The 144179-nt window shown below is 41.2% G+C and overlaps 1 protein-coding gene across 1 annotated transcript; it reads right to left on the bottom strand.

The window, feature by feature from the left end:
• Positions 1–47181: 47181 nt before the first annotated feature.
• On the bottom strand, positions 47182–126072 carry Ge-1 (Enhancer of mRNA-decapping protein 4 homolog Ge-1). Its single transcript, XM_080272351.1, has 25 exons — positions 126000–126072; positions 120353–120430; positions 117882–118087; positions 117045–117243; positions 114197–114350; positions 113138–113323; positions 110927–111042; positions 109159–109357; positions 101701–102013; positions 96574–96750; positions 94908–95110; positions 92615–92716; positions 83032–83250; positions 79725–79848; positions 75367–76090; positions 73023–73142; positions 72132–72245; positions 68408–68560; positions 68000–68148; positions 61597–61712; positions 57574–57739; positions 57045–57204; positions 54114–54318; positions 52052–52215; positions 47182–47356 (listed from the first exon to the last, which is right to left on the bottom strand). The coding sequence occupies exons 2-25, from the start codon at positions 120427–120429 to the stop codon at positions 47182–47184; spliced, it is 4521 nt and encodes a 1506-aa protein (XP_080128477.1). The 5' UTR covers position 120430; positions 126000–126072.
• Between the last annotated feature and the right edge of the window lie 18107 nt (positions 126073–144179).

The raw sequence follows: 144179 nt of genomic DNA, 5'->3' as shown, positions 1-144179 counted from the left end.
CACTCAGATTCCTTCCAAATTCCTTATCCAGCCTCATCTTACTCTCTCACTAATCCTTTCACCTCTCTCTTCTTCTGTACATATAACTCTCTCTTCCGTTTCTGAACTTCTTCCACACCCTGTTTCTCATCCACTCACTATATGTTTTCTTCTTTTATGCCACAGCCTATCTCACCTCTTCATTCCACCATGCTGTTCCATGCACCCCATTTCGTCTTTTCTTCATCCCACACACCACCTCACATGCTGCACAGATTTCTTTTATAAATATCTTGCACACACCTTCCACGTCATCCATCTGCTCCAATCCATATTTACCCAATCGCTCCTCCACTTCTCTTATATTCTGCCTTTTTCTCATCCTCTTGTAACCTTTCCACTCTCCTTGTGCCTACTTCTTCCTCCTGTCCTTCCCTTCTTCTATTTCTCCATTTTACTTGGACTTTGTGGTGGTCAGAAAGTCCACTCCCCCAACCTCTATATGCTCTTGCATCCATTACACACCTTCGCATCCTTTCATCCACACACACATAATCAATCATTGCCATCCTTTCATTCAGTTCACCACCCACCCTTATCATCACTCGCTATGTATACCTGTGGATCATTTTGTGCCTGAAGAGGGTATTGGCTATCACCAACCCCCTCCCGGCACAAATATCCACTAAAGCACTGCCATTCTCTTCTGTCTCAACAGGCACACCCTATGCAGAAGATTGTAATGTGTTGTTAGTGATATGCAAAAGATCGTAATGTGTTATTGCTGATGTGCAAAATGATTGGAATGGGTTCATGTGTTACTTAAAAGATTGGAATATGTTAATGTGTTACTCAATGATCGGAATGTGTTAATAGTGTTACTCAAAAGATTGTAATGTGTTAATAATGTTACTGAAACGATACGAATGAATGATGCCTCCCCTGCATACAAAGTTATTGTTTGTTTATTATGTTCAGTAGATGAATTGATTGTTAGAAGATAGGTAGAGTGATTGCTAGGTAGATACATGAATAGATAGATAAGGTAGATCAGATGGATAGATAGGTAGATAGATAGTTAGATAAAACCTACCATGAGAAAGAGAGAGTTCCATAACTTGATATCGTTTGCTAAAATCAGATTATTTTTTCAGTTGTTGGTTACCCCAGTTGTCTAAAGGAGCAGACCCATCAACCACAGGCAAGGAACACTCCTGCCAGGCCATCCTGTGTAGTGACGATGATGAAATTGTCAGCACTACTGCTACTACGACTGCTGCTGCTGGTGGTACTACTGGTACTGCTGCTACTACTAGTACTGCTGCTGCTGTTACTACTACTACTGCTGCTGTTACTACTACTACTGCTGCTGCTGCTGTTACTACTACTACTACCACCACCACCACCACCACCACCACCACCACCACTACAATGCATCAAAGTCGTGAGTTATTCAATATTTCTTTCAGTTTAACTTGGCCAATATAATGTAATTTTGTGGCAATACATCCCCACATAGCACTTCTTTGTGACTAGCATCATATTCCAGTGCTAATACTATGCTGTACATCCCCACATAGCACTTTTTTGTGACTAGCATCATATTCTAGTGCTAATACTATGCTCTACATCCTTCCATAGCACTTCTTTGTGACTAGCATCATATTCTAGTGTTAATACTACCGTATGTTATCCCTACATAGCATTGCTTTGTGACTAGCATCATATTCTAGTGTTAATACTATGCTAAATATTCCTCCATAGCACTTCTTTGTGACTAGCATCATATTCTAGTGTTATTACCATGCAATACATCCCTCCATAGCACTTCTTTGTGACTAGCATTTTCTTTGACCAAGTTAAAGTATATTGACAGTTACACCACCACTTATGATAGATAGATAGATAGATAGATGGATATTAGTTTCTCCACCATATGAGCTCCTGTGAAATAGATGTCACGTTGCTGCACCTTTTAGATAGACTGATAGGCAGATAGATAAGTGTAATAGATAGACTGATAGATAAGTGTAATAGATAGACTGATAGCTTGGTGGATAGGATAGATAAATGTTATAGACAGACTGATAGATTGGTGGATAGGATAAATGTAATAGATAGACTGATAAATTGGTGGATAGGATAGATAGTTATAGATACATAGTGATAGATTGGTGGATAAATAATGTTAAAAGTTTCTTCACCTTTTAGGTAAACTGATAGGCAGATAGATAAATGTTATAGATAGATAGACTGACAGATTGTTGGATAGATATGTTGAGAGTTGCTTCACTAAATTGAGTTCCTCTGATAGATAGATTGATAGATGGTGATAATGATGGATAGACTTTTTTTTTATGCGAGGAAGAAGGAACCAAGGGCCATGAGCCCGCAATAACAGTTCCCTCCAAGAGAAAAACAAAATACAAGAGAGAGCCAAATTCAAGATCCGATCATTTCGAGATGCCTGGACACACTGCGTTTAAAAGACTGGAGATCATAGGCAGTTGTGATGATAATGATTAGATAGATGGTGATAATGGTGGATAGACAGTTGTGATGATGGAAAGATGATAGATAATGGTGGATAGACAGTTGTGATGATGGAAAGATGATAGATAATGGTGGATAGACAGTTGTGATGATGATGATGATAGATAATGGTGGATAGACAGTTGTGATGATGATGATGATAAATAGATGGTGATAGATAATGATGGCTAGACAGTTGTGATGATGGTGATGATAGATAGATGGTGATAATGATGGCTAGACAGTTGTGATAGGTAGTGGTGATGATAGATAGATGGTGGTTGATAATTTATAGATAGTGATATATAAACTAATAGATAAATGAACAATGACAGATAGACAGATGATAGATAATGACATTGATGATGATAATTATAATTTCATAAGTGGAGGAGCAGCTTGTCATTATTATTATAATTATTATTATTATTATGTGGCTAATTATTTTATAACCTGTCTTCTTTTTTTTTTTATTCAAACCAAATTAATTTCTGGATTGTTAAAAAAATATTATAGTCTAAGTTCATTAAGAGCCTCCTTGGTTACTAGTCGAATCAAACTTATTTCCAGTAATCGTTCTGTACAATCTCCTTGGTTACTAGTGAAATGAAACCTCTTTCCTGCAATCAAGCTTTAGAGTCTCCTTGCTTACTAGTCAAATCAAACCTCCCCAGCGATCATACTCTACAATCTCCTTGGTTGCCAGTCAAATCAAACCTCCCCAGCGATCATACTCTAGAATCTCCTTGGTTACTAGTCAAACTTCCCCAGCCATCATACTCTAGAATCTCCTTGGTTACTAGTCAGACCTCCCCAGCGATCATACTCCTTGGTTACTAGTCGAATCAAACTTCCCCAGTGATCATACTCTGGAACCTCCTTGGTTACTAGTCAAATCAAACCTCATTCGTGTGATTGTACACTAGTCTCCTTGGTTACTAGTCAAATGAATCTTCTATTTCATGCAGTCAGGCTTCAGAATCTGCTTGGTTACTAATCAAATTAATCAACTGCAGTTGTACTCTAGAATCTCCTTGGTTACTAGTGAAATAGTCACTGAGCTGAAAGGGGTCATGTTTTTACGTTGAAACAGTAAACTTACAATCAGACAGAAAAAAAAGGAGAGAGAGAAAAGAGAGAGAGAGAGAAAGAAAAGAAAAAGAGGGAAACAGCCTCAGGTTATAAAATGCTTATTGAATTAGCTTGCAGTAAATGTAGGGCAGTTATTCGTTTTCTCTCCCTGTTATTATGCATTTGCTGTACATTATTATTATTATTGTTGTTGTTTTGTGATGTGCGATTTTTCTGATTACTCATGTAGATTTTTTCCTGTTGTAATTTCCATTGATATATTTGCATTATTATTGCTGTTGTCTTGTATATGTATATGGAGTACAGAGAGTGGATAGGATACGAAATAATGTGATTCATGAAAGTCGCAGAGTGAGGAAGTTTGTGGACACCAGAATCGAAGAGAGTATACTCAGATGGTACGGTCATGTGGAGAGAATGGATAACAATAGAGTAGTGAAAAAGGTTAACCTGAGTGAATTTAAAGGAGGGAGGAGGAGAGGTAGGCCAAGGAGAAGGTGGAGGGATATGGTGGATAAATGTGTGAGGAAGAGAGGTATGGAAGTTGGTGAGGCTAGGAAACTGAAAAGAGATCGAGCTGGCTGGATGAATTTGAAGGAGGGAGGAGGCGAGGTAGGCCAAGCAGAAGGTCAGTATTGTGAGAAGTGCATGATCAGGGAATTGGCAACCCTTTTTTTAATGTGACAGTGTCCAGATTGACTGTTGGATATGTTTAGGCTATGTGAAGCTACAGAGCGTGTTGAATGTTTTTGGCATATCTGATACAGCCAGGATTCCGTGGGCTTGAATGATGAGTGAATGGAAGCGTGGCCCATTGGATTGGACAAATTTGGGCTGTCTGGACATTTCTACTCCTCACCCTGCCCTGGGTGGGCAAGGAGGTCCCAATGATGATGATTATAAAATAACAGAACAGAGGGAGGAAAAATATAAAAAAAATAATCCGTACACCAGATGACAGGTGCTTGTTAACCTTGCAGGGAATCATGGGTAGATGGCAGTTTTTGGCCAAGTTAAATTAGTAGGAGTATATGACCTTTTAACCCAGCCATTGAGTTGCGTTTGATCCCAGGAGGATGCCGGCTCAACTCAATGCCGGTCCCAAGCCCGGATGAATTGGGGAGGGTTGGTGTCAGGAGTGGGTGTCCGGCCGTAAAAATTTGCCAAGCCCAGACACGGTATGGTTTACCGTACCGTTTAGCTGACCGAATATCAGGTGTTTTCCCTGGCTGAGTCATGTCCCCCCCTCCCTCCCCCTTACCTCTCTCTCACTGTCTCTCTTCGTGTGAGGCCTGGGTGGCTGGGTACTTAGAATAGTCCACACATACATATCCTCCCAGTTTCTGTCAAATTGATGTCGTCTCGCCATGCTTGCTTGTTGTGTGGGGATGGTCTTCTTACGAGGGGGTCGCTAAGAAGGGGTCTTAAATGTGATGCCCTGGCCCTAGGATGTACTGCGCGAACCCACAACTGGCACGTAAGGTGAACGGCGAGATGTCACAAAGGGAGGACGTTCCGGCCATCACATGCACTCGGCCCTTGCGTGTGACAATCACGTGGTTGTTTGTTTTATATTTTTTTCCATTGAATAATATATTTTCAATTTTGATTTTAGTAATTTTTATCACTAATGTTTATTATGTGCCGTGTGGGTGTTGGATGTACCTGAGAGGACGCTTTTGAGGCCATAACCCCTGGGTACAACAAACAATCGGACTATATGCCATTTTCACCCTGCCTGGCACCATATCTGTGGGGTCATCAACACCTGAGGCACTGATGTCATTCCTGATGGTGTCGGACTTGTTGAATTGAGTATAGTCTGGGCCGATGTGTTGCTCATTAATCAGGGCACCAGCACTTATCTGAATGTCATACGTGGGACGCTGATACACATTTCACATCCTCCCAGTCTTCACACACCATTGCTCTGATGGCTATGGTGCACACACCATTGCTCTGATGACTATGGTTCACTCCATTGCTTTGATGGCAATGGTGCATACACTATTGCTCTGATGGGCATGGCACCCCAAACACCCCTTGAGTTAGATCGCTATTGATCACAGCCACATGGACCACCTGAATATTCTGTAGTAACTGGCAAGCCTTTAGAAAGGCATTTGTGTGTGTGTGTCTTCCAGGGTGCCTCCAGTCCATTAGCTTCCTAAATGGGTGAGATTTTTAATCGTTAAAAATGTCACCAAGCTGCTAGGTTTCCAGATTAGACGTACTTTTATATATTATAAAAGTACGATGTCACCGAAACGTCACCAAGGTATTCTAAAGTACGATGTCACCAAAATGTCACCAAGCTACTCTGTATAAAAAATATATCCGGATAAAGCCTGTGGTATGGGCCAGCTTGATTCGCTAGAAAGAACTCTTTCGATGTACAATCGTTTGGAAGGTGCTACGCTTGCACCAGCGGGGATTGCGTTGCGGCCAGCATTCGATTCCGTTCTCAGCGTGAGCTTACAATTCCATACACACACCAGTTCCTGTTCTTGGTGTGGTTTCTTTGCATCACACATCAGTTCCTGTTCCTGGTGTGGTTTCTTTGCGTCTCACACACCAGTTCCTGTTCCTGGTGTGGTTTCTTTGCATCACACACCAGTTCCTGTTCCTGGTGTCGTTTCTTTGCATCACACACACCAGTTCCTGTTCCTGGTGTGGTTTGTTTGCATCACACACCAGTTCCTGTTCCTGGTGTGGTTTCTTTGCGTCTCGCACACACCAGTTCCTGTTCCTGGTGTGGTTTCTTTGCGTCTCACACACACCAGTTCCTGTTCCTGGTGTGGTTTCTTTGCATCTCACACACACCAGTTCCTGTTCTGGTGTGATTTCTACGTCACACACACCAGTTCCTGCTCTTGGTGTGGTTTCTTTGTCACACACACCACTTCCTGTTCTCGGAGTGTTCCAAAGACAAAGATCAAGAAGAAATTGAAGACTAAACTTAATGCTTCCAGTTTGAAACGTTTCTCCAAATGTCAAACGTCTATTGCCATCGTTCAACACAGATTTCAGCATATCAAACTGCAAGGCCTATGCAATGACGATGATGGCAGCATGTCCAATGGAAGGGTGGTTGGGACGGGCATGGTGTGGGTCCGAGCAGCTTACCTCCTCGTGGTGGACCTGGGTGGAGTGATCTTCATGTATATATTGTTGCTGTGGCTCCAGGTTCATTAGAAATATAAACCCTGTGGATTGCAGCCTGAAATTGCCTTCCTGCAGCCCACAACCATTGTTTGGAAGATGAGGCGAGGGATGTTGAAATTGTTCTACAGGGTATGACTCTTGTTTGGGAGATAGTTGAGGGATGTTTGTGTGAGTGGGCAGTAGAAGCACCCAGTTACATCAGCGCCACCACATGAAGGCGTCCCTCACTATGACCATATTTTAGAGGAGCTAGAAGCATATGAATGAAGATCACACTAGCTGAAAGCTGCAATTTTTGACAAAGTTTGTCTAGTAACACAATTACTTAGTGGCATTGAAAAATGGTTGTTGGCATTAAAATCTATTCTTGGTGACATAATACTTGGTGACGTTACTTAAAGGTTTAGTCATAAGAGGTACTTGGATTATCTTGTCGTTTGGTGACATAATAAGGGTGACATCGTAAAGTGATTCAGTTTCATAAAAAAAAAAAAAATGTACAGCAAAGCATGGTGTGATAATTTTGTATTTTGTGTGTGTGTATATTTATATATATATATATATATATATATATATATATATATATATATATATATATATATATGTATGTTTGAAATGGGCTTTTATAGGTCAGTATGAAGTCACAGTATTTGTCTCTTTGTGCCTCATATTTCTTCTTTTTGGTACCTTTTGTTATATCCCAAAGCCACTATTATGCTTTTTGTTATTCCACATACACGCTTCTGGTATAATTCCTATTATACCACAAGTCTGGTATTATGCTTGTGTTATTTTTCTTATATATGTTGCCTTGTTATACCGCAAGTCTGGTATTATGCTTGTTATATTTTTCTGATATATTTTGTCTCATACTTCATATCACTTTTTTTGGTATATTTTAGTTATACCACAAGTCTGGTATTATGCTTGTTATATTTTTTATATATTTTCTCATCTCAACTAGCTTCTTTTGGTATATTTCCTGTTATACCACGAATATATGAATTGTTAAGAAACAGTTACTGTTCATACTTGGGATTTTCCTGTTATACCACGAATATATGAATTGTTAAGAAACAGTTGTTGTTCATACTTGGGAATCTAATAGTGTTCCAGATGTACTATTTAATGTTGCATTTTTAATAGTGGATACAAAATGGTGTGCTGTTAGCTTCACAGTAAACTAAGGTGGTTTGCACTGAATGTATGCTTATTGTAAAATTAGTTACTGTCCACTCTGAAGGACATCTGAGTTCATTTGAGTTCAGTTATTGTGACGGAACCAGCACAGAATACTGATGTTTCAGTTTACACCAAGATAGATCAATGCATTATGGTTTTAGTTATGTTTTTTGACTTACCACTTGATGATTCATGGTTAGTTAACTCATAAGAAAGCATTAGAGAACTATAGTTACCAGCATAAAAGAGCGTAAATTTTAATTGCTAGTGTCGTAAAATAATAATGAAATTTGCCTGAAAAGAGCATAAGATTTCTAAAAAGTGTATGGGAGGCATGAGATACAGCCACCTAAACATATCAATATCTGAAGACTATAGTGATGTGTATCATTAATAGTGTGGTGGTAGTTATGACATCTGGTTTTATATTACTTATCTAGTTAATTATGTCTTGAGTTTATATAATATATATATATATATATATATATACAGTATATAAATTATTTATAGCAATAGATTGTCTATATTGTGGTGGTTAATATGATTATAATTATCACATTACTTAATTATATCTTCAGTCCACAGATACTTTAGCTTAGTAAATTAAATCTCGCTCAGGTATACTGTATAACATATACACGTGGTAAGTCATACACTCGGATACATACAAAAATACATACGCACACAAATGTCTCAGTCATGGGTGGTGTGTGGGTCTGCTATACACATATATACGTAACCAAAGGTAATGGATTGTGCACATGACACATACAGACAGACAGAGACAACCAAGGGTAATGGATCATGTGCACATGACATACATTCATACAGACAGACAGACAACCAAGAGTAATGGATCATGTGCACATGACATACATACATACATAGACAGAATATGTAAGCATAGGTAATGGATCATGTGCACATGACAGACAGACAGACAGAATATGTAAGCATAGGTAATGGATCATGTGCATATGACATACATACATAGACAGACAGAATATGTAAGCATAGGTAATGGATCATGTGCACATGACATACATATAGACAAACAGACAGAATATGTAAGCATAGGTAATGGATCATGTGCACATGACATACATACATACAGACAGACAGAATATGTAAGCATAGGTAATGGATCATGTGCACATTACATACATACATAGACAGACAGAATATGTAAGCATAGGTAATGGATCATGTGCACATGACATACATGTAGACAAACAGACAGAATATGTAAGCATAGGTAATGGATCATGTGCACATGACATACATACATACAGACAGACAATATGTAAGCATAGGTAATGGATCGTGTGCACATGACATACATACATAGACAGACAGACAGAATATGTAAGCATAGGTAATGGATCATGTGCACATGACATACATACAGACAGACAGACAACCAAGGGTAATGGATCATGTGCACATGACATACATACATACAGACAACCAAGGGTAATGGATCATGTGCACATGACATACATACATACATACATACAGACAACCAAGGGTAATGGATCATGTGCACATGACATACATACATACAGACAGACAACCAAGGGTAATGGATCATTATGTTCACATGACATACATTTATACATAACCAGAGTTAATGGGTCATTATGTACACATAATACTGTATACATATACATACATCTAGACATAATGAGTTAATGGATCATTGTGCACATGACATACATACATATGTAACAAGTTAATGGATCATTATTTGGACATGATCATTATGTGCACAATTATCAGTGTACATGAATATGTGCACAACACACACACACACACACCGATAGTACGCAAGTATTCTATGGAAGGGGGAGTGAAACACCCATATACTTTGTTGTATCAAGGATTTTGCCTATTCATACCTATTGAACCGCGTTGTTTGTAGCATATTTATTGCTTGGATTCCATAGGTAATGCATTGATCTATTGGCTGTTTCATTTTGAGATGAATATATTATATATTTACGTCACAAATTCATGTTTTTGTTCCGATATTTTATTCATTTGTACCTACTGATCCCAATTGGTGTTAGCATATTTATTAACTGGGCTTGATAGGTATTTCACAGATCTACTAGCTGTTTCATTTTGAGACGAATGTGTAAGATATTTATATAAAAAAATAATTTTTAACCAAAATTACATATTACCTATTTCCCCATGAGTGATAGGTTGGTGAAACCTTGCTCAGTCGATTGGGAAGGAGAGAACAGGCTTAGGTCATACAAAGGGGCCACCTGCTTGCTCCGTTTTGCTCTAAAATGCACCGTTTTCGAGATATTGCTGACTGTTTATAGCCTCAAAACAGCTGATTTTCACTGATTTAGTGCAAGCTAACCGGGTGCGTTAGGACTGTCAAACCTCTTCCTTCGTCATCCTCCTCTCTTATCTTCCCCTTCCCTTGCCTTCTCCTCCTCCTCATCCGAATCATTCCTTCTCCCCATCCTACGCCTCCTGCTCCTGTTTTCCTTTCCCCTGCTCCTTCCCTTCCCCTCACCCCTCCATCTCCCCTCTCCCCTCCCTTCTCCCCTCTCCCCTCACCCCTCCTCCTCCCCTCTCCTCTCCCTTCTCCCCTCTCCCCTCCCTTCTCCCCTCTCCCCTCCTTCTCCCTTCTCCCCTCCTTCCTCCTCTGTTCCTCTTCATTCCCCTCCCCTTCTTTCCCTTCTCCCCTCCTTCCTCCTCTGTTCCTTTTCATTCCCCTCCCCTTCTCTCCCCTCTTCTCCTCCATTCTCCCTTCTCTCCCCCCTTCCCCTCCATTCTCCCTTCTCTCCCTTCTTCCCCTCCATTCTCCCTTCTCCATTTCCTCTTTCCCTTTCCCCCTCCCTCCTTTCCCCTCCCCCCCACTCCCTCTCCCTCTCCCTCTTCCCTCCCCCTCCCCTCTCCCTCCCTCCCCCTCTCCCCCTCTCCACTTCCTCCCCCTCTGCGCCCTCCGGAGGGAGAGTATAAAAGAACAAGTGGTGTAAGAACAAGTGGTGTCATCTATTGAGAACTTGTTGAAACTTTTAGAAAAGTTTTACTTGTGGATTAATAGATGGCGCCACTAGTCATTGCTTTTTCTTAAGAAATGCAAGTGGTGCCATCTGTCGGAAAATGTGAACTAAAAACCCCTTCTCAGCATCACACCCCTTTCCTGTGAATCCTTATTTCATGATTGTCACAGTAGACCCTTGAGGCCAGTGATGTAAATTTATTCCCCCAAATCTCATCAGGCCAGAGTATGATGATTTATAAGTTAGAGTTGGTTTTATATTTATACATACAATATGTCTCTGTCCATCTTATATTTGTATTTGTCTACTTTTTAGGTTAAGAATATGCTTATTCCAGCAGTATGTATAATTAGTAACTTTATTTAAAGTAGTATGTTGGCTGTACACCCAGTACTTATAAGGAGGACAGAAAAACCATAGTGTATGTATTACTTTATTTTGTACTTTTAAGTAATTACAAGATATATGAAGTTCAGGGTAACAATATAGACTTTTCATGTTAACCTGGCCGAAAAGGGACGTCAGTGTGTCTAGTAATCCTGAGTAAATAGCACGAGAATATGGTGCTAATCATGCAGAACTGATATGGAGAAAAAGCAGATACGTAAGTGGAAAACCTGGGCCAAGTTAAAATGAAAGAAGTATAGCCACACAGTCATCATTGTTAAGTAGAAAACATTATTTTAGTCTAAGCCCAAACAAAGATTTTCACATTTACAAGTACTATGTATCTTTAGTTTTCCCAGCAATTTCTAGCAACTGTTGGAAATTAATTGCTTTTGGCAGTTTAGCTTCCAGTAAATAGAAAACATTGTTAATACATAGATATAGGATTTGTAAACTGCTTCAGCCCAATGTCTGTTTTGTCTTTCAACCTACCTGTCCTTCCTCCTTCCCTTTGCTTCGTAACTCTCAACCCAGCGTGTCTCCGTCTTTCCCCTTACTTCCCTCCCTCCCATTACATCTCCCCCCTCTCTCTACCCTTTTACCTCCCCCTCCCCCTGTTTCTTTCCATCTCCACCTCGTGTTCCTCTCTCTCTCTCTCTCTCTCTCTCTCTCTCTCTCACCCCCCTTCTGTCCTGTCTCCCTCAACCAACCCTCCTCTCTCCCCCTCTACCCCCCTCTCTCTACATCTTTCATGGCGCTCCCTATACTTACCCCTCCCCCCTTTACCGCTCTCTTCCCCTCTACTTTTCTCTCTCTCTCTCTCCCCCCCTTTACCTCCCCCCACCTCTTTCCCTCTCCTTTGTTTCTCTCTCTCGTCTCCCTCAGCCTCCTCTCTTCCCCCCCCCTCTCTTTTTACCTTCCCTTTCTCTTTCCTCCCTCCCTCCCTGTACCTTCCCTCCTCTCTTCCCCTTCCCCCTCCTCCTGCCTCTTCCCCTTCCCCCTCCTCCTGCCTCTTCCCCTTCCCCCTCCTCCTGCCTCTTCCCCTTCCTCCTCCTCCTGCCTCTTCCCCTTCCTCCTCTTCCTGCCTCTTCCCTCTCCTCCTGCCTCTTCCCCCTCCTCCTGCCTCTTCCCCCTCTTCCTGCCTCTTCCCCCTTCTCCTCCTCCTGCCTCTTCCCCCTTCTCCTCCTCCTCCTGCCTCTTCCCCCTTCTCCTCCTCCTCCTGCCTCTTCCCCCTTCTCCTCCTCCTCCTGCCTCTTCCCCCTTCTCCTCCTCCTCCTGTCTCTTCCCCCTTCTCCTCCTCCTCCTGTCTCTTCCCCCTTCTCCTCCTCCTCCTGTCTCTTCCCCCTTCTCCTCCTCCTCCTGTCTCTTCCCTCTTGTCCTCCTCCTCCTGCCTCTTCCCCTTCTTCCTGCCTCTTCCCCTTCTTCCTGCCTCTTCCCCTTCCTCCTGCCTCTTCCCCTTCCTCCTCCTCCTGCCTCTTCCCCTTCCTCCTCCTCCTGCCTCTTCCCCTTCCTCCTCCTCCTGCCTCTTCCTCTTCCTCCTCCTCCTGCCTCTTCCCCCTCCTCCTCCTCCTACCTCTTCCCCCTCCTCCTCCTCCTGCCTCTTCCCCCTCCTCCTCCTCCTACCTCTTCCCCCTCCTCCTCCTCCTGCCTCTTCCCACTGCTCCTCCTCCTACCTCTTCCCACTGCTCCTCCTCCTACCTCTTCCCCTTCCTCCTCCTCCTACCTCTTCCCACTGCTCCTCCTCCTACCTCTTCCCACTCCTCCTCCTCCTACCTCTTCCCACTCCTCCTGCCTCTTCCCACTCCTCCTCCTCCTCCTACCTCTTCCCACTCCTCCTGCCTCTTCCCACTCCTCCTCCTACCTCTTCCCACTCCTCCTACCTCTTCCCACTCCTCCTCCTCCTCCTACCTCTTCCTCCTCCTCCTGCCTCTTCCCCTTCCTCATCCTCCTTTCTCTTCCCCTTCCTCCTCCTCCTTCTCCTTTCCTTCCTCCTCCTCCCTTTTCCTTCCTCCTCCTCCCTTTTCCTCTTCCTCCTAATTATGCTTCTTCCCCTTCCTCCTCCTCCTCCCTCTTCTCATTCCTCCTCTTTCCCTTCCTTCTGCTTCTTCTCCCTCCTCCTCCTGCCTCTTTCCCCCTCCTCCTCCTGCCTCTTTCCACTCCTCCTGTCTCTTCCCTCTCTTCCTCATCCTGCCTCTTCCCCCTCCTCCCTCCTCCACCTGCCTCTTGCCCTTCCTCCTCCTCCTGACTCTTCTCCTCCTCCTCCTCCTTGTTCCCCTTCCCCCTCCTCCTCCCTATTCCTCCTCCTCTCTCTTCCCTTTCCTCCTTGTTCCCCTTCCTCCTCCTCCCTCTTGCCCTTCCTCCTGCCTCTTCCCTTTCTCCCTCTTCCCTTTCTCCCTCTTCCCTGTCCTCCTCCTCCCTCTTCCCCTTCCTCCTCCTCCTCCCTCTTCCCCTTCTTCCTCCTCCTCCTCCCTCTTCCCCTTCCACCTCCTCCTCCTCCCTCTTCCACCTCCTTCTCCTCCTCCCTTTTCCCCTTCCTCCTAATTATTGTTCTTCCCCTTCTCCTCCTCCTCCTCCTGCCTCTTCCCCTTCCTCCTCCTGCCTCTTCCCCCTCCTCATCCTGCCTCTTCCCCCTCCTTCTCCTCCTGCCTCTTCCTCCTTATTCTCCTCCTCCCTCTTCTTCCTCCTCCACCTGCCTCTTTCCTTTCCTCCTCCTCCTCCCTCTTCCCTTTCCACTCCTCCTTGTTCCCCCTCCCCCCCTCCTCCTCCTTGTTCCCCCTCCCCCCCTCCTCCTCCTTGGTTCCCCTCCCCCTCCTCCTCCCTATTCCCCTTCCTCCTCCTCCCTATTCCCCTTCCTCCTCCTCCTCCCTCTTCCTCTTCTCCTCCTCCTCCCTCTTCCTCTTCTCCTCCTCCCTCTTCCCTCTTCTTCCTCCTCCTCCTCCCTTTTCCCCTTCCTCCTAATTATGGTTCTTCTCCTTCTCCTCCTCCTGTCCTTCCCCTTCCTCCTCCCTCTTCCCTTTCCTTCTGCCTCTTCCCCCTCCTTCTCCTGCCTCTTCCTCCTTATTCTCCTCCTCCCTCTTCTTCCTCCTCCACCTGCCTCTTTCCCTTTCTCCTCCTCCTCCCTCTTCCCTTTCCACTTCTCCTCCTCCTTGTTCCCCCTCCCCCTCCTCCTCCCTATTCCCCTTTCTCCTCCTCCTCCTCCCTCTTGCCCTTCTTCTTCCTCCTCCCTCTTCCCCCACCTCCTCCTCCTGCCCCTTCCCCTTCTTCCTCCTCCTCCTGCTTCTTCCCCTTCCTCCAACTCTTCCCACTCCTCCTCCTCCTGCCCCTTCCCCCTCCTCCTCGTCCTGCCTCTTCCCACCCCTCCTCCTCCTGCCTCTTCCCCCTCCTCCCTTTTCCTCTTCCTCCTGATTATGCTTCTTCCCCTTCTCCTCCCCCCCTTCCCCTTCCTCCTCCTCCCTCTTCTCATTCCTCCTCTTCCCCCTTCCTCCTCCTCCCTCTTCTCATTCCTCCTCTTCCCCCTTCCTCCTCCTCCTCCCTCTTCTCATTCCTCCTCTTGCCCCTTCCTCCTCCCTCTTGCCTTTCTTCCTTGTTCCACTTCCTCCTTCTCCTCCCTCTTGCCCTTCCTCCTGCCTTTTCCCTGTCCTCCTCCTTCCTCTTCCTGCTCTTGGCTCTTCCCCCTTCCTCCTCCATCTCATCTCTGGGAGAGGGTTTAATAAAGAACAGAGAAAATTAATTACACTATTTAATAACTTGTTACATTATGTGATGGTCATGTCACTGTGGGCCCTTGACAGAGCATAATCACCTTTGAGGTGGGCCCCGGACGGAGCATAATCACCTTTGGGGTGGGCCCCGGATGGAGCATAATCACCTCGGGTGGGGGTGGGCCCTGGACGGAGCATAATCACCTTTGGGGTGGGCCCCAGACAGAGCTCCCAATCAAGGAGATTATGCTCCGTCCGGGGCCCACCCTAAAGGTGATTATGCTCCGTCTGGGGCCCACCCCCACCCGAGGTGATTATGCTCTGTCCGGGGCCCACCCCACCCGAGGTGATTATGCTCCGTCCGGGGCCCACCCCACCCGAGGTGATTATGCTCTGTCCGGGGCCCACCCCAAAAGGTGATTATACTCCATCCAGGGCCCATCCCAAAGGTGATTATGCTCCCTCCAGGGCCCATCTCAAGTGCTCTGGACAGAGCATAATCTCTGGTGGGCCCCAATGAGGTGGGGGGAGAACCCTAAGAGAAAAAGAGAAAGGGGACAGTAAGAGAGTGAAAAGGAAGACAGTAAGAGAGAGAAGGGGGATAGTAAAAGAGACAACAAGGACAAGAGAGAAGTGACAGAACAAGAGAGAAGGGGTACAGCAAGAAAGAAATGGGACAGTAAGAGATGGACAAAGGGGACAGAAAGGAGAGAGGAAAAGGGGACAGTAAGAGAGAATGGGGGGGGAGGCAGTATGAGAAAGAAAGCAGAAGCAGTAAAAGTGAAAGGGAGGTTCAGAGAGAGGGAGGGGAGGCAGTAAGAGATGGGGGGTAGTGAATGAGGCAGTTAAGAGAGAGGGGACAGGAAGAGAGAGAAGGGGGGGGGGACTGATAAACAGAACAAGCAGTAAAAGAGGGGGGGAGGGCAATAAGGGAGGGGAGTAGTGAGTGAGGCAGTTAAAAGAGAGAAGGGGTACAGGAAGAGACAGAAGGGGGACAGTAAAAGAGAGGAGGAAAACGATAAGAGAGAAGGGAACAGTAAGAGAAAGAGAAGCAGAAAGAGAAAAGGAGGTTCAGTGAGAAAGGGAGGGGAGGCAGTAAGAGAGGGGGGGGGGGGTAGTGAGTGAGTGGCAGTTACAGAAAGAGAGGGGAGGGGTCAGTGAGAGACAGAGAGAGGGTGGACTGAGAAACGGGGGCAGTGAGAGACAGAGAGGGTGGACTGAGAAACGGGGGCAGTGAGAGAGAAAGGGGACAATGAGTGAGAGGCAGTGAGAGAGGTGGGACTGAGATAGGGGGGGGGGGCAGTATGAAAGGGGACAGTGAGAGAGAGAAAGAGGCAAGGGGGGGGGCAGTAAGAGAAAAAAAAAAGGGGGTTCAGTAAGTAGAGGAGGGGGCAGCAAGTGAGAGGCAGTACGAGAAAGGGGATAGTAAGAGAGAGAGGGAGTTTAGTGAGAGGCAGTATAAGAAAGAGGGGATAGTAAGAGAGAGAAGGGAGTTCAGTGACAGTACAAGAAAGAAGGGATAGTAAGAGAGAAGGGAGTTTAGTGAGAGGAAGTACAAGAAAGAGGGGACAGTAAGAGAGAGAAGGAAGTTTTATGAAAGGCAGTAAGAGAAAGGGGGGGGGTAGTAAATGATAAAGGAAGTAAGAGATAAAGAGGGGGGCAGCAAGAGGGAAAGGGGGGGAGGACTGCAAACGAGAATGGGGCAGTTGTTAGAAGAGGAAGGGGCAGAGAGAGAGGCACCAAGAGGCGTGAAGAGTAGTAAGAGAAAGATAAAGGGGGAAGTAAAAGAGAAGGGGAACAGTAGTAGAGAAGGGGTGGGGATTAGGCGATTGAGAGAGAGGCAGTAAGAAAGAGGGGGGGGGGCAGTAAGAGAGGAGGGAGCAGTTAAAAAGAGGAAGGGACGGTAAGAAAGGGGGGGGGGGAGTAAGAATCAGGAGGGGGCAATAAGAGAGAGAGGAGGGACAGTAGTACTAAATAGAAGAGAGAGGGGTTTCAGTATGAGAAGAGAGGGGGGCAGAGTGAGAGATTCAGAGAGAAGGGGGGGAAGGGTGAGATTCAGTAAGTAGTAGTAACAGAGAGGGGAGGCAGTAAGAGAGAGTGAAAGAGAGAGGCTGTAAGAGAAACAAGAGGGGGACAGTTAAAGAGAGAAGGGGGGACTATGAAAAAAAGGGGGAGGTTCAGCAAGAGCAGGAGGGGGTAGTGAGAGCAGAGCGGGCAGCAAAAAAGAGAAGGGGGTTCAGTGAGAGAGAAGAGGGGGGGGGGGAAGAGTGAGGCAAGTTAGAGAAAGGATGGTTAGTAAGGAGAGACGCAGTAAAAGAAAGTGAGGGGGGGCAGTGAGAGAAAGGAGGGGGCAAAGAGAGAAAGGGAGGGTGCAATAAGAGGACAGAGGGGTGGGGGACTGAAAATGAGAGAATAGGGGGCAATAAGAATGAAAGAGTGGGGCAATGAAAATGAGAAGGGGGGGGGGGCAGTAAAATAGAGAGAGAGGGAGGGGTCAGTAAGAAACAAGAGAGGAGGGGGGTCAGTACGAGACATGAGAGAGGGGGCGGGTCAGTACGTGACGAGAGGAGGGGGGTCAGTACGAGACATGAGAGAGGGGGCGGGTCAGTACGTGACAAGAGAGGAGGGGGGGGGGAGTCAGTAAGAGAGAAGGAGGTCAGTGAAGAGAGAAAGGGTTAGTTTGAGAGAAGAGAGAGAGAGAGAGAGGCAGTAAGATACGGAGAGAGAGAGAAATACATAACAAGACTAATGTTGTGTACAAAATAATACATACACTTGTTAACCAAAAATAATACAGGTGTCTGTCCTTCAGTCTGGTTACATCTTTTATGCTTACTAACTATAAGTAATTTATTCTTAACCAATGATAATACATGTTTGCCCTTCAGTTTGGTTACATCTTTTAAGCTTACTACCTACAGGTGGTTTATTTTTTACGAATGATAATACAGATGTTTATCCTTCAGTGTGGTAACATCTTTTATGCTATGCTACCATTTTAATTCAAAAAGGTGTTTTGTATCAGAGGGTTACAGAAGGTAATTTCTGGCCCTTCCATTTCAAGTGTCCTGAGACAAATAAAACTGTGCAGATACTAAGCACATAATATACAACAACCTCTCTTAATGATTTATAATTGGGACAAGTAGTGCATTGGTACAATATAAAGTTTGAAGTCTGACGTTTGAATATCTTAATACATAAACATATGTTCATTATATATATCTATGTGTGTACATTAGGTACACCTGCAGCTGAAAGTCCCAGAATATGGGGTGAAGTAAAACTATGACTGCTTCATTGGAGGGGAGGGAATCCATCACTGTGCATCAGTGTTAGACCAAATGGTGGATCAACCCAGCCAAGGGTTGTTTCATTGGGGGGAGGGAAAGGAATCCATCACTGTGCATCAGTGTTGAGCCAAGTGGTGGATCAACCCAGCCAAGGGTTGTTTTATTGGGGGTGGAGGGAGGGAATCCATCACTGTACATCAGTGTTGGGCCAAATGGTGGATCAACCCAGCCAAGGGTTGTTTCACTGGGGGGTGGGGAAGGAATCCATCACTGTACATCAGTGTTGGGCCAAATGGTGGATCAACTCAGCCAAGGGTATACAGTACAAATCTTGTCACGATGGCTGTGGATTTGGATCTTCCTTACTCAAGACCTTTAAGCTACAAATGTACATTTCCATTACAACTTACTATTGCAAACATATGCAAGTGTACATTTCCCAAATTAATATTGCAAACATATACAGGTGGGTCCTGATGTTACAAGTAATAATTATGCTTATGGAAATCTGCTTGTTGAGTGTAAACTTGTAAAAAAGGTACATAACTTATGGGAAAAAGGTTAGGTTAACTGACCACCACCAGCTGACATCCATAATATTATGTAAAGGAATTATAAACAAGTTACCTTTAAAACACATACAAATTCTATACTAATGCTCATCTGTTGTAATAGAAACATAAATACTCCAAGAAATGTCACTGATATTGCATCTAGTCCACACACTTGTAAATCTGATAAGTGATTGCAAACAACTTGTAGGGAAACATGAATGTAGCATCCATCATCCAATCCTACATTGCCCCATGAGCAGCGTAGGAGCCCAGGGCTAGGCAAGTTGGTCCTGACATTAAGATGAAAGAGTAGCAACCCTAAATATTAAACATGTCAACAAGCAGTATAATTTGTATCAAAACACTGTACCCATCCATCATCCAATCCTACATTTCCCCATGAGCAGCGTAGGAGCCCGGGGCTAGGCAAGTTGCTCCTGACATTTAAGATGAGAGTGTAGCAACCCTAAATAATAAACATGTCAACAAGCAGTATAGTTTGTATCAAAACACTGTACGAGGCAAATTTTCCTCTCACCTCCAAGCTTTCACTGATAACAGCAGATTGGCAAAGCTTGGAACCTTGGATGTCCGAGAATGGATCTAAAATGCCCAGGCTTGTGTAACAGGACCTACCTGTATATATTCTGAACGATTTTGTTATTAATAATTTACATCAAAGAAGGATGACAGCAGGGTAAGTGTATATACTCAGGACAATGCAGCTGTATAGTAGCAGGGTAAGTGTATATACTCAGGACAATGCAGCTGTATAGTAGCAGGGTAAGTGTATATACTCAGGACAATGCAGCTGTATAGTAGCAGGGTAAGTGTATATACTCAGGACAATGCAGCTGTATAGCAGCAGGGTAAGTGTATATACTCAGGACAATGCAGCTGTATGCTGGTCAGTCTGCCACGTCTGACATACAGTAAATCGTCAATTTAGTGGATCACTGATGGCAAAACCCTGTACGTTGTTTATAAAATATGGCCCCATACCTATGACACCAATTACAAAACTTCATACTGTACAGATATATTTCCCTAACATATAAATATACTGTATATGCATTCATAATAATCATGAAAGCTAAAGAAAAACAAAGAAATTAAGCATTACAATAATTAATAGTGCATAAAAGAATGCATAAATCTCCCCCACACTTCCGGCTTTATCAAACAAAAAATTACATCCGATATTCTGGTCTTATATTATCCAATTTTTTTTTTTTTTAAATAATGAACAAAGACAATAAAAGATAATATAAAAAAGGAATGAGTGAATTTAGAAGAAAGAAACTTAGAAGGTCATGGAAGGGGACTTACAAACCCAATTTTGGCAGTGTGGAGAGGTGAACAATGTAGTCCTACTGTTGGTTGGATATCATCATCATTATCCAAACCTCCTTTCCCACCCAAGGGCAGGGTGAAGAGTAGCAATGTCCAGACAGCCCAAATTTGCCCAATCCAATAGGCCACGCTTCCATTCACTCATCATTCAGGCCCCCGGAATCCTGGCTCTATCTGATACGCCAAAAGCATCCACCACGTTCTGTAGCTTTACACAAATGTTCCCAACAGGGTCAATATGGACACAGTCACATTAAAAAGGGGTGCCAAATCCCTGATCATGTGCTTCTCCTCACAACATTCATTCAGCCAGCTCGATCTCTTGTCAGTTCCCTTGCCTCCCCGACTTCCAAGCCTCTCTTCCTCACACACTCATCCACCATATCCCTTCACCTTCTCCTTAGCCTACCTCGCCTCCCCCCTCCTTCAAATTCACTCAGATATACCATTTTCACCACTCTATTGTTATTCATTCTTTCCACATGACCAAACCATCTCAGTACACTCTTCGATTCTGGTGTCCACAGACTTCCTCACGCCAAATCTTTCATGAATCACATTATTTTGTATCCAATCCACTCTCTGTACTCCACATACATTCCTCATCAGTCCCACCTCCACTGCTCTTACTCTTGACTTTTCATTTCCATGCCACACCATAGTCTCACATCCATATGTTAAAGTTGGCACTAACACTCCTTCATGTAATCCTCGTGCAGCTGCAACACTCAAGCCTCGTTTCTTATCAAGGCCCTCATTACACCAGCTACTTTTCTTCCTTGTCACTTGACTTTTAACTTCTTTTGCACATTTCCCTCCCTTTTTTATCACTGTACCCAGGTATTTGAACTCTCTCACCAACTCCAGTCTCTCTCCATTCACTGTTATATTGCACTGGGAGTCACTTTCTCAATAACCATCACCTTACTCTTTTCTACATTTACTCTCAAGGCATGACGCTCACAGACATCAGCAAAACTGCAATAGCGTACCAAGTTCTTGTCTGGTATTTGCAAGCAGTACTGCATCATCAGCATACAACAAATTTGAGATATGCCATCCATCACCATTCATTACCAACGCCATCCCTCTCTCCATTACTCGTGTTTTTACTTCTCTCATCACCCCATCCATATATATATAGAACAACCATGAAGACATCACACAACCTTGTCGAACCCCACACCAATCGTGAACCATTCACTTAGATGCCCATTAACCCTTACACATGCTTCACTACCATCATAAAAATTCTTGACAGCACCTAGCAGCTTACCATCTACACCATATATGCACAAAACCTTCCACAATCCTTCTTTTGTCTACTTTGTCCTATGCTTTTTCCAGATCCATGAATGCCATAAACCACCTTAGTTTACTGTGAAGCTAACAGCACACCATTTTGTATCCACTATTAAAGATGCAACATCAAATAGTACATATGGAACACTATTAGATTCCCAAGTATGAACAACAACTGTTTCTTAACAATTCATATATTCGTGGTATAACAGGAAAATCCCAAGTATGAACAGTAACTGTTTCTTAACAATTCATATATTCGTGGTATAACAGGAAATATACCAAAAGAAGCTAGTTGAGATGAGAAAATATATAAAAAATATAACAAGCATAATACCAGACTTGTGGTATAACTAAAATATACTAAAAAAAAAGTGATATGAAGTATGAGACAAAATATATCAGAAAAATATAACAAGCATAATACCAGACTTGCGGTATAACAAGGCAACATATATAAGAAAAATAACACAAGCATAATACCAGACTTGTGGTATAATAGGAATTATACCAGAAGCGTGTATGTGGAATAACAAAAAGCATAATAGTGGCTTTGGGATATAACAAAAGGTACCAAAAAGAAGCAATATGAGGCACAAAGAGACAAATACTGTGACTTCATACTGACCTATAAAAGCCCATTTCAAACATACATACATATATATATATATATATATATATATATATATATATATATATACACACAAAATACAAAATTATCACACCATGCTTTGCTGTACATTTTTTTTAATGAAAATGAAACACTTTACGATGTCACCTTTATTATGTCACCCTTATTATGTCACCAAACGACAAGATAATCCAAGTACCTCTTATGACTAAACCTCTAAGTAACGTCACCAAGCATATACTGTCATGTCACCAAGCATAGATTTTAATGCCAACCACCATTTTTCAATGCCACTAAGTAATTGTGTTACTAGACAAACTTTGTCACAAATTGCAGCTTTCAGCTAGTGTGATCTTCATTCATATGCTTCTAGCTCCTCTAAAATATGGTCATAGTGAGGGACGCCTTCATGTGGTGGCGCTGATGTAACTGGGTGCTTCTACTGCCCACCCACACAAACATCCCTCAACTATCTCCCAAACAAGAGTCGTACCCTGTAGAACAATTTCAACATCCCTCGCCTCATCTTCCAAACAATGGTTGTGGGCTGCAGGAAGGCAATTTCAGGCTGCAATCCACAGGGTTTATATTTCTAATGAACCTGGAGCCACAGCAACAATATATACATGAAGATCACTCTACCCAGGTCCACCACGAGGAGGTAAGCTGCTCGGACCCACACCATGCCCGTCCCAACCACCCTTCCATTGGACATGCTGCCATCATCGTCATTGCATAGGCCTTGCAGTTTGATATGCTGAAATCTGTGTTGAACGATGGCAATAGACGTTTGACATTTGGAGAAACGTTTCAAACTGGAAGCATTAAGTTTAGTCTTCAATTTCTTCTTGATCTTTGTCTTTGGAACACTCCGAGAACAGGAAGTGGTGTGTGTGACAAAGAAACCACACCAAGAGCAGGAACTGGCGTGTGTGACGTAGAAATCACACCAGAACAGGAACTGGTGTGTGTGAGACGCAAAGAAACCACACCAGGAACAGGAACTGGTGTGTGACGCAAAGAAACCACACCAGGAACAGGAACTGGTGCGAGACGCAAAGAAACCACACCAGGAACAGGAACTGGTGTGTGTGATGCAAAGAAACCACACCAGGAACAGGAACTGGTGTGTGCGATGCAAAGAAACCACACCAAGAACAGGAACTGGTGTGTGTGATGCAAAGAAACCACACCAGGAACAGGAACTGGTGTGTGTGATGCAAAGAAACCACACCAGGAACAGGAACTGGTGGGTGTGACGCAAAGAAACCACACCAGGAACAGGAACTGGTGGGTGTGACGCAAAGAAACCACACCAGGAACAGGAACTGGTGGGTGTGACGCAAAGAAACCACACCAGGAACAGGAACTGGTGTGTGTATGGAATTGTAAGCTCACGCTGAGAACGGAATCGAATGCTGGCCGCAACGCAATCCCCGCTGGTGCAAGCGTAGCACCTTCCAAACGATTGTACATCGAAAGAGTTCTTTCTAGCGAATCAAGCTGGCCCATACCACAGGCTTTATCCGGATATACTTTTTATACAGAGTAGCTTGGTGACATTTTGGTGACATCGTACTTTAGAATACCTTGGTGACGTTTCGGTGACATTGTACTTTTATAATATATAAAAGTACGTCTAATCTGGAAACCTAGCAGCTTGGTGACATTTTTAACGATTAAAAATCTCACCCATTTAGGAAGCTAATGGACTGGAGGCACCCTGGAAGACACACACACACACACACACACAAATGCCTTTCTAAAGGCTTGCCAGTTACTACAGAATATTCAGGTGGTCCATGTGGCTGTGATCAATAGCGATCTAACTCAAGGGGTGTTTGGGGTGCCATGCCCATCAGAGCAATAGTGTATGCACCATTGCCATCAAAGCAATGGAGTGAACCATAGTCATCAGAGCAATGGTGTGTGCACCATAGCCATCAGAGCAATGGTGTGTGAAGACTGGGAGGATGTGAAATATGTATCAGCGTCCCACGTATGACATTCAGATAAGTGCTGGTGCCCTGATTAATGAGCAACACATCGGCCCAGACTATACTCAATTCAACAAGTCCGACACCATCAGGAATGACATCAATGCCTCAGGTGTTGATGACCCCACAGATATGGTGCCAGGCAGGGTGAAAATGGCATATAGTCCGATTGTTTGTTGTACCCAGGGGTTATGGCCTCAAAAGCGTCCTCTCAGGTACATCCAACACCCACACGGCACATAATAAACATTAGTGATAAAAATTACTAAAATCAAAATTGAAAATATATTATTCAATGGAAAAAAATATAAAACAAACAACCACGTGATTGTCACACGCAAGGGCCGAGTGCATGTGATGGCCGGAACGTCCTCCCTTTGTGACATCTCGCCGTTCACCTTACGTGCCAGTTGTGGGTTCGCGCAGTACATCCTAGGGCCAGGGCATCACATTTAAGACCCCTTCTTAGCGACCCCCTCGTAAGAAGACCATCCCCACACAACAAGCAAGCATGGCGAGACGACATCAATTTGACAGAAACTGGGAGGATATGTATGTGTGGACTATTCTAAGTACCCAGCCACCCAAGCCTCACACGAAGAGAGACAGTGAGAGAGAGGTAAGGGGGAGGGAGGGGGGGACATGACTCAGCCAGGGAAAACACCTGATATTCGGTCAGCTAAACGGTACGGTAAACCATGCCGTGTCTGGGCTTGGCAAATTTTTACGGCCGGACACCCACTCCTGACACCAACCCTCCCCAATTCATCCGGGCTTGGGACCGGCATTGAGTTGAGCCGGCATCCTCCTGGGATCAAACGCAACTCAATGGCTGGGTTAAAAGGTCATATACTCCTACTAATTTAACTTGGCCAAAAACTGCCATCTACCCATGATTCCCTGCAAGGTTAACAAGCACCTGTCATCTGGTGTACGGATTATTTTTTTAAAATTTTCCTCCCTCTGTTCTGTTATTGTATAATCATCATCATCATCATCATTGGGACCTCCTTGCCCACCCAGGGCAGGGTGAAGAGTAGCAATGTCCAGACAGCCCAAATTTGTCCAATCCAATGGGCCACGATTCCATTCACTCATCATTCAGGCCCCCGGAATCCTGGCTCTATCTGATACGCCAAAAACATCCACCACGTTCTGTAGCTTTATACAAATGTTCCCAACAGGGTCAATACGGACACAGTCACATTAAAAAAGGGTGCCAAATCCCTGATCATGTGCTTCTCCTCACAACATTCATTCAGCCAGCTCGATCTCTTGTCATTTCCTTAGCCTCCCCGACTTCCAAGCCTCTCTTCCTCACACACTCATCCACCATATCCCTTCACCTTCTCCTTAGCCTACCTCGCCTTCCCCCTCCTCCAAATTCACTCAGATATACCATTTTCACCACTCTATTGTTATTCATTCTTTCCACATGACCAAACCATCTCAGTACACTCTTCGATTCTGGTGTCCACAGACTTCCTCACGCCAAATCTTTCATGAATCACATTATTTTGTATCCAATCCACTCTCTGTACTCCACATACATTCCTCATCAGTCCCACCTCCACTGCTCTTACTCTTGACTTTTCATTTCCATGCCACGCCATAGTCTCACATCCATATGTTAAAGTTGGCACTAACACTCCTTCATGTAATCCTCGTGCAGCTGCAACACTCAAGCCTCGTTTCTTATCAAGGCCCTCATTACACCAGCTACTTTTCTTCCTTGTCACTTGACTTTTAACTTCTTTTGCACATTTCCCTCCCTTTTTTATCACTGTACCCAGGTATTTGAACTCTCTCACCAACTCCAGTCTCTCTCCATTCACTGTTACATTGCACTGGGAGTCACCTTCTCTCTCAATAACCATCACTTTACTCTTTTCTACATTTACTCTCAAGGCATGACGCTCACAGACATCAGCAAAACTGCAATAGCGTACCAAGTTCTTGTCTGGTATTTGCAAGCAGTACTGCATCATCAGCATACAACAAATTTGAGATATGCCATCCATCACCATTCATTACCAACGCCATCCCTCTCTCCATTACTCGTGTTTTTACTTCTCTCATCACCCCATCCATATATATATAGAACAACCATGGAGACATCACACAACCTTGTCGAACCCCACACCAATCGTGAACCATTCACTTAGATGCCCATTAACCCTTACACATGCTTCACTACCATCATAAAAACTCTTGACAGCACCTAGCAGCTTACCATCTACACCATACATGCACAAAACCTTCCACAATCCTTCTCTTGTCTACTTTGTCCTATGCTTTTTCCAGATCCATGAATGCCATAAACTCCTTACAGTCATTCTCACAAGCCTTCTCCACTATCTGTCAGACTGCAAATATTTGATCCTCACATCCTCTGCCACTCCTAAAGCCACCCTGTTCATCAGTCACTAGGACTTCTGATCTCTCTCTTACTTTCTCTAGAATAATTCTTCCAAATACCTTCCCTACCACACTCAATAAACTTATGCCACGATAATTCTTGCACTCACTTTGCTCGCCTTTATTATTTGTACAGGGGTACAATCACAGTATAGTTATATAACGACATAAATCAGAAGACTTACTGTATGTACATACAAAGTTGTTTCAATACAACTCTATATCAACATTAATCAGCAGAGACTCACTACATGCATAATTCTTTAAACAGTACATGACAACTCACGGCCTCCACTTCCAACACTCCCTCCTAACCAGTTGGCAGGATTTAAAATGTGATATAAGAACAGCAATTTAAACATGAATGACATCAGCAAATTTTTAATACATTAAATGGCATGTCAAAAATGCTTAATTTCAGTTGTATTTATTTGTTCACTTATCAAAAATACCCAGGCAGTCTTCAACTTACGACAAAGGCCCCATACAGCCTTCACATGCACTTTCGAGTTGCAACCGACAGCAGTTGTAGTCATCAGTGGTGGCGTTCCCGAGGATCGCACACACAATAAACTGATTGTGATGCCAGCGGTATGAATAATGGCACTGAATGTCAAATTAATAATACTGTACAGCTGTAATAAACAGCTGTGTCATCAATATTTGAATGTACTGTTCATTGTTACATGTTGTTGTTTACAGTTTCTTTAACTGCCAAGATATATATATCACACTGTATACAGTTTGCTACCAAGGATGCACTTGTTTCATCTCAAAGCCAAGCCTACAGCCTGTTTTCTATGTGATGCTAAAGGAATGTTCCATAATGTCAAGGTGAGACTGCTGTGCCAACGTGACGGCAGCTGAGACGTTCATGGAGGAATTGTTTTTATTTGTTTATTACTGCTGTTCTGTAGTCATTTAAATACTCCTCTATATTCTGAGTTAGTTATTTGCAGTATTTATGCATATTATTAACTATAAAAGTGTCTGCACACATGTGTGACTAATGCGTACAGTGCTCTATGTCAAACTTCTGACAGTACTGTACTGTATAGGCATTTCTGCCATGTGATTGATCCATCAGAACACAACCCCGTCATAAGTTGAGGACTATCTGTATTTAAACTGGCAGCAACAGATAAATAAACATTAAAGTAAATACACAAGTAAACTTATGTTGGTCAACAAGCTGGCTGGTAACTATATAAGTAGGTACATATGGAGGTAGGTTAACTGATGAGAGTACAGTACAAGTAAATATGTAGGTGTGTAAACCAACAAAGGTTACCTGGTAAATATGTATGTGGGTAAACTGATAAGTATACAGGTAAATATGTATGTGGGTAAACTGATAAGTATACAGGTAAATATGCAGGTGGGTAAACTGATAAGTATACAGGTAAATAAGCAGGTGGGTAAACCAGTAAAGTTAACCAGATAAATATGTAGGTGGGTAAATTGATAAAAAGGTAATCAGATAAAGACAGTTGCATGATTTGGTGAATGGGCAGGTGAGTGAATAGTGGGTACCAATATCACCACTACCAATGCCAGTTACCAGTGTCACAATTACCAACACCATCACAATTACAACCATCATGAACTACCTTTACAACTACCAGCACCATCACAAACAGCCTTTACAACTGCCAACACCGTCACATTTAACAGGATCACAACTCTCATCACCACCACCACCAATACCTCTACTAAAATTATCAACATCACAACTACCACTGCCAGCACAACTAATTACTATCATCACCAATTATGAGAGAGACCAATTCCTGGCATAAGGTTATCAATAACTGTCGGTCCATTAATAACAAATGAACCCATCATAATACACCAATACAGAAATTATCAAAATCAGGCCAACAATCACCACCCACACATTTCCTGTGACAGCGTGGACAGCCACCACTGGCTGACCAACGCTGACACGTGCAAGTATGTTGACGCCTTGATAACAATGAACGAACAAACGTGTATACTGTACTGAACAACGGTAATATCCCCACCCCTTGTCAAGATATAATCTACGATATTTGTGTGTGTGACACTGACCTATATCCCTGATACACACAAACCTACAGTATATCCCTGATACACACACACCTATATCCCTGGCACACAGCATTTACCCTACCCTGACAAAGATCTGTAACCCTTTTCATCTTAGTTGATGGCAAAGTGTCTTCAAACAGGAGGGAAGATTTGACTAACAACCAAGGAGACTACTTCCTAACTAAATAACTAAGACTCATCATATTTCATGCAACCACAACCTGGTAAACAAGTTGTGGGAGTGGCCCAGTTCTGTCAGATAACAACAAACCACTAGAGTATAACAGGACTGATGATCAGGTGCCAGGCACACAAACCCTAACCATCATTCAAATTAATTTCTTCTGCCATCACACCACCACCATCTTAACACATATAACACCACCACCACTATCAAAACATCATTGAATGGGCCTGGTACAAACCATTAACAATGTCTAGAATAAACCATTAGTAATATCTGGTATGTCATAAGCAATGCCTGATATAAACCATTAACACTGCTTGATATAAAGCATTAATAATGTGTGGTATTTTGTTTACAAATAGTACACAAACAAGGAACTTGCCGTACTGTAGCAGCAGCACATCAAACACCAGTCCATCAGATTATTATTTGTTACCGATGTGCAATGTGAAGAGCCACAGCAACACTGCAATGGCATAAAAGCTGCACACATCTTGTTGCCATCATGAAGCCAGGATGATGAGTTGAGGTGACTCCACTGCTGATGATGGACAACACTGCACTGCAAAATATTACTAGTTAATGATGCAACACTTCTATTATTACCACCAGTCATAAAGTCCACCTTCATTATAAATCTCCCAAAGTTCATAACAAAAATATCTACATAAAAGTTCCACTGTCACCCAATAAAGCTGATTTGACAGTTTCCTCCAGTTTACAGTATTGCTGTTTTGTACTCAGTGTGTGGTACTGGGGGTGCTTTTTTGTGAAGGCACTGTTATTCCCTCATCCTCCTCCCTGTCCCTTGAGAGCTGGATAGTGGGCTGCAGGAAAAAGACAAGTTCAGCTTGCAGTCCACCAGGTTCACATCCAGATACGGCCAGAATCACATCATCATCAAATCCTGTGTTGCCCCATGAGGAGCATAGAAGCCCGGGGCTATTCAAGTTGGTCCTGACATTATGTGGGCAATAAACCCCAACCACCCCTTGGATATAACCCCACACAGAATCAATCCCATTGGAGTGCCGTAAATACCCACTAAACCACCAGGTGCCATAATCTGGTTATATGGTCATCACCCAGCATGGTAAATGGTTTCCAGGTGTACAGGAAATCATTTGGGTTGTCACTCAGTGTAGAGTCACACACATACAGATGAGGAAAAAATGAAGGAAAGACTTAGAAAAAATGAAGGAAGAAAAGAAGAAAGGAAGGGGCAGGCATCAGAAAACACTACATCGAGTGAGTGGATAGGGAGCACCCCCACCTACCACAATAATTATATATACTGGGAAAAAAAAAAAAAAGTAAATAAAAACAAAGTATGCTTATTATTTTTCTCAACATAAATGATTATGAACTGCACATTAATTGTATGTGCACATTACTGAAGGTAAACAGGTTATCCTTGTGGCCAGTGAAATGGACAATACTTCCATAGCTTATTTAGTCTTCACAGAGATCAAATATATTAACCCCATGTACTCAGAACCCTGACTGAGCTTTAAAAAACTAACTGGGAAAATGTCTAGACTGCCTGGTTAATGCTGAGTGAATACCAGATGTGGCACGTAATTAGCTGGTTTTGGTGCTTGGTTGACCTTTCCAGCCACAGAAAACATCAGCAGTACCAAGGGCCAACCACAGTATGGGATTCCTTGTGAGGAAGCATGGAAGTGATATATCTGAAATGATATGACTTGACTGCTGTATGAAACACTGGTACAAATTACTGGTATAGTATAAATAGAGTAACTCACCTCTGAAGTTGCAGTAAATATCTCCTTTAGTAAAACAACATCCTTCATATTTCATCCTTGGTACAGCCATATGATTCTGTTGTGGCATACAGGACCCCTCACAGAGTACAGATGTTATGGCACAGTGTGGCCAGCACCAGTCAGCCAGGGTCAGTAACTGGTGCCATTGTGACTCCAAGGATGACAATGGTCAAGTCAGTCGGCCGCAACATTACTTGTCAACATTACCACCTGCTGCCATCAGCAGGACAAGAGGGTTGAAGGGGCAGGTAATCATCCACTGTTGATATTGGCACACCACTGAAGGAGATGAGTTCAGTTAGTGGTGCAACAGCTGCATAGTATATACTGCTACTACAGCAACACGTTACTACATCAAACTAAAGGAACACCCAGTCAGATTAATACACATATAAACAGATATTCACAAACTTTCACAGTACAATATTAAATGTTGTAGATATACTGAACCACAATCTGGTACAAATGATGAATTCAGTGTATGCATGTGGGTTTGAGAACTCTTAATATACATACAGCATAGCATAAAACACTACACAATGCTGGAAACAAGCACAAGAGTGCAAAGAGCAAGCTATATATACTTAAGCGGTCAAAAACAATAGTGAAGCATCCATTACTCCACAATTTACTGCAGTGGACGAAATATGACACAGTGCAACAGGGTAAATGGACAATCTAATACAGTAAAAGGTCAATACAATAAGAGTTTACTGTGCTGTGCTCTCTTCAGTAATTACCACAAGTTTAAAATATAACCACAACAAGGGCAGCACTGTACAAAATTACAGCACTGTACTGATATAAAATTGGCAAATATGCAAAAGCAATGCATGGAAAAGTAAAACATATAACTTTTTAGTTAAAAAAAAAAAAAAAAAAAAAAAATATATATATATATATATATATATAAAATAAAAAATTAATAACAATATATCTATATCTATCTATTGCCAGACGCCTCAATCGCGTTTGGGGTGGCCACAATCAAATCGCCTCCACGTCGCCCTGTTCCCCGCCATTTCACTGCCCTGCTCCCAACTCACACCCCCTCTCTCATATACCTCTCCACCCCATCCCTCCATCTCATCCTCGGCCTCCCCCTCCCTCTTCCTCCCTCACATACACTCTCTTTGTCAGTCTTTCACCCTCCATCCTCTCCACATGGCCAAACCACTTCAGTGTGTTCCTCATAGCGCTTCCTATGACATCCACATCCACACCACAACGCTCCGTTTTATCCTCATTCGTCAGCCTGCCTCTCCATGTGACTCCACAGGCTCCTCTTAAATAACTCATTTCCACTGCTCTCACTCTTGACTTGTGTCCTTCCAACAACGTCCAAGCTTCACTTCCGTACGTTAGAGCTGGTATCACAATACTGTCATGTAGTAACTTTTTCACTTCCATGCTCACTTCCCTGTTTCTAATCACTGCTTTCAAGGAACCAGCAACCTTTCTTCCCTGCTGTATCCTTTCAAGCACTTCACCCTCCAAACCTCCATCCTTACTCATCACACTACCCAAATACTTAAACGTACTCACATTTTCCAATTCCTCACCATCTAACCTCGCTGTACATTCACTAACTTCACCTCTCTCAAAGACCATCACTTTACTCTTCCCTACATTCACCTTTAGGTTCCGTTTCTTACACACACTCTCAAACTCATCCACCAAGCCTTGCAGCTCCCCTTCGTCTTCACTCAACAACACAGTATCATCTGCAAACAACAGTACAGGGAGTTTCCAAACACTATCCTCTCTCACCAGGGCCACTCCAACATCCACTACCCTACCTTGTACCTCTTTTATTACCCCATCCATGTACAGATTGAACAACCATGGAGACATGACACATCCCTGTTTCAAACCAACTTTCAAAGAGAAAAATTCACTTAGTTCACCATCCACACGCACTGCAGCCTTCGCACCATCGTACATACTCTTCACAGCATTCAACAACTTCCCATCTACTCCATATATTCTTAACACTTTCCACAATCCTTGTCTATCCACCCTGTCATATGCTTTCTCCAAATCCATGAAAGCCGCATACAACTTCTTTCCCTTCTCTAGAAACTTTTCCACTAAAGATCTAAGAATGAATATCTGATCTACACAACCTCTTCCCTTCCTAAAGCCTCCCTGTTCTTCTCCAACTAATTTCTCTGTTCTTTCTCTAACTCTGTCTATAAGTATCCTACCATACACTTTTCCTATTATACTAAGAAGACAAATGCCCCTATGCTTACCACACACTTCTTTTTCCCCTTTTCCAACTTGATCCCAAATATTTCTTACCTGTCATAAAATAAGAGAAACAGCTCACACTTGACGACTGACGGCATAGATGTGGAAACGTGACGGTCAGGCCGCCGCTGCACCAGCCTCCTAACCGCCATGATCGTAGTGACGCGTCCCACACCATTTGATCCCACCTATCAACAATATTTTTGTTAATTTCAGTCCAAACTAAGGCCAAAACGTCTTATTTAATGGATGACTACGCATAAAATAATATTAGTTTAATTACTACCTATAATGGTGGACTGAAATTAGGTTTCTTTGAAATAAGTGATGAAAAATACAGTACCGGCAGGGATGAATGCAAACTTTGAATCGTCACACTGGAACATCTAAATATTCATATCAAATGATCAAATCTCGGGCGTACTTGCGTCACCCACAAATACTTCAAGCTGATTGGCTGGTTTTACTTACGACTGTTGTGACTGGCTGGTTTCAAAAGTCCCTCTTCCTTTGCGACGCATGATTGGCTGTTTTTAAAGCTCACATATACGAAATTACCAGCCGAGTATACTCGAGTCCAGCCGACTTAGACCGAGTGAACGTGCCCGCACCAGCAAAATATGGCGCGATATTCATCTCAAATAATTAAGAAAAATAACATATATCTCGGAAAGTATTTATTTGCGACGAATGTTTACTGAGAAGAAAATGATGTACTCAATACACCCGACATATAGAGATAAGTCACATTTTCCAGCGACCGGGTGGGATTAAAGTAAAATAATATCCTAGGTCTAAACGGCATTTTTTTTTTTTTTTTTTATATAACTCTGAAGGATACTAGTGTTTAGGCTAGTTTGATCATGTTCAAACAAAACAAAACCATCATTCAGCACCCTAAACCAACTGCCTATTTTAATAAAGTAAAACAAAGTATTTTGTAAGGTTACAATGGTCAGTTCTACAGACTTACAGTATCATTTCAGTGGGTGCAGTTATAAATTTACTGATTAGGTTAAATGGTATCTTGGAAGGTTTTCTGGCAGGAAGTATGACTTTCATCATACCTGTACAGACAGTGAATTATGAGGAAATACAAGAGCACATTGCCATACCTGTAAAAAGTTAATTACTGCTGTCTTTTACGAAAACACGTGAGGATCTGGCCATTATCGTATCTAACTTTGTTGGAATGGTTCTCTTTCTGGTCCTAATAAAAAATTCTAACAATGCTTTTCTCTGCTGGGCAAATACATGTACCGTAGTAGGAGCCAAACACTGCCTGTAGTTACGTGCACAAACAGTTATCCAATTCAAGATCATCACTGTACAACCATGGCAGGTAATATTAAAGTTGTGGACATCCATACCACTCAGTTTGGTCTGTATGTTAAATAAAGCAAATTTAGTTGGGCAAGGTTGGCTGGGTTATATAAAAGAAATACTTAACTGTCCACAACTGCAAATGTATCCTGCAGCACTGATTTTCAACAGCAACTTTTTATTTTTTGGTCATGAAGGTTAATCAGAAACTACTAGCCAGTCTACAGCCATTTTAAAATGATAGCATGCACATCAAATGTCGAAACCAAAACAACAGCTGGCCAGTTTATGGCCATTTTTAAAGGAACACATGCCCATTAAATGTCCATCAAAACAAAACAAAAATAAATGTTTTCCTCGGAACACTGGGGTGATTGTCAATTATTCATATACCTATACTTATTTAATACTGTATGGGAATATGTAATTAGCATTTTCGTTCAAGGTAACAATTATCCATAAGTCGCCCATTCACTAAAATTAATTAATGTACGAAAAAGATGAGGATATGGGATAAAATGGTACGAAAATACTGAAACTGTCTCACCATTTACCAGTCTCTCAGTAGGTGTGGACAGCTGTGATGTGCCCAGCTTCCCTTAGACATTCTATCTCATCATCATCTCCTCTCCAGTTTTCACCTGGGGGAAGTAATGGGAAAATCTGCTGACAAATTATCACTAAAACCTACTAAGTGCCTCATACACCGAGTAAAAGAAGGTGATACAGGCCCAAACTTACCACAACGGGTAGTTATTATGGCCGAAGATCATGGGCGGTTAGGTAAAACTCACATCACAAAACCACAATTATGCACGTACACCATGAAGAATGTGGGCAAACTATCAATAATAAGGCAAAAATCTTCCACAAAAAATGGTTCTAGTGGGAGAAAATTATTATCTTGCCGGATTCAACCTACGAGGAAGGAAAGCATCGTCCTCCGGTGACGGGGAAGACGTTATCTGCTACCTTGTACCCAAACATATTACCCTAAAGGTACTAGCAATGCATTTAAATATAACTTCACAATTATATACATCGGAAAATTAACCTTGCTTACCTAATACAGCACGTAAAAGCACCCAGCCTCACGGAGCCTCAACGCAGCATCCCCTCTCCCGGCGGAGCCTCACTCAGAATGCGGCGTTCAGGCGGAATTCGGGATTCACTGGGTTCGAATCCACTCAAATAACTCCAGTTACTGCCTTGAATCCCATGAAATACTTTGTATATATTATTCAGACAATGTCATATGATTTTTATGAAGCTTATGAGAGAATTTCTACTCTGGAGGAGTTAAATAAAACCTTCATTAACCATTTGATTACACGGAGATTCGTTGTGAAGTCTGGTGGGGTTCGAATACACTCAAAAACCTCCGAGTTATTTTTGTGAAACCTATAAAATTATTTTCGTACATTATTCCAGCCACTATTAGATGATTTTATGAAACTTAGAAGAGAATTTATACTTGGAAGGGTTCGATATTGCCTTACTGATCACTTGACTTCCAAAGATTCTTCTGAAGTCTGAAGGGGTTCGACTTCTAAACTTTCTTCTGAAACCTGGTGGGGTTCGAGTAGTCCCCTTCACATTGGACTCGAAGATATCCTCCTGAGTCCTACCGGACATTTTCCATATATTATTCAGTCTATCTATTGCCAGACGCCTTAATCCCGTAAGGGTTGGCCACAAACAAATCGCCTCCACGTCACCCCGTCCCCCGACATTTCACTGCCCTGCTCCCAGCTTCCACCCCCCTCTCTCATATACGTCTGCACTCCACCTCATACTTGGCCTCCCCCTCCCTCTCCCCCCTCCACCTCATTCACATACACTCCTCGTCAGTCTCTCACACTCCATCCTTTCCACATGGCCAAATATTATTCAGACTATCGTTAAATGCTTTTCTAAAGCTTAGCAGAGAATTTTCAAACGGAGGGGTGGATTATAGCCTTCATCAACAATTTGACTACTAGAGATTCCTTCTGAAATCTGATGGAGTTCGAAGACTCCAAGTTACCCTCTTGAATCCCATTAAGTATTTCTCTTACATTATTCCAGCTACTGACATGATTTTTATGGGACTTAGAAGAGAATTTCCACTCTACTGGGATTAGAAATGACCTCCATTATCCATTTTGTTTAAAAATTCCTTTTGAAGTTTGGTTGGATTCGAATATACATCACAGACTCTGAGATACTTTCTTGAATGACATGAAGTATTTTGTTTAACATTCTAGCAACCAATCTTATGAAGCTTAGGAGACACATTCCGAGCTGAAGGGGTTAGATTGTAGCCTTCACTACTAGCCTACTTGGCTATTTATTTTATTATTTTTTTTTTTTAAAGTTTGTTGGAGTTCGAACACAAAGGATTCTCGACCTTTGACTCCGATATCGTGTATTTAATCCTTGTCTATACACCGTCATATGCTTTCTCCAAATTCATGAAGGCCGCATACGACTTCTTTCCCTTCTTTAGAAACTTTTCCACTAAAGATCTAAGCATGAATATCTGATCTACACAACCCCTTCTCTTCCTAAAACCTCCCTGTTCTTCTCCAACTTATTCCTCTGTTTTTAACCTGTCAATAAGTATCCTAGCATATACTTTTTCTATTACGGTACATTAAGACAAATACCCCTGTGGTTACCACACACTTCTTTTTTTCCCCATTTCCTTTGTACAAGGGACTAATTATACCAGACTTCAAATCCTCAGGGACTCTACCTGCCTCCTAGGCCAATCTGTACATCTTCCACATCTCTTCTGCCACTATCTCTCCCTCACGCATCAGCATTTCACCACACCTTCAATTCCTAGGGCTTTCCTCACTTTGATTTTCTTCATTGCTTCGACCACTTCCATCATATTGATCTCTTTCTCCTTTCTCACCTCTCTTCTTCTCCCAGCCACTTATACTCGCTCGCATTACTTTCATTCTCAATGTTTAATAGTTCCTTAAAGTGTTCTCTCCATCTGCTCACTTTTTCACTGCAGGCAATCAACCATTCCTTCAGGGGTCTCCCATGCAGTGAACTGTCATTTGACAGTGCCTCACCACAGCAATGTGCAGGGAAGGGCATGGAGGTTTGGTTCATAGATGAACACCACATTTGTCTCTCTCCACCCACTTAACAGGGGCACTATAGTAGACTCCACATCATCCTGCTATCTAATTACATGGTTAGCACCAGCATTGTAAATGGTTTCCTGGGTTACAGGGAACCATTAGGTTTTTCACTCAGTGCAGTCACCTGATGTGAAAAAAAAACAATAAGAAGTGACAGGAAAGATTGGAGAAATTGGAAAAGAGGAGGGCAGACACACTAAAATGGATATGGGTGAAGCAAGAAATAAGCAGCCCTACACTGAGTGAGAGGATGGTGGTCACCACCACCTACCAACTACAAACAGCATAATTCATTTTCATTCTTTAATGGTTGAGTGTACATTATTAATGCACTCGAGTGAGTCTGTCCTCATCTGACAAAAGACCCCTAACCCATTCTGCTCAACTGATGGTCAGGTGTAGTCAGACCGGAAGGTTAATTTGACATGTACCAAGGGACACACTCCTGCCTCATAATTATGGCTCATCAAGTATCATGCAACTACCATTTGGAGTGGCTTATTGTGTCAGACAAAAATAATCCTATTATGCTGCAACTTTTCAAAGAATTTTTCATGTATTATAAAATACTACTGATATCTCAAGCAAAACCAGGGTGAACGTACCAAGAAGTGAATAGCCAAGGATACAAAACCATGTTAAATATAATAAATTTACTAATAAAAAGAAAACCAGAGATGCCTCCATACAAAAGAATGAAAAAAAGAAAACTCATTAGAAATACTTCCCAAAAACAAACCCTAAAGCCAATGAGCTAAAGAAATAACAAATCATAATATGGTAATTATAAGATACTTCCACTATCATGATGACCACAGTTAACTCCATTCGCTTAAACTCATCCTTATTAGCATGCAGTACACAAGAGAGAATAATCATACATATTCAACACTTTCAATCATAAACACACTCAAGCACAAACATTCCTCTAAATGCACACAAGACACAGAATAATATCTTTACCCCTTTCAGAACCATAATCTTCAATATCCTATTCAAGATAATTATATTCTGCTTTAGGCTCTGCCTGTTGCAGGTTTCTTCCAGCTTAATAAAAATCATCTGCACCAACAGCAGAGAAAGAGTTACTAAGGGTAGTTTTTGATACCACTGACTCCCAGGATTTCCCTCAATTTAACAAGATGTTCTGATGTTAGCTTGAATAGAACAGCCAAGAGCATGTACTACGGCTAATGGGTTAAGCCATTTGATGCTGAAGGAGTTACTGAGAAATACTGACCCATTCAGTAAGGTGATATCAATCTTTATATTAGTATTATAACCACCTGCATTTATCCTGCTTAACCACTACAATATGATTACATTTATTTTTTCAAGTGTTATTCCTTCTGTATCCAGATGATCTTATTCAGATCAGGAGAGACAAATTGAACACATACTAAGTATCTTAGATTCTGACAATAACCCCTTTACAACAACGATCTTTTCCACAAGTGAATGAAACAGATTGGGGAGGAAAAAAAAAATCACCCTACTCAATGGGTCGAGAGATCTCACATACTTGAGAAATTTTTTCCTGCATCCATCACATTAACAATCACATACTTGAGAAATTTTTTCCTGCATCCATCACGTTAACAATCATACATACAGAGAGACAAGTACACTCAAGGAAATTTTTCATTACTGTATACACTTGCCCACCACTTCAAGCCATCGACTGTATGACAAGTACCAATGAAGCAGTAGTCAGACACTTGCTTACCTAGTATTGTGTGATGGATGGGGATGACAGGAAGGAACTGAAGGCATCAGCTATCCTAACCCCTTGCCTACCATAACCTTATCTCTCTAACACACAGTTGCCAGATAAGCAAGTGTCTGATTACCGATTCTTTAGTGTTTGTCTTACAGGCAATGGTTCAAATTAATGGGTCAGCATATTAAGGCAAAACCTTCCTCGAGTGTACATAAAATGACAGTCACTTTGCATCACTTTCTCAACTAATAAGGATATGCATGTCATCATGCACTCCTACATACACACACAATAAGTATCTTAAATTCTGACAATAACTGCACAAACAACACAATGCTTGTGTTTAGGCTAAGTGTTGTCAGTAATGTTAAGACAACTAGGTAACACAATGCTTATGAAGAGACTTACACTATCAAAGCCAGTCTCCTTGAAGTAAAGCAACTTCATCACACACTGCTGTTGATAGGAATACTGAAATTTATACTAAATTCAAACTATGGACATCAAAATCTTTTCTAGAGTAATGCACTGAATATCTAACTCAACTAAGAAAAGCAAAGAAACTAAATCTGAACAAAAATTCTTCAAACTGTCATCCTGATACATAGTCACAAATCACATAAGCATACAGTATGTGAAAATATTGCAGACAAGTACTGTTTTATGAAAGGCACAACAACTTTCAAAGCTTCATCTGTTATTATGAATGACAACAACAACAAAAGAATTAATGACATTCCCTGCAACTCTGAAGATATTCAATAATGACAGGCATTTCACTTGAACAGGAAAAACTAGTAACCAACTTCTCTCAATGCAGCACTACATTCAGCCTTTATCACTCACCAAGTAGTGGTCAGTCAGACAGGAAGATATCTCACCTTAAATTAATGGGGAATAGCATACTACAGATATATACAGAAGTTTGTTAATCAATGCAGGTACAATTAAAGCCCTATAGAAAAATGGAATTTTTTTTGGATAGGTTCCTCTAATAATTAACGAACAAAATTTAATAAATACTTTATGTTGGTGTGGGGCTATTCAGTCACTTGCACAGACCCCACTTGTAGGATTCAAACCCTAACCATCTCTCATTCTCCTCAAACAATCATTCTTGTGGTTTACCAATTACTTAATTGCTTAACAGAGGTAACATTCACTCTCTCATCTACAAGCTCAAAAATGAATCCAAATTGCAAATAAAATGATCTGGTGAAAAAAATAAAGTAAAATATTAATAATATTAATACATATGGCATATAAGTGTTATGTATAGTACAGGTAAGTACAGTTACTGTTACCTGGCAAGTTTGGTAATTGTAATCTGGTTTAGCAATTTCCATCTCATTAAGTATCACTTTCCTGAAGTATGTGTACTACTGCAACATACAGATACATAATGCAAGTTCATGAAATCCCAACTTGCCTCATGAAGATTGAGACTGCCTATCTATTTTCTCTGTGATGTCTACAGACAATTAAAAGGCACAGGCACCCTAGGTTGACACCATACTGCTGCATGAGATTATTTCTCATAAACAAATCTACCAACACATCACAGCTCACTAACCAACAAAATTTAACCTATCTGACATACAAAAATAACAAACGTCTATAGCAAGGAATTCACAGAAGAAAATGTCTTTTTTAATCATAAAAACTGAAAACTGATATACTGCAAATAATATGCTGTACTCTAGACCACTGTATAACAGACATGATACAATGAATGGCAACTTCCACAACAGAATAAGCAACATGTAACAAAACCCCACTCACATTGCTTGCACTTAATCTCAAACGGTTAATATTATCTGCTGAAAATAACCATAAAAATATTATTAATTCTATGCATACATATCTCAAATGGGTTGTATATCATAAACAATACAAATATATAAAAACCTAAAGTCATATCTTCAACATCTATCTGATGTAAGCGATTTTTCAAGACTGGCAGGTAGCTCAGAAAATCAAGCACTCATAAAATAATTTATAAAGCACATAAACTCACATATCAAATGCTAAAACAATTTAACTGTCCATATGTAGCACTTTAATGGAAAAAAAAAAAAAAAAAAAATCAATGTTCTTTGAATGTCAAACAAGTTAGTTTGCATCTAGACAAAAATACACTGCAAAGGTATACTTGGGTGCAAATTTACGTCTGCAAGTACTATGCCTCGGCCTGGAAAATGCAAACAGAAACCATTAACCCCACAAGAAGAGCTGGGGCATTTTAAGTGTAAACTCTTTCATCAGAGAGGGGATACAACCTGCCCTTAAAGGGTTAAATCCTATATTCATTCACTCTTACAGAATGGCTGGAACATTTTACCATTTAATTAGTTAACATCTGATGGTTTTATTAAGCTGAGGGAAGCACCAACATTATTCCCTTCTTGCACTATGATGTGATTCATGTCACAAAAATGACAAACTAAAGTACCACAGTAATGTAAATTGGGTCATAAAAATGCCTCTTAAACTGGCACCTGGACATGATTTTGAGTTATAAACATTGCCTCCTGATGCAGCATTATGACACAAATCCGATCACAGGGCCTGGGAAAATTAAAACTGAATTTCAAAAGCCGCTTAACTACCAGTCAGGCCTCATCCGGCCAGAAGAGCATTGTGTACATAACAGCCTGTGCCAAACCTTATGGCCATGCACAAAAGTATTAAAGGTTCAATATTCAGAAGCTACAACCTCATGGCAGACATCACAATATACCAATGCATCCTTTTTCGTTCAGCTACGTGACAGTTAAATATGGATCAAAATTCACGGCTAAGGAAACGAGATGAATACAGCAGAGAAAACTTATCGATTACAAAATTATGGGTGTGCTGACAATAAATGGAAAAGAAAAAAAAATCTAAGTGTTCATAAAACAGTAATAACATAACTAATAATCATAAATTAATTACTCATCAACTGCAGCCAGCAACTGGTTCTAAGATTATGTTAAATTGTTAATCATGGATTATTCCACGTGTTGATTTAGGACGGATTACCTACTTCATTTTGACTACATATATATATATATATATATATATATATATATAGACACACAGGTATACCTTCATATACAATACCCCTAGATGTGATACCCCAGCTTAGCAATGGGGATAGAAATACCACCATATCCCACCTATCGATGGCCAAACTCCGGTTTAAAGATGGGTTTATTTATTTATTTTTTTTTCCGATTTTGATGATATTTTAAACTTAAATTTTGTGCTTAGGCCGATTTATAAAATGATTTTAGACTTAGATTAATGTGTTTCACTCATAGGTGAGGTAAACATTGTCGTTTTGAGGTACAATTTACTAAGTTTGATTTTTTCCTGACTCATATTTGACGATTTACAGATTTTATTTTGGGGTTTAGGTGAGTTATAAACTACTTTTAGGCTTAGTTTAGCTTGTTTTAAAGGTATTTCAAGGTTTATATGGGTGAAAAACTTGTTTTGGGGACTCATTTGGGTGGGTTTAGGACATGGTTTTGATGAAAACCAAGGCTTAAAAACACATCCCTATGCTTTACATGTTACATGTACTCTGATATATGATACCTCTCCTAGCGATGGGTTTTTACTTAACCAATTGCATCGTCAAACCGGGTATACTTGTATAGTGAATCTATAAGGAGCCAGCAAAACTAAAAATACAACAGGTGAGCACTGTCTTTTATGGCATATATTTCTTTTCTGAAAAGTTCCCTCAAACTCACCCTACACTATACATACTGATGGTAAATGGTTAGAAAATAATGTACATTACAGACCCTTAATGAAACTAAAATTGCAATAAATATCACATACAGTAAACCCTGCCTATAATGAACTAACTGGGGGAACAGCGAGTCATTAAATGCAAATTCCTCAAATCCGATATTTGATAGTCACCTCAGTTTACAAATTCAGGCTTGTTATACAGTACTACCCTAGTTCATTAGATATATTATGGTACCCTAAGTGATCACACATTGTGCTTCAGTTTTCTGCAGGTTCATTAGGGTATTGTACAACTCAGTACTGTACCCATATGTAAAGAGATCCCTTGATTACCCAACTCTTAATTAACCAGACTTTGAGTTAACTGATTAACATTTAGTTTACCATGACCTGTCAGCTGATGACCTCCAAACAGACAGAGATACGGTGGAGGTTACACAAACCATGCATGGCTCAGTGTGTTCTCACTTTTGGGTAAGAATATCTCTTTCCAGCTTTTTTTCCCCTTAATTCTTAAACTGTAAAATTACTATGACTTTTTGTATTTTACAATAAAAATGATTCCTGATGTAGTCTTCAGCAGAAATAAAAGTCTTTAAGAAACCTGACACTGGTCATTATGTTGCTAATGCAGTGTCTCAGTGACTTGTTTGTTTGACAAAAAGTAATTAAATATACAGTACTTGGTACTGTGTGTGTTCTGCCTACAGAGGTTTGACCCAATTTTAATGTTGGTATCTGCAACAACTTCTTATACTATTTCCATCACAAACTGATAATAACCAGGATCATATCTGTGGGTAAGGAACTATGCATGGACAATCAGCTGACCATCCTCAGCTGGAGATGAGGCTAAGACAGACTGATTAGTTTGGTCAGGTTAGGTTTTCTCTGATTTTTATTCACTGTTATCCATTTCTGTATAAATAACTCCTTTTGTAGGTGGTAGGGGTCATTAAAAATTACAATAACTTGTGATACCAATGAGTATAAAAAAAGAAAAAAAATACATGTCCATTACAAGAACCTCAGTTGTCTGTCCAAACCATACTGTCAAAAAGATAGAGAGAGAGAGAGAGAGAGAGACAGACAGAGAGAAAGAGAACGAATAAATGAAGTCAGATATTGTGGATGCGTACAAGCTACAGGATAAGCTACCAGAAACAAAAAGATAGTGGAGAGGAAGTGACTGTGAACACTTAAGTACACACTGTGAGACAGACAAGAGTGAGTGTACACACATGCATATTTTTGTATGCCTCAACTATAAATCTTTTCAGTTTATGTCAAATAATCAAAGGATCATATCATCACACTGCTGGTTAATAAGTCAGCAGCATCCACTATATATACCAAACCTTTTGGTACAAGATACTGTACGTCTAGCTCTGAGTTTCTTAAACCCGAAATTCAGTACATAAAGGTGCATTATGTCTGCATGCACTGTAGCAGCTGGCTTGAACATACCTGACATAGGCGAGCAGTTGTACTTATACAGAGTCAAGCCATGATTCACAGGTTCTGAAGGGCAATTGATATAACGGGCTGAGAAACAATACTTTCCTGTAGCTGCAGAAGCCCCCACCAAGTGCTTCATGCATGGGTAGAAGTGTGGAAGGCCTTTGAAGTGCAGGGTTATGAAGTGCTTGCAGAAATTTCTGTCTATGAGTGAGAGTTCATACATGCCAGTAAGGGAAACACAACAAGGTGTGAACATGTGAGAACACATGACAGGACACACTATTGCCCCACGCTGGGAACACACCCAGGTCAGTAGGGCTGGTAGATACATATGCAACCAACCTGACTACAAAGCACTATGAGATTCATTATGATGAGGGTTTACTGTACACTCCCTTTGCAACCATAACTTGTTTAACAATTCCTTGTAACATATTATCACATAATTATAAGATTAACTACGGTAAAAAAAAAAATAAAAAGACAGAGATTACCGACTTTATGCAGTGCCAGCAATATGCTTTACTACTGACAATGACCTTGTGGAACTTGTCAGTGTGAGGTGGGGACAGAGATAGAAATACAAACGGGCTTCTTGAGCAGCCTTTGATGTCATGTACAATTTAGATTTTTTTCCATAAATAAAACTGTTTTCATTAGTATGAAACAGGTTAAAACATTATCAATATCAACAACTTTTGTAATTTACTGCAACTCCACACTGAGTAAATTATTGCAATATACTGCCTGGGGTGAGAAAGGAGGTCCGGATGATGATGATGATGATATACTGTATGTATATATATATATATATATATATATATATATATATATATATATATATATATATCAGATAACTCTCCTGGTGATTAACATAGGTAGTACTAAGCAGGAAAATGGTCTAGCCAGTGATATATTGATACAGTATCATTTATGAACATGCCATGCAGTTGTTATGTATTGAGATAACTGTAAATTTTACATACATTTAATACCTGGTGAACATTATTTGATATGCAAACTTCACAATTAACTGCATATGATCATACACTACTATTAACAATTGCAATAATAATTGTTAATACGCTGAATTAACAATAAAATTTAGGGCAGAAAATCATATAATCATTATTGTCTACACATACAGATGACTCAGTTGTCCTTGCATCTCAAAGTAACAGTGGCACATCATATCCCAAGAAAGCAAGTCATACCTTCCCACCAATACCTCCTGCTCACCTCCTCCATGGACCGTTTCAGTATGTAAAAAAATGGGTTGCCCAAAATTAGTGAAAGCAATGCAGCCCAGCTGTCACCATCAATGGAAGGAATGGCATCTCAAAAAACACTCAAGGATTTTTTTTTTTTTTTAATGATGAGACCGGATAAAATCCGTAGTGAATTCACTGTGCATTCCATTCCATATCAGCATGTTTGCATGTTTAATCTTTGTGCTACCTAAAAGAACTGAAATTATTTAATTTCTGAAAAGTGAGCACTGAATGAGGTACTTTTCCTGCCAAAGATAACATCTTTAGTGAGATCAGCATTTGCAAATGGAAAAAGCAGTCAGCAGTCATTCTTAATATTGTAATGAAGCATTTCTGTAACAAAACAAGTGAAAATATACCATGACAATGACACCTGTACAGTGCCAAATGAAGATATAAGGAAAAAAATAACTGTTTTGGAGCAAGATATTTTGCTAAAATGCTGTCATGTCAGAGGTAAACATTTATCCAAAATTTTTACTCCACAATAAAGTGCCATTCTTATGCCATAAAATACAAACATTTACCCATAAAACAAATAAAAACTCATATTCAGTGGCCTAGATCACAATCACTTCATTCAGTCTTTCATAACATGTGGTGTGACAAGCACCACTAGAAAGAAATATTAATCTATGTTTCTTTCACTGTCCCAAAATTTCTGTGGACATCAACTCTTCCCATTGGAACTTCTTTCACTCTAGCTTAGTCCAATTATTTTACAAAATAAATATAAATAATCATGTTAAGGCTTGAAAAACATCTTCTAATGAGCTAAAAACAGAGAACCATATCACAACTTACATGTGAGAGAGCAATATGCCATCTGATCTCCCTATGCAATATGAGCGAGGGAGCATGCAATAGTTAAAAAGGATATTGCATTTGACTATCATATAAAATGGATTATAAAGTAGGCAGCCAAAGTTCAGCAATTAACCGGGAAGTTATACTGTATAAGCAGTTCACGAGTAAGTATTATTTACAAGAGAAAGACAGAGTTCTCCTTAGCTTTAGCAAGGGCCTGTGCATGTATTGTCTGTATGAATAGTTACAATCCATTACCTACAATGCCTTTGTGTTATTCTGGAAAACATGCACATGAGCACCATTTCCAAAGCAGGGTACATATAAATCTGCTACAATAAATTCACAAACAAGGCTTCAAAATTACCACTCTTAAAATACAGTGCTGAGGACACATCACTGTACATCAGCCTTTGCCACAACAAACAGATCACCATACCATGACACAACACACATACGGCATCATTCACATATTATCAGGGTTACTCAGGGCAGTTCACTCCTTAATACACGTTTATCCCATTCAATCATCAGCACACATATCAGTGTTAAGTCCAGTTCTTATCAAGCAAACTTGTACACACACATACACACACAAATCATAAAGCTAGCATACCTAAGACAACCAATACACACACATACATATGGCTACTCATAAAGCTATCAAATATCAAACAATATACAAACACATACACATGGCTATTGATAAGGCTAGCATATATCAAACAATCAATAAACACACATACACTTGAGTACTCATAAAGCTAGCACATATCAGAATACATTTACACCTGAGTTACTGCTCATAAGGCGACAAGGTGATTGACAGCCATAAGCAGCATCTTTACTTTCTTATGTGAAGGGTTAGAGGCAAGGTAAAGGTTGAGGTTTCGCTGGAACCCTTGAAGCACTGGCCGCATGTGCTCCCGTGTCACTGGATGTGTGGAGTCCAAGTTCATTACTGCTTCTTCTAGGTATCTGTGGTATTCAGAAAATGCATACATATTACTGATTACAAAATATATGGAAAATAATGTCATAATGTTACACACATTCAAGGCAGTTCTTTGTCTCACAGAATACTGACATTATTAAAGAGAGAAAAAATATAATATCCATCCATCCATCCATCATCCAATCCTATGTCACCCCATGAGGAGCGTAGGAACCCAGGGCTAGGCAAGCTGGTCCTGACATTTAAGACAAGAGTGACCAACCTCACTCATCCCTGAGTGGCATTATGTGAGCAATAAACCCCAACCATCCCTTGGACATAAACCTACACAGGTTCAATCTGATTGGAGCACCTTAATTTCCCACTAACCACCAGGCGCCATAATTTGGTTATATTGTTACCACCCAAAGTAGTAAATGGTTTCCTGGTGTACAGGAAACCATTTAGCTTGTCACTCAGTGTAGAGTTACCCATAGGCTGATGGAAGAGGACAGAATGAGGAAAAGAAAGACAGAAGAGGGAGTGTAAAGTTATCCGTAGGCAGAAGAATGAGGAAAAAGTAAAGGAAAGACAGACAGAAGTGGAAGGACAGAAGAAAGGAAAGGGCAATCACCCAAAGCAGCAGTACATCGAGTGAGTGGATGCTGTGCGCCTCCACCTACCACAAAGAAAATATAAAAAATGTAAATAATACTGTAACACCAATCAAGATACAGGAATAAAAGGGATGATAAAATCAAAGGCTAGCTGTGCTCTTGTATTAACCCTTTCACTTCAGGTGTATTTCTTTTGCTGAATGTCCCACACATGAAGGTTTTGAGATATATAAAGATAATTGTTTTGATAAAATATTCCACACCAAAAAACAGACCATAATTTCCTTAGTAGAATGATGTCTAACATTATGTAAAAAAAAATAATAATAATACTAATTACCTGTGTAGTAAACCTGTGGTGCTGGAGCTCCTCCACTGCCAAATGTATGCCATTTGGCATAATGATAAACTTAAAGCTTCTTCTTCTTCTTCTTCATTTTTTTTTTTTTTTTTTTTTTTTTTTTTTTTTTTTTTTTAAGTAGCACTTTCATTTTCACTCTCACTTTCATCTGAGAACATAATCTGAGTCATCAGACACCGCTTCCATCAGATCTTAGTAAGCTGCCATGGCAGTAAAACATCTCATACCGCTTGCCTCAACATATTTCTCGTACGTGACAAAAATAATGGATAATAAATTAGTCCTCCTGTGATGGCAACTCTTCAGTCTTGCCACCTCCTAATACTGAACCACTACTGGGCCCCCAGTTCTGACGTGGAAATATAAAAAAATTGTCCAGAAAACGTAAATGTGCCATCCAATGGCTACAGACATTATCTTGGTGGCACACTGATGTGCCACCTGATGTGAAAGGGTTAATGAGTGTAATACAGTGAACTCTTGGTTAATGCACAGTAGGTTATAGCATTTTCATTACCGCTGCTAGATGAAAATCTGAACTCCTGCCATTATTGCACATTTTGGGGCTAAAAAAACTTCATTATCATGCACCAGAGCTGGTTTCTGCCAACAATAATCATGCAAAATCTGTGGTTTCTGATGGATTTGAGGAATTCAAAGATGAAGTCCTACTCGAGGAGTTAATCCCAGATGGTGGAGACCACTATCTCTCCATCCCCTAGACTTGGAACCCCTTTCCTCTAGTTTATGTGTTTTTTCCTTTCTGTGTCCTTTCCATCATTTTCTGTTAACTTAATCAATCCTATGTGTGTTTCTGATACTTACCATAACAGTAAGTATGTATTTAGTGGGTCTAAATTGTTGTAAAAGGGGAAGATTTTGGTTTACAAGTGGGGTGCCCAGTACCAATTAGGATAAATCCCATAGGTTTTGTGCTTTTGTTATCAAGCAATTTCGTTATCACGTACAGTACTGTACTAGGTGTGGTATCGGTTATGCGTGATAAAAAGGGTTCTCTATATAAAGATACATGAAGTGATTACAACCACACACTGCTAAGCACCAGGGTATGCAGTTCATGTTCGAATATCCCTGAATCATTACACACATAATTCTTTTTCCAATATACAGTGGTATTAAAGGAGTGGTTTGGGTTTACTGCTCAAATAATGCCACTCAGGGATGAGTGAGGCTGGTCACTCTCATCTTAATGTCAGAACCAACTTGCCTAGTCCCAGGCTCCTATGCTGCTCATGGGGCAACATAGGATTGGATGATGGATGGATGAAATGAACAGTTTTGTATCATATTGTACTCATGACTACAGTATGACAATGTTCTTAATACTTTATGTGTGCTCCATAATCAAGAACAACAGAAACCATTCTGGTAGCTGTGGTGCTTTGCAGGTTGTGGCTGGAAGCACCTCACATACAGACTTCACAGAAGAAACTGACTGCTCTGCTTTAAAATACAATGACCAGCAGAGTTCCACTTCATCTGCAATGCCTGCCATACTATCAGCTCGATTTCTATCTGGAAACATCTGGCATCCCTCTCGGCTTCAAGCAAACACTGTATTTAAGCCTAACTCAGTCACTACCTGAGCTATGGGGTAGTATTGCTGATTTCACTCATAGCCAGAACCCTCGGATATTGCTTCCCACTGTATCTGATGTTACTGTGTGCATTCTGGTGATCAGCAATGGGTGCTACTGATCTAACTAAAGACGAAAAGCTCATATTCTTGCCTGAAGGCAGGGAAATATCCTTACTATAGAACTGGCACAGTGAACCAGACGGTCAGTACGGCCAGTGAGGAGAATGCCCGTGGCCTCCCACCAAATGTTGTCCCACCAAGAAAACCTTATCCGAGATGACAATGCAAGACAATGAAGGCTACAATCTCCTCAGGTGTGAGGTGCTTAAAACTCCTAATATTATGGTTGCACAACTCTAAGCTAATCATTCTAAGCTCCTACAAGGTGTCTCTATTTGCAGAATTCAACACCAGCTGCAGAAGGACCTGAGCCTGCCATCATGATACCTGCCATAAAATCACTTCTGACTGAACAAATGTACCAGAAACAGCTTGCCTTTGCAACAGAATACAAAAACTGAACCAGAGAATGCTGGAGGTAGGTGATGTTCTCTGATGACAGCACCTTTATATGTTTTTGTCCTTGTATTGGGTGGGTAAGGAGACCTCACAATGTCATTCATTATGACCCCCACTACACATATAAGACTATCAATCACAGTGATAACATAATGATGTGTTTTTTTTTTTTAGCTGAGAAGTGGTCAAACAAAACTTCTACTTCCTTCCTAAAAATAAGATGATGAATGCTGACTGGTACATACAGGTGCTGGATGACCATCTGGAAATTTATGACATTCATGGTTACACATATTTTATGCAAGACTCTATCCCATGTCACTACACATATTTTGTGCAAGACTCTATCCCATGTCACTACACATATTTTATGCAAGACTCTATCCCATGTCACTACACATATTTTATGCAAGACTCTATCCCATGTCACTACACATATTTTATGCAAGACTCTATCCCATGTCACAAGGCAAAAGGAGTTAATAAATTCCTCTCTGAAGTGCTGGATTGGCCAGGTAACTCTCCAGACTTGAATCCCATAAAAAAAAAATTAATTAATTAAAAAAAAATAAATAAATAAATGAAATACAAGCTTGCAACATGCAACACCTTGTCAGTGAGAGATGGATGAAGCATATTTCCATAATTTAAAAGACAGCATGCCTAAATGCCTCCAGCTTGTAACTAAGGCCATGGGAAACGACCAAATACTGGGATGCAGTTATATTGCATACATTTGCCTTTATCATTAATATATTACCTGAAATGTAATTTCTGTTTACATTATGCCCCGTGCAGTCAGTTTTCTTTTGCAGAGTTTGTACATTATAGACACATCCTGTATAATGGTGTGAAGAATCAACATACTAGACCAAAATAGAAAGACAGAAATAAGCAAAAAATCATGATCACCATCTTCTTTCTCATTCAGGACTCTTTCCCAGCCAAGAGTGGGGTGAGGTAGAGTCCAGAGAGCCAGAAAAAAACATGAAAGAATGAGAAACTAACCAAAGTCTGCCTAAATAAAATGGCCTCGTTCTTTTTCACTAACCATTCAAGCCCTAAGCATTCTGACTCTACCATGGAGGTATGAACATCCATACTTAAGTACCTCATACCATCTATCAGCTACAGTCAATCCAAATACTTATATCACTAGAATAAAACAGGGGTGCCAAACCTTTTCCATGTACTCCTCTGAACAAATTTCTTCCAACCAGCTCATTCCACTGCAAGTTCCCTGGCCTTGCCACTAGCCATACCTTAATTTATACACAATCATTATCATATACCTTAATTTTATACACAATCATTATCACATCTATCCATCTTCTTGGCCTACCATGCCTCCTCTCATCTCCCAATTCCCTCAGATGGATTTCTCATTATCCACTCTGAAATATATCTCACACCTACTGTCTTTTTTCCATTCCAAAATGTGCAAATTTCTCTACTACCTGAGCTGGTCCCACCTACTTGTGGAAGGTAACTATTTTTAAAAAGATAATATCTACTACCTATAACCAAGTAAGTTTTCTGACACACACTGCCCTGGTTTCCCTCCCACAACTGTCCTATATGGAAAAACTAATTGTTGACAGAGACTGAGGACTAACAAGTTTGACTAACTGAATTAACTTACTTGATCTTGAGATCTGTGAAGGTGCAGAGGTCATGGGAGAGTTGGTTGACAAGAGACAGCAACACATCTTGGCTGAGAGGGAATGGGTTCAAGTTGAACACCTGTTGAGGGTTCACCCTCTCACACACAAACACCACTAGGCTAAGGTCAGATGCTGAGAGAGCCTGGAACATACAACATTATCAACTATTAGCTTTAAAACATCATTATCATAAGTCAACATAAAGTCACATGCATGTGTCATTGCGAATCATGTCTGGGGTCATTCAGCAGGTTATGTATCTAAACTGCAGTGTCTTACATGATTATCACATATGAAGAATTTCAAATAACCAAGCTCATAAGAATGAGGGGAAGCACAGGGGACTGACACATGGCACAATGATGAAACTGAGGGAATACTCAGTTTCGGTAATGTGTTCATTATAACTAAATGTAATAACCAAACCAACCAGATCTCTCTTTTTTTCTTCCCATAACCACTACCATCCAGACATTCCCCCCCCCCCCAACTTGGTATGGGATGAACAAGGACCCAAAATAAAAAAATGAAATATAGGAAAGACTGGTACTGTAACTACCAATAGCCTATCCGCTGATATGGGCCACACAATCATTCAAGTCCCTGGAATCCTGGCTCCAGCCACAAGTCTGACCATTTATAAACAACTCATTAGGACAGTGGTGAACTATGCATGCCCAAGCTGGGCCCCAGCCTTAACCAACACAAACACGGACATGTGTCAAAAGACAAAAACTAAGAATAATAAAAGGATACACAGAGACCACAAAAAAATATCACTTATATCTAGGGAAAACAAAAAAAATACAACCAAGGATATGAATATGAGGGGCATACAGTTAATTATTTCAGCTTAAGACCACCCCACCCTTGAAATTTTACGTTCCACCTCCTCCACAAAGAAATAAAAAACAAACAACTGCCCAATACTAAGAGGTGTCTCAGCAACATTAATCCTCCTCCACCCACCACTACACTTGACATGCACCTACATAAATACAGCCATCCAAAACCTCCAACTGAACAGCATTCTTCATGAACCACCACTAGATATGCACTAATTAGAAACTACCATCCCCAGTAGGGTGTTTCATATTTGGAAATATACTACAATTTGTTCATATCACTTGTGGATGTAGGGGGAAATACCCTTACATACCTTTTCCTTTATTCATTTACTTTTTATTATTTTACCTGTACCTTTCAGAGGGATTTCTGTTAAAAAAAAAAAAAAAAAAAAAAAAAAAAAAAAATGTGGGGGGGGGGGAGTCATTTGTTCCTGTATGATCTTTAACCATGGCAATTTGCACAAAAGTATGTCGGTGTACTGTAAATGAGTGGAGACCATCAAGCGGTCCCATTACAATGTTGGCAATCTATATCATGGCTACTATTCTTTCTCCCTTATCCCAACTTCCACGAAACCATCCAGACAATATCTACAATTTATCCGAACAGCCATCAAACCTGGTAATGTATGGTCAGTGAAGATAATTCTGACTGTGACATGTATATCTCATATCCTAACTTAAAAACCACCTGCACAGGCTTGTTCTAACATGTGCACCTTTTTTTTTTTTTTTTTTCGACTCTGGGCATAGGCTTCCCAGCCTGCTATCAAGGCCCAGCAGTCCTCCTACATACCATACACCTCTACATGTCACCACTTTGGCGCTAACACCCACCGTCCATAAAGGACTGGTGTACTGGTATTAACAGGGGTATTTTTATGACACGTCGGCAGGTCTTCTGATAGATCAGAAAAGTCTGCTTTTATGAAATTCAAATCCTTAAACTGTTCCCCGCCTCAGCTGGCATTTGATCCTGGGTCCATTAGGACTGCAGGCTGCCTCTCTACTGATTCAGCCACTGTATCCCTCATTCTAATTATCCATCAGTAGAAGCAGCAGCACATATGAAAATATGAAAAGAGAGATACAGTACAGTATACTTATCACTAGAAAATATGAATCAAAGAAAACCTCCCAGGCATCACAGGGGGGGGGAAAAAAAAAAAAAAAAAAAAAAAAAAATACAAACCTGCTTAAAGGCAGTGTTGAACTGTCCTTGTGTTATGAGAGCCTGAATCTGCTGCTGTGCCACCTTTGGATTCTGGGTATGTGTAGAGGGTGCTGGGGTGTGGGCACGACTACGGGCATCTAAAGTGCTCTGATGTTCCTGCAGGGCACGGGACACCTCCTCTCGCACCAGCCCTCGCACACGCTCGCTCAACGTATCGCATAAACTGAGGTAAGCAGGAAAAGGAAAGTGAATATAAATGTTCCATACATCAATAGTACAGCAGTCTACCAAATGACTGAAATAAAACAGCACGATACTTGCCTGCTGTGATTCTAATTAACTTTGCATGCCAGTTGTTATAACCCAAAATGTCATATCAGTTATGAAAAGCGATGTTATTACTATAAGTACGTACCCTCTGCAAATACATATCGGGCTGCAGTGTTATGTATAAACAACAGACTGTGCAGTGGGATGTACTGGACTAACATTCCCAAGTGAGTTAACACTTTATCATATTTTATGCATTCTGGATGTTACATTATCATCATCTAATTCTGTGTTTCCCCATGAGAAGTGTAGGAGCCCGGGGCTAGGCAAATTGGTCCTGACATTTAAGATGAGAGTGACCTGCCTCACACATCCCTCAGTGGCAGTATATGAGCAATAAACCCCAACCACCCCTTGGATATAAGCCTATACAGGCTCAATCCAACTGGAGCACCTTAATTACCCACTAAACCACCAAGTGCCATAGTGTGGATATATGGTAGCCACCCAGCATAGTAAATGGTTTCTTGGTGCACAGGAAACAGTTTGGTTTGTCACTCAGTGTACAGTACAGTCACCTGCAGACAGAAGAGAAAAGAAAGAGGGAAAAAAAAGACAGAAAAGGAAGGAAGGAAAGAAGGAAGGGAGAGAGGAAAGGACAGTCAACCGAGAGCTGCACTACATCCATCCATCATCCAATCCTATGTTGCCCCATGAGAAGCGGAGGAGCCCGGGGTTAGGGAAGTTGGTCTTGACATTTAAAATGAAAGTGACCAGCCTCACTCATCCCTAAGTGGCATTACGTGAGCAGTAAAGCTCAACCACCCCTTGGATATAAACCTACACAGGCTCAATCTGACTGGAGCACCTTAATTACCCACTAAACCATCAGGTGCCATAATTTGGTTCTATGGTTACCATCCAGCACAGTAAATAGTTTCCTGGTGTACATGAAACCATTTGGCTTGTCACTCAGTGTAGAGTCACCCATTGGCAGAGGAAAGGGGAAAGAATGAAAGAAAGACAGACAGATAAGGGAGTACATCCACTGATTGATATTATCCATCATCCCCTTATTAACAGAAAGGTAATGATAAGAGTATACAAGAGTTTGTCTGAAGATATGAGGAGCCATGAAAGGTAATGATGATGAATGATAACATATGGGAAATAAGCATGTAAGAAATTATTGTGTCAAACAAGTTACAGATGTGAAATGGATTGATGAAATTAGAATGGAGATGCAAATGGCATGGGTTATACTTTTTTTTTTTTTTTTTTTTTTTCCCTTGGTGGCTGACAGAATTAATATACCAAAGGTATTTATGAAGTGCATTTCAACATTTACAAAATGTAGATGGTTTTTGTCACTGAGCTGGAGGCTTAACTGATGAGTGAGTGGTTGTGTGGCCCATGACAAGTCTCCCAATTTTTGTGATTCTTCTTTTCATATTTTGGATCCTTCCAACAGATTTTTTTTTTTTTTAGAACAATGATGAAAATGAAAACTACATCAAGCAATGTTATTAATAAAAGTATTTCATACAGGCACCGTTCAACTTACAAATGGGTTGTGTTTGGGAAACAAATAATCCCTAATCAGAATCTAGTATATCGAGTGTTATAACAGATTCAATGGGGCTGTGTCACACAAATGGTAAGAGTTATTCTAATGTGATCTGATCTAATATTACATAAGTCTGAACCCAACCCATCTCATTTATGACCCCTTCAAACATCACAATACACTTATAATGACAAAGTAAACTACTGCAGAAAGACTGCTGACCACCAAACATGGTCTGACCTTTGTGATGGTGTACATGTAAGTGACAAAGAGAAGGTTTACTCTGGCAGCTTCCTCAATCAGTATCTCTTTGGCTTTAATGGGGCCATGCCATGATGTGGTGGCATGCAGTTCTATAGAGACACAGCAGACATCAACAGATTCCCCTCCAAAGTCAAAGAAACCGCCTCAGAAAGATAAAGTTCCTTTCACAGAAAATACTGGAGGCTCTCCACCACAGTCAGAAGATCCCCCAAGTGAGAGAGATGACTCGCTGACAAAGGAGTACTCTGCCTCCTTGGAGGAAAATCTTACGGCAGCTGGCGGATGCCAGACTCCAGATAAGCAATTAGGTGCCTCAAGTTGGAGAATCACAGTTGTTGAATTCTTCCACTGACGGCAAGCAAGAAACTGGCCTTAGATGGAAACAACTACCTCCAGATACACCAGTGACTTCAGGAAACAGGGACAGCTAAATGGTTCCAGGAATGCACACACATACAAACACAAAGACTGAGAGTCTGCAAAACTTAATTTTTCTATAAAAAGTTGAGCAAAATGGAAGTCAAAATCAAGATCTGTTTGAGATGACTGGAGACACTGCATTTCAAGAACTGTCATGGGCAGTGGGAAAGACAGATGAGGAAGACCAATTCAGATTAGAGCAGAAGCACAAATGGAAAATTGATTATCAGTCAACTTTTGGATAGAAATGGAGTGATGCTACATGCAAGTGGGTGCTGTAAGCTCATCATAATGATGGAGGGAAGTTGGCAGACTACAATGTGTGTAATACTGGAGTGCAATGACAAATGCTTTTTCCTGTGGCACTGATGCAATCACTGGAGTAAAAACCCAGATAATTATACTCCTCCCCTACACACAAAACATACGTATTCTGCTGGGTAGCCATTTTGGTGATGCTGTCTTGAAGTGTCTTTGTGTGAGAACTGAGCGAGGAGCATGTTGATCCCAAAGCTTGAGATGCCTTGCCCAAACTTTCCTGAATTGCTGATCGCCCTCCTTGCACCTCATTCTCCACATTCTGAAGGTCTGTAATACCATATCATCAGCAAGTTAGTGACAAACTAGGTTGTATACACAATATAATCAAAGCAGAAGCATATGGCATGTTTGTAGTATGTGGAAAAAAGTTTAAGACAAGTTAAAAGACAAATTTTTATTACAGTGGCAAGGTGATACGTTAAGTACAGTATGTTACCCTGTGATAGCACAGAAATAAACTATTAAGGGCTATGAGACATGGGAAAAAATTACAGTAAACCAATTAGTGGTAAAAAAAAAAAAAAAAAAAAAAAAAAAAAAAAAAAAATCTAGTCATAAAGTCTCTTGGTGACAGTGCATGACATAAAAGAACTAAAGAAATAAAACTGCAGTGCCCATAGGTACAAGATGACTCACACTCTCTGGTGCCACGACTGAAACTTTCATTAACTTGTGAGAAGATCTGTTGTGTAAGAGCATTGAGGCCTGGTAGCAGCAGCTTACTGTAAGCCTCTCTGCAGGCACCTTGGACTGTCGTGTTAACAGCCGATGACACTGAACCACCCACGCTGTCCACAAAAGACTAAAAGGAAAAAATTTCATGTATGGTATTAGATCAGGTTCATATGCATGGGGGATGCAAAGAGTGTGCAGTTACCCTTCCTTGACCATAATTTCAATACACTGCTTTGCATATATCATACAGTATATATAAATTGACCCCGAGGTCACATTCAATAACCTCGTCCCATGTCTTCTGTCTACCTCTCGTTTCCCTACCTCCAACATTAACACTTCTCATTCTCTGCACCCAGTTATCATCTCCCATCCTCTCCACATGCCCAAACCATCTCAATCTACCTCTTCTCATCACAACACCGATGCACTCCAGTCCCATCCTACCTCTCAACTCTTTCATCACAAACCTAGCCCCCCACGGCCTTGCACTCAAGGACGCACTGCACATCCACCTAATCATTGTCATTTCTGTATGTCTGAGTCTGCAAATATCCTCTTCCTTTACTGCTCAGGACTCACTACCATACAGCATTACACTTCTAACACACGCAGCATACAAAGATCCTTTAGCACGGAGGGAGAGCCCTCTCAATGTCAGGAGAAGCAACAGCTCCTTGAACTACTTCCAACCACTCCTCACTCTAGCCACAGAGCTACCTCCTGCCCCACCTCTTCCACATAACATGTCTCCCAAATAACAAAACTCTTCCACACACTCAAGAGACCCACCACCAAGTTCATTCCTTTCACGCCTAGCAATATCCACATGCTCTCCCTGACACACCGCACTCATGAAATCAGAATTATCTCATCAAATGAATGCAAATGGCACTATATCGCTGTGATTCCACAAATGGAGCTGTTAAAAGTCAAAAGGGCTAATATACAGGGATACACATATTTTTTACTATGCCTCAAGCTACTTAACCCCATTAAGAAAGGGACATCATTTTCTCTTCTTCTGGCTAATGCCAGACAATTTCATTTGGCTCAGGCAAGACCTCCTCATGTTGCAGAGGTTAAAAACAATGTCAATAACCTCTGCTGACTAGGATATCCTTTAAAATTTCAAGCTGGGATGGAACTCATAAAAACATGTATACAATACAGTCATAATCAATGGCTTCTGTTAACTCATAAACCCTATCTCTGGCTCAAGTGAAATTATACAGTGCAGAAGAGGAAAAGTGGAAGAAGGGGCTAGAGTGGATACAGGAAAGGGGTTCAACTGAAATAAAAATTTAATATAATGACAGCAAAAAGCATGCAAAGAGACTAGTGAAGAGCAAAAAGAAGGTAATTGATGATCTTGGAAGAAAAATGAATGCAAATTACTCTGAAAATATGAAGTTATTCTGGGATGAGGTGTGGAGTCATAGAAATTATAGTGGAAAGAAATGGGAACAGTGTGAAGGACGTAAGTGGTACAATTATTAACCCATGGGGATGAAGTAAGGACCAGATGGAAAGAATATTTTGAATGGATAATGAATAGGAATGGAAAGAGCAAACTGACTGTTAACATGATTGGTTTTGGGGGTGTACAGAGAAGGAATGCAGTGCCAGGAAACGTGACACTTGCCGAGGTGAAGAACCCTGTGAAGCAGCTGAAAAATGGGAAAGCATCTGGGGTGAGGCATATGCAGAGATGATTAAGTGTTGTGGAGAAAGCGGAATGAAGTGCTTGTTGGAGATATGTAAGAAGGCTTGGATGAGTGAAACTGTGCCAGCAGAGTGGAAAAAGGTAGTGATTGTAGCCCTGTACAAAAATAAAGGTATGTGAAGTGAATGCAAAAATTATTGTGGCATAAGTCTATTGAGTGTTGAAGGGAAGGTACATGGAAGAACTATTATAGAGAAAGTATGAGAGATCAGACGTCCTAGTGCATGATGAACAGGGTGGCTTTAGGAGTGGCACAGGATGTGCGGATCAAATATTTGTAGCGAGACAGATAGTGGAGATGGCTTGTGTGAAGGACTATAAGGTGCCTATGGCATTTATGGATCTGGAAAAAGCATACAACAAAGTACACAGAGAAGGACTGTGGAAGGTTTTGTACAGGTACAGTGCAGATGGTAAGCTGCTAAATACCGTCAAGAGTTTTTACGATGGTAGTGAGGCATGTGTAAAGGTAAATGGGCATCTAAGTGAGTGGTTCACAATCAACGTGGGCACGCAACAGGTTGTGTGATGTCCCCATGGTTGTTAAATATATATATATATGGATGGAGTGATGAGAGAAATAAGAACATGAGTAATGGAGAGGGGGATGGCATTGGTAATGAATGGTGATGGATGGAAAATCTCAGATTTGTTGTATGCTGATGATGCAGTGCTACTTGCAAATATCGGACAAGGGTTTGGTAGACTAGTGCATAGTTTTGTAGATATCTGTGAGCAACATACCTTGACAGTTAATGTAGAAAAGAGTAAAGTGATGGTTACTGACAGAGAAGGTGACTCCCAGTGTGATGTTGTAGTGAATGGAGGGAGACTGGAATTGGTGAGAGTTCAAAAACCCTGGGTACAGTGACAGAGAAGAGAGGAAAATGTGTAAAAGAAGTGGAAAGTAGAATGACACAAGGAACGAAAGTAGCTGGTGCTAAGAAGGCCTCGATAAGAAACTGAGGCTTGAGTGCTGCAGCTGCATGAGGCTTACATAAGGAGTGTTAGTGCCAACTTTAACATACAGAAGTGAGACTATGATGTGGCATGAAAATGAAAAGTCAAGAGTCAGGGCAGTGGAGATGGGAGTGCTGAATAAAGTATGTGGAGTACAGTGAGTGGATACGATACGGAATAATGTGATTCATGAATGGTGAGGAGTGAGGAATTCTGTGGACACCAGAATCATAGAAAGTGACCAGAGATGGTATGGTCATGTGGAGAAAATGGATGACAACAGAGTGGTGAGAAAGGTATATCTGAGCGAATTTGAAGGAAGGAGGAGGTGAGGTAGGCCAAGAAGAAGGTGAAGGGATATGGTGGATAAGTGTGTGAAGTATGGAAGTTGGTGTCGCTAAGGGACTGACTAGAGATCGAGCTGGCTGGATGAAATTTGTATGGAGAAGTGCATGACCATGGATTTGGCACCCCTTTTTAATGTGACAGTGTTTGGATTGGCTCTATCTGATAGGCATATGTGAAGCTACAGAATGTGGTGAAATTTTTTTGGCCTATCTGGTGGAGCCAGGATTTCAAGGGCTTGAATGATGAGTGAATGGAAGCATGGCCATTTGAACTGGACAAACTTTGGCTCTCTGGATGTTGCTTTCCTCATCCTGCACTAAGATGGGAATGGAAGTCCAGATGATGATGATGATGATGATGATGATGTTTCACACTGAATGAATAATGTTGTCCATGGTCAGAAGTTTTATTGGACAGTACGAGTAACAGTATTACTGACAAATGTTACCTCGCCAGTCTAGTAAAAGCTTCAAATTAACACCCTAATACTAGATACCAGGTCTGTTCAGTGTGAAATCCTCGCTAACACTCTCTCCATCATGGATAATACTGAGGGTGGGCAAAATTATTGGTCACAACTGTACTTACCGGTAGTTGTTTTTTTGTTGTTGTTGTTTAACCCTGGGCAGTCTGGCCATGCAGCCCTATCAACGACATGTAAGCAACTGCTTCTGTGGGGACATCCAAGATGTACACACCATGCAGGGAACCAGCACTCCCCTGTGGTAGACAGTGCCTCACCAGGGTTTTTCCCATAGCCAAGTGCTGGGAAATATAAGGTCTGACGCCTGGGTAGACATCATAAATGATTCACTTCACCCAGAGTGCACATTGACACCACATTTACAGTACCTTATAAAAGAAAGGAACTGCAGCATGAGCTTTGAAGCAGTGGAAGGAAATCACCAATATACTGTATGATGATGAGGTGAGTGTCTAGCTGCACTTACCCTGGAGTGTATGACTTTGGTAAGAGCATCGATGATCTGACTTTCTGCATTCTTGACTAACAAGTGCAGCTCCTGTGAGGCACGGTCCTGTACTGGCTCCAGGCTCTTCAGGACACCTGCACAAAGACACAAATAATACATACATGTAAACACACACGCAGCCAGATAGGGATCTGCATGCAGATACACACACACACACAAACACACACACACGACAATTAGGCAGTCACTATACTAAGTAAATACTCTCACGGCTATTACGGGAAGATACATAATCAAAGAGAAACATAGAAATTTCTATATATTTCAGCTGTCTTTCTTATACTGTCAATATAATTCTCATCTTTAAAGAAAAAAATCATTATGAAGTCATGAAAGCACTTTTAGGAAGGAGGCAAGCCTCTAGATTTTACTGTCAAATACAAGTGCTGTGAAGATGACAATTTGTCTCAACGTTGCTATTAAGCTGGAGAGAGAGGAGTGCTGCAACATCACTGCAGTAGTAAATTTATATTAAACTCTCCTCATGTTTCAGTTTCCTACAGTGGCAGCAAGGATCGTAAAGAGAAAATGTTGAACCTGTCTTCTTGTCTGTTTCTTTTTTTTCCTGGCTCAAGACCAGCCTGCTCACACACCATATTACAACTGAGAAGTGGGAAGGAAGAGTAAGTATGTAGCAACTTGGATGGAACGTGTTTTAATATACCTCCACAGGTTTATAAAAGATGATGAAGAAAAAAGTTTTGGCTTTGCAAAAAGCTGTTTTATCACTCCTGACAGACTGTCGTCAATGCCTTTGGAAAGGATGCCAATGAAGGAATAAAGGATAGGATGAACTTTTCATGTGCTTCCTTGTTTTTACCCTGTTACCTGTTGCCTTGACAGTAACAGTATCTGAAGTTCTGTGGGTCCCATCAAGGGTTTGTTTTATTGCTGTGGCGGATGACTGGCTTCCCTCACCATTTCTGGCTGAGACAGAAGTTCAAATGTGGAAGTCAGCACATCTAAACCAATGACACCACCAACAGTGCAGTCCTTTTGGGGGCCCAAAGGGTGGGAGAGACAGCATCCACTCAGGGATCACCTGTCATGGTTCAGACTAGAGCACGTAAGAACTTCCCATTCAAAGCTACTCTGGAAAAATTTTTTATTGTGCTAAAAATGTGGGGACCTGTACCCACCCAGTGTGCCTAAGGACCAGGACAGAGACCTCCTCCTGATTAAGTGTGGATCACATGCATTCACACAAGTGATTACCTGGCTATTGGCTGAAGAATAAACACGTATATTGTGAGATAATTTAACATTTAATTTGCAGGACGAAAATTAATACATCATCAATACACTACGGGAGTAAAGGGTTACCCAGAGTGTTGTGAAATCAGAGCATGGAGTTCCTGATGGAGGGAAAAAGTTATATAATGTGCTATTACACAAGCAAAGGGATACGGTATCAGCAAGACAATAAACACGCTGTATGCAATGAAATAACTACCTAGATATTGTTGCTATCGTTGCAACCCCAGACTCGTCTGACAATGAACCTGGCAAACTGCAGACTTAATGCTGGGTTTCTAACAGTTCACTATCCTCTTTACAGAAGACTGTAACACCACCTGAACAGGGCAGTACTCCCAAGGAGCACAGAAAGCCGGTGACATGGAAAGCTGGAGCTCCCATTTCACCAGCCCTTAGGACTAGCTTCTGACCACCCTCCCATACTGAATTTTTTCACTGTTTCAGTAATAGAGGGAGTATTTCTGTTTAGACACGATGGGTAACTATTATAATATCTGACAGTCGATTGGGCCTGTGGGACTGAGACTGGCATTTTCAGGTGTGTAAATTCAAGCTCTTCAAATTGGTAAGAGAAAATTTTGCCTTAGTGAAAGTCGAAAAATCAATGCCTTTTTGCAACTGGGGCGACAGTTGGGCCAAGAGATTTGCAGACTCTAGGGTTTAATGGCGATGATAAAGAGGGTAATACTGAGGACACAGCCCTGGGGGATGCCTTCATGCCGAGGGAAGGCACAGGAGAGATGGGCACCGAGGCAGACAAGGAAGGTGCGGAGGAAAAGGAAATTTTGAAGAAAAACACCAATGTTACCATAATGACCAGAGGAACAAAGACAACAAAAAATATGACGTTGCCATGTAGCATCGTAAGCCTTTTCCAAATAAAAAACTACTGCAATGACAGACTGGCAAAGAGAAAAGGTAAAACAGATAAAATATTCCAGATGAAGGAGAGGATCTAAAGTGCAATGAGTTTTTCGATATCAAAACTGTAAGGGGGAAAAGAAGACAACAGGATTCAAGGTGCCGCATGAATCAACAACTGATCATGCATTCAAGTAGTTTACATAAACAAATGTCACAGCAATGGGACAGTAGCCTTGAGGAAGGTGACCGGTTCTACCAGGCTTAAGAAATGGTTGGATGACCACCGCACGTCAAGCAGGAGGAAAGAAACTCTCAGACCAAATCCTGTTGTAAAGCTGAGCTGAGGACAGCAAACGAAAATTCACTTCCATAAATGCAAATCCGCAAACTCAAACCATTACCTTCCGCAACAGCAAATCTGCAAACTTCTTGAAATCTGCAGTCCTGAAAATGCAAATACAAATCAATTGTATATAAAATTATATTTATAGTAAAACTGAAGTATATACTGTACAGTAACCTCACCCAATAAAAAAATTAGAGAGGGTTACATTCCAAACCCCCTTACTAATTCTTGATCCATCCATCCATCATCCAATCCTACGTTGCCCCATGAGGAGCATACGAGCCCGGGGCTAGGCAGTTGGTCCCAACATTTAAGATGAGAGTGACCAGCCTCACTCATCCCTGAGTGGCATTACATGAGCAATCAACCCCAACCACCCCTTGGATATAAACCTTCACTGGCTCAATCTGATTGGAGCGCAATAATTACCCACTAAACCACCAGGCGCCAAAATTTGGTTATATGGTTACCACCCAGCGTAGTAAATGGTTTCCTGGTGCACAGGAAACCATTTGGCTTGTCACTCAGTGTAGAGTCACCCACAGACTGAAGGAAGTGGAAAGAATGAAGGAAAGAAAGACAGAAGAGGCTAATTCTTGAAATTCGCTAATTCATGACACCTTCCTGAAAATTACGCTTACTGGCAACAGCATAGCCCATGAACCACTGATACTCCAATGCATCACCCATCACCATCATCCTCTTGCTGACATCTTCAACCTCTGTCTCTTTACCACTCTGTTGCATCATCATCTCTATCTATTACTACTTTGATGATCACTACTCTTCTGAACTCTCCAGCTTGCATACCTCCACCATTATGGCAGGCGTGTAGCACCTGTCTGGCTGAAGACTCTCACCCTTTTTCTGTCTAACTCCCTAATGCAAGAGTCAATTATACTCCTGGTTCTTCATGCATGCAACAGGTCAGCTCTGGTACTGTCTCCCTCTATCAGTTTTCCCTTCTGCCTATGACTCCAGTCTTTTAAATACAATGTGTCCAGGCATCTCAAGAAGAATGGATCTTATTTTTTTTTTATTTTATTTTTTTGAGGGAACAATGTTGTGGGCTTCCAGCCTTTGGTTCCCTCTGTACTGCGTAAAAAAAAAAAAAAAGGAGGGATGGAATCAAAGAGCTGAAGGATATTTGTATAACCTATGCTATATCAGTGCCACCACAGGAGGGCATCCCTCACCAGCACCATATAATATAGTGCCCCAGCCTACACCTGGTCATCAAACATGACCCTAAAGCATGTCACTGGCATATCTATATCCTAGTCAGGAATAAATGGTAAAAGCTATGTCAAAAACCTAAATACAGTAATACATGTGCACCAAGCATGAAGACTTACTGTAAGTGAAGCTGTGGGAACTAGCAAAGGAAGTAAAATAAACACCACATACATGCACACTTTGAATGGAGGGAATGGAAGAGGGCCAATGTGGCACCAATTTATAAGGGAGGAAACAAGGAAGAACCCCAAAATTACAGACCAATGTCCCTGACCAGCATGGTTGCAAAACTGTGCAAGAGAATCCTGACAAATGGATAAAATATCTGGAGGAGATGAACATTTTGGCAGAAAGTCACCTTGGATTCAGAAGTGCAAGGTCATGTGCTTCCAATTTGTTGAGCTTTTACTCAAGAGTGATTGACATGCTACAGGATAGAGACAGTTGGATGGATTGTGTGTATTTAGATTTGGAGAAATCCTTTGACATGGTATTCCACAAGTGACTAATGTGGAAACTGAAGCACACAGAAGGACTGAAGGGAAACCTCCTGGAGTGGATGACAGACTTCTTAAGAGACAGACAAATGAGGATAGTAATAAAGGACAGGATGTCTGGATGGAGGGATGTAACAAGTGGAGTCCCACAGGGCTCAGTGTTAGCACCAGTGATGTTCCTGATTTACGTAAACGATGATAGATGGAATGAACAGTTATGCAAGTCTGTTTGCTGATGATGCAAAGATGTTGAGGAAAGTTGAAACAGAGGAAGACTGTAAAATGCTGCAGGAGGACCTGGATAGGATTCATGATTGGAGCCAGATGTGGGAAAAGAACTTCAATGCAAAAAAATGTAAAATATTGGAAATGGGTAAAAGTACCAAGAGGCCATCACTGAATTATTTGATTGGTAATGAACCAATTACAAAAGCAAGAGAAGAGAAAAATTTGGGAGTGCTGGTCTAGGACAGTTTGTCACCAGAAAATCACATTAACAAGACATTTAGAGAGACGTATAAGCTCTTGACTAACAACAGAGTAGCATTTCATTACATGGATGAGGACATGATGAAATAATTGATAGTGGCCACGATCTGCCCCATGTTGGAATATGCAGCACTATTGTGGTCCCCACACAAAAAGAAAGATATACACAAGCACCGCCGGATTAAGGGGGGGGGGGCCCAAGGGGCCAAGAACATCAGAGTAGCATTTCATTACATGGATGAGGACATGATGAAATAATTGATAGTGGCCACGATCTGCCCCATGTTGGAATATGCAGCACTATTGTGGTCCCCACACAAAAAGAAAGATATACACAAGCACCGCCGGATTAAGGGGGGGGGGGCCCAAGGGGCCCGGGCCCTGGGCCACCCACCAAGAGGGGGCCTCCCACCAGAGCAACTTGTGTTCATTTCATTTTGTGTTTATGCATTACATATTACAGCATTGGATGAATAGTCCCCGTTCAGTATTTCCTAACTAAAAGTGTCCTATTTATATATTAGGATTTAGGTTACCAGTCTGTGGTGTATGCCACTGGGGGAGTTGGAAAGGGGGCCTCCCTTCCAAGCGGGCCCTGGGCCTCCCACATGCTTAATCCAGCCGTGTACACAAGACTGACATAATACAAAGAATAGCAAACAAGATGGTCCCTAGCATGGCAGATCTGTCATACAGAGAGAGGCTGGAAAAGCTAGATCTGCCTTCCTTAGAAGAAAGGAGAGAGAGAGGGAAGACATGATTGCAGTGTTCAGGGCCATGATGGGAGTAGATAAAATTGACAGAAAAGATCTGTTTGTATGCGATGGGAGAGTAACATGAGGACATGGAATGAAACTGAAAAAGCCAAGTTGCCACAAGGATATCAAGAAATATAGTTTTCCATATAGATGCACAGACCTGTGGAATAGCCTGGGCAAAGAGATTGTCCAGTCTAAAAACTTAATGAGTTCAAAGCAAAATTCGACTTACTGAGAAATAGAGACAGGACCCCATGAGCGTAGCTCATTTTCTGTATATCACAACAAGGTAAATACAAGTACACAAGTACAACTGCTAAAGTGATCACAGTATGTCCTGCTGTAAGAGGAGGAAGGCAGCAGTGTGAAATGAGAAGCAAGACAAACTTGTATTAAAAAAAAAAAAAAAAAAAAAAAAAAAAAAAAAGAGGGGAGGGGGTTCAGCAGCAGTTTGTTTAAACCTTCACTCCCACTATAACTAAGCTGCTGGGGAGCAGCATTTTCACATGTTGGCAACAGTATAACTGACTGGCTTCACAACCTTCACTACCTGGTTTATACATATGATTACAAATGTTGCTCAACTCACTTCCCATCTCCCAAAAGGAGGATGGTACACTGAAGAAGTGCAACTTCAGCCTGTAGTTCAACAGGTTCATATTTAGATAAGCACGGGGTGACAACAGTAACACTTCAGCTAATTTAAACTTTCTTAAGAATTTCAAATTCACATTAGGAACACAATAGAGTAACAATAGCTCTTTCCTTGGCAGCATATGGGTACAGGGCAACAAATCGTTCATCCTGACTGCACTTGCAGCAACAGTATGTGAAGGAATAACATCCTGCGTTAATGTATTGACTATGGCCAACCGTGAACAAAAAAGGGTAAATATAAAATGTAAAATCAGGACCTGGGAGAACAACAGAGCGCAATTCATTCCTGAGTGTGTTCTCCAGGGCTGGTCTGACTGAAGCCTCAAGAACTGGTCGTAGGGCTGTGGCAACCACTCCTGGGAGCTCCACATGGGCCCGTGCCTGAGCTACCCTCACCTCTTCCACTCTGTAAATGCACATTCAACACACAAAAATACACGTAAACATAAATCAGCAATGCCAATCAGATAATATATATCATTAAATAATTATCAATATGAACTTCAACATAATTTCTTACTTTTTTTTTTTAAAGAGAATGTGATAGGCAAAACAGAATATGAAATACACAGAAGAACCAATAATGTGAATCTGAGAAGGACATTTCTAACGACAACCAGGGATTACAGGGGGGGGGAAAAAAAAAAAAAAAAAAAGTGACATACTGTTTCGCCAGCTGCGTAACCTGATGGAGAGCCTTGTCCAGCTTGAGTGTGAGTGCCTGTGTCTGCGCTGCTGCCTCTTGGGTCTGTTCCCGGCTCAAGCTGACACATGTCATCACTAAGTTCCTCAGTTCATTCAAGTCGCTTGCGCTCACTCTGCATACAACACCACTAATGAGTGATAATGGCACTCAGCAACAAATAACTTTATAATAGTACAGTAAAGTCCCAAGTTTAACACCTAATTGGTTCCATGAAAAGTACTGTACTGCAAACCACGAAACTGCTGAAGTTGGGGTATTAATCCTATAGGAAACAGGCTAATTGGTTCCGGGTCCCTTGACAACTCCCCCTAAAACCCATGTATGCAATGTAAAATTTGCTGATCACACCTAAAAAGGAACTAATATTAATACAAAGTACATGTGGCAGATCAGTCGGAAGAGAGGTGGCCCACAGTCCTACCTGACCCAGGTTCCTTGCTGGGGCAGGGAACAGTTTAAGGATTTGAATTTAATAAAAACAGACTTCACTGATCTACCAAAAGACCCGCTGACATATTGTGAAAATACCCTCGCTAATACCAATACACCAGTCCTGTATCAGACAGCCCTAGCATGTATTCAATATGGACGGTGGGTGTTAGCGCCAAAGTGGTGACATGTGGAGGTGTATGGTATGTAGGAGGACTACAGGGCCTTGAGAGCAGGCTGTGAAGCCTATGCCCAGAGTCGGACACATTAAAAAAAAAAAAAAAAAACTTGGAAGGCTGGAGTGATATGCTTAATGGATGGGATGAGGGTGTAATTTCCAAGGCAGGTGGTGAGGCTACTGTGCCCCACCACCTCTGGCACCTCCACCCTCCTCTGCCCTTGCTGCCTCTGCCTTTCCACGCAACACATCCATCCTGTGCTGCATCTCTTCTACGGCAATGGCAGCAAACAAGTGATGATCGCTTTCCAAGCGTGCGGTTTGTTTACATTTTCTTGTAGCTAATGGAGGAGTTTTCACGCGAAACCTAGTGTTCGGGAATATTTGCAGGCCACAGCTAACCACAAAACCTCAAATGATGATGACGCTAAACTTGGGGCTTTATATACTGTACCTCTACCACAGGTGTGTCTAAGGCAAACAGTCCTCTCCTGATTACATATGGAAATGCTTGTAATCATTGTATCCAAATAATTTCCTCAAAGAACTTCATGAAGGCTGTAAGAACCATGCAATCTGAAAACATCCTTCTCGATTGTATCGTAACATAATACTGGATGCAAGCTCTATGCAATCTGGTAAATGAATAAAAAACCTAAAAAATCTCTCTTCATTGTACTGTAACACAATACTGTACTGGTTATGAGCACTATGTAATCTGGTCAATAAATGAAAAATATGAAGATATCTCCCTCAATTGTACTGTAACACAATATTAACAGTTTCAGCAGTAACTGTTAGGCACCATACATAAGCACAATAACATACAGGTAGGTTACTTGCACTCAGGTGTAATAAGCATTCTGAAATGATGAGCCCATTCTACTCCTTCCAATATAGATTTTGGCCGGCAGTTCAAGAACCTTTTGGCAAAAGTGTACACTAGAGACCCTATAAAGAGACTTGACAACTCCATTTTGGGTCATTTGGGGGTACAGCTTCACTTTCACAAATGCCACAAATGACTGGGCATTTATCTTAATCCATTCACGTACTGCTGACAGCTTTGGCCGTCATTGGCTTCTGAGGCTCAGATGTTCGGATGATGGCCACAGCCGTCATCTGAATGACTTCCTGTTCAGTATCATTTTTCTGTGGTACTACTGCTCCAATTACAATAAATTATACATCACTGGAAATTTATTAAGCTGCACTATGGAGCAAAAAATATTATTCTATCTTGATTTTTTTTTGTTTTTTCAGATTTTAAGTGTAAAACTTTTGCATTTAGTCCGGTAGCTCCTCGAGTCTGATAAAAGCGAATTCCAGTCTATTGAAGTCCGTTATATCGAGGTTTTACTGTACTGATGGCACATGCTATCACCGGATGTGACATAGTCGCTGCCTTAAAAGGCACTGGCAAAAAGAAGTCCATGACAGTCTTGAAAAGCGAGGATTGGAGGACGATGGATGTGTTTAAGAGAGATGCCAGCCATGAAGATGTTGCCAGTGTGGTGGAAATATTCTTACTGAAGTTATATAATGCAAATCTGACATGAAGAACACTGATGAGCTGAGCTTTGTGCAATACATGCAGAGGATGAGCAAAGCATCCATCAGCTTCCAACTTCAAAGCCTACCTCCCACATCCTCAGCTGCAAAGTACCACTCATATTGAGCCTACTTCACAGTTCAGGAGTGGTTTGGCAATGTTGAGGATGTTGAGGATCTACTGCCAAGGGTTGGGAGCTTCTAGGAGCAATACTCAATCTCATTTTGACTAACAGACCTGTAGAAACAAAGCATGTTCTTCTCACTGTGTAGGTGTAAGCAAATGTGTGGCAAAAGATGCAAATGTCAGAAAGCATGACTCTACTGTATACCTATGCGTTCTTCTTGTATTGGCCAATATTGTGCAAATTCATGCCCACCGGATGGAGAAGATACTAAGTCCCCATGCTATAACTGTGACCATAACTATACTCCATTTCACCAAGTTTGGCACCATGAGCCATGTCATTAATCCCTGTAGCGCTGATGTAAATTCTCTGCACTAGGTGAACCTCTATTTATTACCTTGAGAACCAATATAATGGCAATACAAAAAAGTATATCCAGTACTGAGGACCTTTATCAATGCTACAGATGTTGACGATAACACTGATATAGTGCCAGACTCAGTGAAATGGACTATAGTTCTGATACTAAAAAAAAAAATGTTTTATTTAGAAGCAGTTCAATAACTGCTGCTGGCAAAAGTTAGTGCTGGTTGTTAACTTTAAATGTGTTGAATTTTTTTTTTTTTTAGTTTTATTTTTTAAATAGTACATCAACTTGATGATATCTTGCACATCCGTCAACAAATCATTGAAATAATGGTAAAAATGGTTTTCTTATACTCAAAAAACCTCTTAAAAAGAGGTATTACATGACCATCTGTGACTTCTGGTTCCAAAGCTATATAAGCGTCCCATGCCATTGGCGGCCATCTTGGATTTTCATTCCATGCGACTAGCTCATGTGGAATGTTTGGAATGTTTACAGATTTTGACTTAGCATGCTTCCAAGTAGCTTTCCTGAAAAAATCAGCTTTCTCGAGTTTTTTTGCAGGTTCCCTTTGAATTTGAGCTAATGCTCCTGGCCTATGAAAGATTGTCCTAGAATACAAGTCTATGATTGTATTTAACAAAATATAAGAAATTAAAAAGATCATTCCTAATGGTCAAGATTTTTCTAAGTAATATTGTAGTAATTCCAATCACATATGCCATTACTGTACTATATCTTGCAATCTGACACGGAAGTAAAAATCATCCATGACTATTGCAAACATGGCAATCAAGTAGACCATGGGTGGGACAGACACCATGGTGTTTAATTAATCTGTCAATCAGAAACCAGTAGCACTGGCACATCCCTTACCATCTGCAGGGTCTTCTGCATACAATACACTTACAAAATAAAAATTGAAATGTAGTAAAAGTAGTCATGCTAAATCTTGATAAAGCGTATGAATTTCCCTTAATTCCTTTTATAAATTCAAAAATGTTTACTTATAAAAGTGAGTGTTACTTACCCTGGAGTTACAGGTCCATTTATTTGACTGTGGTCAGGGTTGGCTGAGTTCCTGTTAGCCTGTTCTGCAGTGTTCCTCACATGGTTGAAGCCTCGTGCTCTCCTTCCCTGTACACTGCTTGAGTACCACAAAGAGCAACACAATTACCATACACTGTACTACTTTACAAGTATAAATAAAGTACTTTATACCTACTAATATATTCCAGCAATTTATCCAAAAAAAAAATAATGAAAAAATGATACCATATTTCCTCTTATGAATCCCAGTACTGAAAATGGCCATGGAAAAGATGATGCTTTCTATGAACTGAAATCTAAATAAGAGCCAAATCCAGCTCGTAAGGCCAAATCGGTCACCAATTTCAACGAAACGAAACGATCGAAGCAGGGGGGAAACAGTAACATGCTCCTTAGGACACTAACTAAATAATGAACCCCAACCATTCATTGCACCTGAACCTTTAAGGGTCATACGGTACTCAACTGGAGTTCCCTAATCAAATTACCATGCCTCCATTTTCTGGTTATACTGTATATTTACCACCCAATAAAAAATAGTTTCCTGGATTACAGAAAACCAGTTGGCCTGTCACTCATTTCAGTCATTTGTAGCTACATGTTGAATGGGTAGATGGGTGACCCAACCATGAAAATGGTCAAAACATAAAATCATAATTCAACTGGAAGTAGGCCAACACAAACAGAAAACGAAATATAAAAACGGTGGGTTTGAGAACAAGCAGGTGAGTATAAGTGTACAGTGTGTGTGTATATATATATATATATATATATATATATATATATATACAGTATATACTGTATAGGAAAGTGAAAAGAGTGAGGATAATTAGCACAGTGTTAAAACAGTGCTGCTTGGTACAGTACCTACCCAGCATGCGGTGCGGAACCTGCAGAGCCTGAAGAGTCTGGACTAACAGTGCCGGCCTTAATCTCTGCCTCCAGCTGGGCACAAGTCAACTGGGTAGGTAGGCTCCGCACAGATGCAAATCTAACAAAGACAAAGAAGAATTTACTGCAAGACAAAAGTACTAACTAAAGACCTGCTTAATAATTTTACTCTTACTAATTAATTTAAGCAACTTTAAGAAACTTTTCTTCTATGGCCTTTATGTCACAATGATGCATAAACAAGATACGGAAGATATTGACATGAGGGTTTCAGTCATTCAAACCTCACAGAGCCACATTGCAATCAATCACAGTTTGGCATATAGTGTTGGTGGATAGTAATGAACAGCAATGGGGACGTCACAAACTCATCTCACTCCAACATCAACGTTAAACCGTCCATAAAGACGTCCACCTACTCTTACATATGCTCCACAAATCACACAATAATGATGCCATCCTTCCCCTTGGAATTTCCCATTCTGTAGATGGCCACAGAACAGCCGATGTGTTCTATGAACTTAAAGCTAAACTAAGTGCCAAAACCTGCTAATTACTTCAATAGTTACTGGAAACTGTCGAGAAAAAAAAAAAAAAATCTAATATGTGTAATAATATTTGCAACAATATGAGTCTCTTGACTATAACTCCATCTGCTTGTAACTGACCGTTTCCTCCCTAAGAATGGTGACTGTGTAACTAGTTAGGCACCAAGCTTGCAGCCATACTTCACTCTCATGATTATTCATTTTTTCATTCATCATCTAATCCAGTGCTGCCCCAAAAGAAGCGTAGAAGTCCGGGGCTAGGGAAGTTGGTCCTGGCATGTAAGATGAGTGTGACCAGCCTCACTCATCCCCCAGTGGCATTACATGAGATATAAATCTCAATCACCTCTTGGATTTAAACCTGCACCGGCTCAATCCAACTGAGGCCCCTTAACTGCCCACTAAACCACCAGGAACCATAATTGGTTATACAGTTACCACTCAGCATTGTAAATGCTTTCCTGGTGTACTGGAAACCATTTGGCTTGTCACTCAGTGTAGAGTTGCCCACAGACAAAGGGAAGAGCAAAGAATGAAGGAAAGAAAGACAGAAGAGGAAAAATGGAATGAAGAAAGTGAGAAAGAGCAGGGACCCAAGAGCAGCACTACATCGAGTGACTGGATGATGAGTGCCCCCAACAACCATAACTCTTTATAGTAGGTTAGGTTAGGTTAGGTCAGATTAGGTTAAGTAAGATTAAACACCAAATATCTAGATGGTAGATGGATAATTACCATTGACCCTGGGAAGTACTATAAGAGTGAAATGTGGCTACAAGCGTAGTGACTATTCACATAATCATCACTGTCATACAGGAAACATTCAACCACATGTACAGTCACTCAAGTGATCTTTCTTTTGTATGACTGTACACAGATAAGACACATATTGTTAAAAATCTTATTCATCCATCCATCCATCATCCAATCCTATGTTGCCCCATGGGAAGCGTAGGAGCCCGGGGCTAGGCAAGTTAGTCACGACATTTAAGATGAGAGTGACCAGCCTCACTCATCCCTGAGTGGCATTACATGGGCAATAAGCCCCAACCATCCCTTGGATGTAAACCTACACTGGCTCAATCTGACTGGAGCGCCTTAATTAATCACTAAATTTTCTTTTTCCCCAACACCTTTCAGCAACTCCTGGGAATTAATTAGCTGGTTATGGCACCTGGTTCAGCTTCCAGTCCATAAAAAACATAGCTGTACCACAGCTAACCCTAATATAGAGATTCCTGAAGAAGAAACAGGGCATCATTTTTATGTCATATCGTTTATAAAGGTTCCAACATGCTTGCATGTCAACACTGGTCACCTAATGGCAACCCTCAATGCTGCTCAATCTCTGGCAGTCTTCCTATTCAGTCCCTTATCCCTGAAGTTACAACCTATGACCTCATCCCAGGTTTTTTATGGTCTGCCTCTCGCAACCCTATCCCTGACATTCACACTCTGCACCCTCTGCACCCAACGGTCATCCTCCATTCTCTCAACATGCCCAAACCATCTCAATTTACCCCTCCTCATCACAACACCATTATACTCAAGTCTTAACCTTCCTCTAAGCTCTTCAAACGCAATCCTAGTCCCCCCAAGCCTTTCATTCAAGGACGCACTAAACATCCATCAAATTGTTGTCATTTCTACACACTTGAGCCTATGAATATACTCTTCCTTTACTGCCCAGGGCTCACTACCATACGATATTACACTCCTAGCATATGCCGCATACAACACATCAAATGCAAACTAAAGAATATATCGCATTCTCACACGTCAAGTGGTGATGGCGTTGCTTTGTGTTCATGCTGTGAGTGTTGCTGGGTTAGCTGGGCCAGACTGGCCAGGCTCTGGGTAATAGAAGGTGCTGGCTGGGAGGTGCTTGCTGACAGTTGACAAGGTGGTTGGGGCAGTGATGATGGTGGCTGGGCAAGAGAAGATGGTGGCTGGGCAAGAGATGATGGTGACTGGGCATGAGACGATGGTGGATGGGGTAAAGACGATGGAGGTTGCTGTAGTGATGATGGTGGCTGTGGGAGCGATGATGGAGGCTGTGGCAGAGACAATGGTGGCTGTGACAGTGAAGATGGTGGCTGTGGTATGGATGATGGTGGCTGTGGCAGAGATGACGGTGGCTGTGGAAGAGATGACGGTGGCTGTGGAAGAGATGACGGTGGCTGTGGAAGAGACGATGGTGGCTGTGACAGTGTGGATGGTGGCCGAGATAATGAGGCTGGCAGCTGTGGCAAGGGCTGTGCTGGTGGCTGGGGTAATGATGCTGGTGGCTTCACCAGGTTGGGCAGGGGTTGAGTCTCAGGTTGTGAAGGAGCCTGGGAGGGTGGGAGAGGCTGGCGGAGGGCTTCAGGTTCTTCCTCCTCCTCTTCCTCCTCCTCCTCTTCATCATCCCCATCCTCCTCATCCTCAGCCAGTTCCCTTTCTCTGCTCTGTCTTAAGTCTTCCTCCTCTTCCTCTTCATCGCCATACTCCTCGTTTTTACCTTCAAAATTTGAAGACAAATAGTATTATATGAACAATTATCTTTTCCAAATAACTGATACTCATCTACACTTTATTTAATTAAACTTTCTCTCTCTTATAAATTATATTATATTCATGCTCCTTTTGAAATCCTGAAAGTAAATCAAATATATGTAAGAATGCCACATAAACCTGTAAAGCTCACTTAATCATAAGTAAATTTTTTGCCAGACTACATGCAGAACAGAGGGCCAACTGGTTTCTATAAGTGATAAGGTTAGGTCCATAAATACTGCCACTGCATATGGCAGTGCAAGTACTGTAAACATTGTGCCGTTGTGCAAGGCTCAACCATCCATACTGTCATCCGTAACTGGGAAAAGTTATCGTATTAGTAACTAACTCCACCCTCACGTGTATGAGGTAGGGTAGCCCAATCCCACCTTCACATGGTACACACTATTAAGAAACTCTGAGTCTGTGCAAGTGGAACCAAGGGAAAGGGTGCTGCTTAACATCTAGCATTTTTTCTTTGCTTTCTTCTGTTTTTGTTTCTCTTTGTCTTTATTTATTTAACCTTTTTATCCCCTAAATTAGGGCAGAACTAACACATGTTTGTGCTACCTGAGTTTACACCAGGTAGTAAGTTTTTTGTTTCCCACTGCTTTTGTTGTTGTTGTTCAAGTTTTCTAATCAAACATGGGCCAAAATCATCAATGACCTCATTGTAGTAAGTCCGTAGCTAAAACTGTACAAGCACTGATGTGTGCATACTGCACCATGCAGTTTTCCCTCTCCTGTGAAAATCTTGACTTGGGTGATTAGCCATTCAAGAAAGGGAGTCACTTGCTAGGCTTTCGATGGTTCTGCAGCCAGTGCGTAACGCCTGCAGATGAAGTTCTGATCAATGGAAGAAACTGCTCTAAAACACCAAGAAGGATCTGGCTGAGAAGGCAACATCATCAATCATTGAGGCAATAAAAGGCATACCGAGAGATCAGAGGCACTGATGGCAACCACAACGGGTTGCCAGCCAGTCTCTGAGACATTTGCTGACCTGGTCAGAAAGATGGCAAGAACGACTTAACAAAAGACATCATAGAAATAAGTAGCAATGATGATGAAGACTGTTCGTAATCAGCATTCTATGGTAGTCATTAAACCAGGGGACAACACGAATGCTCAAACATGTTATGTTAGTCTTGACAGCATCAGGGATGTTCTTGACTCAGTACCAATTGACAGATGTACAAAGACAAAAGCTGGGTGCTTGCACCTAAGTGAAAATGATTGGAGATTTAAGTGAAGAGTTTTACACGACTGCTGGCATGCATCAGGGGTCAGTCTTGAGCCCCTTGTTATTTGTCATGGCGTTTGAAGATCTCTCACATTACTCCAGAAATGGACTCCCATGGGAGATGTTGTATGCTAATGACTTGATGTTGACTGCAGAGAATGAAAGGAAGGCAGAGGAATGATTTGGGAAATGGAGACAGAATGGGGGACATGGGTTTGGGAGTAAATGTGGATAAAACAAGTGACGATATCTAGGGCTGGTGACTGTACTGTCAAAGCAGAGGAAGTAAGACCATGTGCAGTTTGCCACAAGAGTGTGGGAAGCAACTCCAGCCTATGCAGTGTTTGTGATAAATGGGTACACAATGGGTGTAGTGGTATTAGAGGTAGACTGCAAGATAAGGCTGTGTGTGCTATGCAGAGTGCTAGGGAAAGCATCTAGAGACTATAAGGTATGAAAGGACTGATGTTGCTGATGAGTTTCTTGAGTGTGTAGAGGAGTTTTGTTATTTGGGGGACAGGTTATGTGCTGGAGGTGGGGCTGGAGCTAGCTTTGCGACTAGGGAAAGGAGTGTTTGGAGGGAGTTCACGGAGCTGCTGCCTCTCCTGACACTGAGAGACCTCTCCCTCCATGCTAAGGGTTCCTTGTATGTGGCATGTTAGGAGTGTATTGCTGTACAGCAGTGAGACCTGGGCAGTAAAGGAAGAAGGTATTTGTTGGCTCAAACATACAGAAACAACCATGATTAGATGGATGTGTAGTGCATCCTTGAATGCGAGGCCTGGAGGGACTAAGATTACAATTGAAGAGCTGAGAGAAAAGATGGGACTGAAGTGTATAGATGCTGTGATGAGGAAGGGTAGATTGAGATGGTTTAGGCATGTTGAGAGGATGGAGGATGACAACTGGGTGCGGAGGGTGAGGAGCATGAACATTGGGAAGGGGCTGTGAGAAGTAGACCGAAAATGACCTGGGACGAGGTCATAAAGTGTGACCCCAGGGATAAGGGACTGAACAGAGAGGCTGCCAGAGATTAAGCAGTGTAGAGCTGCCATTAGGTGATCAAGATCAATGCATGCAAGCATGTTGGAGCCTCTATAAATGATACAATACGATACACAGCTAAGAGGAAGGCAAATAAGGTGATGAATCATCATTTTGGCTCTGATGATGTTTACTTTATGTCTAAACCAAGGAAAATGATGCCAAAGATGACTGTAATATGGCCTGCTCTCTCCCCTGATGACTCAAATACCATTCCTAGCATTGTGAATATGAACAAGAAAATTAAGATGCATGTGGAGAACGGTTGCACTCTGAACTTTCTCTTTACAAGTAAGAATGATATAAAAATTGCTGTTTTTGAGATGTTTCCTGAAGTACACTCTGCACCTTAAACATGGTAATTATATCTATACGGATCTCACAAGAAGTCGTGCCTGCAACAGATTCTGGGTTACTCAGTGTAATCACTGCCATTGTTTTGGTCACACATCAGAGAAGTGTACGGTGATCCCTTGGTTATCACGAACTTGCTTATAGCAGTTCCTGTTATCACTGCTACATGAAAATCTGCATTCCTGCCACTCTTGCACATTTCTTGGCTAAAAAATAAAAAATGTGTTATTGCACACCTGAGCATGTGTCTTCCGACAATGATGGTGCAAAATCTGTGGTTTCTGATGGCTTTCAGGGAATAAAAGATGAAGACCTGTACTCCATATCAATAAGTATGGCACCATCAAAGATGTATATAACGCCTGTAGTGTTGATGTAAATCCTCTGAACTAGGTGAACTTCTATTCATTACCTTGAGAACCAATATGAAAGGCAAAACAAAAATGTATATACCATTCTGAGGACCTTTATCAATGCAACAGGTGTTAAGGACATCACTGATAGTGCCAGACTCGGTGAAATGGAGTATAGTTGAGGAGTCAATCTCAGGTGGTGGAGACCACTAACTTTCCAACCCCTAACCTCAGAACCCTTTACCTCATGCCCATCTCAGGTTGCTATATGGTCCGTGTTTCTTCTTTATTGTGCTCTTTCATAACTTTCTATTAACCTGACCATGACTTTGTGTGTTTCTGATACTTGCCACAACAGTATGTATGTACTGTATTTAGTGAGTATAACTTGTTGTAAAAGGGGAAATATGGATTTATAAGTGAGGTGCCCGGTACCAATTAGGATCATGACACAGGTTCTGTGTATTCATTACCACACAACTCTGTTATCACATGTTATGTTCAGTACCAATCATATGTGATAAACCAAGTGATCACATGAGTGATCTGTTTAAGTAGGATACATAATGAATGATGTAGTAAGGCACAATGATGTATTAACATACCATTCTGCGAGTGCAATATCTGCTGAACTTCCAGTGAAGGGGAGGAAGTTGTACTGGTACCAAGGCGACCTACACACCCACCACTTCCCACCTCAGACGTTGCCAGCGGGCCATCTTCCTTGCCCTACAAGAAAAATATTTTAATACACAGAGACTGAATACCGATATATACTGAACAAACATAGCATAAAGTAGTTACATGTGAGATGTGGAGTTAAAAAGCCTATAGAACAGTTCACATAGATGGTATGATCATCTGGAGAGAACTGTGGTGAAATGAGTAATGTACTGTACAGTATTGCCTTAAAAATAAAATGATTTTAAACTGATAGTTTTGACAATTGTAGGCAGGTTTATGGCTGCCAATTATCACTCCTGATAATTTCAAAAGAGTGAAAGTGGCAGTGGCAAATGTCAGCTTCTGTCAGAAATGTGCCACCAGTGTATAAACACAAACAAGCTGACAACCAAACCTGAATCTTTTTTTTGTTTTTGTTTTTTTCCCTTTTGTTCCATTACACACCTAAATTATCCGTTACCTCTCTTGCACAGGGCTAGTATTGCTGCTCATATTTCAAAAAAAGAGAGACAGAGTGATGAATCTATTTGAAAAGGTTGGTTTACTTGACAAACTGAGATCTGTACAAGTTATTCAAACAACAGCAGGGCGTGTGGCTTGAGCAAACCAACAAATAATATAACTTCAACGTCATTATCCTCTCATCATCACCATCGTCACCAAAAGTACCAACAACATGGGAAGAACCAAAAGAGGTTGAGGATGGAATCAAGGCAGGAAAATGGAATGAAGGGAGGCAAAAGCACCAGAGTACAGTAAACCCTCAGGTCATGATGGTTCTTTTTACGATCATTCAAATAAATGACATTATAGAAATTAGGAACTGATTCAAGTTACACCCATACTGTATTTGTATTTACACTGAAAATGCTTCCATAACTGATTAAATCATGAAAATAGAAAAATATGCCTTGAGTTGTAAATGGTGTGGGTTGCACCTGATAGGTCTCACATGGCCAGGAGTACAGCCTTATGTAGGTCAAGCGACACACACAAAGACAACACACGAAAAGCAGCATCGCAAATTGCATATCATTCATGGACAAGATAACACTGCAAAATGAGTGGAATACTGAAACTGAGTGAACAGCACTACAAGTAACTGCTATGTGCATTCTGTGTATTATTTCTTTTATGACTAAATGTACTTACCAGTATGTGCTGTAGAGCACGAACACATCCTGGTACTTTATATCCCACCCCATGCCAGCAGACTTTGGACCCTCGTGGAGCCGTGGTGCCAGCCAATTTTCGACTTTTTTTTTTTTTTTTTTTTTTTTTTTTTTTTTTTGCTAGATAGGTTAGAAATGATGAGAAAACATGGAGAACAACCATAAAATTACTCACAGAAGCCATTTATGTTGATTTTTAGGTAGATTCTCCCTGAGCAGGCAGTTGAAAACTTCCAAGTCACGCCCATACACTTCACCACTCGCTGCTGCCGCCACAAAGCAAGAGGAGGCAGAAGCACTGCATTTTCTTCATCAGTAACTGTGCTGTTCGAGCCAAGGACACTCTTCTTGGGTATATATATGATATGGGAAGGCCTAGAGAGGCATGGGAATATCCCAGCCGATTTTTTGGCATCTAATTTGTATTTTCGAATTTTAGCAAATTTACCAGATCGCCGATCCACATGCACACTGCTGGCACTGTCTGCGCATAAAGGGGTCAATGTACATGTACATCGCCAGCACAGGGCAGGATATACTCCAAGACAAATGACCATTTGTGTTTACTACTGTGGGATAGACTGCTTTCAAAAATGGGGAAATGAATTCCCCAAGCTAGAACTTGATAGATCATATAGCCCCGCTATGTGACGGGAGAGCGCTACCTCTCCTAGCAGGGTAGCTACCCAGGCGGGACACGAACTCTCGACCCTTTGGTCTCGAGTCAGGTGCTCTACCACTTTCTTCAAAAGCAAGCATCAAAACTACTTAACAACCCTAATGACAACAGAATATTCTGGTCAACTCTTAATTCTTTCAATAATAACTTTAACAAGTCATCATCCATTCCCCCACTAAAATCTTCAGATGGCAACATTACAAATGACCTGCGCGGGAAAGCAGATATTTTTGCCAGTACATTTGCCAGAAATTCCACCATAGAGGATGCCAGCCAGAATGTCCCAGTACTAGAACTTGACTCTCCCGAAATTGCCCCACTTAAAATACAGACAAGATATGTAAAATCCATCTTAGACAACTTACCTACTAACAAAGCTTCAGGCCCAGATGGAACTCCGCCAAATGATTCGAAAAACTGTTCCCCTGAACTTGCCTCTGTACTAGTTAAATTATTCAGACTATGCATAAGTACTTCTTCACTCCCAAATTCATGCAAAAGAAGCCAATATCCACCCAATTCCAAAGAAAGGAAGTTCCTCTGACCCCTCTGATTACAGACCAATAGCTGTCACATCTCTTGGTAAGGATTTGAAACTTTAATTAATAAGCACATTGTTAAACATCTTGAATTCAACAACTTAATAACAATATGGTTTTTGCCACGAAAGATCCACCATTGACATACTCAATCTCCTAACTCATACCATCCATCAATCAATTGACCTACATGGAGAAACTCATGCAGTAGCCCTTGATATCTCTAATGCTTTCGACAGAGTAAGGCACCGTTCCCTGCTGTCCAAACTCCCTTGCTATGGACTAATGTCGTTTGTTCCTTTGATTTCCTTATATCTTAGTGACAGGATAATAAAAGTAGATGATGTATATTCCAATTTCCACTCAATTAACGCCGGCGTGCCGCAGGGATCAGGGTGTCCAGTGCCAATCAGGACATAGGTTCCATGCTCTCGTTATCAAGAAATGTCCTTATCAATTACGCATGACAAGAGATCACTGTACTTGAGAAATGTAACTGAATATCCAAACACAAACAAGCAAACATCGAAAACTGTGACACACCTGAATATCACTAAGTAAAAATGAGGTTACAGCTAACAAGATGAAAAGTAAAAAAGCAAAACGAAAAGAAGGGTCTGAAGGTATTATAAACATAAAATGAAAATGGACAGTAAGGACTGGGATGTGACAGTCCTGGACAGAACAAAATTCTGGGAGGGATGATGGTAAAGGTAGTGTGGGGGTCAGATGAAGGGATGAGTAGGACAGCGAAGGGGGATGAAGAAAAGGGAAGACGAGGAGGGATGGAGTACTATAGAGAGAAGAACTGAATGTAACTAACCTGTGATGGCCTAGCTTGTGGCAGAGGCGAGGGTGGTGGAGGTGGTAGGGTGGTGGCAGGGGGTGATGTGGATGCCCCTGCCACAACAGAACCCAGTATTTTCAGACTTGCAGAAGAATCAGTGTCACTGCTCTGCATGAGGGTGCCGGAGCCACAGCGCAGCAATAATGACAGCGCAGCATTCTCAAATTCAGAGGCATATGGTACCTCAAATTGGCCAGGGACAGGAGTAACCTACATTGCAGAATATACCATGGTATTAAAATTTTATTTTTAAATTGTGACACTGTATTTCACATTAAGGTTCTATCTACCTATCTATTACCAGACCCCTTAATTCCGTAAGGGGTGGCCACAAACAAACTGCCATCATGTCGCCCTGTCCCCTGCCATTTCACTGTCCTGCTCCAAACTCACACCATCCTCCCTCATATACTTCTCCACTCCATCTCTCCATCTCATTCTTGGCCTCCCCCTCCCCTTTCCACCTCACTCACATACACTCCTTATCAGTCTCTCACTCTCTGTCCTCTCCACATGGCCAAACCACCTCATTTTGTTTCTCCTAACGCTTCCTATCACATCCACATCCACCCCACAATGCTCCATCACTTCCTCATTTGTCAGTCTGTCTCTACATGTGACTCCACATGCTCCTCTCAAATAACTCATTTCCACTGCTTTCACTCTTGACTTGTGTCCCTCCAACAAGGTCCAGCTTCAATGCCATACGTTAGAGTTGGTATCACCATTCTGTACTGTCATGCAATAACTTTTTCACTTCCATTCTCACTTCCTTTAAAGGGTCATATGCCACCCTCAGTTAAATACAGTAAACCCAGCGTCCTTGCCATCCTCTTAGGGACCTACTCCTTCACTGTGAAGGGATGCTCCTAAGGTGCATAAAAATGTTTGACAGCAACAAGAAATGTATTACTGAATCATGAGGACTAAGCTGACTGAAAAATACTTTATAACCCCGTTACTATAAGGGCCTCTCGTTAAACTGAAAAAATTTAGTTTGGTTGTAGAAAGCATAAAAAAAAAGAAAAGCGTCAATAAGTAGAGGCTAACCTCAGTCTGTTCAAATCAGCTGGGTACTCATTACTGTACATTGTATGTCAGTTTTTGCCTTGGCAATCGATCCTTCATTCTCAACTAAATTACCTATCAGACATTACTGTTCAAAAACATTCATAAAATTCTGAACCAGTTTGCTATGACCCCCTTCACTAATAGCAAGCAACATATACAGTATTAGATTTGATATACTGTATATTCCATCCCTTACTGTTTACCACCAGCTTCATCTCTTTTCCACATTCCTTGTCTTGGTCTTTCCCACAACCTTATCAAATACAGGTATCCCTCAGTCAACAATACTTTGGTTAACGTTCTTTTGATTTTACAATAATTTCTGGACTCCCTTTTCAGTTGATGTTACCAATTTTTCCTTTTACGTAAAGTGAAATAAATATGGGATATGTCCTTAAAAAAATCAGCAGTGTTAGAGTAAATGTAAAAGCTGTTTTGCCTACTTAAGTTTTTACTGCCACATTACTGTACCTAAAGCATGTTATCTGGCCTTTTTAAAATAATAATTTGAAAGTGATATTCATCTACAATAGTTGAAAGTGATAGTATGTGGTGATTCAGATATTTATGGACTCTCTGCAAGTAATATTTATCTACAATGGTTTATAGTGGTAGTATGTGGTGATTCAGATATTTACAAAACCTTATTCATGTTGGTCTGAAACTTTTCTTTGGTGAATGTACCCCCAGTAAGGCCAACCTCAAGATCTCTGGCAACATAACCAAACTGAACAAGAATGATGACAGCTGGTTAATACAGGTACTGGACCCTTTATCCTGGAAGCTTCCCGGTTTTCAGAATTTGCTGGACTTTGGGAATTTTTTTTTACATACATAAAGGTATACCCCAGTTTAACAATGCAATTGGTTAAGTAAAATCCCATCGTCAGGCTGGGCATCGTATCTCAGGGTAGATTTAACACGTAAAGTATAAGGATGCATTTTTAAGCCTTGGGTTTCCCCCCAACCAAGTCCTAAATCCACCCAAATGAGTCCAAAAACAAGTTTAAAGCCAAGTTAAATGGCTTAACAATTGTAAAAGATGCAAACCTAGGCCAAACACCTGTTAGTAACTCACTAAAACCAACAAATAAAATCTGAAAACTGTCAAATATAAGTCTGGAAAAAATCAAGCTTGGTAAACTGTACCCCAAAATGACAATGTTCACCCCATCTATGGCTAAAACACATTAATCTAAGTCTAAATCAGTTTATAAATCAACCTAAACACACAATTTTAGTTTAAAATATCAAAATCGGTAAAAAAAAAATCAAACCCCATCATTAAACCGGGGTTTGGCCATCGTTAGGGAGGGTATGGTTGTATTTCTACTCCCATCGTTAAGCCAGGGTATTGCATCTAGAGTTATCGTATATTGAGGTATACCTGTACCTACAAACATGCTGTATACCCAGTGAACAAAACCATATGATCATTCACAAGCTTTTGAAATACTGTACTGTCTCTATCACAAAGCATAACCACTGGCATGAACTTTTTAACATTCTTCTTTAGCAATGGACTTCACATACACCTGTCAGATAGAGTCATTTTATCAACTACCACATTAAAAAAGAAGGTGCCAAACCTTTGTCATACGAGGTCTGTCCAAAAAGAAACCAAATTTTTTAAAATGGTGCGCCACCTTCCAGTGTAGTGTGATTATGACGGAAGTGCTGTGTAGCAGCAAAATTTGAGCTTCGGTATTGCACTACCCTCATCATGCCAAATCACTTAGTCACTGAGGTACAAGACCTTGAGTGAACATGAATGTGTGTTTAATGCACTTAGCAAATCATCCACTCGCTCAGTGCAGTGGTACTCTACTTTGGACAACTCTACATTGAGTGACAGTCCAAATGATTTCCTGTAAACCTGGAAATAATTTCATGTGCTACACCCACAGCAAATTGAATTAGGACCTACACACACAGAATTGCTATGGGAGAGTTGTCTGTCTTTGCTTTGTGTTTCCACCTCTACCATGTGAATTTTTGGGGCAAGAAGTAACTGGCAACTCCTCTGGTGTTGGTGGGAGGTGGTGAAACACTCAGCACATCAGTGCTTGCCCGGAAGCAGCACATCAGTGCTTGCCCGGAAGCAAGAGTGGGAGTATATGTTCCCGTCACTCTGAGCTTGCACTTCCCTCTTTTTTCGTATGCATTACTGTTTGTCCTGTTATTTTCCTTGAGTCGAGTTGTCATGCCTGGAAAGTACAGCTCAAGGGATGAGAGGGTAAGTATCATTGCATGGAGGCAGGATAATGTCCCTATCAACACGATTTGTGAACGTACTGGACGTGCAAAGTCGACCGTCATGAAGATTCTTGCTGCAGCACGCAGCCTGCCACTTGATGTCTAACCAGAGCACAAGCATGGCGGTGGAAAGAAGAGGATGACTTCCAGAGGTACAGATACACTTCTGAAGAAGGAAGTAATCAAGAATCCTCAACTGACAGCAGCAGAATTGAAGAGAATGCATCCCCAGCTGTTACAAGACCTCTCAATTAGAACTATTCAACACCGCTTGCAGAAGGAGCTGAGTTTGCCAAGCCTCACCGCAGCCAAGAAACCGCTTATCACTGACCGCATGAAGAAGCAGAGCATTCACTTTGCCAAGAAGTATGCACACTGGACATCAGATGAGTGGAGAAAAGTTGTGTTTTCCAATGAAAGCACATTTCATGTGTTCCAGGTGCGTTCTGCCAAGGTTCGTTGCCCTGCCTCCCGTAGTTGATATGACCCTGCTTACACGGTGCCAACTGTTAAGCAACCACAATCAGTAATGGTATGGGGGTGTTTCTCAGGTGAAATGGGAAGGGGAGGCCTCTGCTTTCTTCCTAAGAACTTGATAATGAATGGTGGCCGGTACATTCAAGTTCTGAAAGATCATTTGTTAAACTTTTTTGCTATTCATGGGTGCAACTTTTTCATGCACGATTCAGCTCCATGTCACAAGTCAAGAAAGGTGACAAAATGGCTTCAGGATAAGACTGAGGTCCTTGACTGGCCTGTCAACAGTCCAGATCTAAATCCAATAGAAAACTGCTGGGCAAAGATGAAGAAAATCATGGCAGAGAAGAAGACACCCAATCTGGACAACCTCAAGACTGAACTGATAAATGTTTGGTGCAAATAAATGTCCTCAGATTACTTCAGAGATCTAAGTGATTCCAGGCCAAAATGCATCCAACTGGTCCTGAAAAACAAGGGAAACATGATTTCATATCAATGAACGGCATTTCATGAACAAACATTGTGATATACTATAAGTTCTGTGTCTTTTAATACCTTGTGGGGGGAGGTTCTACGTCAATTTGCGGTAGCTGTATGTGGTACCTTTATAACCAACCAACACATGTTCCCTAAGTGTCAACAAGTGGGATGGCAGAGAGTGAGTGCCCCTCCCCGGAAAACAACTAACTAAAAGCACACACAACCTTTGGATAAGGACGGACCAATAGGCGACGACCAAGAACCGGACAAAGGACATGGTACAGATTGTGACATGCAATGTAAGGGGTGCAAAAGATGAGGTGGAAGAGAAAGAGACTGTCCAGGTGCAGGATGCAAAAGTGGGCATATATAGTTTACCTAAGACTAAATGGAGAAGTGAGAGAGTGAGACAGTGGAAGTATGGATGAGGTATATGTGCAGGAGTAGGTGAAAATGAGAGGGCAGAAGAGGGTGTGTGTATTGTGTGAATGAGATGGAATGAGAGGGCAAAAGAGGGTGTATGTATTGTGTGAATGAGATGGAAGGAGAATATACGAGAGTATAGATCAACTGGTTCAAGGATTGTGTGAGTAAGATTGAAAGAGGGGATACAAATGTGGGCATTTGTGTGTGTGTATGCACCAATGCAAGATCATGCAGGCAGAGTGAAAGAAGATTTCTGGACAAATCTGGAGGCGTGCATGGAAAAGTTTGAATGGAATAAGAGATTTGGTTGGAGATACGAATGGAAAAGTAGGGAATGCGAGGGTGGATGAAGAAGTCAGTGAGTGGGATGTGCCTGCAAAAGTGAATGAGAATGGCAGTGCTCCAGTTGATATTCATGCAGGGAGGGGGTTGGTAATAGCCAATATCCTCTTCAGGCACAAAATGATCCACAGGTATACGTGGCGAGTGACAAGAAGGGTGGATGGTGAACTGAATGAACGGAAGGCAATGATTGATTATGTATGTGTGGATGAAAGGATGAGAAGGTGTGTAATGGATGCAAGAGTATATAAAAGATGGGGGAGTGGACTCTCTGACCACCACTTAGTGGTGGTCAGAATCAATGTCCAAATGAAACGGAGATTTAGTAGAAGGGAAGGGCAAGAGGAAGTAGCTCATACACGAAGGGTGGAAAGGTTACAAGAGGATGGAAACAGGGCAGAATATAAGAGGGAAGTGGAGAGGCGATTGGGTAAATATGGACTGGAGCAGATGGGGGACGTGGAAGGTGTGTGCAAGATATCCACAGATGAAATCCGTGCAGTATGTGAGGTGGCGTGTGGGGTGAAGAGAAAACGAAAGGGAGTGCTAGGAACAGCATGGTGGAATGAAGAGGTGAGAGAGGCTCGGGCACAAAAGAAGAAAGCATATAATGAGTGGATGGGAAACAGAAGTGTGGAAGAAGTTGAGAGACGGAAGAGAGAGTTGTATGTAGAAAGGAGGAGAGAAGTGAAAAGATTAGTATGAGAGAGTAAGACGACAGTGGATGAGGATTTGGAAGAAATTTGAATGTAAAATGGAGGGAATGTAAGAAAATGTTCTGAAAAGAGGTAATGAGAGTTAGACAGGGTGCCAAAGAAGTTAGTTGCAGAGTGAAAGATAAAAATGGTAGACTTCCGGTGGAGAAGGGAGAAAAGGTGAGTTGATGGAGAGAACACTAACGAATTGCTGAACAAAGAAAACGAAAGTAATGCGAGAAAAAGTGACTGGGGAATGGCGGGGAGATGGAGGGATGTGAGAAGAGAGGAAGAGATCAGTAGGATGGAAATAGTGGAAGCAATGAAAAAAGTCAAAATGGGGAAAAGCCCCAGCAACTGATGGAGTGTGTGTGGTGAAATGCTGAAACATAGGGGAGACATAGTAGTAGAATGGATATAGAAGATGTACAGATTGGCCTGGGAGGAAGGTAGAGTCCTGGAGGACTGGAAGTCAGATATAATTATTCCCCTGTACTGTACAAAAGAAAAGGTGAAAATGGAGTGTATGGTAATCATAGTGGCATTTGTCTTTTTAGTGTAATAGGAAAAGTATATGGTAGGACACTTACTGACATAGTTAGGGAAATAACAGAGGAATTAGTTGGAGAAGAAAAGGGAGGTTTTAGGAAGAGAAGAGGTTAGGTAGAGGAGATATTCATCCTTAGGTCTTTAGTGGAAACGTTTCTAGAGGAGGGAAAGAAGTTGTATGTGGCCTTCATGGATTTGGAGAAAGTGTATGACAGAGTGGATAGACAAGGAATGTGGAAAATACTAAGAATATTTGGAGTAAATGAGAAGTTGTTCAATGCCATGACAAGCATGTATGAGGGTGCCAAGGCTGCAGTGCGTGTGAATAGTGAACTGAATCTTTCTATCTGAATGTTGGGCTGAAACTGGGGTGTCATGTCTCCACAGTTGTTCGATCTGTATGTGGATGGGGTTATACTGTAAAAGAGATACAAGGTAGAGCAGTGGATGTTGGAGTGGCCCTAATGAGAGAAGGCAGCATTTGGAAACTTCCTGCATTATTGTCTGCAGATGATACTGTATTGTTAAGATGAAGGGGAACTGCAAGGCTTGGTGAATGAGTCTGGGAGAGTGTGTAAGAAACCTACTCTAAAGGTGAATATTGGGAAGAGTGAAGTTATGGTCTTCATGAGAAATGAAGTCACTGAATGTACACTGAGATAGGATGGTGAGGAAATGGAAAATGTGAGTGCACTGAAGTACTTGGGTAGTGTGATGAGTAAGGATTGAAGTCTGTAGGATGAAGTACTTTCAAGAGTACAACATGGAAGAAAGGTGGATGGTTGTTTGAAAGCAGTGATAAGAAATAGGGAGGTGAGCCTGGTTGTAAAAAGGCTGCTGCAAGATAGTATTGTGATACAAACTCTAACGTATGGAAGTGAAGCTTGGATCTTGTTGGAAGGACACAAGTGAAGAGTGAAAGCAGTGGAAATAAGTTATTTGGAAGATGCAAGTGAGGTGACATGGGGAGACAGACTGACAAATAAGGAAGTGAAGGAGTGTTGTGGCGTGGATGTGGTTGTGACAGAAAGCATTAGGAGAAATCCAGTGAGGTGGTCTGGCCATGTGGAGAGGATGGAGAGAGACAGAGAGAGAGACTAACGAGGAGAGTGTGAGTGAAATGCAGGGGGAGGAGGATGGAGGGGGAGGCCGAGGATGAGATGGAAAGATGGAGTGGAGAGGTATATGAGAGAGGGGTGTGTGAGCCGGAGGAGGGTCAGTGAAATGGCAGGGAACAGGGGGAAATGGAAGAGATTTGTTTGTGGCCACCCCTTATAGGACTGAAGCGCTTGGCAACAGATAAACAGGCAGATCCTTTATCATCTGAAATCAGTGACATTTCTGGGTGAATTTCAAAACAGGGGGGAAGAAAAAAAAAAAAAGTCCACATAGAGTCAAATCCAGGGAGTTGGGCAGCTGGGGGATGATAGTCATCTCATATTTCACCCAAAAGTCACAGATAAGGAGCGACGCATGAGCAGGTCCAGTCACAGTGATGAATCCAGGTTTTCTTAATCCACGTGTCTGGCCTCCTCCTTTGCATTGTCTCCCTCAAACACTTCAGGACATCCAAGTAAAATCTTTTACTGACTGTCTGACTACATGGAACAAACTCAAGAAGAATAACGCCCTTCCAATATAAAAAGATGATCAACATCGCTTTCATTTTTTAGCAAATATCATGTGCTGTTTTGGGGTTGTGGTGACAGTGTTTCAACCCACTGCAACAACTGTCTTTCTGTTTTGATATCATAGCCATACACCTACATTTCATCACCTGTTATGACATTTTTCAGAAAGTTTTCATCGCATTTGAACAATCAAACAGCTCCTTACTGACAGTGACATGGTTCTCTTTTTGCTCATCTGTCAGCAGATGCAGCACAAATTATGCAGCAACACAATGCATCTTCAGTTTTTTAGTTAAAATCATGTGACATGAACTTTTACAGATGCCTACTTCTTCGGAAACTTCACGGACAGTCAGGCAATGCTTTTTGCAGGCCACAACATGCACATTCACAGTGTGATCGTTGTCTCGACATGGAGGGCCATCCAGATCTGGTATCATCTTCAGTGGATGTTCTTCATGATTTGAACCGCTGGAACCATTTGTGACATTGCACATGGCTCAAACAATCCTCCCCATAACGCTGTTGCAATGTCGGAAGAGTCTCCATAAAAGTTTTTCACAATCTAAAACAGAACATGTTGCTCTTCAAGATCCTTCTTTGTTCACCTTGCAGCAAATCACCTTGCGCACTAAACACACATTCACTCAAAGTGCGTGTACCTCGATGACCAAGTGATGTGGCGTGACACAGTTAAAATTAGACTAAAGCTCAAACTACACCAGCTAGTTGGTGTGCTATTTAAAGGGTTCAGTTTCTTTTTGGAAAGACCTCGCATGCTTCTCTGCTTAACTACAAATTTCGTCTAACCATAGGAAGACTGTCTCTTTTGCAAATCACCTAACATGTGAATACTGTAATCAGGGTAACAGCGTGATAAGACATGAGCTGTAGTAAGAAGAAGCATAAAGAGAACAAGATGGAGAGATGAAATTGCAAATATGTTGGACCGGAACAGAACATCTGGAGAATAGTAAAGGTCTTGCTCCTCCAGTCATGTGACTTACTGATTTTTTTTTCTTGCTATCTCCATTACGCTCGAGTACCTTCCCTTTTATGGAATGGTTCTCTTTTGCACATGGGAGATCAAGGATGGGTCTCTGTGCTGTGTAGTAGTGCAGTGGTTTAGTTATGTTGTTCTTATATCATTTTTTTGACATGCCTGGTGATACACTGAGTTACAAGACCTCCAACCACATGTGGTTCATACAGATCTACCGGTACCCCCAATGGATGATGGATTTCTTGCTTACATAGAGCCACTATCTGCAACTGGTCATTCTTGCATTAAATATCCAGAATGCGTAGCCTGGCCCCAGCTCCTTACTCTCCTGATGGAGCAGGACTGGATATGATGATGGATGTAATATGTTTGAGATTACCCAGATTATATTTGTCAGCATAGGATGGACCTCTAGCAGTGAAGGAGTTAATCAAGGCTATACCTAACTCCTCTAGTTAAAATAATTTCTTCAAAGTTTAAGAAAATAATCTGGTGGCAACTATAACAGAATAAAAGCTGTGTCATAAGCATGATGGAGATTAACCAAGGCTGACCTATTAAAAAAAAAAAAAAAAAAAAAAAAAAAAAAAGTGAGATAAAGTTTTTCTATACGTGCCACATGTATTTTGGACAGGACTCACCTTACTAGAGCCCTCATCAGTACCTTCCTCAGCAGCATCAGAGTCCTCAGGTTTTCTTGGGGAGCTGAATGAGTCTGGGGTCAGAAGGTTCATTGGAGGCTGCTGAAGACAAACATTAAGGTGGCATAAGTAATAAAAATAGTACTACAGGTGAAAAATCATAGGAATTTACCGCCATCCACTCGTGTATTGCTATCATTAGTGACTCTACACTGAGTGACAAGCCACATGATTTCCTGCAGGAAAATATTTACTACACTGGGTGGTAACCATACAACAGATGAATACCTGGTGGTCTAGTGAGTTATGATGCACCACTCAGATGTAGCCCATACAGGTTCACATGCCTTTCCTATTCCTTCCTACAATAAATTATACCATTCCTTTGTTAAAACATAATCTACATTCTTCAGTATTCTGATTCCCTGTTCACTGTTGGTGGTAGGTGGTGACGACCATCATCCACTCACTTGGTGAAGTGCTGTCTACTTCGTCTGTCCTTTTTCTCACTCTGTCTCTGTGTCTGTCCCCCTCTCCTCCTCCTACTCCCTTCCCTTCCTGCCACTTTTTATTACTTTCCCTTCCACTTCAGGCTGCTTCACACTGAGCGACAAGCCTAATGGTCTCCTGTAACTCAGGAAACCATTTACAATGTTGGGTGGTAGCCATATAACCAACTTATCAGGTGAAGTGGACCCTGTCATGGTGTCCCTGTTAACTAGGTGAACAGACGTAAATGCGACATCCATCTGGGAACTAAACCACCATACAATTCCCTGAGCCTCACTGTGGCGAGGCATGGTCAGCCACAAGAGAACATCAGTTCACTGCATGGGTGAGAAGCCCCTCCAAGATGAGACTGTCAGAGCTCTGGCTGCACCTGGATAAAGCCATGGAGGGACTGATGGAATATGATGTCTTTAAAAATTAGTAGGTGGGGGCACTCACCATCCACTCACTCAATGTAGTGCTGCTCTCGGGTGTCTGCCCTGTCCTCTCCTCGATCCTTCTTTCCATCCATCTTCTTCTATCTTTCTTTCCTTCATTCTTTTCTCATCCTTCTGCCTACAGTGACTTTACATTCCCTCTTCTGTCTTTCATTCCTTCATTCTCTCCTCCTCCTTCTGCCTGTGGGTGACTCTACATTGAGTGACAAGCCAAATGGTTTCCTGTACACCAGGAAACCATTTACTACGCTGAGTGGTAACCATATAACCAAATTTTGGCGCCTGGTGGTTTAGTGGGTAATTATTGTGCTCCAATCGGATTGAGCCGGTGAAGGTTTATATCAAAGGGATGGTTGGGGTTTATTGCTCAAGTAATGCCACTCAGGGATGAGTGAGGTTGGTCACTCTCATCTTAAATGTCAGGACCAACAGCCTAGCCCCGGGCTCCTACGCTCCTCACGGGGCAATGTAGGATGGGATGATGAATGGATGGATAAAAATTTTTCCACCCTCAGAGATATCAGAGCTAATGTCAACAAGAGAGAGTGTGCCTCTCAAAAACAGACATATATCTCTGACTTTTTTAAGCCCAGATCAGTAGCCAGGAACCCTCAACCCTCCACTAGCAGAGAATCAACATGCAGCTTCCTATGCAGTGTGTCCTCAGAAAATTCCTGAATAAACTTTCTGCAGTGACTCTGATAGTGATTAAGTTGGCCTACAACAGTGATTACAGTAGTAATTAAGGCCTGTATATAGTTTACATAAAGTGTAATACAGTACTGTAGTGTTCTTAAGTTCTACAGTATAAAGTGTGTACTGTGCAGTATAAAGTGTAATGGAGAGTACAATACTGTACTGTTGTTCAATTGTGACTATGGTTAAGAAATGTTGCACAGAAGTGATCACATGCTCCCCTAGCACCTCTACATCCTACCAAAAGGCCCTCCTTTAATTTGGATTACAACCTCTGCAAGCATGGTAAGTGATTTTTTTTTTTTTTTTTTCTGGTTAGTCAGGAATCTCATATTTCAGTAAGTCGGAATTACAGTCAACTCGGAATGGCCTCAGCCCCAATTATTCCAACTTGGAGAGGTTTTACTGTATTTATAATTCATGGAACTTCTAAGTCACGGCAGGTATTATGACTAAAATAACCGCAAAGTACCCAACTTGATTGTATATACGTTTGGACATCTATGGCCACGTCCTGGATAGGTGAACTCGTGGATATTGAGCCCATGAATGTTGAGGTGTTGGTGTAGTGTTCTTGTGTCAAACAATGTATGCTGTATAGGCATACAACAATCAAACCATGGTGCAGGTGAATTAATGCATGTGAGTACCTGAGATGCAGGTGGTGTGTGCAGTGCCGTGGAGTGCTGCGGTGGGATGGAGGAGCTCTGGGGCGAGGTAAGGGCATCTGGAGGGGGTGGTGGTGGGGGTGGCTGGTCTTCCAAAACTCCTCCTCCGCCACCATCACCACTATTACCCTCCACCTCAGATGTACTCATGCTTAGGCTCAGGTCAGTCAGTCCATCACGCACACCTGCACCTCACACATTACAGTATTCAAGTAAGAGTCTGAACACAGAAAGTATGTATATTAACACACATCCAAGAATATTTACAGTTTAGCATTAACCTAGCTCTATTAAAAAGTGTGTAAGATCCAGAAACATAAAGAGTAAAGTATATCAGTAAGAAACCTATCAACAGAGGCCCCAGTGAAAAAAGTTACACCTTCGAAGCCCTCTGGTTTTACCTCATGAGCAAAGCCAAACAAGCACTTCATATGCACTTGTGGGAACTAGCATATCTTACTAGCATCATCAACAAATATTTCATCCTATTCATACTGCAAATCACACAGGATTTAGTTTTATTTCCAGCAATCGTACATTATGCACCGAGATGTAGCTCCTACCAATTCTCTTATTTTGCAGTTATCCTCTAGACTACAGTACTTTCACTCTCCAATATCTACAACCTCTTCCCAACAAAATGAAAACCATATCTGCAAATTATCAAAGTACAAGTCTATCTATCTATCTATCTATTGCCAGACACCCCAATCCCATACGAGGTGGCCACAAACAAATCACTGCTACGTCACCCTGTCCCCCATCATTTCACTGCCCTGCTCCCAATTCACACACCCCTCTCTCATATACCTCTCCACTCCATCCCTCCATCTCATCCTCAACCTCCCCCTCCCTCTCCCCCCCTCCACCTCACTCACATACACTCTCCTCATCAGTCTCTCACCCTCCATCCTCTCCACATGGCCAAACCACCTCAGTGTGTTCCTCCTAGCGCTTCCTATCACATCCACATCACAACGCTCTTTTATAACTCCATTTGTCAGCCTGTCTCTCCATGTGACTCCACAGGCTCCTCTTAAATAACTCATTTCCACTGCTCTCACTCTTGACTTGTGTTCTTCCAACAATGTCCAAGCTTCACTTCCATACGTTGAGGTGGTATCACAATAATCAAGTAGTAACTTTTTCACTTCCATGCTCACTTCCCTGTTTCTTATCACTGCTTTCAAGGAACCAGCAACCTTTCTTCCTTGCTGTACCCTTTCAAGCACTTCACCCTCATGGTCATAAATTTACTGAATTCAACTGGCACACTATCTTACTCTGATGGGGAAATGGTGAAAATGTACTCATGCAAATATATGAAACAGCAACACTGCCTTAGCCTGGGCACACAAGAACTGGACCATTTTGGGCTGATGAGTTACAGTGGAAAAATCAGGAAAGTGGTAGTACCTTCACCCCACTTACCCCTACTAATCCTCATTCTCCCCATTATACATAACCAGCTAGAAATGACCCAGTTTTTGTGTACCTGGGCTAAGGCAGTGTCACTTTTCATTTGTCCACACCTGTATAATCATTACACAAACAATGTATAAATGTATGGGAAAACATTGACATACAACAGAAGAGAGAAAATATACATGAATCAAGATTAAAATCTAGAGGACAGAGCATTACTAACTTAGCGAGTCATGTGAAAGGCTGAGGTCGAGGGGCTGTGGTGTGAGTGTATGAGGACGAACAGGGACATCTGGCTGGAACCTGAGTGTTGCCTCCTGTAGTGATTTGGTGTTGATGAGCACACACCGCACCACCACACCCTCAACAACACCAGCACCATCGTCACATTCTTCTTCCTCTGTTGAAGTGCCACATGATGCTACATAATCTTCTACCAATAAAATTCCTTGGTTATACCAAAATCAGACAGACAATCCATGCTCCTTGGTCACTGTCACAACCGAGTAAATTATGTAAAAAGGATGTTTCATTTGTCCAATAAACTAATAATAATGTTTGTCAGGAATTTCATCACATCATAGAAACGCCAATAATGGTATCATGGAAAAAAAAAAAATCTCTCTATATCTATATCTATATACTGTATATATATATATATATATATACTGTATATATAAATGTAAATATATATATATATCTATATCTATCTATCTATCTATTTTTTTTTTTTTTTTTTATGCGAGGAAGAAGGAACCAAAGGCCATGAGCCCGCAGTAACAGTTCCCTCCAAGAGAAAAACAAAATACAATATAGAGCCAAATTCAAGATCCAATCATTCTGAGATGCCTGGACACACTGGAGATCATAGGCAGCAGGAAATACAGACAGAGGGAGACAGTTCCAGAGCTGACCTGTTGCATAAATGAAAGACTGGGAGTAACGGTTAACTCTTGCATTAGAGAGTTGGACAGAAAAAGGATGAGAGTTTGCTGCCAGACGGGTGCTACGCGCCCGTCGTAGAGGTGGAGGAATGCAAGCAGACAGTTCAGAGGAGCAGTGACCATTAAAGTAGCGATAGAAAAGAGATAAAGATGCAACAGTGCGGCGAAGAGACAGAGGTTGAAGGGAGTCAGTAAGAGGAGGAGAGTTAATGAGACGAAAAGCCTTTGACTCCACCCTATTGAGAAGAGCTGTATGTGGGGAGCCTCCCCACACATGAGAGTTGTACTCCACACAGGGGCGGATAAAACCCCTGTATAGAGTCAACAATTGCGCAGGGGTAAAGAAAGAGCGGAGTCGGCTTAGCACACCCAATCTCTTGGAAGCAGATTTTACAAGAGATGTAATATGATCTTTCCAAGATAAGTCCCGAGTAAATGAAACCCCAAGCATGTTCAAGGATGATGCAGGATTAAGCTGAATATTATTAAACATTAGTGGGTAAACCTGTGGAAGATTTTGTCTGTATATATATACACAGTGATATTTCAAATTTCGATGGACATTTGTACCAAAAAACTGCATCGAAATTCAAAACATCAAAATTTAAACTGAACTTCTTATGGGAAAAATCAATTTGGGTCCAGCGCCTCCCAATTTCACTACGTAAAATCATGATTTTTTGCCCACACTCCCTGTAAACTTTATGAACCATAAATGTGGTTAAGTAACTGTAGTTCTGCACTGTATTGCCGTACCGTACTGTAGTGTAGAATACGGCAAAATTTGTTCCAGTTTGTCAGTATCCTGTCACAGTTTTTATTACAACAGTTACAGCACACTGTACAGTACAGTATTAACCTTAGCCTGAGGGTACGAATTGTGCTCTCAGGTGCTCCCGTAAGGCAGCGGATTTCAACAGCAGTCAAACCCTCGTCCAGGTACTCCAGGATTTTTGCCTCGTCAGCAGGTGTATACTTGGTGTATTTCTGCCCCTTCCTGTATTCCTTTTTCTTCTTTGGCTCCGAAGATTTAGAGGTGCCAGGCTGTTCTCGTTCATTACCATTGCTACCTGAAGGACCACTATTACTTGCCATCTTGAAACATGTAAGTTGTAACGAAAATACAACTAAAACACAACGAAATTGCAGCAAAATGCACACCCACACGTGGAAGGTACATGCTGAAACTGTGGTGCTTGGCTGTAGAAGGCAGGACAGTAGAGAGGTGGCCTGTAGTCCTGACAGACCTGGGTTCAAATCCCGCTGAGGCAGGGAACAGTTTAAGGATTTGAATTTCATAAAAATTAGACTTTACTGATCTACCAGAAGACCCGCCGACATGTTGTAAAAATACCCCCGCTAATACCAATACACCAGTCCTGTATGAGACAGCCCTAGCATGTATTCAATATGGATGGTGGGTGTTAGCACCGAAGTGGTGACACGTAGAGGTGTGAGGTACACAGGAGGACTACTGGGCCTTGAAAGCAGGCTGTGAAGCCTATGCCCAGAGTCAAAAAAAAAAAAAAAAATGGCCACAGACAATAGAACATCACCTTGCGCACGGTTTGTTTTGGTTGGAGTCGGGCCCTGAGAGCATTGAAATGCACGACTTTGCATCGAAACGTGAGATAGGCAGACCACTCAAAAATGCATTGAAATTTGATTCATCGAATTCTAAACAGTGTGGTAGGTGGTGGCGACCATCATCCACTCACCTGATGTAGAGCTGCCTACTTCTTCCTTAGCCTTTATCATTCTTTTTCTGTGTCTGCCCTCCTCTCTTCATATTTCTCCCATCTCTCCTGTCACTTCTTATTGCTTTTCTTTCCTTTACAGGTGGCTTTACATTGAGTGACAACCCAAATGGTTTCCTGTAAGCCAAGAAACCATTTACTATGCTGGGTGGTAATCATAAAACCAAACCATACGTGCTCCCTACGTGTCAACAAGTGGGTTGGTGGAGGATTAGTGCCCCTCCCCATAAAACAAATAACTCAAAGTCAAATGGCCACCCCTAACGGGATTGTGGCGTCTGGCAATAGATAGAGATAGATAGATAGAATTCTAAACTGTCGAAATTTGAGATTTCACTGTATATATATATATATATATATATATACAGTGAAATCTCAAATCTCGACAGTTCCTCTTCTGTCTTTCTTTCCTTCATTCTTTCCTCTTCCTTCTGCCTGTGGGTGACTCTACACTGAGTGACAAGCCAAATGGTTTCCTGTACACCAGGAAATCATTTACTACGCTGGGTGGTAACCGTATAACCAAATTTTGGCGCCTGGTGGTTTAGCGAGTAATCATTGCGCTCCAATCGGATTGAGCCAGTGAAGGTTTATATCCAAGGGGTGGTTGGGATTGATTGCTCATGTAATGCCACTCAGGGATGAGTGAGGCTGATCAATCTCATCGTAAATGTCAGGATCAACTTGCCTAGCCCCAGGCAACTCCTATGCTCATCATGAGGCAACACTGGATTAGATGATGAATGAATGAATGAAAAATTACCCATACGTAAATGATTAAAATTCATTCATTCACCATCCAATTCTACGTCGTCCCATGAGATGCGTAGGAGGCTGGGGCTAGGTAAGTTGGTCCTGACATTAAGATGAGAGTGACCAGCCTCACTCATCCCTGAGTGGCATTACATGAGCAATATACCCCAACCACCCCTTGGATATAAACCTTCACTGGCTCAATCTGACTGGAGCGCCGTAATTACCCACTAAACCACCAGGCGCCAAAATTTGATTATATGGTTACCACCCAGCGTAGTAAATGGTTTCCTGGTGTACAGGAAACCATTTGGCTTGTCATTCACTGTAGAGTCACCCACATGCACAAGGAAGAGGAAAGAATGTAGGAAAGAAAGAAGAGGGAGTTTAAAGTCACCCGTAGGCAGAAGGACGAGGAAAGAATGAAGGAAAGAAAGACAAATGAGGATGGAAGGAAAGAAGGATGAAGGAGAGGAAAGGGCAGACACCCAACAGCAGCACAACCCTAAGTGGATGGTGAGTGCCCCCACCTACCACATAAAAGATTAAAATTAAGCATAAAAAACAATACAGTACTGATATGGTATATACAGTACAGTAATGTACCACGTAATATAATCACAATCATACTGTACTCACCTAATGTTGGCATCGATGGAGGGTACAGTAGTACATTATGCTGTACTGTGCACTTAATTCCATGTGATCTAGTGGCGAATGGCCACCATGTGGGTCACAAATGCACTAGGCACAGATACATCCTAACTATACAGTAGTCAAAGCACGAAGGCACTGAGCACTGCGGAGTGCATAAAGGGTTATTACGTTTTGGAGCAGTTTGTGTGTGGAAGACAGTTGCTGCAAGGCACGTCATTACCACAGTAACTGATATGTAGCATCCTTAAGATCAACCACACTGGCCGCACGTATCATTATGTACCACATACAGTTCTGTATTTTCACTCATTCGTCTGGTCCGAATGGTGTATCAACGGCTATTTGGGGGAGATTTAATGCAGAGGAATTTTTATTATGCTAAAAACAATAATGTATTCTGTTTTTTCTGGTGCTAAATACAACAGTTAATGTTGTTCACAGTTACTGAAGAGCTATTATAATTTTCTCTCTTTTAACATGTCCACTGCAATGAGGAGCGCAGTATTTTTGCAGCTCCCTTTGGTTTTCTGTGGCTTAACTGTGATTAATGCAATTTTATCCACAATACTGAAGACAATGCACTTTCTCATAAGACTGCGATCACGAAAAACTACAATAACGAAACCAGCGATCACGGAGGATTAACTATATACAGTACTGATATTTAAGCATTTTTTTGCCTGTTCTTCTACAAATACAATGGAAATTCATCAATGTCTGATACTACCCATGATTCTGATGTTGCTTAAGTTGTTGTTACAGTCCCAGGCTGATCTGGATGTGAAACCATCAGACTGCTGGCTGAAGCTGCTCTTCCGAAATACACCATCCTCCTCTTGTATGAGGGGCATGTTTGCATCTGCTGCCCAGTTATATCTGTCCCACCACATGAAGGTATCCCTATATACCACCAATGTTGCTAAGAAAATCCCATATGCCAAAGTTATATTACGTGAAATTTGAAAATCCAATGAATTACAGCATTATGAGGACTGTTCTTCAGTAAGACTAAAGCCCACTACTTCTTGATGTTAAAACAATGGAAATGAAAGGCATTTCCTCCTACTGTGGAGTTGTTATTCTCCACCAAAACCAGTTTCACCTGAAAATAGTATAGGTGCCTGAACCCTGAAAAAGAAGTAGCAAGGCAGCAATGCAGCAAGACTTGCTCACTAATGAGTTTCTGTGTAAGGTTCAATTTTCAGATATTCCCCAGCAGAACTGCAGAATAGACATTACCATGATCATTGTGTGAGGTGTCATGAGTGTGATCATGCTTCCAGCGCTTGTAATTCTTCCAAGCTGCATCAGTGATAGCAAGGGAGAGTGCTGGGTACTGGACAGGAAGTTCTGAGACAGACACCATCTGAGCACTGCCTCCAGTTCCAGGAGTGCTGTTGTTGCCATCGCTGTTACCAGTAGTTCCCTTCACCACACAACAGTTGCCACCAGAGATGCCAATCCCTTCATTGCCACCAGCACCACCAACAATACCATTACTGCCGCTCCCACTAGTAGTGCCATCCTGATACACTACTATCACATACATCATCTGCAAAACACAAAATTTTTAACTTCTACACATTTTGACAGCTAGTGAATTCACTTGATGAAGTGGTACTTTTTAGTAATAAATGATGATCATCATCACTATCTCCAACAGCAGCAGTAGCATCCCACCTCTTTTTCCCACCAGCAGGTAGGGTGAGGAAAACAAGAGAATGTTACAATGGGAGAACTAATCAACAACAAGCCAATGAGTAAGCAACACATGCATACATTCATCCTGGCTCCACCCAGAGATACACCTGTCCACAAGCAGCTATATATTTACCTAAAAATTCATCCAGTTAGCTCAAAACCTTATCAGTTCCCTCGCCTTGTCAGCTTCCATACCACACTTTCTCACACACTCATTTACCATGTCTATCCACCTTTTTCTTGGCCTACCACATCTCTCCCCCCCTCACCTTCAAACTTGCTCAGACAAACTCTTTTCACCATTCTATTTCACATCAATTCCCTCCACATGATCATAACATCCGAGCACACTCTCTTTAATGCCGTCATCCACAGACTTCCTCACTTCACCTCCTTCACAAACCTCATTATTCCTTAGCCTTTCCACTCTCCACACACTTAACACATTCCTCAACATCTACATTTCCACTGCTCTTAATTTTGACTTTCATTTATGTTCCACATCATAGTTCCACACATTACAGTAGTTTTATCATCATCATCATCATCATCATCTGGACCTCCCTTGCCACCCTCGGGCAGCATGAGGAGTAGCAATGTCCAGACAACCCAAATTTGCCCAATCCAACGGGCCACGCTTCCATTCGCTCACCATTCAAGCTCCCAGAATCCTGGTTCAATCAATGACATCAATATTGAATCTGGTACAGTAGTATTGCAGTTTTTATAAGGGACGCCGACAGCCATCACCAGGCCGGGGCAACATTATCGACAACGGGCCCTTTCCCCTGGAAACTGTGCTGAATATATTATACTCGAAGTCTAGCTCACAGCTAGACTGCTCCCTGACCAGTGCCACGGCACACTGATGTACAGGCAAACCCCAATTTATGATACCCCTAGATGCGATACCCCGGAATAGTGATGGGGGTAGAAATACCACCCCACCCCACCCTGCCCATCGAAGGCCTATCCCCGGTTCTGCGATGGGTTTTTATTTTTTTTTTTACCGATTTTGATGATTTTTAGACATATTTTGTTTAGATTGATTTATAAACTGTGTTTTAGTCACAGGTGAAGAGAACACTGTCATTTGGGGTAAAAATTATCACCCATCAGATGGGGCACAAAAAAGTGTGGACAACTAGGTGGCTCAACAAAGAATATTTCGTGTTTGACCACTGAACTGTCATCTAACCTATCGCGGAATACATAATTTCAAATAAATATTAATAATTATGAAAGCCTTAAACAGTAAATATTTCATGCATTGATGAAAACTGTGACATCAATATATCATGTGTTTACATTCAGGATGTTCAAGGAAAAACACTTTGAAAATACAAAAGAATTCTAAATAAATGTTGGAAAATAAGAGAGAAGAATAAAAAGGAGCTTAGCAACCAGAACAGTAACTAAAACGATGTAAAGACAGGCTGTTGAAAAGGTTATCCTGATCACATCATCAGTCAACAAATCATGTGCTTACATTCGGGTTGTTCAAGGGAAAAAGCTTTGAAAATACAAAGGAATTTCTAAATAAATGTTGCAAAGTAAGAGAGAAGAAAATAAATGAGCTCAGCAACCATAACAGTAACTAAAACGACATAAAGAGGAGCTGTTGAAAAGGCTATCCCGATCACAACATCGATCACATTCCCCGTCACGAGAATTCCCCGTCAAAACATCAACGATTCTGTCACAACAATTTGCACCTTGGACAATTCTGCATCATTCACACATTACCATTATACATAACAGATGTTAATTAATTGTTCCGTGACCATCTGATGGTGAGATTATATACAATGCTGCTGCTTCTTCTCTACCGAGTTTGAAAATGAGTCAGAGATCGCAATCTCCAGTGACCTTGACTGGGTACAAGCGAGACGGGCACTGGTTTTAGGCTTAGGTTAGCTTCTTTTACAGTTGTTGGGCCATTTAGACTGGCTTTAAACTTTTTTTTTTCTTTTTTATCATTTGAGTGGGTTTAGGACTTGGTTGGGGGGGACACCCAAGGCTCAAAAACGCATCCCTATACATGTTAAATCTACCCCAAGATACGATACCCTGCCTAGCGATGGGTCTGTACTTAACCAATTGCATTGTTAAACTGGAGTATACCTTTACTGTAAAAAAAAAAAAAAAAAAAAAAAAAAAAAAAAAAAACTATATAGTACGTATTTGTTTATGTATATATCATTCTGAATGACTGATACATCTCTAAGAGGATAAAAGAAAAGAAGACACCAGGTCGGAGTTTTTTTTATATCCTTCGGCCCCTTCAACATGACAGAAATACAGTGATTCACAACTCTGTACTGTAAATGTTATACACAGCCTTGTTTTAAAGTTTCTGGACAAAACTATTTTCTTTTATATATTTTCTGTAAAAATCCAATGTGTCATTAGAAAGTGAACTTTTTTTTTTATGCAAGAAAGAAGGAACCAAAGGCCAGAGCCCACAAACCATTCCTTCCAAGAAAACACAAAAACAATACAAAAGAGAGCCAAATTCAAGATCTATGTTATACAGTATTTTCATCCTTCTTAACACTATCTTCGAAGGCTCATGCCTCCCCCTCAGGCCTGGGCCCAAAGGATTAACCCCAACTGCTCCCCCGTCTCCTCGGCCCTAATTTTTTATATAAAACTACAGTAAGTTCAAAAAGTTATGTTTACGTTATTAATTTCACCAAGTAAAAAACTGTAGTTATGAATTAGTAATGATTAAAATAACAAGTGGCAACTCTGATGCTCAGATCTGCTGCCATTTTTATTTCCTCTGCATCGTCTGTGTGGAAAGCAAGATGAGCAAAACCCTGGACGCTTCACCCACGTAGTCCCACAAAACACTTCCATACGTCATCCATGGTCGTCTAGAGACTGACTACCCCATGCACCACTCCATTCTAGAGTTGAGTCATTTCTATATTTATTGGCCAATAAACAGAAGCAAATTAGTTAGAATCATGAACAGCTAAAAGAGGTAAGATCAACCAACAAAAGGTTTTTACAAATTTTTGGTGCTCCTTAGAGTGAGGAAAAAGTTATTAAAGAACCAATGTTCGCTTGCTGTCAACAGCCCCTCGTGACAGCAAGACATGGGAAGCGTGGAGGTTTGGTTCCTGGATAGATGCTGCATTTGCATTTCTCCACTAACTCATAAAACCATTTACGACACTGAGTGGTAGCCACAGAACCAAATAATGGGGTGATGTGGAGCCTACTATGATGCCCCTGTTAACTGAGTGGGGATGCAAATGCAGCATCCATCCAGGAACCAAACCTCCACACACTTCCCCAAACCTTGTTGAGGTGAGGCACCATCCACACAAGGGAACACAGTTCACTGCATGGGCCAGCCCTGTAGAGGTGATTGCTTGCCTGCAGTTGATGGGTCTGCCTGACCAGACAGACTGTGATTGATCAATTGTTACTACTACCCACTCTAGGGATGTGTTTTCCTTCTTCTTCTTCTTCATCTTCCATCTTTTCCCACTTCTATATACGGTTTATACGGTATACAAGGTTTATGTGTTTGACTAATCTTCAACAAACAGCTTGGTCCTGTACCTCCTCCCCTGTAAGCCACTTCTCTCTCAGATCTTTGTTCATGCACTACGTCCACCTCCTCTTTAGCCTTCCTCTCTTCCTTCTTTGTACCTCTACTGCCACTACTCTCTTCCCCATACAATCTTTATGTCTTCTCATCAGCTGCCCATACCAATTTACTCTTCTTTCCTACACCTTCTTGGATGCCTTACCCACTTTCACTGTCCATTTTATTCTCTCACTTCTGACCCTGTCCAACTTCATTAATCCACACATCCGCCTCAACATTCTCATTGCTACATCCAACTTTTCCTCCTGCACTTACTTCACTGCCCACATCTCAGTCCCATGCATAAAACCCGGTCTCACAAAGTTTTTTATGTACCTTGCCCTTAAGCCTCATGTTCCTATCACACGGCACCCCTGATACCTTCAAATTCCTCCATCCCCCCTGCACTCTGTGGGTTATTTCTGCATCCAAGTCTCCATCCTCAGCCATTGTCAATCCTAGATATTTAAACTTCACTCTTTTCAGTCTATCTCCCTGCAAACTAATCACTGAATTCTGAACTTTGCTGAACCTCTGGTAGCCTGCTTTCTTACTACGGATCTTCAGTCCTCTGTATTATAGAGCCCCTCTCATTCTCCTAATTTTCTCTTCATCTCCTCTCTTCGGGCGCTGCACAGCACGATGTCATCTGCAAACAACATGCACAAGGGGGACTGATTTCTTACCCACAAGCCAGTACACCCATAATCAGATTAAAATGGCAAGGACTTATCCCCCAAATGCCGGGCTATTTTTAACACAGTCGTCACCTCACTACACGCAATTTCCTAAAAAAACAATGAAAATTGCTTGTTTTCAAAACTTAATATCTCGAAAACTATACCACTTAGGGAAATGAATTAACGACCATTTTACTCAACAACTCTTCTTCTTGCGAGTGAAAGTATCCACAAGTCTCTAGGTCACTGCTGATGAGTGATGACACGAGGAAGAGATATAATTTTCGGGCGAAAGCAGGACGTGTTCATGTGTCTGCCTGCAGCGCTGTCTATGACTTTGCTTTCAACGTGATAACTTCACTGCTAGATAAACTAGACACTGTTGCACCCAAGGCATGCCTCATGGCACTATCACTGATCCCATTTTTGGTATTATAAGTATGAGGGATGGCAAGGTGGATGATGCAATTGGATACAGGCAGAACGGAAGGAATCAGACAAATCAGAACCTGAAGACATCGTTGTACACCCGGCAAAAGCACGGGACAGACTGACTCTAGCCTGTGTGCTACGGAGAGACTCCCTCTCTACCCTTTGGTGGCGAGATGAAATGGCGGCTGGTTCAAACACTGGCGGGAAGACACTTGTGTGTATAGCTGTTATCTGGTGGCCATGTAGCACCCCAATTGTGACATGTATAAACGTTACCTGGCAGACAGGCTAAAAAAAAAAATCCCTGATTTTAAAATTTGCCTGTCAATCCTATGATGCTTCTGACCTGGGTACAAACCCTTATATATAACCTGTACAATAATTCTCACATACAGAATTTCTTCAGCACACCCTTCTTTCTCATACACCTCCAGACCTCCTGACATGGCACTCTGTTGTAGGCTTCTCCAAGTCAATGAATATCAGATGCAACCTTCTCTGCCTCTCCCTACGTTTCTCCATCATCTGCCTTGGTGCAAAAATTGCATTTGTCATCCCCCTACTCAGAATAGAACCACACTGAAGTATTTCTCCCCTACTGTTGTCTCTCTCCTATGCCTTCTCTCAGTAATTCTATCCTTCATTGTATGCAACATCAACTTGATCCTTCTATAACTGCCACAATCCTGGAGGTCTCCCTTCTCTTTAATTCTATCCATCACTGTATGCAACATCAACTTGATCCTTCTACAACTGCCACAGTCCTGGATGTCTCCCTTCTCTTTGTAGAGTACAATCACATTACTTTGCCACTTGTCTCGCATTTTCTCCTATACAGTACATAAATCTTTTTCAGCAAATTCAACATCAAAGCTATCCCCTTCTTCACCCCCACACGTCAAACCTCCACAGGTATCCCATTCCGCCATGCGGCTAGGCAAGTTGGGAAAGCATGGGGAACTGTCAACAAAGGCTGTTTGTTAAATGTTCCTCAACACTTGTAATAAAATGTACAATGCTTTTTAATCAGGAAGACTTAATGTAGCTTGCTTTTTCTATGACCAGACAGTTATACATTCCAACAGGTTTTTGTTGGTGTTATACCCCACCTACAGGGACAAGGAGTGTGTATGGTGTCATCCAAGAACCCGCAAAACCCAACACGGCTTTGGCTGAATTATGACTGATAAGCAGAATGTTACTGTAAATATGATGGTTTTCATTAAATATAAAGCAATAGTAATGCAGTGTAGAGTAAATTCAAAATATATAAAGTCCCATCCATCCATCCATTGCCAGACGCCATGTATCCCAAACGGGGTGGTCAAGAGCTTAGAGTTAATTGTTTTACAGGGAGGGGCACTAATCCTCCACCAACCCCACTTAATACGTAGGGATGCCAACAGCATCTGGTGTTCCCAGGCGGTCACCCATCCAAGTACTAACCAGACCCCCTAAAATAACAAAGGCCTGATTTGTACTAAACACATTTTGCGCAGTGATAAACTCTGCCCTGGAAAAAAAAAAAAAAGCCTGGGAAAGTCCAAGCTGCCCCGTCCACGTCCATCCACCCGAAGTTCCACTGACAGACCATGCAGACACAAACTCACTCTACTTACAATAAAAAGAAATGTCTTTGTTGGATTTTGCTAAAAAATATTGTTATAATTTAACATAGCTGAAAGTATACGACATACAATGGTCTGTTAACACTCAATCACCTTACCCCCACTCCACATCCCATCCCCCCCCACACAAGCACACATGCAGGCACATCACTCACTGCTTGCCTCTTGTGTCTCTCACCTCACTGCCACCACTTACTATGATTTTTTTCCTTTTTTCAAAAAGGTTTTTACTTTTCCTTTTTCAAATAAGTTTTTTATTACACTATGCTATCAAAATCATTTTTAACCTACCTCTTGGTAGATAAATTGTCATCTGAAGATGAAGATACTCCCTTCCCTGACATCCAAGCATTTCTCTATCCCTTGTCTTAGTTAGAGATCACCATTTATATACCAATTTAGCCACTGTAATTATTATTATTATTATTATTATTATTTTTTTTTTTTTTAGCCAAGTGAGGAGGAGGGGGTAAAAAATTTTTTCAAGAGGGCCAAGGGGGGAACTTCAGGAAAATTTTGGGATTTTGCCATATCAATTAGCCATATAAAATGGGTTTCAATGGTGTGCTTTAAATTTGCATGGTAAAATTACCAGTTACATTTGCCACACAAAATGAGAGTCTACTCTATGCATTAACTCCAATTAACATACCTTACGATGAATATCTGAGAGCATGAGAAAATTTGCAGTAGGGTCCATTGCAGCCTTAAATGCAAGTGGTGTTGGCAGGGAGTCTTGAGGTGTAGGCACAAACCTCAGCGTCTGGTGACATTGCCATGATTCACATGACCACACACGCAGCTCAGAGTTGTTGCATGCGCCAGTCACTGCATACTTCCAGAACTGCACACTAAACAGTCAAGAGTTTCATCAACACTTTATTCAACTCACTGACTCCCCCTTCCCCCCCCTTTTTGTTTTTATTGCTAATACTAAATATGGATTTAATCTTATGAATCTTTACTTTCCCTAAAACATTAAATTACTGGTTAACAGTACTGCACTACTGTGAATTCGTTTACATCCAATTACATTCATCAGTACTGATTACTGTGGTTTCTAAACTGGTATGGAGAAAAAAAAAAAAAAGTAACACTTAATTATGTACTGATACCATATGTATGAAAGGTTGAGAATAAAGACAGTGGACAGACTGATGAAACTAACATAAGTCTATCTATCTATCTATAGCCCGACACCCTAATCCCACAAAGGGTGGCTGCAGACAAAACACCTCCAAGTCACTCTGTCACCCACCATTTGACTACCCTCCCCCCAACTCATCCCCCCCTCCCTCATATACCTCTCAACTCCATCCCTCCACCTCATCTTTGGTCTACCCCTCCTTCTCCCTCCCTCCACCTCACCTACATACACCCTCTTAGTCAGTCGTTCATTCTCCATTCTCTCCACATGTTCAAACCACCTCAGTGTATTTCTCCTAATCTTCTCAACCACATCCACATCCACCCCACAGCGTTCCTTCACTTCTTCATTTGTCAACCTGTCCCTCCATGTCACTCCACATGTTCCTCTCAAGTAACTCATTTCCACTGTTCTCACTCTTGAATTGTTCCCCTCTTGCATGGCCCACGCCTCACTTCTATGCGTCAGGGTAGGGATCACAATACTATCATGCAGTGACTTCTTAACTTCCATACTCACCTCCCTATTTCTCATCACTGCTTTCAGTGAACCAACAATCTTCCTTCCCTGCTGTACCCTTTCATGCATTTCATCCCCCAAAGTTCCATCCTTACTCATCACACTACCCAAGTACTTGAATGCACTCACATTCTCCATATCCTCACCATCCAACCTCACTGTACATTCTGTGACTTCATTCCTCTCAAACACCATAACTTTACTTTTGTTTACATTAACTTTCAGCTTCCTCCTCCTACACACTGTCCTGAATTCATTCACCAAACCTTGCAACTCCCTTTCATCTTCACTCAACAATACTGTATCATCAGTAAACAGCAACACCAGAATCTTCCAAATCTCACCCTCATTCACTAGAGCCACCCCCACATCCACTGCCCTACCTTGCACCTCCTTTACAACCCCATCCATGTATATATTAAACAGCCATGGAGTCATCACACAACCCTGTTTCAGTCCTACACTGAGATCAAAGAACTCACTCAGCTCACCATCCACTAGCACCGTAGCCCTAGCTCCTTCATACATACTCTTCACAGCACTCAACAATTTCCCCTCCACTCCATATATTCTTAATAACTTCCACATACCTTGCCTATCTATTCTGTCATAAGCTTTCTCCAAGTCCATGAAGGCAGCATACACTTTCTTTCCCTTCTCTAGATACTTCTCCACTAAACATCTTAGAACAACTATCTAACATAAGTACTTAAATATAAAATTAATTACCATTCTCTCAATGGGCAACACTTACTCTGGACTGTGGTGCTTGTGATTGTCAAGGAAGAAGAGGGCTGAAAGTGGTTTTCCGTCATGAGGGTTCCACTGGTGCAAGCAGCGTGGGGACTTCTCCTCATCTGCCATATAAACCTGCACCAAAAACAAATGTTATATCCTCTCAATCTGATGAAGTACAAGGAGTGATCAAAAAGTTCAGTGAATGGTACTGCTACATAGAAATGAGTGGAAGTATGTAAGGGTTGCTGGCGGTTATTACATCACCTACCTTCCTAGTTGCCACGAGCCAGCAGACACCACAACAGCACAAGCCAGTGTGCTGTGGCAAGACATACAGGGAGGTCACGTCTGCCACATCTGATGCATTTGGGGAAATGTCAAAGTTTGAGCAACATGCAGTATCCTGACAATTCTGATGGGGAAAAATATTCCACTCATGTTGCATCCATCTTATTTACCTGCCTTGGCACCTTGTGACTTCTGCTTGTTCCCAAAATTGAAGCACATGATGAAAGGGAGTCGTTATGAAACGACTGAAGAATCAAATACAAGACTACGAGCCTTCTGAAGGAGATCAAAAAGGAAGACTTCCAGCAATGTTTCAGGCAGTGGCAGGAATGGTGGAAAAGTGTGTGTGTGTGTGTGTGTGCAGGAGGGGAGTACTTTGAAGGGGATGAATAATGTATGCACCTAATGTTCAATAAAATACTGTTATTCTAACATTCACCAAACTTTTTGATCACTCCTCGTCTATCTGTACAGTACTGTATTAAGTTTCTGTTTTCTCCAGATATTTACATATATAGCTTTTATTTTCCATTTCATTACTACAGATATCTCCTCAGACCCAATAAAATTGTCTGGAGGTAGAGAATATAATGAAATATACTATATTACACTGGACTAGTGGGACTAAGGCACTGGAGGCTGCGTCATTATAGCACTAACCAAACACATAACCCTGATCTCATATTCAGGGGTTGATTAAATTAATAACCAATGAGACCCATTCCCTAGCCTTTGGTTCCTTCTTCCTCGGGAAAAAAAAAAAAAAAAAAAAAAAAAAAAAAATCCCACTTCATCAATAAGGCAAACCAAATTTCATGCAGCCACAATAATCAACTTCTGCCACTGGCCCATTCTGTCAGGTGAAAATAAACTGACTATGACTTGCACACAACTCCCTGTCCCATATATGATTAGTTTTACCAGGAAGGATAAGCAAGACTGAGAGCCATATCGCAGTAGCAGGATGATGATCATAAACAATTACAGTGACCCCTTCAAATGCACTGGTTCAGTATGCTTGGACTCTAATTTCAGGGTAGCTAAAAGCTACACCAGCAGCAGCAACAGCAGAGTAACCCCAGTATGTCTGGCTGAGCAGACCCATGAACCATAGACAAATAATCACTCATGCTGAGCCATCCTGTGTAGTGAACCCATGTTCCCTTGTGGTGGATAGCACTTCACCACAGCAAGGGGCAGGATTTTATATGCACAGAAGTCCAGGTTAACATTCTAGTGGTGCATATGGAGGGGTCATTGTACCATCAATTTCCTAGCAAAGGTAAGATTTGTTTTGTCTCTGTTTCCAGTTTTTCCTTCAACAATTAATCAGAGCTATGAGAGGGAAGTGAATTAATGTTTGCCATTAATTCACAGGCAATAAGCATGCTATTTTAATGCATTCCACTGGGAGGAATATCACATGAAAACTACGTAAGAAAATCTACATGATACGAAGCCTACACTCAAATGAAAATTAAGCGCTATTACAAGCTCCTCACTGTATTCTGGTTACTGTTTGGGGGAGAGGGGTGGAACTTTCACCCAAAGTACAGGAGTTAGATCAATGCTTTCTCAGAAAGCAATCAGGCACCACTTGTATATAGTGGGTACTTATGACACAAACACCAAGGCTTATGACTATTACTATAGTTTTCTTCCCCCCACCCCCACAAATGTGCACTATTTTTACCATCTTGTTACTCTTTACCCATGAACACTATCTTGGCCTATGTCAATGACAACAGCTAACTCCTTCCATCATGAAAAGTTACAATTTGCCAAAAAACAAAGGTTACAGTACAGCAAATTACTGATAACTGTTAGTTTGGCATGATGGCAAAAAGATAAATGTTGCTTCCAAAAATCACAAAAAATAATTTTTGTCAAGAAATCTTGCTGTATATCTAATTCTTGGCTTACTCTGAAAATGACTAACCTGGAAGAATTTAACATTTCCATCCAGGGCAGCAGTGGCAAGTGCAGTACCATCAGGACTGAAGGCAGCATCAGTGATGGGCTCCGAATGTTGTTCCATCAGCTGGTAGCCGGTAGTCACCTGCTCTCGCCTCACCTGGCCTCCTCCATGGTCACGTACTACCACTCCAACATTCCAGATCTCGGCCTATCTCCACAAAGGTTAGAAATATTAAATGTCAATGAACTGATACCATATAGGTAAAGTAAATATCACGCCACTGAAAAGTCAATACCTGTATAAACTTCAAGCAACAAACTATGGTTAAGCGGGCTTTGTTTCACGTCAGAAAAGATAACAGACTCTCATATGCATTTTTATTTAATGTTACATCTATGTATGACAATATAACATAAGCAGAATTCATTCATTCATTCATCATCTAATCCAGTGTTGCCCACTGAGGTGCGTGGAAGACCGGGGCTAGGCAAGTTGGTCCTGACACTGAAGATGAGAGTGACCAGCCTCACTCATCCTTGAATGGCATTACATGAGGAATAAACTCCAACCACGCCTGGATAAAAACCTGCACGGGCTCAATCTGACTGAAGTGCCAAGATTACCCACTAAACCACCATGCACCATAATTTGGATATAAGATTACCACCCACCATAGTAAATAGTTTCCTGCTGTATAGGAAACCATTTGGCTTGTAACTCAGTGTAGAGTCACTAGTACACAGAATAAAGAAGAAAGAATGAAAGAAACAGAGACAGAAGAGAAAAGAAGGAAAGAAGAGAGGAAAGGGCAGGCACCTGAGAGCAGCACTACATCGAGTGAGTGGATGATGAGTGCCCCCACCTACTACCATTACTTAAAATTATTTTCAAGCAACTACTGAAGAAGTCAGCACGTGCATCTTTCATCTGGAAAAGTTTTTTATTGGGAAGCTAAAACATATTTAGTTCTATTTGGACCAAAACTGTTGTGTTCCCCAATACAGAACTTTTCCAAATGTGAATTAAGAGTTCCACTTAAACAATTTTGGTACTGTAATATCAAGATATATAGTAGCATACACATGGACCATGGGTGAGTACAAGAAGGTATGCAGGGTCATCAGCATCATCACTTCCGCTGGCCTGCTCATCAGGAATGTAGGGGCACCAGATGACTCGGTGGTGGTCACTTGGCTGGTCTGACCGACTGTTCACCTCCAGCAGCATCTCAGCACTGACATGTAAGGAGGATAAGAATCATAAATAAGGCAAAAGGGCTAAAAGAAAATTCTATTTTAAATACAAGAATTAGCCAACACAGAATGTAAAACAAAACAACAAATCCAATACTGTACAATAATGAATAAATTAAGTGGAAACAAGTGAAAACAGTGCTGAAAAGTGCAAACACCCATCACAACACTCTAAGATCACCCAAAACTTTTTAGACAATAAGCCCATAGTTAGAAAGAAAATGCTTTGTATAACTAGTGGTAATACAGACAAAGAAAAAAAAAAAAAGGCCAATTTAAAAGTGATCGTAAAGTACGAACCGATCGTTTCTATCCAAATATTGCATCCTTACATAACATCACTAGTAAACCATTTACTGGATATTGCACACTACGACAGAGTTCCACTAATTCCTTATTGCCAGGTCTTCTACTCTCATACATTTGGGTCATTTAGCACATGGTATAGTAGTTATGTATGGCAATGTTGCAACAAGTTTGATATTAATGCCTTCAAAACTATGTCGTTTATTTCACTGATGTCATGGTACTGTCAAACTATGTCATTCAGTTTATGAGACTCATCAAGGTGGAGAGTCAGACACAGCTCTTGTTAACCCATTCACTATAAGAGCTTTCCTTAGTTGAAAATCCTGTGGAGGTAGCACAAATATATCAGAAACTGAGTCACTGGATTCATGAAGTTAAACCTGGTCCCAAGCATCCACTGCAACTACCAACATTCTTCTACACTGAAACATCAAGGGGATGGAAGAATCGCTCACCCTCTGAACATCATATGAAAATGCTTTGTCTGGTATCATTTTTACAGTAATCAAACTTAGCACAATGCCTGCCACACCACATACTCTCATCTATCATTCTCCGCATCATTAACATGCTAAGTAAAAATTATAACATGCATAACATCACATTTTATCTAGCCATTTTGATATCTGATATTAGCTACTGGTTTGAGAGGTCTCACCATCTGAGCTCAACAAAACAATGTTCACTCAACCACCCCCATTACCAGTCTGCATTAGCCAGCAACAATTTAAGTTATGAAATGCAGATTGTCCTTTCCTAATACATCTGACCAATTTAAAATGCCACACACTTTTCTCTGCAAAATCACTCCTCTCTAAATATCTCCATGTGGGGACGTGGCCAGTTTGCACATCTCCGGCAGTAGCAAGTTACCCTTTTAGACACTCAAATATAAAAGATGAATCTGGAATATTATTTTAAAAAGCTGAAAAGGCACCTGGAACAGCATTAAGTTGAAAAACACTTGAAAAATATTTGGCAAAATATTTTTCTTATATGAACAAGACTTTATAACATGCTACTGTGCTCATAAGCAACGGTTTCCTCTCAGCAACCACCCCAAGATATAGTGGCATTACCATATCTTTTTCATCAATTATGTGTGTTGAATACTAAAATGCAAACTCAAAATTCTAAAACCAACATTGGAAAGCCAGTACAGGTCTGTGACTTTGGAAACCACAAAGAGGCATTCTTCCTAAGTACTGTACATCTTCATGTGGTGGAGATTAGCTCACCTGAGCTGGTCAAACCACCCATGGCTAGCTTTGAAGGTCTCGCTAGCATCAGGATCCCGCCTCACCTTCATTTCCTACCATAGTGAGAGAGCCTTGGTGCAAAGAATTGCCTGGCTAATGCATGCCTTCTGCCGGTTCTGATCCTCCACCCACGTGCGCAGCATCCGCTCCAGCTCCTCTGTCCCAGGCTCTCTCTGGCAGGTGATACGGGAGGTAGATAAGGTTGCAACCTCCCCAGCCTTAATGGCCTCCCCCTGCTTGATAATGGTGGAGATGGTTGACTGGGCCAGGTGGAGAGCCGAGAAGATAGCACACGCACCCTCCCCTTTTTGTGGTGCTTAAGAACGTCTAGCTTGACTTTTAGACACAGTTTTACGCACACACTTTGCGGGAACATCACCAGCACCAACATTAGCAGGCTGCTTACCACCTCGACTAGGGCCTCCACTAGCACCACCACTAGCCCCACCACATGAAGCACCCTTACTGGACACGATCACACTTATTTAGGCCAAAAAACACACAAAATCGCACTCCACACAACGATTTGTATCACTGCTCTACTCACGACACTGCTCGTACTCAGTTAAGAATCACTACGATAGTGGCTTGCATGACGTTGGTGATGCAACACGATGCGTAGTGGGCGAGCGTAAGAGAGTTCTTCACTCTGAGATAGCCAGTGCGAGAAGAACAATATGGGTGTGTGCGGGGTAAGCAATGGCTGTAGGGACTGCATGAGCGTTTCTGTGCATCCTGGGAGGCAGGCGGGGTCAGTTGGCCACGGGAACGCGTGTGATTCAAAATTTTGGCCTATCGTCTGCGGACGTGACATTGGAGGGCCCATCGCTAAACCGGGGCGCGGCCATCATCTAACAGGGTATGGTGTTATTTGTAGCCCCATTGCTAAGCCGGGGTATCGTATATCGAAGTATTACTCTAATTCCTTGAGGCATACAAGGTTAAATACTATTTTGCTTGACATTCTGAGAGGAAACTATGAACTCTGTACTTTATTTCAGCAAATGCCAAACAATCTTAATTGACACAGGAAACCTTGCAACAACCAGTGAGTTAACCTCTGCCTGAGACAACAACAATTATAATAATACAGGTTGATATACTAACTTGAGAGATCCAGCTGTAGTGGAGTCTGTAACCTCAACCACATAGAGTGTACCAAATTGGTCTGTGAATGCAAGAATAACTCTGTTGGGGATGTGGGCAAAGGCCAGATCCCGCAGCATGCCTCGGATGTTCTTCACAAGTCCACGGTCACCAGACTTGCTGTGAATGATGCGCACCATTCCACTTGTCTTTTGGGGAGCTAAAAGGGAGGAAAAAATTCTATGAAATGAGTGAATCATTTTAAAATCACAGTACAGTACTATGTACACATAAGAAAACTGTATGACCAGCTCTTATTGCATGTACAATTGTACATACATACATACAAACATAAAAATGACATCACACATCCTCTTAACGAATCCCTTTACTGGGGTTGAACATGAAACTGATGATGTATTCTGAGGAATGGAAACTAAACCAAGTGCCACATCCTGCTAATTATTTCTAAAGAGTTGCAGGAGGCTGAAAGGTAAAAATAAATCTATGATGCATACTGTAAAATGATCTGTCACAATGTGAGATTCTTGCTTGGACTTTAACTCCATCTGCTTGTAGCTGAATGTTTCCTACCTACAAGTGATGATTGTGTGGCTAGTCAACAATCAATAAGAGGCTGTGCATACTGGACAGAAAGAGAAAAAAAAAAGTTAATTATTTTATGGACTTGAATCACTGTGTTAAATGGCTCTTTGACAGAAACAGAATGCCAGAGTTTTGAACTGTCAAATCACTGGAAGAAACCAACTATGGAAAATTTCTGTGTTGGTCTGCAACAGTAATTTGACTACATGGGAAATGTATGTAGATGAATGGAGAGTATCATAAAGGCATTACCTTTGATGGCATATGCAAGGTAGTCTCCAGCACAGTGTTGGGCAACCATGTTGCCAGGGAGATAGTGGTGATCCCATGGGTAATTCGTGATGTTGCGGGTGGTAATAGCAGAGGAGCCAGAGGTATGGTCTGTAGGGCCCACCTCAACACGCACTTCATTACCTACCACACGGCTACTCCAGTGGTCCTCACTACCCTGAAATGAACTAACACACAAACACAATAATTACTAACACAAATCTCCAACCAAAAAATCTCTACAGAAATTCTCACCACTTTTCTTTATAAAAACTGAATGCTCAAACAATTCCATCTTCATCACTGTCCTAAACTTAATCCCCACTAAATAACGAGACAGATGCCTCCAGAAACCAGAACACTTAAATATAATAACTAACACAGTACCCTACGAACATATTCAAGTCTTTAAAATCATGGCTCCACCTCATAGGCAAAAACCATTCACACATACTTATTTTATATCTATTTTTAGTGCATACTTCCCTGCAACCTGCAGAACATGGTCACTGTTAAATGGTCATTATCACAGAATAAGTAAATAAATAAATAAATAAATAACTGAACACAAAAAGTACCGATATGTACACAATTCATGAGCATCTCTGTAAGACAATCAATCATCCATCAACGATCTTCTGGAAATTCTTTTCCTTCCTAATTACCACATCTCTTACATTTCTTAATCTCCCTCTCCCTCTCTCTCTCTTCAAAGTGCCTGCTTTCATTGTCAAACTAACTTCCAGATGAGGCCCTCCCCAACAAAAAGTACAAACACGCTGTGAGTAAACGTCAGAAAATACAAATGAAAGTAAAGTACAAACAAGCATAACAACATATTCTTTCAAATATAACCTGAATGTTTAACAGGAGATTGTGATATCTACCGTACAAATCTTTAGTGGTCAGAATCACAGATGTTGCATGGTTTTACTGAATGCCAAAATCTTAAAACAGTAATCCCTCATTTATCCAGAAATAATAAGAGCCAAAGGCATGTCCAGGTAGTGGCAACATCCAGATAATGAACACTATTCCCCTACCATACCCACACCCTACCTATACCCAACCTCCAACCTATACCAAACCTTTTTATTATTATTTTATTTTTATTTTTTATTAATTTATTTTTATTTTTTTTTACATTATGTTAGACATCATTTTGGTCAGAAAAATTATGGTCTATTTTTTGGTGTGGAATATATATATATATATATATATATATATATATATCTTTTTACATCTCAACACCCAGTGTGAAACATCCAGGGAAAAAGCACCTCCGAGGTGGAAGGGTTAACTGAGAAAATAATAGTCGATTGGAATGCAAAAAACTAAGGAAAATGACAGACATCATACCAACTTGAATGATTGTAAAACAGATGCAAGTAGTGAACCGATACAGTGGTACAGTACTGCTGTATTTCAAGTACTGTATGTTCAACATTATACTACAAGTACTTGTGCAATGTTTCTTTGCCATGGAACCACCTTCATAAATGATGAGTTTATAAACTGCAGAGTTATAGCAGTTGTTTTTCATGAGTGACAATTTCATGCAAGTGAAAAATCCTGCTGAGAATTATTGCAGCTGCCCAGTTGGCATCTCCGCATTCACAGTTTCTTGTGCCATACTATGAGTCAGTCTCTGTTCATCTCATCACCTTACTGCTTTTTACTATCATCTCATCATCACCAACCTAAAAGCACTGACATGAGAGGCAGTGCTGATAGCAAAATGGAAGAAAATGAGAAGGGAAAAGGAAGGAAACAAGGCAACAACATTGGAATGTGAAGTATTCAGTTACTATCCATTTTTATTTTCCATTAGTCCGTTGATGGTGTTTCTGGGAAGAAAAATAACTTTCTAGCAGCAATTTTTGATGCATCTTTAAATTTATGAACCACGACTGACCCCTATACAGTTATCTGTTTACCGAAGCATAAATTTACATCTGTGAGGAATAACTGTGGCTTTACGTACCATATTTGGCTCTTTTGGGGAAACCTATCCCTCCAAATATCAAGGGTATGCTGTTCACAGGGTCTGGTGCAAGAGAAAAGCATAGGTGATCTTGGCATACCCTGCATACAGCAGTTCTTAACGAGTCAGGAATATGTTCCATTATATCACAACTTTTTCCATACAGCTACTTCACACTGAACATCAGATGAAACTGATAAATCAGTATTACTGGTAACAGTGGAACTTTAAATGGGCATTTTTGGCAAACTATGTGCACTTAGTAGCAAGAAAGTAATATTAAAATGGCAACATAAAAAGACAATTGGTACCATACCACAGCTGATTATGCAGATTTACAAAAGGAAGATTCAGTTTACAGAAAAATTCAACAAACCCATTATTTCAGCAGAGCTAGAGTACTAATTAGGCTATGAGGATTTTAATTTAGTCCTATTGAAATGGTACAGTATATACTAGAGAAACTTACATGGTCTGTGTTGTCGAGTTGGTAGAAGGAAGCACTGGGTGCCGCCCTGGGCTATCTTTATATCCTCCACAATCCATCCTAGTCATAAAAGAAACAGAATTAACACTACATAATCTATGGCTTGGCCTTCAACTTCTTCTGATATACTGTAATAAGAACCATTCTGACACTGTATCAACATTCAAACCTAAGTGACCTGCAACAGAAACAGATGTTGAGTGAAATAAATCACATCAAAAACCAAAAACACATTTACATTTCAGAATTTCTTGGTGGGCACTTGTGCAAATTAACTTCAGTACTCTACTACCAGTATGCATTAGCTACTTTCATACCCCAATAAGTACTAAGTATGGTAAAAACAAGACAGTATTGCAAAGGCGTCAAACTGGTGGCCCGTAGGCCACACATGGCTCTCAAAGAGAAGAGTGGCCCATTATGACTTAAAAAAGGAGAAATAACAAATGGAAAATCCCATAAAATTTATCATAAGATCAAGTGAACAAATCTTACATGCACAAGAAATATTTACTGATAATCAGATTGATAAAAATATCACTTGAATAATAATTTTGGTCAACAAATATGTCCCACAACTTTTATTTCAGTATCAATAACTTGAAGCAGAAGCCAATGCCACTGCAAGGGTTAGAAGGCATACCAACTTCTTAGATTGTCTGAATAAGCTGAGCCTTTCCTGTATTATATACTGTTCTATGTCGGTAGTATTTTCATTCGACAAGTTTCTAATATTATATCGCAAATTTAAAAACTGCATGCACTTTAACCCTTGGACACCAGGCTAAAATCTGCTTGCCCCTCACTTCAGTAAAAAAAAAAAAAAAAAAAAAAAACTTCTAAATTTAAAATCTTAGAAACTATAGTAGTAAGGGAAATGAATTAAAGGCCATATTGCTCACCAACTCTTCTTCTGGCAAATGAAAGTATCCCCAGGTCTGTAGGTCATTGCTTTGATGCTCAACAACATGAGGAAGAGGACAAATTTTCGATACGATAACAGGATGTGTTTGCCCATGTGCCCGCAGCCCCGACTATGGCTTTGCTCTCAACGTAATAGCCCTACCTTCTCCATTACTGTATAAACTAGACACAGTGGTGTCCAAGGCATGCCCCACGGCACTATCACTGAGCCCTTTTCTAAAAAGTATCATTGGAGCATAGCAGGGGAGGATGAGGCAAAAGTCCACGTGAGGTGGAAACAAAATCACACGAGAAAGGATAAGAAAAGATCATCCTACACTTGACAAAGTCACAGAGACGACTGAGGTATGGTTGGGCAGGCTGGTGGGAGTCTCCCCCGAGCTTTGGTGACGAGATAAAGTGGCAGCCACTTCAAAGTGTGCCAGGAAAACAAGTGTGGTTCTCACCGACATCCGGCACTGCAGCGCCACCAATGTTTTGACAGTTCCAACTGACATCCGGCAGTTAGGAGTTAAAGTAATAATGTATAGCAAGTGCGCAAATACAGGTATACTCTGGTTTAACAATGCAATTGGTTAGGTAAAAACTCATCATTTGATGGGGTATCGTATAGCAGGGCAGATTTAACATGCAAAGTAATGGGATGTGTTTTTCAGCCTTGGCTTTCCCCCACACCAAGTCCAAAATCCACCCAAATGAGCCCAAAAATAAGTTTAAAGCCAATCTAAATGGCCTAGTAGCTGTAAAAGAAGCTAACCTAACCCTAACACCTGCAAATAATTAAGTAAAACCAGAAAATGAAATCTGAAAATCATCAAATATAAGTGGAAAAAATCAAGCTTAGTAAACTGTACCCAAAAATGACAATATTCACCCCACCTATGGCTCAAACACATTAATCTAATTCTAAAAACAGTTTACCAGTATAAATCAACCTAAACACAATTTTAGTCTATCATCAAAATCAGTAAAAAAAAAAAAAAATCAAAACCCATCGTTAAATTGGTGTTTGGACATCGTTAGGCAGGGTATGATGGTAAAGTATACAGTATATATATATAGTGTATATATATACATATATATTTATATATATATATATATATATATATATATATATATATATATATACAGTATATATATAGGTTTCATAACAAGTACTCGTGGGCCATTCGGGCCTCTCGCACTTGCTCCTGCGGAGGGCTCTCGCATTTATGTGCTGTTCTACTGTAATGTTGTCACTTGGATTTTTTGCAGCAAACCAATTGATCGTGTTATTTGCAGCTTCAGGAATGGAACCCAAGTTGTCCGAATGCAAGTCCGAAATTCCTGTGGGCAAAAATTCTATGGAGATCCTATGCCAGGCGCCAGGAGCGGCGTTTTTTTGGTCAAACTGTGATCGCTCATTAAATAATAGTAAAAGTTTTTCAATCGTGATGGAACCAGGTTTTTTCACATCAGCGAATTTTTTGTGATTTCTGTGCCAATTTTGGTGTGATTTGAATGTGTAGTTTCAGCTGCCCAAAATACACACACACACACACACACACACACATGGTTAGTGCTATAATATGTTGGATGCCAAATGCCCAAAGTATGTGTTGGGGGTGGTGGGGGAGCATGGGTTTCAGCACAGGCATCCTGTATTTTGACTGATCAGATTTTTTTTTTTTTTTTTTACTGCCAGGAAGAAAGAACCATAGGCCAGGGGCCTATAAACTGTTCCTTCCAAGACAAATGTGGATAATGACCTGGAAGGGTTCAGAAACCTCTGTGCATTAAAGGATATGGTACATCTATCTATCTATCTATTGCCAGACGCCTCAATCTCGTTTGGGGTGGCCACAAACAAATCGCCTCCACATCGTCCTGTCCCCCGCCATTTCACTGCCCTGCTCCCAACTCACACCCCCCTCTCTCATATACCTCTCCACCCCATCCCTCCATCTCATCCTCGGCCTCCCCCTCCCTCTTCACTCCTCCACCTCACTCACATACACTCTCTTAGTCAGTCTTTCACCTTCCATCCTCTCCACATGGCCAAACCACCTCAGTGTGTTCCTCATAACACTTCCTATCACATCCACATCCACACCACAACGCTCCTTTATATCCTCATTCGTCAGCCTGTCTCTCCATGTGACTCCACAGGCTCCTCTTAAATAACTCATTTCCACTGCTCTCACTCTTGACTTGTGTCCTTCCAACAATGGCCAAGCTTCGTTAGAGTTGGTATCACAATACTGTCATGTAGTAACTTTTTTGTGATACCAACTCTAATGTATGGAAGTGAAGCTTGGACATTGTTGGAAGGACACAAGTTATGGTACATAAAACTGGCAAATATTCAGTTTCAGCCAGAAAATTCACATGCATGTTTTTAATGTGTGTTTTATCTGGCAATAGATTGATAGATAGATAGTTTTTTTTTCACACTTCCTGGCTGAATTAGAGATAGTTCTCTGTGATTCTCTCTGGGGAAAATGCTACACTTCATATTTAGTAAATGGGAGGGGGGGGGGATTATTCAACTACAAGCTGCATCCATTATAGCATACATTTAAATTACTTAGCCTGACCTGACCTAATCTAATCTAACTTAACAACCTAACTTTAACTGAACTGCAACAGCAGATGAAGTTGCGAGCTGTAGAATCCCCGTCCTCACCTCCTTACTAAACTCAGTGCTGTACTAGACAAAGCATTTGCAACAAAAAAGTCAATGAGAAGATCCCTCTTAATTCAGCCTTAAAATGTCAAAAAGCACTTTTTTTTCTTTGCAAATTTTGGGGCTGAAACTTAATACAGTACATACCATGTAATTATAGTGCTCTGGCACAGTGTCAGCAAAAACACAACATGAAATAAAAGAATACAGCATAAAAAATTATGGACAAATCAAATCTAAAAGCTAGAACAGAGGCCAAAAACAATTAATAAAATAAACATAGTAAATATAATGCATGTAATCTTTCATATATGCAGGACCATCCCCATACATTCATGGATTTCACCATCATTAACAACAAATATTGTACATAAACAGCCCATCAAAAGATAATTCAGGTACATACTTAAACTCTACACATTTATTATCCATAATATGTCTCCCTTGGACACCGGAGGCAAGGTAAACATGTGAACTCGTTGACTGCACCAGTCAGTGTATCCTAACCTAACCTAACAACATAGCAAAAACAGGACTGAAAAGTATAAAGGATGGGCAGCTAATACAAGGGCTATGCCCCACCTACTACAGCTCTTAACCTAACCAAGCTTAACCCAGATGTGGGGGGTTTACCACACCCCCCTTAATTTTAACCACCTGGGATTGCCATTAAACCAAACCTTGAAAGACCCCAATACCTATCAGACTTGTAACATAACCCATCCTAATCAACCTGTGAACCTGCCACCCAGCATTACACATATATCACTGAGAATTATGTTGTTTGGCACAAATAATGTCATTAATAAGCTGCACAATGTAAGGCTGTTCCTAATAGGATAAGCCATCAACAATGAAGTAAAAAATACAACGATATCTTCAGTGCAGGTCAGACAAATAATAGATGATTTCCTTTACTTCTGTAAATCATTAATGACCTGACCTGACTAATCTTAACCAAGCATTTTTTCAAGGGGTACATCTCCTACCTTCATGTTGGTCACCATTACGAATATAAACAAACACAATTATTATAAGGACATTAAACCTGAGTTGTAAGGGAAGTGCAAGGAAAAAAAAAAATTCAATATTTTCTTTCATAAGAGCATCACAATTATGAATTTCCTTTTGACTGCTGAGATACCTCACACAGTACAGTATTACCTTCATTTTCTAAGAAATATTATTGTAAATGAATACCGTAATAAAAAATGGTGAATTCTGACAAATATTATCATACCTGAGAATGTTTTGGGTCTTCTTAATGGCAAAGGCACCCAGTTTATATTCTTCAATCACATTCTATAGGTTAAGTTAGTTTAGGTACAAGATTTAGCTAGCTTACTGCCTAAACAAACCTAAAGAGACTGCAATATAAATGGCTATTACGGATTGCACTACTTTGTGATGTACAATAACTATCACCAAAACCTAAACACTGCCTCTAATCTCAGGTAACAGTTCAGTAGAAATTAATGCCCAATTGCAACAACACTGCAGAGTTAATAAAAATTTAAAAAAACGTTTGATATATCAAGAAACAGAATTAAATCCCCCAAACTGACAGTTGTAAGGTATGAAAACAAACAATTATAAGTGGCATTTCCTTAGGTAGACATGTATGCTGTACAATTCAAAATTGATAAAATCCATAAATATATGCTCCTGCAGGTTCTTTTATTCTATATCAACATCTTCAGCAGTGGTTTCATCTGTTCTACATTAATTTTTAGGCACTTTTACTCTAAGGTAAGCATCAAATCAGGCCACTCCAAACATGTTTTGCTACATACTGGGATTAATTAATTATATTTGTCATACGGAAAACCTGAAGAGATGTCCAAACCTTTACGATACACTCATATGACGACGCTCATCACTGTGCCACTACAAAGTGCCAAGGTTAGTGAAATTTTCTTGATGCAATAAGACGTGAAAAGTACGTGTCCTTTAAATCCTTGAATGCATTATGTGGTACTCAAAATACACTATTGCAATATTAGAACAGTAGCAATCCACACTGTCAACACTGCAACATACCTTGAAATAGTAAAAATGTCCTTGTTAAGCAGCAAAATGGATATTCTCGAAGTTTAACTTGTCACTCGACAGCAGATGCCCTCTAATAATTTGTCTTGGCTTGTGTCAAAATGTAAATCTAAATAAAAATACAAAACTGACCATGCTTCACGATTAAAATACTTTTTAACCATCTGATTAGCACCCTTAAGATAAGGTTACTAATAAAGTACACCATACCTTGCAACAAATTACGAATGAATGTGAACAGTGCGGAATTGAAGATTGTATCCAAGCAGAATGCCGGTAATACCCGAAATTTAATAACAAATCCAAAATAAATGAAACATTATAAAAGAAAAAGAGATTCATGCAGTCTTCGAAGTTAAATGAGATATGTTAAAGGATACATGACAAATGTAAGATCTGATTAATCTCCAAATGTAAAATGCGGCAGGAATAAGGTCATCGCTGTGACTGCGTTTTATAGCTTATGTTTTACTGCATAAGGCTACTTTCGCTCTGATAATGACATTACAGCATCTGCACAAACCAGAAACAAGGAGCAATAAGGGACTATAACAACTGCTTCCCATAATCGTCCGAAGAACAACTTTTGACCTTGCCCTGTGAACTTGACCTTCGATTGATTTTTCTCGATCGGATAACTTCATCTTTGCCTGACCCTTAGCTCTTCCACCACTTTGCTTCACATCGGGTCAAAAGTGCTTAAGGTGGCCTTGCCCTGATCTATTATTTTTCTTCTTAATATCGATCCACTTCAACCTTGGCTGACTCTAAACATTTTTAGGCCAGACCTCATAAAAACTATAAGTTATCTGGTCATTCTGTTCACACACACACACACACACACACACACACACACACACACACACACACACACACACACACACACAGACTAGAAAAAGAAAGACTAGAAAAACTAAATCTATTATACCAACACTACAGGAGAGAGGGAAAAGAAGAGACATGATCATGCTATATAAAATGCATCTCAGGGAAAGAGAAAATAGATATAGACGAATTACAGCCTATGGGGAAGCATCAGAAAGAGGACACTTAAAAAGATAAAATAAAAACTGCATAAAATGAAAGGCGATAAAGACGTAAGGAAATTCAGTTTCCTAAATAGGAATGCACTGCCGAATGAAAGAGTGTGTGCCGAAGGCCCGAAGCTGCCCACAAATTTATGGATGTGTATGATAAAAATGGTTTAATACACGGGACAGTACGAGCTTGACTCATTCCTGTAAAGATACAATTAGGTAAGAGCAATTAGGTAAGGACGGGGGGGGGGAGGACATAAGAAATGAGGATTACTGCGGTAGTCCATGTGGCCCATGATAGCTCCTACAAGTGACTAAAATACTAGAATAAGACAAGGATAGTAAAGAAGAAGGCTCTCCCCCGCCCACCAAACCCTCCAACGGAAACCGGCAGGAAATAGGGAGAAGGAAAGCCACTCAGTATAGAAAAAACTGAAGTGGACATTTTGTATGAAAGTGAGAAGGGAGGAAAGAATATCAAAGTGAAATCCGAAAAGTAAAAACAATGCATTAGTGCTGGTTATTATTATTATTATTATTTTTTTTTTATGTACAACCTTTACTTGTCATATTGTGGTTGAGAAGATTAGGAGAAATACACTGAGGTGGTTTGGACATGTGAAGAGAATGGAGAATGAAAGACTGACTAAGAGGGTGTATGCAGGTGAGGTGGAGGGAGGGAGAGGGAGGGGTAGACCAAAGATGAGGTGGAGGGATGGAGTAGAGAGGTATATGAGGGAGGGGGGGATGAGTTGGTGGGAGGGTAGTCAAATGGTGGGTGACAGAGCGACTTGGAGGCGTTTTGTCTGCGGCCACCCTTTGCGGGATTAGGGCGTCGGGCTATAGATAGATAGATAGATGTTCATCTAGCCTATCCTCAATGGAAGGGGCAGCAACTGCATCACATTCCATTCGTCCACTACTCTATTGCCAAATCAATTTCTACTTATCTTCTTACTAAAATGGAATTTATCTAATTAAACCAAATACTTCTGGTTCTATCCTGTCTGATCACTTTAAGTACTTCGCTAATATATCCCCTGTTTATTCCCTTCATCCACTTAAACAGCTAAGTTTCCCTTTTACTCTACGCCTTTCTACTGAGTGTCTAATTTTCAGTTTGTCTGTACATGAAAGGTCCTGGACATCATGTGCCAATATCATTCTTCCCTGTACATTTTTTACACGAATTTAAATCCATTCTTTGGTACAGACACCAAAATTACATGACACTTTAGATGTGGCCTTATCAGAGCTAGATAAAGTTGCAGTATTACTTTAGACAGCCTGTTTCTCACGCTTCGCGAAATAAATCACGATACCTTATGTGCTTTATTTTTCGCACATATACACGTACACTGTTGCCATGGTTTAAGGTCTTTACTAACCATGACTCCTAAATCTCTCTTGCATTCCGGTTTATTAATTTATTTATTATCTGCGTTGTATCTAATACATACGATGGTCTTTCCCGCGTTAAGTAGGCTACTTCCACATTTCCAGTTAACGTCCATTTGCCAGTCTTTAGACCTTTTGGACAATATATCGAAGTCTTTTAGAAGGTTAAAACAGTTGTCAGTTGAGTTGATGATACGTCCTATTTATGCGTCATCAGCAAATTTGCTAATGCTACTAGTGATTCCGAAGTCTAGGCAACTTATCAATTAAAATAAGAGACTAAGTACTGATCCCTGTGGTACACCTCTAGTTACTAATAACCAGTCCTACTCAGTATCATTTCTTAAAACTTTTCGTCCCTTCAGCCAGGATTCTATCCATTTTAAGATATTCATCGTGCTCGAACCTTCCTAACTAGCCTTTCGTGTGGAACTCTATAGAAAGCTTTACAAAGTCCAGATAAATAATAATAATAAGATTTATCCCTATCTACCTGTAATGACAACTAAAAACTCAACAAAATCACACTGTCCTAACCGCAGATTGCAGGCCTCGTGCTTGATATGCGCGCACTTTACCACTGAACCAAAGACAATAATCCCGCTTTGCAGCTAAGCAATGCGAGCTTTCATACACCCCATTACATACCCACTCATAGACCTTCAAGAGAAATTATAAAAAGTTTGAGAGAGAGAGAGAGAGAGAGTAGGGAAAACAGTGCACCCCTGCGCTACCACACAGGCCAAGGTAAATAAAAATCCTTCTATATATTCGTACCCTTAAGACGGGCGTTGAAAGGGTTCCCCCGACTCGAGACCAAAGGGTCGAGAGTTCCCGCCCCACCCAGGTAGCTCCCCTGCTGAGAGAGGTAGCGCTCTCCCGTCACCTAGCGGGACTATAATCTATTAAGGTCTGGCTCGAAGAATTCATTTCCACATTTTTCCACCTATTCAGAAGCTGTGACGGGGTGCAGGATGGTAATACAGACTGAGACAGCTCACCAGGAATGGGCAGAAATGCATGACACTTCTGCGTGACTGGAGGTGGAGTTAGGATGGGAACTGATGGGTTTCCGTTCAGTGAATAAACACTCATTTCATACCCTGCACGTAGAGTGAACAGCCTGCCAATTTCGGTCTGGCCACAGAGTAGGCTGGGAAGCCCAGTTAACGTGCCACTTCCATATGTGAACGTAACCTATGGTACACGTCTGCCATGCCCAGTGCTTCACACTAGACGCTGACATCACTGGGTGTCATGTCTCCTTCCTGTATCCCTTTGCCAAATAAGAATGCAGATTAAGATGATAACGTACTCCAGCTCTATATCATCCGCATTACACTATTCGTAACTAAGCAGTTGTTGTTGCAGTTCAGCATCCTAGATGGGGAGACTACAGTCTTGCCAGATTAGAGCAGAGATGAGATGGGGGAATGAATGACAACGATAAGGAGAAAATGCGTGGGATCAGACAGTAGGACTTAGTGAGAGCCAAAGAGCATATCAGAGTGGAGTTAGCATGAAAGTTATATAAGAGTGCAGCAAATGTGAGTGAAAACTTATACCAGAGCGGAGCGAGAATGAAACTGAAGAGGTAAATCACAGTGGAGACAGAATGGCAGTGAAAACGTTTATCAGAATGGAGCGATAATAAGTGAAATTGTATATCAGAGTGGGGAGAAAATAAGTGAAAAGGTATATCAGAGTGGAAAGTGAATGAGAACGAAAAGGTCTATCAGAGTGGAGACAAAGTGAAACTGAAAGGACATATCGGAGAGAGAAGAAAATGTTGTCAGGGTGACCGGAGAATGAGAGAATAAATACGAGTGTTTAGAGGGGAATTAAATTTATGGGGAAGAGTGAGGACAACAGAACGTACGTAGAGCGGAAGTGAGTGAATGTGTGAAAGGACAGAGGTATGAGTAAAGATTGAGAGAAAATAGAGAGGAAGTGAGTGGTGATGATGAGAAAGGATCGACGGGGTAAGGGTGTGAGAAGGTAGAAGAAGTGAGTGAGTGAAGGTGGTAGAGGACAGACGGGGTAAGAGCAAGAAAGGATAGAGGAGAAACGAGCAGGAAGAAAAAAAAATCGATCAGTGTAGAAAGAATGGTAACTTTACTCCAATAAATAAAGCTTGTATTTCCATTCTTTACCTTAAGGTTATTGCAGTCAGTGACACACCGACAGTACACGACAAAATTGGCTTAAACTGAAACGACCGAATCTGTTTACAGAATTAAAAGGCATAAATGGGTTTAATTTTCCACCATAAAGGAACCTTGATTGAGTGGAACACAACACGCACATTTCATTCTTTTCTCTTCCCCGATATGATCGAGGTATTCTGGTTATTATTTTTTTTTTTTTTCGTAAATTCTGGAATGCAATATGTGGAATATGTACAGCAATCTAGGCATTCTCACGATCACAGTGGCACAGGTTGCACATCACTCTCCTGCCCTCGTTAAGACCTTCAGTTGGAGAACGTCCTTTGGTATACTTAATTCTCTCTTCCAACGGACAATATTATCCGACGATTTTATTCAGCTCTGGTACTGATAAAGCTGATCGACGTTGCATACAGCTCCTCCAGTTCGAAAGGTCTCTCCTAAGCCGAATTAAAGAGTCCGGGGGTTGCAAGAGATAAAATAAAAGTAATCTCAGTGGGTGAACTAAGATGAGGTGTGAGCGTGTGGGTGTGATGTGGGCGTGGGCGTGGGTGTGGGCTGGCATTTGGGTGGCAGGGCACGTGAGAAACCAGACATATGAGCGGGTGGGACTGACTAGCACTCTGCCGGATGGGACCACCATGTACCAAAAGAGCTCCATCATCAGGTAGGCTAAGAATATGAAAGCTTAGGGGCTAGGGTTGAATTTTAGCTGGCTTCAGAACATTTCGCAGCATAGCTTCCTCAGCAATTTCTTTTGCACAGTACACATTTTAATCCTTTATATCAATGATTAAGATACAAAACATAAAAGAGAATATCAAAGTGTAACAGTCATTAAGAAATCGCTGAAAAGAAAGTGCTACGAAGACTACGATGCCGCATAGAATACAACACTGACAGTGGTATTCTAGATGGCATAGGAAATTCCGGAGTGCGTCTTCCTTAGCGATTCATAAAATATATTACGCCTTGAAATTCTCTGATATATATTTCCAGTTTGGATAGTCAGTCCCAATAGCACACAAGAGAATACTGAGATCTAATGTGCATGATATATTGCCAAGAAAGAGGTGTTGCGAAATCTTCAAAACAATTTACATTATGACCTCTATGTGCCAAGAGAATTCCACCACCATGAGAGACAAAGGGAGGTGGATGTGACAGAACCTTCTCTTCTTATATCTTAATTTCATAATACCTCAATATCCCTTCCAAAAATCTGTTTCAACTTAGCCATGGCTCGTATTCTCGTCGGTTAAGGAAGCTCACTAACACCTCTTCCTCAGTGGCTTATTTTTTAGTATGGTTAGTTAATATCCTTTTTTATGTCATTTATGCAGAGTATGGCGATGTTGGAAGGATTTATGTAACGCAGAATAGGACAATAAGGTGTAATAAAGAAAATGAATTGCTTAGGAAAAGGTGTTAGGGAGCTTCCTTACCCAACGAGAATACGGACTCATGGGCTAGTGGTTAGAATGGCCTAGACGGAGAGACGGCCTTCCATAAATTCGATAGCAAGAGGTGAGTGAAGGCTTTTCGATCATATAATGCCACCAAAGGAAATTAATAGATTGGTTGTCCATACCCTTAAATGTACCGGACCACAGTAGCCTAGACTCCGGCCTTTTCAGTTTTCACCTCCAACGGGGTAAAATGAGATGGGCAATTATCTACCGTAATTTTTACAATGATCATTAGTTTTGTTTTTGCATCTCTAGGGAATGTGCTATAGTCAATATTTCTTTATCCAGAAGGGTTTGCTTTTGATGTGTGTGTGTGTGTGTGTGTGTGTGTGTGTGTGTGTGTGTGTGTGTGTGTGTGTGTGTTCTTACTTAATTGTTCTTACCAAATTGTATCTTTACAGGAATGAGTCAAGCTCGTACTGTCCCGTGTATTAAATCATTTTTATCATACATATCCTTAAATTTGTGAATAGTTTTAGCACACACTATTTCATTCGGTAGTGCATTGGGAAACTGAATTCCCCTACGTCTTTATCGCCTCTCTTTTTATGTAGTTTTTTGCAGTGTCCTCTTGCCGATGCTTCCCCATAGGTTATATGTACATTTATGTCTATTTTCTCTTTCCCTGAGATGCATTTACATAGCATCATCATGTCTCCTCTTTTCCTTCTCTCCTGTAGTGTTGGTAGATTCAAATTTTCTAGTCTTTCTTCGTAGCTTAGATCCGCTGAGCTTGGTGCTCATCTTGTGGCTGCTCTTTGTTTGCATTTTTAGTATTTCCTCCACAGTGTTCACACTCTGGAGGGTTTCTCTCAGGTGTCTTGACTTATTTCTCACATATTTCCCTAGCCTTTTGTGTTCCTCTATGTTTTTACTACAGATTTCCTCTGATACTTCCTTCAATATGCTCATTATATCTCCCATCTCCTTTGTGTGTGTGTGTGTGTGTGTGTGTGTGTGTGTGTGTGTGTGTGTGTGTGTGTGTGTGTGAAGGCCATATTGGCTATATACACATTTGCATATTACACCTCACTTTATTTTCTATACTATTTATATTTTTAACACCGACAAAGCTTGCATACACAACGTACAAGAGTATATTAATAGGTCACATGCAAAAATAAACTGGTGAGGCAGAGGTTCTAAAAAGCCTCCTAGCCTCACGGGAAAATATACGTAAGGGCTACATGCTTAAAACTTAGAGAGCGAAAGTATGGACAAGCCCATAATATTTAACAATAATATCTGAAACATTTGATAGTAACAGAACATGTCTGGTCTTTTTGTAGCGTTGATGATACTCTGTAATGTGGGATGCAGGCTGATCACATTTAACCATTACATTTCTTCCCCATATGACCGTCAGAATGTTTAAGCTTGCTTACATTTTTGCGCTTTAACTTTAAATATGTAGTAGTAGTAGTAGTAGTAGTAGTTGTAGTAGTAGCAGCAGTTTTAGCCCTGAGTTCGTTTCAAACGCAATGCTGGTGGACGGCAGGCTTAAGATACCTTTCTTCCACAGTCCATTGTCCTCCTCTCAGGGAACAGGGAGGGAGGTGAGGGATTTTTGTATAAGCAGGCAGGGCAGTTGGCTGACCATATCGGTGCCACCGCAAGATGACGTCCCTCACCAGCAATAATAATAATAAAAAAAAGAATAGGACGTATATATTGCACCCAGTGCCTCTGTATTTTTCACGCAGTGTTGTGTTGTGGTGTGTTGCAGTTGCAGTCTGCAGTGCCTGGCGGTAGAGGGATGCTGGGTGGTGCTGTACAATGAAGAGGCGAATGTGTGCAGTGTGGGCAGCAGCAATACAGGTCCTTATGTAACAAGTCTACACAGCAGTTAAAATTCCTGGTTCAGTTTCATTTGAGGGAACCGACCGACTCCTACACTGAATAACAAGCCGTGGTTCCATGAAATTTGATAAGCCTTAGTTATAAGTACAACTGTCTCCTTGAATACTAGTCAGATTTATCCCTTAATCACACTACACTTGGTTATCAACCGAAATAAAAGGAGTAAGGGATCATTGGTCAGAATAAAAATATACAAAAGTATAAACAAGCAGTCACAAATACTACTTAACCTCTTCACTCATATATTTTCTTTTTGCTACGTCCAGATGATCTGATTCAAATTAGGTAAGGTCTCTTGTACTGAAGGCTGGTTTAGGCTCTATGTAAATCCTCCAGTTTGAAAAGTCTGTCCTAAGTAAGGTAATTACGATCATCTGAGCGTAGCAAGAATAAAGTGAAACGCACATCATTGGACCTGAGGTGTTAAGCTAAATAGTGTGTAAATACGACCCACAGTGGACAGCGTCAACTCCCTGGTTGCTCCCTCCTTGGTGTACACACCGGTCAGGCCACGGCAGGTTGTCCTTGTCTTTCACCGGCTCAAATACGATGACGCCCGGTCATTCTGCAGGGAATTTGGCGGGAAGTTGCACACGCCTCGCACACAGCAGGAGGTGAATGTCTTTTTATCACAGTGCCCTGACTTGATCAAACGGGAGAATTAGACCAACATTTGGAGATGTTTACTGAGGAGATAAAACACTTTCGACTCGACGTGAATCCTCATACCCAAGGAAGATTCAAGTCGGGCTGAAGCTATTCTATTTCCTCAATAAGCAGGTTTTCCAAAAGGAAGTGCAGTTCTTCCAGGTGTCATACTTATGAAGGATCATAATCAGTCCAGAGGACAAAATTTCTCTATGACATTTGAGCAATATACAAGCTGTTTTATGTTATGTAGTTTTAAAGTTTCATATTAGCTCAAACTGTTTTGGCCATAAGTGTTTGGCAGCTGTATGAGTGTACACAAACTTATATACACCAGGCACGTGCACAGACAGAGCCTCTTTGAGATAAGTGCCATTTTTTAAGCAGTCCTTTTTTTTTTTTTTTTTTTTTTTTTAACCCAGTCCCCTAGTACAATAACCGAAATGACTGTTAACATATCAGTCCCACCGTCCTGGCCGACATTCGATCTCAGGCCCTTGCGCTTGATACGCGCGCACATTACCAGTGAACCAAAGAGAGGATCTCCTCTTTACTTCCAAGCAACACAGGCTATTATACATCCCATTACACTGTGCTCCACTGCATATAGCCTATTTCACCCAGGCAATTTGATCTATTCCCTGTCGTCATCAACTTCCATATATCACTTTCATATACACTCATTTAACATATCCAGGCACCTTCTTGGGCGTCCATGCCTCTTCCCACATTCAAATTTACATCTGAATTATTACCACTTCCCTTACATCATTCTTTCCATATGATCAGATCATCTAAGCACAGTTTCACTCATGGTGCTATCACAGCGGACTCAACATCTCCAATTTCCTTAGCAGCAGACCACCCAGTCTCCTCATCATGCCAACCCGTCTTCTCTCCAATGCTGCCATGGGGACCCAGAAACTGTTTTACTTCCCTCAGATCTCTTTCCCACCACCATCTTCTCAAGGTACGGTAGGCCAACTGGTTCGACTGGGTTACGGGTTCAAAATAAGAACAGCAGGACATCTTTGTCCCCTCTGTAATCAACAACCCAAGCATCGTGAAACGTGAGGTCAGTAGATGAAGGGGAGAAAGAGGAGTTTATTAATTACTTTTGCGAAAGCAGAAGAAAAAAAAAATAAAAAGCATCCACCATCAACAGGTCTTCAGGACGCAAGGTGCTGAGATCCAGTCACGTTCCAGCTCGACAACGATACTTTTGCCGAGCTGACTCTATTGAAAGCGCCCTCCTACAAGCCTGGAGCTACCCCTTCATTCTGTCTGCAACGGTCATCGGTAGCGATGATCAAGGGGCCGTAGCCAAGTTAATTATCTTTCCTCTCCACCACATCAAACAGCCTTTTACCTCCCTCTTTGAAGAGGGTGTTACTGGCGAACCACACCTCTCTCTTCAGTCTCTCTACCTTCCACCTGGTGACAGCCAACCATACTTCCATCAAGAACCTAGGTGGACTACAGTCAGCTCTTGTCAGAAATGACACCGAGTCCACCCAGACCATCGACGCTGACAGAGATCTTTTTGCTTTTCCTTCACTGACATCTCTGCATTCCCCATCAACTCCAACTTCATTTGCGCGATATATATATATATATATATATATATATATATATATATATATATATATATATATATATATATATATATATATATATATATATATATATATATATATTTATATATATATACTTATTACCTATCTTGACCGGAAGAGTTTAAATTCACTATACCACCTCTACTGCAACAGGTCGAGATGTGTGGATCCAGTACAAAAAGTCATACTTATGTGACGACCACACATCTTTTAGACATGCAGTGGCGAGGAGAATTCGGACCGGACACAGATGAGGGTGCTTTTCGATACAACGTTATCATTACTCATTTGTTATCCCACTACTGGCCAAGAACAAGAACTTATCAATAAACCAATAGACGCACAGTACTGTATAACATGCCTTCTTTTGTCTGAGCATATGGATCTCTAAAAGTTTGTGCGCGTGCCTGTCATACACAAATTAGGCTTGGGAGAGTGGACGAATACGCTTCAAGTGACTTTCTTGTATGAGTGCGGAGTGACGGGTACCTGGGATTGAGGGTGTCTGAGAAGAGGGTCCAAGTCAGGCAAAGAATTGTGTGGCTCTCCAGTAAACTCCTTTTCCTAATACAGATATAATTATTTAAGGTGACCTTCTTGCATGAGCGTGGAGTGGAGGGATACCTGGGGCTGCAGGAAGTATCTGAGGGTCAGTGGGTGGACGACGACGGTGTTAGCTTCACCACCACACTCTGGCACTCCACCTTCCCCACCAACAATGGCCCATGTGCCAGAGTGGAGGAGACAAAAATCATTGACTGCTCCTGCGACCAAAAGGCAAGGGACTTTGTATGTGAGTTTGGAAGCAATTAGGCGCCGTGTTCTAGGTGAAATACAAAGCTTCGTTGCGCTTCTTACTCTGAGATTTACTTTGCATTTTAACCTACACCTTGGCATTATCACATAGGTTATCTATATCATTTTAATATCAGTATAGTTTGCACCAGAAACATAAAAGAAAATCCTGAGGCACAATGTGCAGAATATTACTAAAGATGAGGCGCCACGAAATTTTTAAAGCATCTTAGCATACTACCCGGGCCATGTTCTCACAATAAGGTGCCGTATTCTCACGGACGAGAAGGATCCCGTAGGGAACATGGTATGATACACAGAATATGAATACATGAACTGAAGTGTATTGTTCTTAAAGCGAATTATGTTAAAACTGAGTGAATAAACTATATTCTGCTGATAACATAAAGCTTTCCTTCTCCTTATATGCCTCATTAGTATGGAGAGAGAGAGAGAGAGAGAGAGAGAGAGAGAGAGAGAGAGAGAGAGAGAGAGTCCCTCATGTAAAGGCAGGAGGGGGCGGTGTGCTGGTAGAGAGGTGGTGTGGCTGGGACTAATGAAGGGGTTGTTGTTGATGTTGGCGCTGGTGTTGCTGCTTCTGTTGTAATACTGCAACACCTCTCGCACCATATGAAACGTACACATACCCTCAATGGTCTTTAGAAACAGTACTAAAAAAAAAAAAAACAATTAGCTAGCTTTGTCATGTCTTTCATTAGCTACTTAGGTTTTTACTCAGTAGCCTAGCCCAAAGCCCCTAGCAATAAAGGAGTGGATATTGGTAGATGCAATATATGAATGGGAAATTAGGTCGTTTAGATATCGGTCTAAATGTCTAAATATCTATCGTATGCACTATACTTCTTAATTCATCAGTTTACCCTTCTATTTCAGCATCTCCATATAAATCGTTAATGACGGTACAGGATAAATCATACTCCCTGTTATCCATGTCTACCTAAACAGTTCCACATTAGTGCTGCAAACTGTGTACAGTTAAGAGAAGATTTTCCATATCTCTCTACCTATCTATCTGTGACTTCCAGCATACTCATACTGGAATTACCAGAACTGTGGAGCTAAGAAGTCTTGTCGTCCATGTATCTAATATCTACGTATGCTCCAATGAAACTGAAGTCTATTATGCAATCTATTTATGTATTTTCCCTATATAAAGTTATTGCTTAGGAAGCTTTCTTATCTCTTCCTCTTTATGTATGTACGAGTGTCCATCTATCCATCTATGAACCGTCGCCAGGAAACTCCGTTATTCTCCCTATACTGTATCTATATTTCTATTTAAAATTTTGTATGCAAAAGCTGTTGCTTGACATCAGCCTTTCAACTTAGCCTATCCAATAAGTGTCTAACGTCATTTATCACTCATCTCTCGCACAGTTCAGAGGGCCATAATCTTGTGAGCTTTGCTAACGTTATACCACATTTTCCGTACAATATCACTTTATTAGATCCGCACGTGCGATAGCACGGTGGGTGTACTAAACTGTGCGGCGCGCACGTGCATGTGTGTATAACCAGTGCTGTTTCGATTTTAACCAAAGTGGAAGCGTTAAGGGTCAGTCACGAGGTTGACCTAATGTATTTGAGAGCGGCAAGATAAGCCAAAGGTGCTGAAGTTATGACAAAATTTATCAGATCTGATCAAACTTAATGTAAATGTTAAGAGAAAGCAAAGATACCAGGTTTGAAAACAATCATTCAAAGGTCAAGGTACAGGGCAGACTCAAGTATTCAAACTTATAACGCCAAGAGTTTTCTTTCTGCCTAGACTAAACTTGCTGAAACGGGTGAGAGTCAACCAAGGATGAAGTCATTCGATTTTCAGAACAACAGGTCAAGGTCACGAGGCCCGATTTGGTCCAAGTATGGTGGAAACGCTGCAGGTCAGGAAAAAATGAAGTAAGCTGAAACTTAAGCCTGTCGGTCAAAGATCAAGGTAATGGCAAAGTTACAGCCCTTAGACCAACTGTAGGGTGAGGGTGCTGCACTGAGTGTTCCTTTACGTTATGTATATTTCAGGTTAGTTTTCTCCTACATAATATATACTAAAGGGTAATATGCAAAACATACAGGCACGGCACAGGTACAGTACTAAAGATTAATTGTGTTAATTGTGTGTGTGTGTGTGTGTGTGTGTGTGTGTGTGTGTACCCTACCTGACCATCATCTGGCAGCAGCTCCCGAACTGTGCGCTTTACCATCACCCACTGTTGCCCCTGCCCCACCTCACCCCCTGTACCTTGGGTCCTTCATGACTGCAGATCGGAAATATCGTTACTATGTACATAGTCTGAACTCAGTATAAACACACTACTGCAGCCTGAAAAGAGATTTAACAAGGTAGCAAAAAATCACCCTCGCCACACGACTGTTTAACAACCTACTCAATGTCACCCAGCTATCACTGTCTCACGGCTCAGATATTTATAAGCTCATCCGCCTTGTCGTGAACGTGCGTGTTGCCTTTTACTTGATATTGTACAGTAATTGTCACACCCGACCCCAGGGTAACAGAATTCTATTCTGTATATAGTTTTTACACTATACGGTGTTTGACTTTTCTAGGATGATCACTGCCACACTTCTTTTTCTTCTTCTTCTTCTTTTTTTTTTTTTTACTCTAACATGGTAATTTGGAATATCTTTTCAAAGGAAAATGCTGGTAGATTTACAACAACGGCAGAAAACACTGTCAACTGCAGCCCTTCCTCGGCCGTCGCCTTATCCCTCCTGTTTCCTAATGAACATACCTGACCCTCGATCGTTGCTGAGGGGTTGCCGGGCAACATAACAACGATGTCAAGGATGTCAGTGTGGTCATTCTTCTTCTTCGTCTTCTTCTTCTTACTGATGTTGTTACATTGACTATTAATATAATTTTGTACTAGAAAGTGGTTGTATGTAAAATTTTATATATGTTGCTAAATGCTTATCACACATGTCTTATAGGTTAACCGGGACAAAAAGTATTCCAGTCTCCACATTCAACACCTAGTCTCCCCCCTCTCTCCCTCCATCATAAGCAGCCATCCTTTAGTGTACTCCTCAGCTTGTCCCTCCATCTTGTTCTTGGTTGTTCCCTTATTACTCCATCAGCCTCGCCTTGGTTCTTTATTAGATCTCTCATGAGAAGTGAAAATTCTTGTGTTTTAGTACCCTGGCCTCGTGATTTCGTTCTGATGTGGACAGTGATCTGAAAGCAAGAACTTATCAGTCACAGTTGTTCTTCAGCTGCTTCAGTTGGCACTCCTCACAGAGCTGCAGATATTAGTAACATTATTATTATTATTATTATTTTCGCAATACTTCCTTAAACTGAATGGTTTTTGTAGATAGCCAACTATTTATAGCGCAGCCTTACAAAATGATGGGCAAGGGGTGGAGAATGAGGAATATATATATATATATATATATATATATATATATATATATATATATATATATATAGCCTCTGTGATACAGTGATAAAGTGTGCGTTTTCGTACACTGAAGGACGAGGGTTCGCGCCCCGCCAGGGTAATAAACTTTGGGAGCGTTCTTCTGGCCACGTGCTGCATTGGCGGACACAAGGGGTGCTGTGGCTGAACCAGTGTCGCTTACTATAAAGTATGCTTGCACCCAGTCGGTTTGCGCGGGCCGATTACACTTGGTTCACAGACTAAACACACATCCAAAGCCACTCCAACACAACTATTACACATACAAGCACTTCTCACCCTACATACAATCTCTACCAGACAGCCTAAGCCACTTGGTAGAGATACATTGGCTGTATCGTCCCCACTTCGGTAGGGATAGGCCGGTCCTGCAGTGGATACTCAAACGGCTGATGAGATGAAATTATATATATATATATATATATATATATATATATATATATATATATATATATATATGTGTGTGTGTTTGTGTAATTCACCGGGTTGGTCAGGATCACTTGATGGTCGTGATCGTCAGCTTTTACCCTCCCGGCAGGGAGCTGAGAGCTCATATAGTCCGATCTAAGGGCAAGGCTGTGACCTTCACACACACACACACCCGTCCCCTTGCTCAAGGGGGACAGTAACCACCCACTTCGTCAGTGGAACTTTTCGCAACCTTGAGCGAGGCGCGAACTCCCATCTACCAGATGGCAAGCGAGAACGTTACCACTGCACCAGCGGTCTCATACTCCGCACCTTAACCATCTGTGCATCTTTTTTGTGGTGTTACACTCAGTTCGACAGATGCTAAGACAACCTCGTAACGTTTAGCAACTCATGAAAAGTGTTATGAAGTTCCCTAGAACCATCTTGCCTCAAATTTGCAGGAGGCTGACACAAAATTTTAGTATAAGTGAATGGTCTCTTGGACCGAAGTGAAGCATAATTACTAAACGCATCATTAACAGTATACCGCAGTGTTTATCATCATTTCCTCAGGTTCTGCTATTTCATTGCAAATCATGATGCATATAATGTTCATGAATTTTTACATGACAAGTGTTGGATTTGCGTCAAATATTATTTTGAAATAACATACCATCCCATATGAAACAGTGTAACAGCAAAAAGAAAATCAACAATGACACTTATTACAATAAGATTCGTATCTGCGTTACGGGATTTACCAGGTAGGGGATACGACCATCGCACTCCATTATGTGCGTGGTGTGGGATGAGGCAGGACAGGTGTGGGGAGGTGCTGGACGTGAGGAGATAATGTACGTGAGTAGGATGGTTATTTAGCATTTGTTGTCGACAGCTTCTTGCGACAAAGTACTGTACAGTATATTGGACGTCCATAAACATTACTATTATTAATATTATTACTATCATCATCATCTTCATCATCATCATCATCATTATTATTATTATTATTATTATTATTATTAGTGGTAGTAATAGCATCTCATAAATTCCTTCTTTTTACAAACATGATCGTCGTCATTATGATGATTTCTCATATTAGTTTTGAATCGTTATAGGCTACCAGTACCGTAAGTGAACTCACAGGTATTATCAGCGTTGCCAGACCAAATGAAACCATCGCCGGCATATGTTTTTGAAGAACATTTCGAAATATACCTTTATTGGAATCAAACTATCAAGACTTGCCTACATCACCTATTTCCACAATGTATTTTCTCATGCCCCTCACTGCCCCCTCCCCTGTCCATAATTCCAGCTCGCTCCACCCATTTCTGTGTCCCTCACGCCCATTTCTTTACCTCCTGACACTCATTCTTGGACGGGAAACAGATACAAATCTTCACTTCACCCGAACCACAAACTCTACGTCCATTTTTCACAGTGTGTCTTGCTACCTCAACCTTACTGTCCATAAAACTTCCAGCCACTCCCCCCCCCTCCCCCCAAAAAAAAAAATCTTGGCGGTTTCATAGTGCGATGCAGGTCACGTGGTCGACGAACTTGTTTGTTATGGATGATATTAGACCAGATTCCCACTGGCACAGGAGACTTCGTAACATTTTATCTTTAGTGATTTGTTTTGCGTATTTCATCTTAATATTATCTTGCATGTTATTCGTATTTTTTTAAATATCGATGTACTTGCATCAGTAATACACAAAAGGATAAGTAAAAGAGGAAATATATATAAATACATACAAATAAATGCAGATACAAAATACATACAAATACATACAAAATGCAAACAAAACCTAAGTAAATTGCCGAGGTATGTGTTGCAAAATCTCCAAGGTCAGGGAAGATAATGCGTTGACATGCACAGCGGACGTCTTTTGTTTGATTTCTGCCTCAGCCATAGGATCTGCATCAATTTAGGGGAGACCTGTGATAGTGAAGAGGCGATCATAGTGCCTTTATAATCTTTTCATATTCAGGGATCTTATCATGCCCTTTAATATCATCTGGGTTTTTAAAGGGAAAAAATAAAACTACGCGCCATCGTACTGAGGTATAAACACTCTCCAGCAAACGCATTTTTTCCCCATGAGTCCTTTGATTTCATTCTTTCTTCAGGCCAGTTTACCCTGTATAGGAAAGGTATATTGAAGGGAAAGGTCCGACATTTTCGGTTATTTGCTTTATGATATTGATGGAACCGTTTCATGTGGGAGGGTCATCTGCTTTATCCAGACGCTGCGTGACAAGGTATCATGAATAATGTGTGTGTGTGTGTGTGTGTCTAACTGCCTTTGTTCTGCACGTGTCTTGATGTTTTTGTCACTCCAAATTGACTCGTCCTTGATCTGTCAGTTCCTGTCTGCTTCCCCCCCTCCTCTCTCTCTCTCTCTCTCTCTCTCTCCACCTCCTGCATTACAGAAAATTCATATGGACGGAGACGAATGAAGGCTGTGATTATATGTGTGAGTGCGTTGCCAGGCAGTGAATGTCATTAATTATCCTTTAGTAAAGCATATGTTTCATTCCATATATTTCACTTATCGCCATTAGTCATCCCCTACTAAAGCACATGTTTCGTTTCATACGTTTCGCTTTTATTAAATCACTAAAAAATGTTCTTTAGTGGACAGGAAGTCATTAAATAAAAACTTTAAGATATGTTCATGACCGTGACAAGTATTAATCTATTTTTGGACTGTGGCGGTGGAATGTTTGATCAAGGGTAACAAATTCGCTGCCACACACTGCATCCCACGTGCTCATTTCATAGTCAGTACGAAAATCATGACAGGTACTGGAATTTTCAGGTAACTGGTGCAATGCTGTATGGAAGGGTGATGAAAAAAAAAAAAAGTACCGTATCTTCATAATACAGGATGGTCCATATATAACTCCCCTATTCTACTCCGCCAGGCGACTTTCGATGTGTTGTGGCGACAGTGACCGAGCGGCTACTTGGCGTATGAATATGATCTGGCTTGAAATAATTTCATTGACCAGAGGTACTGTACACTCCCTCGTATATCCTTTCTCTCACTTATGATCTGACCTTCCCCTGTGACCTCAGTGACCTAAAGTACACTCCCACAACTTTCCTGTCTGTCATGAACTGATCTTCCCCTCTGACCTCACTCACCCTAAAGTAACCAGTCTTCTGAGTCTGTTTCTACACATGATCAAGAATGTATTTTTATGCTGATAATCGATGGTTTCACAATATGTATTGTTGTTGTTAGCCTTTTCTTACTAAGGTAAATAGTTCTAAATGAAAATATTTCGCATGTTACAAA

The sequence above is a fragment of the Coenobita brevimanus genome, chromosome 50 (genome assembly GCF_032717465.1).
Source record: "Coenobita brevimanus isolate Jiangsu-jjx chromosome 50, ASM3271746v2, whole genome shotgun sequence".
NCBI classification, from domain to species: Eukaryota; Metazoa; Arthropoda; class Malacostraca; order Decapoda; family Coenobitidae; genus Coenobita; species Coenobita brevimanus.
This window is presented reverse-complemented; position numbering and strand designations above follow the sequence as displayed.

Excerpts from the sequence above, each read along its gene's own strand:
- Ge-1 (XM_080272351.1), bottom strand. The coding sequence starts at position 120,429 with ATGGATTGTGGAGGATATAAAGATAGCCCAGGGCGGCACCCAGTGCTT. Across the intron at positions 111,043-113,137 it reads GAAATGTTAAATTCTTCCAG|GTTTATATGGCAGATGAGGA; the intron begins GTTAGTCATTTT and ends TTTTTGGTGCAG. Across the intron at positions 72,246-73,022 it reads GGTTCCGCACCGCATGCTGG|TGTACAGGGAAGGAGAGCAC; the intron begins GTAGGTACTGTA and ends GTACTCAAGCAG.